The 125,144-nt window shown below is 42.2% G+C and overlaps 7 protein-coding genes across 12 annotated transcripts; 2 read left to right on the top strand and 5 right to left on the bottom strand.

Annotated features, from left to right (window-relative positions):
• Positions 1–9,401: 9,401 nt before the first annotated feature.
• slc7a4 (solute carrier family 7 member 4) lies at positions 9,402–17,061 on the bottom strand. Its single transcript, XM_035164927.2, has 5 exons — positions 16,906–17,061; positions 14,457–15,520; positions 12,979–13,685; positions 12,705–12,813; positions 9,402–11,570 (listed from the first exon to the last, which is right to left on the bottom strand). Exons 2-5 carry the CDS (start codon positions 15,436–15,438, stop codon positions 11,359–11,361), a joined length of 2,010 nt encoding a protein of 669 aa, XP_035020818.2. The 5' UTR covers positions 15,439–15,520; positions 16,906–17,061; the 3' UTR covers positions 9,402–11,358.
• Positions 17,062–18,298: 1,237 nt separating this feature from the next.
• Positions 18,299–20,711, bottom strand: dgcr6 (DiGeorge syndrome critical region gene 6). The gene is made up of 5 exons (XM_035164887.2): positions 20,315–20,711; positions 20,035–20,195; positions 19,724–19,824; positions 19,484–19,624; positions 18,299–19,332 (listed from the first exon to the last, which is right to left on the bottom strand). Exons 1-5 carry the CDS (start codon positions 20,416–20,418, stop codon positions 19,255–19,257), a joined length of 585 nt encoding a protein of 194 aa, XP_035020778.1. The 5' UTR covers positions 20,419–20,711; the 3' UTR covers positions 18,299–19,254.
• A 71-nt stretch (positions 20,712–20,782) lies between these two features.
• Positions 20,783–40,170, top strand: LOC118114470 (rasGAP-activating-like protein 1). 2 transcript variants are annotated; one of them, XM_035164898.2, is made up of 22 exons: positions 20,783–20,881; positions 21,052–21,369; positions 21,660–21,716; positions 23,092–23,205; positions 23,571–23,632; positions 25,111–25,240; positions 25,737–25,818; positions 26,041–26,181; positions 26,302–26,393; positions 27,036–27,153; positions 27,808–27,961; positions 29,226–29,290; positions 31,662–31,774; positions 32,408–32,600; positions 32,796–32,933; positions 33,740–33,884; positions 34,512–34,684; positions 36,491–36,628; positions 37,281–37,416; positions 38,050–38,170; positions 38,381–38,457; positions 38,576–40,170. In XM_035164898.2, the coding sequence occupies exons 2-22, from the start codon at positions 21,257–21,259 to the stop codon at positions 38,722–38,724; spliced, it is 2,511 nt and encodes an 836-aa protein (XP_035020789.1). In that variant the 5' UTR covers positions 20,783–20,881; positions 21,052–21,256; the 3' UTR covers positions 38,725–40,170. The 2 variants fall into 2 exon arrangements, with proteins under 2 accessions (XP_035020789.1, XP_035020788.1); XM_035164897.2 differs by having other exon boundaries at positions 20,800–20,925.
• A 1,202-nt stretch (positions 40,171–41,372) lies between these two features.
• On the bottom strand, positions 41,373–87,790 carry dtx1 (deltex 1, E3 ubiquitin ligase). Of its 3 annotated transcripts, none has more exons than XM_035166546.2 (10): positions 87,334–87,790; positions 86,212–86,832; positions 61,404–62,151; positions 53,445–53,506; positions 53,064–53,225; positions 50,447–50,508; positions 50,134–50,292; positions 47,870–48,031; positions 45,968–46,057; positions 41,373–45,801 (listed from the first exon to the last, which is right to left on the bottom strand). In XM_035166546.2, the coding sequence occupies exons 2-10, from the start codon at positions 86,468–86,470 to the stop codon at positions 45,577–45,579; spliced, it is 1,929 nt and encodes a 642-aa protein (XP_035022437.1). In that variant the 5' UTR covers positions 86,471–86,832; positions 87,334–87,790; the 3' UTR covers positions 41,373–45,576. The 3 variants fall into 3 exon arrangements, with proteins under 3 accessions (XP_035022437.1, XP_035022438.1, XP_035022439.1); XM_035166547.2 differs by having other exon boundaries at positions 53,064–53,195; XM_035166548.2 differs by lacking the exons at positions 86,212–86,832; positions 87,334–87,790 and adding an exon at positions 73,591–73,919.
• A 3,118-nt stretch (positions 87,791–90,908) lies between these two features.
• slc20a1a (solute carrier family 20 member 1a) lies at positions 90,909–96,470 on the bottom strand. The gene is made up of 11 exons (XM_035164977.2): positions 96,264–96,470; positions 94,722–95,316; positions 94,499–94,639; positions 94,318–94,403; positions 94,046–94,142; positions 92,874–92,993; positions 92,469–92,678; positions 91,911–92,382; positions 91,645–91,830; positions 91,470–91,554; positions 90,909–91,386 (listed from the first exon to the last, which is right to left on the bottom strand). Exons 2-11 carry the CDS (start codon positions 95,071–95,073, stop codon positions 91,231–91,233), a joined length of 1,905 nt encoding a protein of 634 aa, XP_035020868.2. The 5' UTR covers positions 95,074–95,316; positions 96,264–96,470; the 3' UTR covers positions 90,909–91,230.
• A 4,208-nt stretch (positions 96,471–100,678) lies between these two features.
• vgll4l (vestigial like 4 like) lies at positions 100,679–104,760 on the bottom strand. The gene is made up of 5 exons (XM_035164995.1): positions 104,555–104,760; positions 102,632–102,755; positions 102,281–102,521; positions 101,614–101,695; positions 100,679–101,480 (listed from the first exon to the last, which is right to left on the bottom strand). Exons 1-5 carry the CDS (start codon positions 104,664–104,666, stop codon positions 101,179–101,181), a joined length of 861 nt encoding a protein of 286 aa, XP_035020886.1. The 5' UTR covers positions 104,667–104,760; the 3' UTR covers positions 100,679–101,178.
• Positions 104,761–110,055: 5,295 nt separating this feature from the next.
• On the top strand, positions 110,056–120,586 carry syn1 (synapsin I). 3 transcript variants are annotated; one of them, XM_035164938.2, is made up of 14 exons: positions 110,056–110,334; positions 110,560–111,108; positions 111,944–112,001; positions 113,293–113,384; positions 113,518–113,674; positions 113,766–113,855; positions 114,370–114,432; positions 114,527–114,669; positions 114,793–114,867; positions 114,949–115,051; positions 115,144–115,293; positions 115,865–115,934; positions 116,048–116,579; positions 117,477–120,586. In XM_035164938.2, exons 2-14 carry the CDS (start codon positions 110,735–110,737, stop codon positions 117,610–117,612), a joined length of 2,043 nt encoding a protein of 680 aa, XP_035020829.2. In that variant the 5' UTR covers positions 110,056–110,334; positions 110,560–110,734; the 3' UTR covers positions 117,613–120,586. The 3 variants fall into 3 exon arrangements, with proteins under 3 accessions (XP_035020829.2, XP_035020828.2, XP_035020830.2); XM_035164937.2 differs by having other exon boundaries at positions 110,057–110,334; positions 110,590–111,108; XM_035164939.2 differs by having other exon boundaries at positions 110,058–110,334; positions 110,590–111,108; positions 117,515–120,586.
• Positions 120,587–125,144: the final 4,558 nt, after the last annotated feature.

Genomic DNA, 125,144 nt, shown 5'->3' with positions numbered 1-125,144 from the left:
AAATCTATACTATAGTTTTCTTACAGGATCATATCACTGCCTCATTCATAAGCAACTCATATACTTTACTGGGCCATTATAATAAGTCTCTATACCTCAGGCAGGTTCACTACTCTGAGTACTCGTGAATAACCACTTCCTCCATTAATAAGTATCTTTCTTGATACAGGTATTGATAAAGTTCCTCTGAATCTCTCTGTAACCTATAGTTAGTACCTTACCTGTGTCTGGTTGTAAGGCTCTGCCTGGCTGAACTCAGGGCCTGACTGCAGGACACTTTGCTGCTGGTGGTTTATGGGAGCAGCCAGTTCAGCATGGGGTTCAGTAGGATTCTGATCCAAGCTGAGAGCTGATGCTATTGGGGGGGTGTCTGCATCAAATCCAGTCCGGTTAAACACCTGATCCCATTCCCCAGCAGGGACATCTTGAGAAAGTGGATAGTTGTTTTGGTCCTTTAACAGCCACTGTAATACTTCCCAGGCCATGTCCAGTATCTCTCTGTCGTCCAACTCTGCCACAATACGGTCAAATTCAGCCCTCAGGTCCATATTCTGGTCAGGTGTGTAGCTGTCTCTTTCAGTGTTGTTCTCCTGTGACAATGATAAGAAACCGGGATTGAGACACTTTTATAGTGTAAAGAATCAGGGATAAAAGCTCCAAGTGTAAACAATATCTACTACTTCACTACAATCCAGGGGGAAATCCTGTACATGTCACTGCTCTACATTTACCTGACTACGTACATTACAGGTTAAAGATGTTATGTAGCTTATTTAACACATGACCAGCTTGTAAAATCAGATACAACTATGCAACAACAGAAAATAGCTCTTTTTACCTCAGCATGCAACAAGCTTACATGATGATAAATACAAATTAATGATCCAATATTATCATGTATTAAGATATAAAACATTACAAGAATCTAATACTTTCAATTAGAAGCTGTTTTGTTGTGATATTTTTTCACTGTGGTTTTGCTTCTGTAATAACTATTAGCCAATGAGCTAAATGTAGATATGGACACTTACTATGCTTTACATCTGCTGTCAACATTACAACTGATCTCTTTGTAAATATGTTTTTTTTTAAATACAAATAAAAAAATCTATACTATAGTTTTCTTACAGGATCATATCACTGCCTCATTCATAAGCAACTCATATACTTTACTGGGCCATTATAATAAGTCTCTATACCTCAGGCAGGTTCACTACTCTGAGTACTCGTGAATAACCACTTCCTCCATTAATAAGTATCTTTCTTGATACAGGTATTGATAAAGTTCCTCTGAATCTCTCTCTAACCTATAGTTAGTACCTTACCTGTGTCTGGTTGTAAGGCTCTGCCTGGCTGAACTCAGGGCCTGACTGCAGGACACTTTGCTGCTGGTGGTTTATGGGAGCAGCCAGTTCAGCATGGGGTTCAGTAGGATTCTGATCCAAGCTGAGAGCTGATGCTATTGGGGGGGTGTCCGCATCAAATCCAGTCCAGTAAAACATCTGATACCATTCCCAAGCAGAGACATCTTGAGGAAGTGGATAGTTGTTTGGGTCCTCTACCAGCCACTGTAATACTTCCCAGACCATGTCCAGCACCTCTCTGTTGTCCATCTGTGCCACAATACGGTCAAATTTAGCCATCAGGTCCATATTCTGCTCAGGTGTGTAGCTGTCTCTTTCAGTGTTGTTCTCCTGTGACATTGATAAGAAACCAGGATTGAGACACTTTTATAGTGTAAAGAATCAGGGATAAAAGCTCCAAGTGTAAACGATATCTACTACTTCACTACAATCCAGAGGAAATCCTGTACATGTCACTGCTCTACATTTACCTGACTACGTACATTACAGGTTAAAGATGTTATGTAGCTTATTTAACACATGACCAGCTTGTAAAATCAGATACAACTATGCAACAACAGAAAATAGCTCTTTTACCCAGCATGCAACAAGCTTACATGATGATAAATACAAATTAATGATCCAATATTATCATGTATTAAGATATAAAACATTACAAGAATCTAATACTTTCAATTAGAAGCTGTTTTGTTGTGATATTTTTTCACTGTGGTTTTGCTTCTGTAATAACTATTAGCCAATGAGCTAAATGTAGATATGGACACTTACTATGCTTTACATCTGCTGTCAACATTACAACTGATCTCTTTGTAAATATGTTTTTTTAAATACAAATAAAAAAATCTATACTATAGTTTTCTTACAGGATCATATCACTGCCTCATTCATAAGCAACTCATATACTTTACTGGGCCATTATAATAAGTCTCTATACCTCAGGCAGGTTCACTACTCTGAGTACTCGTGAATAACCACTTCCTCCATTAATAAGTATCTTTCTTGATACAGGTATTGATAAAGTTCCTCTGAATCTCTCTCTAACCTATAGTTAGTACCTTACCTGTGTCTGGTTGGAAGGCCCTGCCTGGCTGAACTCAGGGCCTGACTGCAGGACACTTTGCTGCTGGTGGTTTATGGGAGCAGCCAGTTCAGCATGGGGTTCAGTAGGATGCTGCTCCAAGCTGAGAGCTGATGCTATTGGGGGGGTGTCCGCAACAAATCCAGCCCAGTAAAACATCTGATGCCATTCCCAAGCAGGGACATCTTGAGGAAGTGGATAGTTGTTTGGGTGCTTCAACAGCCACTGTAATACTTCCCAGGCCATGTCACGCACCTGTCTGTCGTCCATCTCTGCCACAATACGCTCAAATTCAGCCCTCAGGTCCATATTCTGGTCAGGTGTGTAGCTGTCTCTTTCAGTGTTGTTCTCCTGTGACATTGATAAGAACCAGGATTGAGACACTTTTATAGTGTAAAGAATCAGGGATAAAAGCTCCAAGTGTAAACGATATCTACTACTTCACTACAATCCAGAGGGAAATCCTGTACATGTCACTGCTCTACATTTACCTGACTACGTACATTACAGGTTAAAGATGTTATGTAGCTTATTTAACACATGACCAGCTTGTAAAATCAGATACAACTATGCAACAACAGAAAATAGCTCTTTTTACCTCAGCATGCAACAAGCTTACATGATGATAAATACAAATTAATGATCCAATATTATCATGTATTAAGATATAAAACATTACAAGAATCTAATACTTTCAATTAGAAGCTGTTTTGTTGTGATATTTTTTCACTGTGGTTTTGCTTCTGTAATAACTATTAGCCAATGAGCTAAATGTAGATATGGACACTTACTATGCTTTACATCTGCTGTCAACATTACAACTGATCTCTTTGTAAATATGTTTTTTTTTAAATACAAATAAAAAAATCTATACTATAGTTTTCTTACAGGATCATATCACTGCCTCATTCATAAGCAACTCATATACTTTACTGGGCCATTATAATAAGTCTCTATACCTCAGGCAGGTTCACTACTCTGAGTACTCGTGAATAACCACTTCCTCCATTAATAAGTATCTTTCTTGATACAGGTATTGATAAAGTTCCTCTGAATCTCTCTCTAACCTATAGTTAGTACCTTACCTGTGTCTGGTTGTAAGGCTCTGCCTGGCTGAACTCAGGGCCTGACTGCAGGACACTTTGCTGCTGGTGGTTTATGGGAGCAGCCAGTTCAGCATGGGGTTCAGTAGGATGCTGCTCCAAGCTGAGAGCTGATGCTATTGGGGGGGTGTCCGCATCAAATCCAGTCCAGTTAAACATCTGATGCCATTCCCCAGCAGGGACATCTTGAGGAAGTGAATAGCTGTTTGGGTCCTCTAACATGTCCTGTGGTACTTCCCAGGCCACATCCAGCATCTCTCTGTTGTCCATCTCCACCACAATACGATCAAATTCAGCCCTCAGGTCCATATTCTGGTCAGGTGTGTAGCTGTCTCTTTCTGTGTTGTTCTCCTGTGACATTGATAAGAAACCGGGATTGAGACACTTTTATAGTGTAAAGAATCAGGGATAAAAGCTCCAAGTGTAAACGATATCTACTACTTCACTACAATCCAGAGGAAATCCTGTACATGTCACTGCTCTACATTTACCTGACTACGTACATTACAGGTTAAAGATGTTATGTAGCTTATTTAACACATGACCAGCTTGTAAAATCAGATACAACTATGCAACAACAGAAAATAGCTCTTTTACCTCAGCATGCAACAAGCTTACATGATGATAAATACAAATTAATGATCCAATATTATCATATATTAAGATATAAAACATTACAAGAATCTAATACTTTCAATTAGAAGCTGTTTTGTTGTGATATTTTTCACTGTGGTTTTGCTTCTGTAATAACTATTAGCCAATGAGCTAAATGTAGATATGGACACTTACTATGCTTTACATCTGCTGTCAACATTACAACTGATCTCTTTGTAAATATGTTTTTTTTTAAATACAAATAAAAAAATCTATACTATAGTTTTCTTACAGGATCATATCACTGCCTCATTCATAAGCAACTCATATACTTTACTGGGCCATTATAATAAGTCTCTATACCTCAGGCAGGTTCACTACTCTGAGTACTCGTGAATAACCACTTCCTCCATTAATAAGTATCTTTCTTGATACAGGTACTGATAAAGTTCCTCTGAATCTCTCTCTAACCTATAGTTAGTACCTTACCTGTGTCTGGTTGTAAGGCTCTGCCTGGCTGAACTCAGGGCCTGACTGCAGGACACTTTGCTGCTGGTGGTTTGCAGCCAGTTCAGCATGGGGTTCAGTAGGATGCTGCTCCAAGCTGAGAGCTGATGCTATTGGGGGGGTGTTCGCATCAAATCCAGTCCAGTTAAACATATGATGCCATTCCCCAGCAGGGACATCTTGAGGAAGTGGATAGTTGTTTGGGTCCTCTAACAGCTCCTGTAATACTTCCCAGGCCACGTCCAGCATCTCTCTGTTGTCCATCTGCGCCACAATACGGTCAAATTCAGCCCACAGGTCCATATTCTGCTCAGGTGTGTAGCTGTCTCTTTCTGTGTTGTTCTCCTGTGACAATGATAAGAAACCGGAATTGAGACACTTTTATAGTGTAAAGAATCAGGCATAAAAGCTCCAAGTGTAAACGATATCTACTACTTCACTACAATCCAGAGGGAAATCCTGTACATGTCACTGCTCTACATTTACCTGACTACGTACATTACAGGTTAAAGATGTTATGTAGCTTATTTAACACATGACCAGCTTGTAAAATCAGATACAACTATGCAACAACAGAAAATAGCTCTTTTTATCTCAGCATGCAACAAGCTTACATGATGATAAATACAAATTAATGATCCAATATTATCATATATTAAGATATAAAACATTACAAGAATCTAATACTTTCAATTAGAAGCTGTTTTCTTGTGATATTTTTTCACTGTGGTTTTGCTTCTGTAATAACAATTAGCCAAGGTCACGTCCAGCACCTGTCTGTCGTCCATCTCTGCCACAATACGCTCAAATTCAGCCCACAGGTCCATATTCTGGTCAGGTGTGTAGCTGTCTCTTTCTGTGTTGTTCTCCTGTGACATTGATAAGAAATCGGGATTGAGACACTTTTATAGTGTAAAGAATCAGGGATAAAAGCTCCTAGTGTAAACAATATCTACTACTTCACTACAATCCAGGGGGAAATCCTGTACATGTCACTGCTCTACATTTACCTGACTACGTACATTACAGGTTAAAGATGTTATGTAGTTTATTTAACACATGACCAGCTTGTAAAATCAGATACAACTATGCAACAACAGAAAATAGCTCTTTTTACCTCAGCATGCAACAAGCTTACATGATGATAAATACAAATTAATGATCCAATATTATCATGTATTAAGATATAAAACATTACAAGAATCTAATACTTTCAATTAGAAGCTGTTTTGTTGTGATATTTTTTCACTGTGGTTTTGCTTCTGTAATAACTATTAGCCAATGAGCTAAATGTAGATATGGACACTTACTATGCTTTACATCTGCTGTCAACATTACAACTGATCTCTTTGTAAATATGTTTTTTTTTAAATACAAATAAAAAAATCTATACTATAGTTTTCTTACAGGATCATATCACTGCCTCATTCATAAGCAACTCATATACTTTACTGGGCCATTATAATAAGTCTCTATACCTCAGGCAGGTTCACTACTCTGAGTACTCGTGAATAACCACTTCCTCCATTAATAAGTATCTTTCTTGATACAGGTATTGATAAAGTTCCTCTGAATCTCTCTCTAACCTATAGTTAGTACCTTACCTGTGTCTGGTTGGAAGGCCCTGCCTGGCTGAAGTCAGGGCCTGACTGCAGGACACTTTGCTGCTGGTGGTTTATGGGAGCAGCCAGTTCAGCATGGGGTTCAGTAGGATGCTGATCCAAGCTGAGAGCTGATGCTATTGGGGGGGTGTCCGCAACAAATCCAGTCCAGTAAAACATCTGATCCCATTCCCCAGCAGGGACATCTTGAGGAAGTGAATAGCTGTTTGGGTCCTCTAACAGGTCCTGTGGTACTTCAAAGGCCACGTCCAGCACCTCTCCGTCGTCCATCTCCTCCAACATTTCTGACGACATGCTCATCACCCTTGCAGGTGTGTAGCTGTCTCTTTCAGTGTTGTTCTCCTGTGACATTGATAAGAAATTGGGATTGAGATACTTTTAAAGTTTAAAGCATCAGGGATAAAAACACCAAGTACAAATTATTTACACTACTTCATTAAAATCCAGAGGGAAATCCTGTGCATTTCACTGCTCTACATTTTTCTGACTGATAAATGATAATAGCTCTTTTTACCTCTGCGTGCAACAAGCTTACGTGATGATAAATACATATAAAATGCTGCTAAATACATATTATTGATCAAATATGATCATTTACTGAGATATTTGTAAAGATTATTTTGTTTTATTTACAACAATCAGTCCACAGATGCGTCTGTTTACAGATAAGTGCATCTAAATTATAACTACAGAAAATAATGCTTTCTACATGAGAAAACAACACGTTCAAACTTAGTTTTATCAAAAATGTTGATGTAAATATTACCTGTTGTGTTCTCTGATGAATCAGTTGGCTGATAACTAATAATATCAATAATTGATGTTAAAGAAAGTCAATATATTAGACTGAAATGTAGATTTCTCTCCAGGTGTCTCTCTCTGAGGTCATCTAGTGGAAATGATCAAAGTTACAAATTGTTCTGAACATATATCACGACATCAAAGTTCAATACTCCTTTGATCCTTTGATACCATTGTTCTTCTCTTGTGTGGAGCTGAGTGGTGATGAACAAAGGACTAAGCTACCAGTGCCTTTAGTTTACAGCTAATAAGCCAAAAGACAAAAACAAATATAGTTAACTTGTGTCTTGCTAATGTAATGAATTAGGACATACAGGCGAATGCACTGTACTTAAGGGGAGACACTAAAGGTGAATACAATCAAATTTGTATCTAATAATGTCAACTAACTGATTATAATGTGCTAATTAGCATACATTTGTCAATTGGCACTGCAGATGATTATGATAACAAATTTAACTAAAACATTTCACCATAGAACTTCCTCAGGTAATGATTTACATCAATACAGTATTTTCCCATGGAATTTTTAAATATGCAGAATAGCTTGTTTGGTGAATTTAAGAGAAATCTACTTACACAAACAGACAGAAACACCATCTAAAAGTGTATTTTTTGAATTTTTCTTTTCATTAGAGGGAAAGAACACACTGAAGCAAAATAGACCAAAATCTCAAAATTGACCAGTACATGAAAAAACGAACTAGTAACTCAAAATTTAGTTCGAAGGCTACTCATCTAGTCGCTACTAGTTTGTTGTTTGATGACAGATCTTTATCAATACATTGGCACCATCAGTTATTGTGTGTGTGGTAAGTGTAATAAAAAAAAATGTATTGGATAATTAATGTATTCAGGCAATTCTGTATCCAGTTGCTTGGCTATAGAAGCTGAAGGTTATCTTACTTGCGAACAAAAAGTAATTAAACAATACCAAAAATGATTTATAACTTTATTTCAAAGTTTAATGCCTGTTTTGTAATGATTTCAATAAAGTTGCTTTATTTTTGCAACTTCTCAACAGATTTCTTGTAGTGTGTTTCTAGTATATTTGCAGGATTTTTTCCAGTAAAATTAACAAAATGAGTAGGAGAGCAGAGCAGAATTCACTAAGTCTAATTGCTGCAACTTAACATAGGCGGTTAGTTGGTTTGCTTATTTATGTAGAGAACAATCTTTTTCAGTTTTGAGTGAAGATTATTGTTGATTTTTAAGTGTTGTTTATTTCAATACCACCAAAAGAATTCGCAGGATTTATTGTCATGTGCAAAAATAAACAAATTATTTGCGCTTTTTTTGAAAATTCTTACTTCCTCTCCCTGGTTCATGGAGTTATTCAAAATATATACTAGAAACTAGTAGCATAGAAAACATGCACATTATGGCATAGTTTATTTTGTTGTTGCTGCTCTAGTTATAAACCTAGTGAATACTAAAGAAGACCATTGTCTCTGTGTGAACTGTTGAGTATTTAACAATTGTGTGAGTGTATTTATTTTTTATAAATAATTATGAGGAGTACCCTTTTTCTCACTTGATCCCCTGCCCCCCAAAATGTCTGTGCACGCCCCTGCTCTCCATCAAGACAAAGCAGTCTTGTGTCCCGCCTCTCACCTTTCACAAGAATGAACTGTGAGTGAAGTGTAAACTCCACCAGAGAGCGCTGTTGTAACCAGGAATTTATGACTGAAAACCTTTTAACAAGTATAGGAAATGATACATTAAATGTCTTTTTCTTGTATTTTTTCAATTGGTTTGAACAAACTGTTCACAGAAAACAACAAAGAAACATTGAATGGCACTCAGTAGAGCTCATACTTCACCAACAGTCTCCCTATAAAACCACATTTAAATGAACTAGATCAGGTTTATTTGAATGTGCACCAAATTTCACCCACTCATAAATAGTGGTCCCCTCAATATGACAGATTTTTCTCATCAAGATCTATGAATTATTCTCATAGAAATCAACAAATCTCACCCTGTTGAAAAAACAACGATGTATCCGCCCCCTGATCCTGATTTGCACCAAATTTAACAGGTTCTTTTCTTGGTAATCTGTTGAGTAGTTTTTGCTAAGAAACAAACCAACCAAAAAACAGACAGAAAACATAACCTCCTTAGCAGATGAAACAATGACATCATTTTTAGTTTTAGCTTTCCTTTCCTTCATTTTGTGAATTGTATGTTACACCAACTCAAGACTGATGTGAGTTATAATTTTCTGATGCTATTTAGAAACAATTTTTATGATAATACCAATACTTTAAAAAACTTACGAGATTTGATTCTTTTAAACGACACACGCCAAACAGATATCTCCACAATTCAGTTTTTTGTAAATGCTGCTTCAAAACATTTATTTTTTAATTGATGACACAGTCGTTGCATTTTATACAGACGTACACAATAACAGAAACAGATCTGAGACTTTGATGTGCAAGTGCAGAATACAATACTATTCCAAATAAGAAAAGAACTGGATTATTTGTAATTGTGCTTCCTGGCACAAAAAAGACAAAAGAAAGAGGTGAGAGAACGTTCAGCTAAAAAAAGCACCACAGTATTAATGTTTGCCACCAGCTCCAACATCGAAAGCATAACTGTGACACAAATTTACCAGAAAATGGTGTGCAAAATTGTACAAAATTATTTTTGTAACTATGCCAAAATGCCTCTTAGTGTACATCCGCTTCCATGTTTGTGTTTTGGTTTAATAATTAGAAAGCGTGAAGTCCGGTATAAGAGTTTTTATGCAACACACGAATAAATATCACAGACTACTTTAGCTTTGGAAGCCTTTCTGCATTGATTACATGTTTAAGGCCATTGGTTTCTTATGTAACACATGCAAATCCAAACTCAAATAAAAACAAAGAGGAGAAACAGAATCAAGATTCACATTGATTTAAAAAATAATGCCCCGTGTTGATTTATTGACACCGTGTAGGCTGTGGGAATGTTATCGGTGTAAAATGAGTGTTCTCACACATGTGCCTTTCTCTGATCTGGGTCAAGCTGCAGACTGGCGACAGGGACTGCTGCAAATCTGCTGGGATTACAGGGGCCCATCTCAGGTTTAATATAACCAGTGTCTGCCAATAATTTTACCCTGTGTGTGAAGATTCCCATTCAGTAGGCATGTGCTCGACTCATGTATCCAATAATCTCAAATTATCTCTGGAAATTGGTCATATAGCATATAATAAAATATAACACTATAATAAACTCAGTAATCTATGTGCTTTGATATATCATAATCTCATGCCAACAGGGAGAGAGGGGTGAGGATTGCTGTCTAAAGGTGTGTGAGAAAAACCTGCACAAGATCAGTGACACAAGAAGGAACAGGGTCATGGGATGAGATTTAGATTCAGTGAAGCACTAAAATGTTGCTCAGCCAATTAAAAGGTGAACACATTACTTATGGAGACTAATCATGGTATGCAAAAAACATTTAGGGCTAATTCATGTAGCACAGACACAAAACAGGAACGGGAAACACAAAAAGTAATGAGATCTGTATGAGAGCAAAAAAAGGATAGTAATCATAGAAAAATAAATACGTAGAATATATTCAGATATTGGATTAGATAATATGTCAGAAACAACTAAAGGTAGGGCAGTCTATAAACAGAGCCTCAAGTTTCTCCTGAGGCTTCGAGGAGAAGTACGAGTTTGAGAAAAAGGCGTAAATTCCCCAAAGTCTGTGCATTCCTCTGCTTGACTAAAAAAACATGCAACAAATGGATCCTTATGATTCTCGAGATGATTTCTTCAAAACTCCAATGGTGTGTTTTGTTAACAACAGAATTATATTTTGGAATTGTGAATGTCCATTTTCCAGCTCCAGATTCATGTAAGAATACAAAATAATTCACTGGGTAACTAAAAGAACAGTTTGTCACAAAGAAAGCACAATATATAACCTGGAGCAAGCACATGGAGTCTGACAAACTGGCAAAGTTGAGAGTAAAGAGCTGGACTAAGAGGATGTCACATAAATTTGATGCAAGAAGTTCACGGGACAGTAATAAAGCTCTCTACTGTACATTCGAATGTTACAAGATATACAAATTACGCTTCACAACCAGAACGAGACAGAGAGCGTGCGTCCCATCCTGTGGTGTGCTTACATTTGCAGAGCAATGAGTACAGACTGTGGAAGGCCAGTCACACACTAAAAGGGAGTGAGATACAGACAGTACACTAGTAATAGTACAGCTTTTTGAGTGGTAGACATCAGATAATACCAGGCAGTTGTCACAACGACTATATTTGGTCACACATCATCTCTTTTCGGCGTATTCCTCTGAGGTCGAGGCGGCGTTGATGTGGTGCGCCGGGGTGTCCACCTGACCGTCAGGCTGGACAGGCTGCACGGTTTCCACCAGGCTGCCGCTGGGGAGCACCACGTAGCGGGCGGCCATGTCTTTGGGCTGCAGCTCCCGCCTGCCCTCTTTACTGTGCCAGATCCCATAGCCAAAATACACTATGAGCCCTGGGGACAGAGACACATGGAACGGTGATGACTCAAAATAAAAGCGCCTCAGAGTGAGTGTGTTATTCAAGTTGAGGGAATCAGCGTTTACATACATTTATTGGTTTCATCTCCATAAAACTTGTTTTTCCCTTTCCCAATAGATCCTGAACTGTGCTCAATGGGGAATCTCTCAAATGGGACATTTTCAACTGGTTCCCAAATTAAATTCATAGAAACTGCTTTGTGTCACCCCCCACCCCTGTGTGTCTTATATGTATCCACTCAATTTTACAATTTAATTAAATTCAATTCTGTTTTTATTGATATGGATTTTGTTTCACCCCAAATTGGGTTTATAGGGAAAGGGGAGGGGTTTGAGAATCATGGTCTGTGTTCTGTATGATTGCCTGAATAAAATATTGAAAAAAAATACATTTAGTGATCTTCTGAGATAGCTGAGATAACTAAACTTCTAAACAAGTTTACAGCCATGCTACAATGGTTTAATGTTGATTACTTTGATTAACTCTGCTTTCGAATGAGGGACTCCCATGCATATTTTCTGCAATGGCCACTATGGAAGGTTAGTGTGAGAGATTGTAATATACGTCAAGTGCAATATTCCACGAGGTTGCATTTTGTTAACCTGCTGAAGTCTGACAGGGGGGTTTAAATGGTTTACTGGTTCAGAGAAGCCTTAAGCTAATGCAGCTAATCACGCGTCCCCAGTGATCTCCTCTCCCTGACAGGACTTTAAAGCTGTTCAACCATCCTCAGAGGTTTGCTGACAAATGGGTTTATGTCCTTAAGAACAGGTGTACTTGCCTGATGTAACACTTATGTGCATTGCATTGACAAGCAACAGGGGGCAAGTGCTTTCTGACAATATATTCACACTACTTACGGACATAACAAGCCACACATGACATGTGCATGATTGATTTGTCTTTACGTAAAACCAAAATCCCTTTAACATGCTGGTAAGTGGTTGTACACAAAGTTTTAATACCTGATGTCTGCAGTAAAACCTTTTTATTAGTTTTTAAATTAAACTATTATTGTATTTAAGGAATATGTTTCAGAAACTTATGGTAAAGCTCGGTTAGGTTTTTGGTCCATTGTGTTTTCTGCATAAATCCAGTTCCTTCTTACCTATGGCAATCCACACAGTGAAGCGAATCCAGGTTAGAGCGCTGAGCTTCATCATGAGGAACACATTGATGAGGATACTGGCACCTGGGGTCAATGGAACCAGAGGTACCTACACAACAATAAAACTGCAGTCATTCTCCAATCATACAAATGGCTTCAAACAAACTGTTGTTTCATTTAACTGTTGTTGCCATGGGTAGTGAAATGGGCAGTGACAGACTCAACCATCATATTACACTTAATTTAACACACTAAAATCCATGAAGGAGCTCACCTGGAATGTTTTTCTGTTGGTTTGCGGCTCATGAATCCATATAAGCGCCAGGCTGAGGACGTAAGCAATGCTAAAAATCACCAGCAGCATTGTGAAGCTCCAGACAGGAAGGTGCAGCTGCTTGGTACCAAACTCCAGCACAGAGCAGAAGGATACTGAGCTCACTATCAGAGTCAGCACACAGAAGGCCACCGTCTCGCCCGGCTCACAGTCCCCCAGCAGCTGGCCTAGGTATGGTTCCCAGTAGGCCTTCAGCTGTCCCACCCCTCGTCGCTCTGTGGTCTTCTGCTGCTCCACCAGCTGCAGTTTGTCAGAGAAGGACTCGTACTGCTTCAGCTCCCCGCTGTCCTCCGTTATGGTCTGGGTCTCTGAAGGGGCAGGGGAAGGCTCGGCATTGGGGTTGGGAGATGTGGATGCGGTCCCCTTGGAGCTAATTTTGTCAGGCTGGAAACGTAGCACAATGACACTTGCTGCCACAAAGGTGTACGCCAGGAGTGTGCCGATGGAGAGGAACTGAACCAGGGCTTCCAGGTCAAAGATGAGAGCCATGATGGCCATGAGGACTCCAAACACCAATATAGCATTGACAGGGACTTTGGTGATGGGATTGACACGTGCAAAAATGGAAAAGAACAATCCATCCTCTGCCATGGCATACACGATCCGAGGGAGGGAGAAGAGATTACAGAGCAGCACGGTGTTCATGGCTAGAAATGGGAACAGAGACTACTGATCAGAACATAACACAAAATATAACACAGTGCAGATCAACAAAATGTACAAACAGCCATTCAAAGCAACACTATTTGAATTTTTTACCTAAAAATAGAAGCTTCAAACTGAGTTGGACGATACACTATCTTGAAATAGGGAGAATGGTGCCGCTTTCATTCCCTCTCCTCAGAGCCTGTTCATGCTCCATGTTACTTTGGTGAGTGGGAGCGCTCTGTGAGAAGTGTGGAACTGACTGATTGTTGCAGCGCCACAATCAGAGTAAGGGCACGGTCGCAAATGTGTGAATGGAGCAGTAGTTAACCTTTGCCGTGCGTTTGAGGAGGCGAATCAAACATTTGCTTCCAGTGGCAAGAAAAATCGCAGATTGGCTTCACGTGGAGTTAAACTTTGACTCGCTTTACATTCGCGTGTGTGTGACCGCGCCCTAATGCCGGAGTGTAGATCAGTTAAAAAGATAGAGAAGTCATTAAAAACCAGGATTTATCTCCAATATCCAGTGAGGTAACTTAAAAACTATAAAACCGAGTTTGTTAAAGCAGCAGTTTTCTGGTTCAGGAAGCTGGGGGTCATGGGTAATATCTACTCTTCAGTCTTTTATCTACATGAAAACCACTTAATTGCTTGTACAAGGAGGCCAAAATAATGAATTACCATATGTGGTCGCAGGGGATGCTGTTGTTGCTCACTAAAAGTTACATAGTGTTGCTTTAAATTGCACTTCTTAGTATATGGTCTGTACTCACCACAGATAGAACCTATTGCCACAATTACTCCGGCCCAACTGTAACCACGGCGGAAGAAAGCATCGGCCAGAGCTGAGTTGGGGTCCAGCGTATGCCAGGGTACCATTAGTGTGAGCACTGTGGAGACCAGGATATAAGCCGTCGCTGCCAGTGCCAGGGAGATCGCAGTGGCAATGGGAACAGCTTTCTGTGGATTCTTTGCCTCTTCACTTGATGAAGCGATTACATCAAAGCCCACAAACGCATAGAAGCACGTGGCCGAGCCTGCAAGTATTCCAGACAACCCGAAAGGTGCAAAGCCTCCTTCTTTCTGGCTCCAGTTGGCTGGTTCAGCCAGGATAAAGCCAAACACCAGTATGAAAATGATGACAGCCATACTAATGACGGAGAAGATGTGATTGAGGTAAGAGGACACTTGAACTCCAAAGGAAATGAAGAATGAGGCAATGACTAGGATCCCTGCTGCGAGTAGGTCAGGGTAATGGGCAAGGATGGGCACGTTCCACTGCATAATGTGTGTCTCTGTGAAGTTCTGGATGGCATGATTAAAAATGGAGTCCAGATAGCCACTCCAGGCACGTGCCACAGCAGCACCACCAATCATGTTCTCCAGAATCACATTCCAACCAATGAGAAACGCCCAGACCTCTCCCACGGAAACGTAGGTAAACATGTAGGCCGATCCTGTTTTGGGAATGCGTGCTCCAAACTCTGCATAACAAAACGCAGCCAATAAAGAAGCAAAACCTGCAAAAATGAAGGATATGATGATAGCAGGCCCGACCATGTCTTTAGCCACTGTCCCTGTCAGGACATAAAGGCCGGAGCCCACCATGCCACCAACACCCAGCAGAGTCAGGTCCAGGGTGGAGAGGCAGCGTTTCAGCGACGTGGCCATCATGTCATCATCCAGTGTCTTGAGACGGTTCAGTCTCTGACAGAGGCGCACCGCTGGTGAGCAGCCTCTTGGACAAGTTGCCATAGCTACAGAGTCAGACGGGCCAGCAGGGCAGGAGGGTGTTGTAACAGTCAAACTGGATCCATTACCTGTCTATGAAGATGACCTGGAAGACACAGCACAAGCATTTTCACAATCAGAACAAGACAAGCCACTGCAGTTTTATGAGGTCAGACTTGTTTGGATGACGGTTCAGCTCAATGCTTTAACTGTATAGCTTGACATGTTGTTGTAAGTCTGCAGGGCTCAAAACTTTTTATTCAGATCTGCTAATGGACACGTGGTCTAATCTGTCCCAAGCCACTTTGCACAGGTAACTCTTTTCCAAGCTCGGCTATTGTATTTATGGAAAGTATTGATCAATAAATGTACAATGACAACAACTTAAACGACAGTCTTACTAATAATAACAGCAGCAATGAAGGCTGCTCTGATTAATTATGGTAATAATGATATACTTATAACATTAATCATAATAGTTGACTTGTTTAGGGCACATTGCAATAATTTATGTTGTGACTGAGTTTAGAATAATAATATACAGGTTATTCATTTTTAATGACAATATTAATAATTTAACAATAATGTAATACTAATGTGCTGGATGATACATCTTCGCTAGCTGTGGAGGAAGTGGTGATTTTTTTTCTATTTTGGTTAAATATTATTTGTAGCGATGCTTGTGAAGTTATTACTTCAGAGTTGAGGGAAAAGACAGCTTATTAAACTCTGTAAATACATCACATTACATTTCAGGTTGTAAATAAAACTAAACACCAAATCAAACCCACGTGTCAGTCTTTTTATGATGTGATCTATTTGACTGTTTTCCAACGTTCCTGTTTTATCTACATTTTACAACGAGGCCGCATGGATGCTCAACATCACAGTGAAGGGACACACCACGTCATCTAAAAGGCATCGCTCATGTGTAATATGAGATCTGGTAGTGTAGCAACGAGAGATCATGGAGATACATGCTTTTATTTATTTGATTTGGTTAACTTCACACAATATGTTTAGTCTTTTCATCATACACATCCAGTATTCGTCCTCCTGTTCCGGGTGGAGCAGCATCAGATTCCTGCCCTCGGTAGATAGACGGATGGGCATATGGCGACAGCAGGATGCTTCCGTTTTAATTACGTAAGGCTTTATTTCCCTTTAGAAATAAACCCACTGCCTCAAAACACACGACTCGTTTACACTGAAACATCGACGTCAACTACACAGATCCACTCGTGACGTGGAACCGTGGGCAGACAAACACTGCAGCACTGTGCTTTTAATGTAAAATGAATATTTTATAAGAAGTGAGGATCATTAGACTTCCTCTCTCCTGCGTGTAGCCTTGCCTGGGAGCGACGTCGCACTTTACGATCGCGAGGGGAGTGGGAACATTTGACGGGATCCGCGTTATATTCACACATGAAGAGAAGAGAGAGAGAGAGAGATCCGCAGTAACACGAGGAATATAAAGACGGGTTTTACCTCAGTTGTTCAGGATCATCCGAGCTGCAGGTCCGCGGCTGCTGCTGCTGCTGCTGCTGGAAGTCGCTGAGGCGCATCGCCCGGTGATGATGGAGCAGAAGGTGCGCGAGAATAAAGCCAACACGCTTCTTAAAGGCACAGTCACCTCTGGGCCACCGACGGGGCTTCCCCACTGCAGCCCGCCCATATACAGACCCTACCCTTTATACACAGGAAGAGATTATCGACAGCAGGTGGGCCCACAGGAGGTCCCCGGGCCTTACTGTCTATACAATTGACTCAATATAAAAGTGAAAACGTTTGAGAATCATAATTATATAAGGTAGGTAAGCACCTTAAAGGGATAGTTTACCCAAAAATATAAATTCCCTCTATCTACTCACCACTATGCCGATGGAGGGGAGGGAAAAGTGTTTGAGTCCACAACACACTTTAAAAGTTTCAGGGGTGAACAGAGTTGCAGCTAAATCCAATACAATTCAAATAAATGGTGACCACTTCTTCAAATGTATAAAAACAACAGAAACATAAGATGCCTCCATACGGCTCCTGTGGTGTCATCCAAGTGTCCGGAAGCCCCGACATTCAAATTCAACTCGAAACATGGTCATTTGCACCATGTTTTTAGCACAAATGTCCGTGATCCACAAGTGAACGCGGCTCCGGAGGATGATAACAGCGGACATTTAGGCTCAAACATTACGGACACGTGGATGACACGAAAAGGAGCAGTATGGAGGCATGTTTTATTTTATTTTTTTTACGTTTAAAGAATCCGTCACCATTTACTAAAATTGTATTGGTTTTGGGTGCAATGCTGTTTAACCCCTGAAACTCCTTAATTCTTTTGTGGACTCAAACATTTCACCCACAGCATAGTGGTGAGTAGATTATTAGTGAATTATCATTTTTGGGTGAACTATCCCTTTAATATAAATGTGAACACGTTTGAGAATCATAAATATTTAAGATAAGTAAGCACCTCAAGTAATTATAATTTACTGTGTATTTAAACCGTTCAGTTCATGTCATAAGAACAAAATCAAACAGTGCAAACATGTCACAGAACAGGTTCAAGTGCCAACAGGGAAACAAATAAGAAAAAGAGCAATCATCCTCCGTCCCCTGCAGTTTATGCATCAGGGTGCAGATATTAAAACCCTGTCAGCAGACCCATGAGGCCACACAGGGAATGGAGGCACAGTAAATCACACTGTAGTCAGGTGTCTGACCATGGGGCTTTATATGTGATCATTAAAAAAACTTAGTTTGTAAAGAAGATGGATGTGATAGAGGTACTGTTGGACCTGGTCAGAGGACTAGCATTAGGTGTTTGACCCACTAACAGTGTGTCTTACAAATGGAGACAATACATCAATAGAGAGGCCACAGATAGTTTAGCTGCAGATTTATTTACTAGAACATGAACTGATGAAACTGTGAAATAATTCAGAACACAAATTAGTCATGAAAAAGATCAGTGTCAACAGAACTCAATTCAGTAAAAATGATTCACATATATAGATGTTTCAAGAAACTCCAAAAACACTTGTTTATTGAAGCTGACATTTGTGTAATAGAAAAACAGATAATTTATTGTTTATATATTTGTAAGACATTTTCTAAATATCAATGCAAATATAAAGAGGAAAGCTCAACACATAACGTGAACCCATATCCTCACATAGTCTGTTCGGAACAGAGACATGTCACCCTGTTTCTACTTTAGATATTTAAGGTGAACATCATGAGGTCAGGTCAGTCGTAGCTGGTCCACTTTTCAAATGTCCAGCGGCTGATTTAAATAAACATCAGGTTTTCACACAACCTGCCAGAACGACTTAAGGAATGGCAAAAACGTAATAATTATAATAAAATTCTGCTTTGTATTTGATCACATAATTAGATATCTGTTTACACCCAAAGGAATTGCACTTTCCTTTTCACCTCAAACGTGGCTGACTGCTCCAAAGGCACCAAGAGGCTCTTAAAAATAATCTTATTTCAGGAAGGTCACAGCCTTATTTCCATTTACGACCACGTCTGGTCCTCTGTTCATGTCCTTTAATGTGTCTTTAAAGGATTTGAAGCAAAACAAATCAATTCAATGTTAATGTGTGACATAGCATTTAGTGCTTTACAAGCCATGTTCATCTCTCCAACCGGCTTATGATGGTGATGACCAAAACACTCGGGACAACCTGTGTTCAACATTCTCTGAACTTGCTGCTTCTTACAAACAGCAATGTAAGTAACATGTTGACTGAGACATGGTGAATCTCACAGTAACTGGATTGTGAGAATATGCCGTTGGTTTTATGCTAAAATAAAGTTTCTTCATTATCTTCCTCATCGTATTCCAGATTGTGACTCTTTCTGTTGAAGCTTGAGGACCAGTTCAAGTAGGTTCATCTGCATTGTCAGCTCCTGAAACACACAAGAAGCAAGAGGTGAGGACACACTTTGCCATCTGCTGGACATTTATCTGTATTAAAAAAGCATATTTGTATCCTACCCCACTATTTATGGCATTACTATGGATTTCAACTTCAGTAAGTGAACAGTCAAAGAGGGTAACCTGAGGATTTGTGGTGATATAAAACCCTGGGACTCCCGCCTTCTCCAGGGTGTTCTGCTGGTCTATCACTTTCTGATCCATTTCAGCTACAATCTTCTTATCCATCATTTTTTGTTCCTCTCGCACACGTATGTCCAGAGCCTGACGATAAATGATGTTAGTAAACCAATCAACATGTAGACATATGACAATAAACAGTCCTTTTTTACAAACAGAGGCATTAGGATTTCATTGCCTCACCTCTACTTCCGACTGTTGGTTTGATTTGAGAAGCCCAAGGTTGTGAGACTTGCACGACTGCAGAGCGTCTTTGTGTTTTCGTAAAAGCTCCTGTTTGAGTGCTGCACACACAAAGGATAAGCAGTCAAGCATCACAGTAGCATCTGCAGTTACCAACCTCACAACAAGGCCCCTGTTTCATGAAGCAGGTTTGGTACTTGGCAGAGTGTTTGATTTCAGAGGAATTCCTGATTTTACCCAGGTAACAGGAATAGGCTTGCAGTTGTGAGCAGACCCCATCAGTCACTGCGTGTTTTCTGTGGAGCACTGACCTTGGTGTTCACCGTGCAGCTTCTGCCTCTGGTTGTACAGATTCTTTTCAGTCAGATGCTGAATATCCAGGAGCCCCTGCACGATCTCATACACCGTCCCATCTATGAGCGCCAGGGCCAGGTCACTCAGTGTGTTGTAGGACAGGCGCTGCTGGAAGGAGCTAAACACAGAGGAGAAGAACAACAATGCCCAGCGAGATGCAGTCAATAAATCATTCATACGGATAAACCTGAGACACCAACCGCTGTGATCCCTTGTCTGAAGGTTAGGCAACATTACCTGGGTAAATCTTTCACTAAGGTTTGCAGCTCAGACAACAGGTAGTAATGTCTCTCCTGTTGCTTTGTTGAATCCCCGCCAGTGACCCCGGGATAACCATCCATCTCCTTCACTGGAGAAGTGAGAGCAAAACAAGAGGCTGCTGTTCAACACATCCAGCTAGCTAACCAAGCTAGCAGCAGTTTGGGCTAATTTCACTGTTTTCACAGTGTAAAGGTCCCGGAAACAAGACAATGTGTTGTCTTTGGGAGACTAGCCTGCATATAATGACGTCCGTCTGCTAACAAAAGTTAAGTTAGGTTACATAAACAACGCGAGAGGCTGAAAAAAGCTTGTTTTTAGCTTTGCTGCTCTAACGTATTGTTTATACGCTAACATGCACTTCAGTGAGGACCCCGGAGAGGTGGCTGCCAAGATGCCTGTATGTAAATGCACCTGCAGTAGCTCAATATGCTCACTTGGTGGCGCGTTTAGACAAAGAAGGGGGCGCTCCTGAATGTAATTGTCAGGTGTGACCCACCGTCCTTCAGACGGTGACAAATTATATAGAAGATGCAGTGACGTCAGGTAGAAACAGCTGGTGGACGGTGTCAGATTTTAAAACAAGTCATGTGAGGGCAGTTTATTCATGTTTACATTTACATGGGTGATGATCCATTCATTCACAGCGCAGTGTGTGTATGTGTGTGCGTGTGTGTGTGTGTGCGTGTGTGTGTGTGTGTGTGTGTGCTCCACAGTATCCCACTTGCTCCTGTGACTGGGCTGGATCAGGTTGTGGATCTGATCTGAATCTGATCTGGATCCGGATCTGAATGTGGACGCGCGCCTGTGTTGCGCGCTGCTGGAGAGAGAGCCGTGCGCCGTCACGCGCTGAAGGTGCCATGAAGCGAAGGAAACTGAGTTGCAGCGGAGGAGGAGAGCTCTGTTTATAAGAGCCCGCACATGGGAACACAGGAGGAATATTGGATTGTTACCGCACTCGACTCCAAAATGGCCCAAAACACATCTCTTTATTTTCGTATTGTCGAGGGCAGGAACCTCCCCGCCAAAGACGTGTAAGTAATCCTTCCGAAAGGCATGTGGCTCTGTGCTCAAGTCTCAACTCGCAGGATGGAGACGACACAGCCACAACATTGTTCAGAAGCTTCTTGTCAGATTGCACGGGGAAAAGTCCAATTTGCATGTGAAATGGTTTTTCCAGCTGTGCTACACTGCCTCATGTATATTTCTTGAAGAAATGTGATAGTCAAGTGTTTAAATTTAAGAGGAGATTCATTTGACCATCAGACAAACTGCTTCTTATAATATGTCTCGTGATGTCCTGTATTTCTCTTGTCATCTTCAGCTCTGGAACCAGTGATCCATACTGTATTGTAAAAGTTGACAATGAAGTAGTGGCCAGGTGAGTCCTGTTCTGTTTTAAATGAAGATCTGCACATATGTGTTTATGAAAAGTATCTTGTATATACAGTATATATTCATCATCACAGTTTATATTTGCATTAGCTCAGTTTTCTGGCTGTGCTTGCACTACTCTGTAATCCAGGGTGGAGTGTGTATGTGTGTGTGTGTGACCCGGGTGGTGGTGCCCACAGCGTGGCCCCTCCAATGCAGAGAACCTGATACTGGTCTGGCCTTTAAAACTCCCTCAGGTAACCATGGAGAGGGTGCATCTATTATTGCAGGGTGCTCCCTGCGTATAGGCAAGGTGAATGCTGCAGAATACACCAGTTCAGATGATTTCATTTTCCTCCTCCCCACTCATTCTCCAAATAACAGTTATTTTCAGTGGCGCTCGTTGACAGTATCCAGATTTAACTTTGGAGGAAATGTTTGTCGTTGTTTTTCAACACAAACGTAGAGAAAAGTCAGTGGCCATTGTTCCATCCGGCACGTTGAGGGAAAATCGCACAATGATTCACTGCAGACAGTCAAACTAATTATCTTGTGGTGTCACTGGACAACTGACTCGAGTGTGATGTTCTCGGATGATGTGGCTGGTTGTGGAGGGAGAAAACGGACACGCTCATAAAGCTCTACAATGCTCCAGTGGTGGTTCAAACTTTAATTCTATTGTTATCACGAGGTTGCTGCAACTAAAATTTACATTGAATTTGAGCAGACTTTCATGACCAACTCTCCGCACTCAACATTTTTCAATATTCGGTCAAATGGACGTTACAATAACAACTTTTTTTTTATTGAGGTTCAATAAACTGTCTTCATAGAATCCTTTCTGGCTTTAACAGAACCTTTAAGAGTTTGTATAAAATGAAACATTTAGGAAACTTAGCAAAAACCTCACCTCATACAGTAAAGGAATAGTAAATCAACATTGTTTATAAAAAGTCTGCAGGTAGAAGAGATGCTCTGAACTGTTCAGTGGAACAAATTTTGGCGACATGTTGTCATGTCTGATTATGACATTGCGTACAGTATGTCGCTAAGATGTGAGCGGGTCCATAAACGAGGATTTGTTTAATTTCAAAAGAGCTTAGAGCAAAGTTTTGATAAAAGTCATAAAAAATAAATTATCATGTGTAGCAGATTTATGTTTCTCCCTTTTGTCCTATTCCATTAAACATCTTATGATGCCTTGGAGGGATCCTGGATCCTCGTAGTTTTAAAAGCATATGATCCGTCTCCCCTCGGGTATGTGAGAGCTTGTACTGCTGCCACTTTTACTGTGACGCCTGACTCTGCTGGTTTCTGTTGGTACATTCATGTGATGTGTTTTGCTATAAGGTCTGTTCAGCACGTATAACCTCACCTTTCAGGACGGCCACAGTGTGGAAGAACCTTAATCCTTTCTGGGGTGAAGAGTATACACTGCACCTCCCGATGGGTTTCCATTCCCTCTCCTTCCATGTCATGGACGAGGACACCATTGGGTAACAGTCATTTGAAGCTATTCCATATTCAGCCTCTTTACTGACGGAGCCTTTCAGTTGATTTATAGTCCTCTAAGCCAACAGTGTTTTCTTAACTTGGCTCATGAACTAATATATTTGGGTTAAAACCTCACATACAGTTTAAATGTTCTGAGAAAGTAACTCCAGGCTTTGAATAAACAAACATCATCAGACAGATGGTCGCCCACATTGAGTGATTCAAGTTTTTTTTTTTCTTCTCTGGTCGTCTTGTGACCACGGTGCTCTAATCAGTCCGTCCTCAAATTCACCTCATTTAACTGTTGCAACAACTGCAGCATCAATAGCGTTTCTCTGATAATCTCCTCTTTTATCTCTTTCAACAGGCACGATGATGTCATTGGAAAGATTTCACTGAATAAAGAAGCCATCAGGTCTCCAGCCAAAGGTAAAACTAAACATATCTGGGTGCACGACCGCAGCTCAGAGGTTAAACTTACATGGATTTCCACGACCGAGTCAAAGTTCCATGTGATTGAGGCGACCTGCCCTCCTTTTTCTTTTAGACGGAGACTCTGGGAATGTCTCCCAATGCTGTCTCACACATTTAATTTGATAAGCGCACATTTATCAGGCACTTAAGAGTCGGTTTCGGTCGCGTAATCTCTAACTCGGAGGCGGTGAAATCAGCGTTCCCACTGATTTGTTATTAAATGGCTCTCCTGGTGCTCATCTGCCTAAATGCTAGTATTTTTCATCGCGCATCATAAACCATCTGTTTGTGTGGAACATCGCTGTGCTGTAAAATGATTATAGAACAGCCAATTAATTTTAAATGACCTCAAGCCTTTTTAATGTCTTACAGAATCTTTCACATTTGAGAAACTATAGTCCCAGTCTTCATGTCAGCACGATCTCCAGCACGTTCTGCATTGTCTTGGTTAGACGGAGCATTTCAAATATGGTGCGGTGTGATGCTGTTGTGTAGTTTTATTAAATTGCTCGATGTGTTTATCAGGGTGTGTTTGCTGAATACTGATGCCTCTGTAGAAAGCCACCTGGCTTGGCCTCGTGTGATTAATGGCCACAGGGTGGTACTGAGTCAGTTACTCCCTCGCACAAATCTTCTCACAGCCTGGCCTTGACGCACCCTTGCACACAGCGAAACAGAGGATGTGACATGGCTGAAATATAAACAATATCAGATTGGGACTGAGCATGTTCTCATCTTGTCTTGTACTTTATAGATTATAAAGCATTTTATACCTTTATGCATAAAATTTGCCATTTTAAAATGTTTGATTAGACCACAACATGTTAGAAAGCAAAAGGTCCGTATTTGTATAGCAGCTTTTCTGGTCTTGATGACCACTCAAAGTGCTTTACAGTACAATTTTGCCGCTCACCCATTCACACACACATTTGTACAGTGCATCTAACGCTTTCTCTATCACACATCACTCACTCACTGCCGACGCAGCCATCAGGGATTCAGTATCTTGCCCAAGGATCGGTCCACCGACATTCTTGTTAGAGGACAACTCGCTCTACCCCCTAGCCACCCAATAGTAATACAAAAGCCACCATAATTCCCTAAAGCTCAAGGTGACGTCTTTACCTCTTATCAGCACAAATCCTGAAAATCTTCAGTTTACTATTGAATAAAACAAAGACATGCAAATCCTCTCAACTGAGAAGACGGGACTAGGGAGTACCCAGAATGTTTTGGTTTGATTCAATTTAAAACAATGAATCTGAATATGTGCAGATTATTTTGTCTGATTAAGGAGATTACCCGACTACTTTGACATTATTGATGAAAAGGTTAATTCATCAGTTTCTCAATTGGCCCAAAACAACTGCTTTTAGTGTTTATTGAGCATTGCTGTTTTAAATGACTGGTGTCTTTCCGTGTTGCCTGGTCAGGGCTGGACAACTGGCTGAACCTGACGAGGGTCGACCCTGATGAAGAAGTCCAGGGAGAGATCCATCTGAGTGTGGTGCTGCTGAAAGATACAGAGAAGATCAACCTGCGCTGTCAAATCATTGAAGCCAGGTAAGATAACTTTCAAATCCATGACACAGCAAAATGAGAGGACAATGAGCAGCAAGCATGTGACCATCATATTATCATGATGTTATAATCGTCTTTATAAGCAGATTCAATATGATGAAAGGGGACACAAGTTAAGTTTCTGTAGCTTAGTCCTTCCTGTGCCGTCACTATTTCTGAGCTCAAATCTTTACACCATCACCCCGCAGGCCTCCACACTCTCCTCCAGAGTCACGCCGCCATGTCACACCACTCACTGTCCCATCTGTGCGTCCCAGGCTACAATCTCTCGCTCTCAGGCAGGGCACTAATGAGCATGTCACTCAGAACTTGACACTGAGTTATTCAAACATGACCCCACGAATGTGGATTGAGTTTGAAAGGATAAGGTCGAGTGGAGAGCAGAGGATTTGTCCTCGCTGACAGTTTAGAAGAGTTTGTTGAGTGGTTTCAGCGTATTGATCGGTTCTGTTGTCTTTCTGTCTGGTGATAACTACAGAGACTTGGCTCCAAGAGACATCACCGGGACCTCGGATCCGTTCGCAAGAGTTATTTTCAACAACCACAGCGCAGAGACCTCGGTGAGTTGTCTGGTAGTTTGATCATTTTATATTACAACATGCATAAGTGAGCTGAGGTCAATCAGTCATCCAACAAATTTAGTTTGTATAGCCCATTATGCACAAAAAACAATAAGCCTTAACAAGGTGCAACATCCCCTATGGTGCCTTTCACCCTCGACAATAGTGAGGTGACAAAGGTTTATTGTGGATTTCTCATAACCTGGAAATGCTGTGTTTTAGATTATCAAGAAAACTCGTTTCCCTCACTGGGGAGAGACACTGGAGCTGGAGGTCGATCCAGAGGAGCTGAGTGTGGAAGGACACGTCACTGTGGAGGTCTGGGACTGGGACATGGTGGGAAAGAATGACTTTCTTGGAAAGGTGAGGATGTTGTAGATTTAAATACATGGTTGGTTAAAAAAATCTTTTTCTCGACACTACATTCTTTTATAAGTTATTGTTCTTGCCTGGAGTCATATCCTTGTTTGCTCTTGGTTGCAGGTGGAAATCCCTCTTGCTTGTTTGCACAAGACACCTCTGTTAGAGGGCTGGTTCCGTTTGCTACCCTTGGGAAACAACGAAGTTGATGCAGGGTGAGAATTATGGATGTGTTTATTTGGACAGTGTGTTGAGTTTGTATGCTTGTATATTACAAATGAGATATGCATTTTGCTTTTGGAAACCTCTCAAGGCTCAAAGTGAGCCGCAATCACTTGGTGTTTTTAAATGCGTCTGTTCCTTGAGATAATTTTAGACCAAACAAAGCTGAGTGAACTGCGAAAAGATGACGCGAAAGTAAAGTGAATCTAAGAGACTCGCAGTTAAAGGGTTTTTATTGAGGGTTGCAAACTGTTGAGTATAAATTGGTAACTACCCGAGTCATTACAAAACCTATTCGCTCTGGGACTATGTGTTACACCTGAGTGGTTTAGGGAAGCAGTGTGAACAATTGACACAACATAAGTACACACTATCACTGTGTTTAGAGATGTTATAAAAAAAAGAGCATTTAAATGTATCACACGCAATCAGCGTCTTGCTTTTTTATCGACAGTTTCCTGCAGATTTCAGCAACTTACTAACTTTAAACAAAACCATAGACAACAAAGCCAGGAGCTTGTGTTTATTCAAAAAGTCCATAAAGATTTCCCCATCTTTCCCAAGATACCTTTAATGCAGGTTAATCCTCTCTCTCTGTTCTCTCTGAGATTCTTTGGTATTTTCCTTTGTCACAGTGGTAAGCTGGGAGCGCTGCGTCTGAAGGTGCGTCTGGTGGAAGATCGCATCCTGCCATCTGTGTACTACCAGCCTCTCATTGACCTCCTGGTTGAGTCAGTCATCTCGCCCACAGAGGTCAGCGTCACGACTCCTCCGCAGCACTGATACTCATGTGCTCAGCTGCACGATAAATCATTTTCTGTGTCCAGAGACTGGACTGTGTGAATATGTGCTGTTCTTTCTTTACCTCATGCACAGTCAAGCTGGGCTCAGACTACAGGAGTTTTAAAACCATTTTGAAATCAGGTTGCACAGGGAGAACGCATTTCTTCTACATAATCTTCAACACGCCCACACTACAAGATTAAAAAATAATCATCATCAAACACTACAGGATATTGTTGACATTTTTGCTCCGGGGACAGAGGCGCACCACCTCCCATCTCTCCTGTGACCTCATGGGGAAGCAGATGTAAACAAAGAGGAGGGGTGGCGTGGAGCGACAACTTGCTCTTATGTCAATAAACAAAAGCAAAAGGCTAAATGAGTCTGTTTGAGAAAATGGTTGCAGTAAAATCTCCATCAGTTATTCTGGGCCCAACATCGCTACTAAGGTGCCAGACTTAATTTGTCCTCCAATTCTCGGGGGCAGAATTGGAATTAAATTGGCTCATATTCCTGTCGTCTGAGCCCAGCTTTCATTTCACTCCATCTGCCTCATTTATCCTCTGTTGTCCTCCCAATGCCGTTCACGTTCTGTGCCCATAACCTGAGTCGTCCTCTCCCCAGGTGGAGGATAGCAGCGCTCTGACCATGCTGGAGGATGTAACCACGGTGGAGAGCCGTCAAGATGTGGCAATGACCCTGGTGAAGATCTACCTGGGCCAGGGCCTTGTGGTGCCTTTCCTGGACTACCTGAACACGCGGGAGGTCAACCACACCAGTAAGTTTAGAGACAACATGTCATCAATGACAGATACTCATAATTTCAAGGCTGTATTGTATTTATGAAGTGCACTGATCCGACAGAGACAAGATAAGATAATCCTTTATTTGTCCCACAGTGGAGGTCCACGCCAGTATGCTCCAGTTTGTCTCTCAGAAGAATGCCAACCATTAATGCCTCCATATCTGAGCACATGTGACATCTGTGATCACACAATACACAGTGTGCATTTGCTCTACATTTAGCTCTATTAGTCACTATTTGCATTAGTCAGATTTTGGGACCTGCCAGTTTCCTGCAATCACTCCTCACTCCGGAGACCCTCTGAGAGCTGCTGCTATTTATCTCTGAAATGACATTGAGGTCTCCGAGCGCCACAGTCATGGTGTGTGAGCGTGGGCGTCTAAAACCTACCAGCACCATATTTGCCTCAACAATGCCAATTATTTACTCACCCAACAGTCTTTTTTCATGGCTCCTCTGTGGTCTGGATTAGTCATGTTATTGCCTCCGCACCACATTCCCATGATAATTCACACAGAGTTGTGCTCTGGTCTTTGGGTTGTGTTGGTGTAGTTTGAGATAATAAGCATAGTGCCTAAGTTTCCATAGCAACTCCACATGATCCTGAGAGTAAGTGCTTGATCAAGAATAGATGCCGTTGGCAGCCAGACATTAAAGTTGGGCACAGGGGTAAAGGAAAGAGAACTGCGCAGCACACCCACTGGGTTTCAGTGCAAACTCACAGGTCCTCACATATGTCACCGAAAATATTTCACCTAACAACCTCAGTCCCTGTCACCATGAACATGTCAGTGTTGCCACCTTGAAGGATTTAAATGTTGTGTCAGCAAGGTCACTCTGTCCTCATTTGCCACATCATTTGTCTGTGCTTCCAAAGCAGATCAGCTCTCAGTTGATAAACATGTCACACATGCCAGAAGCCTGAAGTGACACCAGAAACACACAAAGGATCCACACTTCTCATTAATAGCTGCCAATGAATTTAATGAAGCAATGCATCTATCTCAGAGATTTTCATCGAGCTCGATTATGTCCCTGTTGAGAGCGTCTGTGAAAGCGGCTTCATTAAATTGGCTGGGAGATAATAATGGAGAGGAAATGATCAGATCCACGCTTCTCTAAAATCTTAGCTGCTGCCTCTCTGTTGTAATTTAATGTAAATACATGTATTTCAGGTTAAATGGTGTCGTTATTTACTATAAAATTAATCAGTCTCTTTTCTCTTTTGTTCTCACAGCTGATCCAAACACTTTGTTCCGCTCCAACTCACTCGCCTCCAAAGCCATGGAGCAGTTCATGAAGGTGTGATGATGTAACTGTTGTTTTATGTTGCGAGGAACTACAAGTATTGGATTTTTCTCTCTCTACTGTTTAATTTATTTCAACATAAATACAAAATACATACATGAAATCTTAAAAATATGTGTGGGATGTGGTACATGGGTCAATGACGTATAAGGATTTTCAACAGTCCAATTTTAAAATACAAAAAAGAATATCTATTATAATTATTCAAACATTAGGAATGTTGTGTACACATAAAATCATATACAAATTTCAAATTATTTGATTTTAGTGTTTTTTCATCTAGATGAATTGGCCGTGGCCTTAAAAAATTTCATGTGGTGCGACCGTAATTTATCTTAATATTAATTAATTTCCTTAATATGCTTACATTTTTTTTTACAATTTCTCAATAATATAAAGTCATTAGTAACAAGGGTGAAAGTGGGGCTCATAGCATTTGCATTTTCTGGCTGCTCTTGTGCTACATCTACATCAACCAGAGCTGGTGGAATGTTCTCCATAGATGGCGGCGTAAGGTCTAACACAGCGTTCATATTTGTACTTTCTCTGTAAGTTCTGGATGCAGCCCTCCAGTTCTCTCTCTGATTCTTTCTCTCTCTCTGTCAACTCACTTGACTTGGCATATTGGAATTCTCCGCTGTTTATTTCTCTTGTAGCTTGTAATGTCATCCATAAATCAATTGATTCTTGTATTTATTTTAGTTATACAGTTATAAATAAATAAACACATAAATAACTAATAAATAACTAATAAATTCATAATAACCGAGATACAATTACATGTTACATTTTTGGGGTGGTAATTATTCATGATATTGTACAAAAATTAAACATAAACCGTTGTTTCTGAAATATTAGAAAAAAATACTCTAATTGCATAGAAATATTTTCCAAATAATTCTAAAATAAAGTACTTTATGTATATAAATCATTAATTGAATTTAAAAAAGCACCAAAACTCCCAATCTAGGACATATATCTATCATGTAAAACACTCTGCAATGGTCGCACCACATTTGGTCGCACCACATGATATTTTCTAGTTCAGTCAAAATTTACAGGCACAGAATTGGCCTCCTAAAGAAAACAAACTAGGTCAGCACAAAAGGTCACGATGAAATTTATAATCAATATATATTTTTTTGAGGTCATACCACATGATATCCAAATGTGGCAACTACATACCAGCTGTGAAAAAGGTTATTTTTTTCCAAATTTGAGAGAGAGTTACAAACCTGTTGCTGCTTCCGTGGGTCCTTGGCAAAATGGTTTATGATGCAACTTCCTGTCTTTGAATGGATTTCAACATCAAAGTCCCAAATTGGTCATTTCTTGATGGTCGCACGACATGATATTTCATAAAATGGACATCATCGGACAAAGTTTGTTTGTATACTATGATGGAAATATAAATGCAAATGCTTTGCAATTTTGTACAGGACTACAAAAGACTTTGGAAATCATGCCAAATATGGCAGAAAATAAATTTGAATAGATTTTGAGTAATTTCAAAGAAGTTTTCACAGCAGCAGTCATGGCCGGACGGTCGCACCACATGATATTTTGACACTTTAAAAAACAGAAACATTGAAATAACTAATGGAAATTTTTGGAAATTTAAAGTGTGTACATATACGGGAGAGGTACTACATATATATGGTATTTCTTTATGTATTTAAACCTTTTTTTAACAGAAGAAAATGCAGTCGGACAGAAAATATAGGCGTCACATCAATGACCCACATAACAGTTATGGCTTTTATGAAAACCAGACCTAAATATAACAAAAGAATAAATACAAAATATACAAAGTACAGGATATATATGAGTATGAAAGATAAGATTGGACATATATTAGTATGATATATCTAGTAATATATAATATAGCAGAGGGGGAAGAATATTTGCCATAGATAAAGATCTAAGAGAGCTCTTTTTTTGCAAATCAAATGTTTAAACAGCAAATCATTTCTTATTCTCTACATGGACAATGACACAGAGGAATCCATTAAATGTATGTTGAAGATTTATCCCATGAGACGGCCTGTGTAGTTTGATAATAGTATCTAAAACAATGAGATACATCTGAGTTTGTATATTTCACTTTGAAAACAAATGTGCAGATTTGAAATATGTTAGTTAGCAGCTGCAATCAAAAAATGTTGTGCACTTGGGAAAACAAGTGAAACGTGACATTTTCATTGTTTCTAACCTATTACTCTGTCTTTATCTTCCTGCACATTCCCTATTGTTGTTAAATTCACACCGTCTCATGCACCCCTGCTGCTTCACACTGTACCTTGTTTATTCTTAAACATGTATGCAAATGAGATGTCCTCAGCATATGGTATTGTTTTGCTGTCAGGCTGTTGGCATGCTGTATCTGCATGAGGTGCTGAAGCCCATCATTAATCGTGTCTTTGATGAGAAGAAATACATCGAGCTGGACCCGTGTAAGATCGACCTGAACCGCACAAGGTAAAAACCTAAAACACGTCTTCCTGCCGCTCACAACACCATGATCCGTCATATCCTGACCTAAAATAGTCCAGCTTTCTTTCACACCAGCTTGTCTTAAGCCACAAACTGGGATTGAGGGTTGTAGGCTCATCTGTGTAGTTCTCGATCTCAGTGTTAAAATGGTCAAATGGAAACGTGGTCACAGGTGGCCGCCCACTTCATGTACGCCTCACCCCTGAGAGGAAGACTGTTAGAAAATGAAAAAAAGGAATGTGAAAAGGGGGGAGGCTGTTGCATGGCAACTGCCATGAGCCCCCTGAGATGTCTATCTCTGACATGGAGGGAGATCCAGGAGCGAACGTCCTCTACACCCGCAGTAGATCAGTCTGTCTTCACTTTATCAGCTGTCCCATGTCTTCATAGCTCTCTGGACATCCTCAGTTCAACTCTCAAAATCTGTATTCAGCTGTACGATGTATGAAATTGCTCTGACCATAGACTGTGTATACAAAGGCTCTAACATAATATTTCATCAGTATGCTTAATTGTCTATGGTCCTTTTACGATTCAACCAAATCTCTATACAAATGGTACTTTGTCTATTTCTGACATAGGGACAATAAATCCTCTCATCTTCCCTTGTCTCCAAAGACGGATTTCATTTAAGGGAGCCGTGTCGGAGGCAGAGGTGCGGGACAGCAGTGTGGAGATGCTGCAAAGCTACTTAACCAGCATCATTGAATCTATTGTGGGCTCAGTCGATCAGTGTCCTCCGGTCATGAGAGTGGCCTTCAAACAACTGCACAAGAGAGTAGAGGAGCAATTTGCTGAACCCGAGAACGAGGTCAGTCTGGAGCAAAACACTTTGAGAATAAAAGCTGGAAACACTTTTCTAAGCCTGTCGATGTATTTTTTATTCATTTTACACTCCCTTTACATGTTTTATATTCCGCTACCACTCTGTACTCTACACTCTTATACTGAGTGACAGTCCTCAGATTTCTAAACTTTTCCCATCAAATTCACTTTGCTTTTACAGGATGTGAAGTATCTGGCCATCAGTGGGTTCTTCTTCCTGCGTTTCTTCGCTCCGGCCATCCTCACGCCTAAACTGTTCCAGCTGAGAGACCAGCACGCGGACACGCGCACGAGCAGAACCCTGTTACTACTGGCCAAGGTACGATGCACAACACAGACGTGCGCACAGATGCCGCTATGAATAATTAATTCATGTCCAGACATCACACTTAAGTGCAGAAGAAACAAACAGCGAAAGACGTGGCTGCACGGGAGGCGAGGCGAGTCATTTCTAACAAACAATGGGAAACAGGAAGACAAAATAGACATTTAAACTACGTGTATAGACAAAAGCAAATTTTGGCGATTGAATTTCGCATGCAGCACACTTTGCAGTGGAACGATACCTTCTCATGTTATGCTGCGCTCGAACATCCTGTCTCGACTGGAAATAGATCAAACTGCAAAAGGCAGACAGAAAAAATTATTGTCGCACTGGCAATAAAAGCCTCTGGTAGTTTCTAACTAAGCTCATCATTATTGTTGAATGGTTGTGATCGCCAAGAGTCATACATAAACAACACAAAAAACCTCAATACCATTAAAAACAGGGAGGTCACGGTCACATATTAAAAGTGAAACGTAGCTGGCTGCTGTCCGCGGTGCTGAAGTGCTGTTGCCATGGGTCCTCCACGGAGAAAGGGAACAAGCTATTTTTACATTTGTGCGCGCTGTGACCAGACTGCGGTTCAAAGCCCGAGCATCAGAGAGGGGCTGCAGAGTGGGACTTCCTCCTCGCCCTAGGCCAGGTGTGGGCCGGACAAAGGGCCTCACAGCATGCTTGGCCAGAGGAACCCTTTTGATCTCTGACTTTGAGATGTGCAGTCACTCACAGCGAGCACTGTCAGTTCATGTGTTGGAGATGTGGGCATTGAGTGGATGTTGTTGTGTGTCTGTGCTCGCCAGGCGTTGCAAAGTGTCGGGAACCTGGGCCTTCAGCTGGGTCACGGAAAGGAGCAGTGGATGGCGCCTCTTCATCCCATCATCCTTCGCAGCGTGGCGTCTGTGAAAGACTTCCTCGACAAGTTAATCGACATAGACCATGACATCGGTAAGGCTGTGAACCGTGGGATCGAAGGGAAAGTTCAAAGGTCAAGCTGTCGATTAATTAAATGTCGTGAATTAGCCACGGGCCGGCTGCCAGCAGCCCCAAGCCGATGATATAAGGATCCGGTGAAAACAATACTGTGGCCCCTTGGTGAAATATTCATAAGTTGTTGGAAGTGTAGACAAGAGATGTGATGGTTAATGAGTTGGTGGGGCGCTGGAGCGAGAGGCCTCAGGCGCTTGTACACGCCACACTGGTTACCCAACATGTCTGGGCTGCTTTCTCACCATCAGGTGTCAGTGAGGCTCTTGTTGTGAAACATCTTCCCCCTCTGACATATCGTGTTTCAGCCTCCTTCTGCACATCACACCCACTCTTTTCTCTTAAAGGCCAGTTTGACATTTACTGCCTTCTGGAGTTATTTGGAAGGCAGGAGTGGATGCCTGTTCTTTGAATTCTTCATGTGCTGATGGACGGAGGTGTTGTCAATAACAAAGCGCTGAAAATAAAGACGTGTACTGTAATTAAACAATTGTAGCCTGGTTGCTTATTGTCACAGCACCACCTTGTGTCTGTGTGGACGAACGTGCCATTATATGCACATCACAAACTCTCTCCTTGTACCTGTAGTGTCCGAGGTGCCTCAGAGGGCCGTGTTCATGCCGTCCGTCACAGTTAAAGAGGGATTCCTCCACAAACACAAGACAGAGGGGCCCCAGCTGCTGTCCCGCTTCGCCTTCAAGAAACGCTACTTCTGGTTGACCAGTGAGACGCTGTCCTATGCCAAGACCCCTGAGTGGCAGGTTGGTACTACACTAATAGGCCAGAACCTACACTGGAAAAAGAAAAATGTTTACAATGTTTAGAAAATTCCTTAAAAACTAAATTAATTAAAGGCAGGATTGGTAATTTGTTTTCCCGAAACACTTTTTAAATCTCGTTTGTCGAAATCCTGTTCATGTCCCGATAGCCATCAATAAATGATGAAATTATTATTTTTTAAAGCCAGTGTCTGTGGCCCTCGCAGGACTGCATTAAACACAACCAATCATTTCATTCGGACCAAATGATTGGCTGGCGTATCTGTCTGACACTTGCCGACCCGACCGCCTGCAGACACCATGCCCGTGCTCTCACTGTGCAGGACCGGAGTCTTCAGCCGGAGAAACATAGACCGCTGAAGATCCAGTTCAAGTTTAATTGTCATACATAAGTTAAGACAGGGTCAACAGTACAATAAAAAGTGTTGGACAAAAAGGACAAGTCAGCTCAGCAATGCAATAAGAGCAATGTTCAAGAGAATATAAGGTAAGAAAAAAGAGAACATTTAAATAAAGTAAATTTAAATAAAGTAAAAGAGCTCAATAAAAGAATACAATACTAGAGAAAATAGTGTATAAGTGTATACAATAAAAGTACATGTATTAATAAGTTATTGCACATTTTTGACCCAGAGGTAAATAAACAACAGGCAAATAGTCAGAGGATTGTTGGACGTGAATTGAATCAGAAGCAGAAACGACAGCCAGAAGTTAACGCTTGAGCCACAGAAAAAAACGGCTTCTAGTAGTTGTCCGTCAGTGCACGTTCACGTGTTGTGGGGGCGTACGTTTGACAAGAGGGCCAATGGGAGGGGGTGGGGTGCGTGGGTTGCATTTTTTCAGATTGTAGCCTGCTCTTGCTATTTTATATATTCCAGGCTTACCAACCCTTGTTTTTATTCATCTAACAAGTTATATTAACGCAATTGATGGATTTAACTTGAAAAAATCGAATTTATTTGAGTTTTAAAAAATTTTTTGTGTGTATATCTTGCGAATATATGTTAATGTGTTATGTTTTGTCTACAGATTGAGTTCATTCATTTTTTTATTATATGGCAGATACATGGCTTATTTATTAAGTTTCATCAGGGTCGCGTGAAAGTGACTAATTCCTTATTAGAAGCTGATCGGGCTTGTGACGATGAATCAGTCCCTGCCCTTTGAAGGACGTTCATCAACTTGTCTCATAAACAGAGGAAACATTTTAGTCCTCCACAGCTCGCTTTAATGTATTTGTGTTGATCTCCTTGTGAGAACATCATTAGTGTTATTACCATGTGGTGCTGAGCCTTGTGATAATGATCTCCTCTTATTCACCAGCCAGGGAGGGAGAGGGGAGCGGGCTCTCTCCACCTCGGTAAAAGGCTCTCTCTTTGAGCGACTGGAATGAAAGCGAGCGTTAATTGAAGGCTGTGGATATTCATGCTAACATTGCAAATCAGATTGCAGACAATGTCCTGACCCTTTTCCTCCATGTTGTCGCACTCCAGTCTTAGCGAGACGAGCTCCCATTGGAAGTGGCTGATTTACACTTTAAAGCGGCCTTTGCTGCCTCGCTGATCTCATCTTCACTTCCTCCTGGCCTCACACCGAGCCTCCGACCCTAATGTGTGCAAACTATTTCAGCATCAGACGCCGTTCCACTAATTTGCTCTGTGATCAAACCATACAGCACTTTTATTTCTCTCAAACCTCCGGCGAAACTGCTCGAGGCCCAATCCGTCATTACCGGTCTGTGCATCCTTGTGTTAATTGGCGCTGTGGTCTGTGGTTCCATCGCTGCAGGTGCGCTCCTCCATCCCCGTGCAGTGCGTGTGTGCCGTGGAGAGGGTGGATGAAAATGCCTTTCAGCAGCAGAATGTAATGCAGGTCATCACCCAGGACAACGACGGACAGATGCACACCATGTACATCCAGTGCAAGGTGCATTGGTACTGACACCAGCCATTAACCAAACAAGTCCCTCACCTTTTTCAGTTTGCCACAAAGATTTTTTATTTAGGCACAGAAAAAGCATTTATCGCTTCACTCATTTTGGTGAAAAATTCTGATCTTAGATTATATATATTTTCAAATGAAATAGTAAAATAATTGTGTATATTTTCATTTAATTTAAATATTCCGTCCTGCTTTATAACCATCACCAAGGGGATTTTTGTCCGTGATGTGTTTTTCTTTATGTCTTTGTTAGATTTTTAGCAGGATGACGCAAAGGCTACTCAAATTATTTACATGAAGTCTTGTGGAGGGGAGGGGCATGAGTCAAGATAGAACCCATTAAATTTAGTTGTGGATCAGAGGGCAGGTCCAGGGATTTCTTTTCACTTAACATTGTGAGATTTTTCTTGATTTCTCAGAGAATAATTCATTGATCTTGATGAAAAAAATCTGGCAGGTACTTAGGATTTTTTGCAATTTGTGACAGCTCCAAATAAAAATTCAAATCTATTGAATTTAAATGTGGTTTCACAAGGGGACTGTTTGGTCTTGGCAGTGGTATGCACTGTACTGAGTGTAAGGCAGTTATAAACTGGGTATTACTCCTGGGTGACACTGTTTTGTTTGGCCTGGATAGAACGTGAACGAGCTGAACCAGTGGCTGTCAGCGATCAGGAAAGTCAGCATCTACAATGAGCGCATGCTGCCCTCTTTCCACCCGGGGGCTCATCGCAGTGGCAAGTGGACGTGCTGTCTGCAGGCAGACCGTGCAGGTAATCCTGTTCTTACCACTCCTGATGATGCACGACCCTTCTGTAACCAGTCAAGGTGCTATGTAACTATATCACCAGTTTTAATTGTACTGTTTGAGGGTTAAAGTAGCTCAGATTGCAATCACAAATATGTTGAATTACACCCAAGATGCCCCCAGAAGGATTATCATGAATTAACAGTATCCCAGAGTATAAACTGTATGTGGACTCACATGTACTACATCAATATTTCACTCTCTTACTTTAGTCCTGGTCCACTAGTTTGTAGCTGGCGTCAAAGAAAGCACGAGTTAAGTTACTGTTTGAAAGCTGCATCTGATTACATACTTAAAATTATACAGTTGCTTGTTGTGAGAACTGTTGGGTTTCTCTATAATTTTAAGTTCTGGACCTTACTATTGTATTATTATTCTATTCTCTTATTCTATTAAGTGATTTGGAGCTATGCAAATAATTTAAAGTTCTACACCTACATCTAATCTACACCTTTTCAGAATTTTAAAAGTGATTGTTTATATGGTGTGTGTTCCCTGCAGTTATGCCAAAATTTGGGGTTTAATTGCTATTCCCACTGAAAATGTTCAAACTGAGAGACTCCCATCAGGGATATTTGTGTGACCCTCATATGTTCAGTTACAGGCTGCAGTAGAACCCACTCGGCTGTGACTCTGGGTGACTGGAGCGACCCGCTGGATCCTGACGTTGAGACTCAGACCATTTACAAGGAGCTTCTGCAGGGCAGAGAGAAACTGAGGTCAGCAAAGGCAACAGCCCCTGTCTGGGTGTAGTACATTTACTGGACACTAGAGGTCAATGTTGCAACATAGGACTACACCGCTCTGCTGTTTCTGTTTGTGTTTCTTGACCCTGTAATCAAACGTTGAGCTGTGGGGGTCTACAGACAAAGCAGCGTTTAGAGAATGGTGTGCGATCCTGTGATTCATTTCTGTGACTGACACTGCAGGAAAAAATATGTGGAGATGCCGGATGCTGATCAGGCGTTGAGCAATAAAGGAAAGATCAGCCCTGACGTTCTCCCAGGTGAGGCTGCAGCTGGTATATCTAAACTAAATTTCCTGCTAAGGCACAAGGATGCTCTTTGCATGATCTACATGATTACATATTTTGGTTTTTAACGGCTTAGTGCTCTTTCTCATAGATGGAGCAGAATGCCACGTTCAGCTCCTGAAGCCAGGTCAGAGCATGGTCGCCCGGCTGATGGCGGTTCTAGGGGATCTGGAGCAGACTCACGCCACCTTCCAGCGCAGAGAGAAACAGGATGCCACCAGTGTCATTCTGAATCCCTAGACTCCATCATTACACCAGGACCCACTGATGGAGAGAGGCAGGGGGCGGGGCTGCATCCTGAACAAACACATTTGAGCATCAGATATTCTCCTCCCTCTCGGTTGTCAGGGAGAGAAAGTGGCCACAGGATGTGCCCTCCTCCGGCCGTTTAGTTCACGCCTCGCTGTGAAGAGCACAAGAAACTCTCCCACTTTGAATCTGTTTGTATTCCCTGAGGGCCACTGGCTTCAACAGCGCCGGGGAGAGATTATGATACTTGACGATAGAGGGGGGCCGAGGGACTTTGAAGCATGATCCGACTCTGATATTTTCTAATGTAGATAACAAGCAATCTGTTGCATGGCCTGCATCCGCTTGTTGTTGAAATGTGACAGGAAGCTTTTATATTTTTGAGAAACTGTACAGGACCTGGGTCGCACGTTTTTATGCAAACGGCTTGTTGTAGTGTAATCTACAGTGACTGAATGTAAGTTGTTTTCCCATTATGCTTTTATCAACAATATTTTAATGGCGTGGCCGCGATGTAGCAGTGACATTAACATTATAGGTCAAACCACCATGAGTTTATGAAAAGCTGGTGCACACGCTGCCACAGTAAGCCGCTGCCTGTTCGATGAGAAACATGATCATTTTGATTGTTGCTTTGGTCCCTTTAGACAAAACAATGTGCTTTTGTTTGGTGCTATGGCCAGTCCACCTACATGTTGGGTTCTGATGTAATTTGCATATTTAAAAACACTTGATGTAGCCCTTCCCTAAAGTCATATGGGTAACATTTACCTATTAACGATATAATGGCCATATACAGATCCAGATACCTGAGATTCTCCCATTTGATATATACGTTTACATTTCCTTGAGATTTAGGTGCCACTACATTTGGCTTGGATGTGTCTTAGATGCCAAATTTCTTTATAGACAATGACATTTAAAAAATTCACAATCAGTTTTCTATATCTGTGAGAGACACAAGACACAAGCATGTCGTAAAAGCCATTTCCCGTACAGCGAGTAGTGTTCAGGGTCTTTCCCCAAAACGGAGAAGGTCACTGAATGTCGTGGAGATCAGTCCAGTGATCTCTCATCCAGTCTCAGCATGTCACCTCCCTCTGGAGCGGAATTTTATTCTGGTAAACATAATTTCTACTGTTAGATGTAAAACTAAAAACTCACATACCAGACACAGCCATACATTACATTGATAGTTATTTCCAAAGTTTTTTTTTTAATGCTGCCTTGCTTTAATTGATTTGCGATTTCAATCTTTTCAATACTAAAGTGTTGTTTGTGAACTTTATGTTCCCTGAATAAGGGCTTTTATTTTGAAAAGAAAAACATACTGCCTGTACTTTATTTTGCAAATACACCATGATGGTTTGTTCCAAGTGAATTGTTACTGTGAACTAAACACAATTGTATTATTCAGTAAAATATTATTTCAGCTAACAAGTCTAGTGTCAAATTTTTGCCCTGAAAACCAAAAATGCCCACGTTCACAGTAAATTAACCGATTCCTTTCTAGTTAACCTGCGTTCAATAAGATGGAGAAATCATTACCTTCGCCAAGGAGGTTATGTTTTCACCCCTGTCTGATTGTTTGTTTGTCTGTTAGTTAGCAAGATTACACAAAGACTACTGGACTGATTACCACGATGGTGGTGAAAGGCTGTGGTGTGGGTTAGAGAAGAACCCATTACATGTTGGTGGGGATCCAGGAACTTTTCTTCACTTTCTTTAACGATATAAAGCATTTTTTGACATTTTCACTATTTTCACAGGGAATAATTCATGGATCTTGATGAAAAGGTACTGATATCTAAGAGTGTGTGAAATTTGGTGCAGCTTGATTGAATCCAAAGGAAGTGTTGGGCCTCAGCGGAGGCATATGCTCTTCTGAGAAGTATTCTAGTGAATACTTAGTATCTATCTGTCTTTTATGTTCTCTTGTCTTGGTTAGTTTCAATGTGAAAGGCCTGAGTCAGTGCAGGCAGTGACATTCATTCATTCATGATCTTACAGAAAATTACATTACATGTCTCACAGTGTCATGGTTACCACACAACCCCTTTGTTCAAATGAATAATTTAATCAAACCCCCATAACCACGGACGTTACAATCCAACAGGAATCAGAAGCTAATGTTAAATTATGCCTCACAAACAGTGTTTGCAGCTGTTTCTCCTCCCGGCCTTATTTAAATGATAATGAGAGCAGACCTATACCTGCAGTGATGCAGCACAGTCTCCCTGATCACCCCTCATTAGGCATGAGAGGTGAGTGGTGAGAGGAGGCAGGGCAGGAGGGAGGGAGGGGAGGGTCAGGAGGGAGAACTCGGAGGAGAATGACCCCTGAGCTGCTGTGTCAGTGCTGGGAGAAGGAGGGGTGTGTGTAGAGGGGAGGATGATCTCCCACAGACCTCGGTGAACAGCCTGTTTTAGTATGCACCAACCACAGCTCTGCACCAACAGGCAGACACCAGTGAGCATTAAGCAAATTTACTGTGAGTTAGAACGGTTACGGCTGCAACTCCACCGATCTCCACATGGAGGTACGGAGAGCACAGGGAGGAAAGTGCTGGGGCTAAATGAAGGACATGCCACCAAGAGGGAGGGGGGGAAAAAACAGAGAGAGCCAAAGTGACAAAAAGGTCAAACAAACTACCCCTTTGAAGGGCACATTTATTTTTCCACACGAAACACACAAACATGCAACAAGGTCATCACAATTCATTAAAGACTGATAGATTAAGAAGCCCTTTATAGTTTCATAAATGTCTCTCTATATCTTACTTTTAGATCTCAGTTTCTCTGTGTGAACCATTTTCAACAGCCACATGTTGACACCGCTGAAGAGAAAAATCAAACCACATACAAAAACATCATGATTTGACAATGTCAGTTTAAAATGGGCACTTAAAATGCAAAACATTCAGATGTTTTACAAGTGGTCGAAAAAGAGTGAGGAGAGCGGCCAAACGCTGCCTCGTCCCCGTCCTGAATAAATCAAATCTGATCGAGGAAAATAAACGAGTCAGATGCATAACCACAGTGCTAAATCGCCAGGAGAGCCTTGATGACGTTTCTAAAGAAGCTATGATGTCTTCATACACAAACAGCGATGCATTGGAAACACACTTACACACGTTTGGTTAACATGCACCTCCAGGAGAACATTACTGTATCTTTAAAGGACACAAACCTATGCATTCACACACAGTCACACAGGCAGAAGGATACAAACGCACAGCATATCCACACAAAAATGTTAAGGTATAATTTAGAGAAAGAAGTACAGTTTACAGTGGATAGAATGAGAGAGTACTACTGTACATATCCTTCCTGTGTTGGGAGTGGTTTAATCCTTTATCCCACATCTGATCAAAAGCAAAAATATCATGGAATGAGTCTTAATAAGAGTAATACAGCAATGTCATGTAATAGTTCTTTTTAGAGACAATCATCATTCAAAAAAAGACATCAAAAATATTTTCTAATACGTAGCATGTGAACATCCTCAGACTCTATAAAGCAGGAGGTACAGGCAGCCCTGTAAAGAAAACTGTCGTTTCAACCACAAGTCAGCCTCCTTGCTACACATAAATCATGTATTAGATCTCAAAAATAGTAAATTGCATAAACACCATCTCCCTCTTCCTTAATCAGACAAATACCGAACCATGTTTTATTCATCTGTACACACCTGAAGAGTCTAAAGGGCCTGCATCGCTCTCACTGCAGGGACCGACTCGTGGAAAGGAAAGAAGTCAAAGAAGCAAAAGTTTGGATTTCTCTTAGTTAATGAAACTTCAGTCAACATGGAAAAAAGTTCCCTGATAGATTTGAAGTATTCACTCACGCTGTCCCGTTTTGAAAAAGGGGGTGCCAAAAAAAAACAGTGAAATGGAACAGGGCAAACAATCACAGCTGGGTAAAAATAACACTTACAAAATTACTTTCAGTTTTTTCAGCTTCTCTAGAGACCAGGAATTTGGAATTTTGAGATAATAAAAAAAAAAGCCTCTGAAAATGCAATTTTTAAATTGAAATAATAAAATGTATTATTATAAAGTTGAATAATTAAAACTAGCCACTTGGGGGCAGTGAAAACACACTGTGAGCACAACACTGCACACATTGATCTGTTGGGACTTGAAACCAAAACCAAAAGTTGCCTATTAAGACATCCAGCCAGTTTCTACTTGTCTCACCCAACCTTTACTCTTACCTCAACCTGAACCTTACCTTAAGTTAACTCTAAACCATCTCTTCACTTTAAAATGTAATGATTGACGTTATGGGGTCTTGCTTTTTGTCCCCACAAGGACGACATGTCCCCACAATGTGACTGAGTAAAGAGATTTAGGCTTCCACAACATGAGTAATAACTGGAACACACACGCAAGTTTGCAGGGGTTTGGTCCTAAAGAGGTCCACTAACACACACACACACACACACACGAATAGTTTTAACATTTCAAATTATACTGTGTTAATGTCGAAATAAAAAAAAAAGTTTCAGGGCTTTTGAAAATAATAATTAATTTCCCTTGTTGCCGACTGTCTGAGCTGAATCGCACCAATCTTTTGCTTCAGTTTGCTAAAACAAACTCGGAATATTTGCAGCTGGTATTTAAACCAGGTTGTTTTCGTCTTCAGACTGAACAAAGACCACACGGACAGAATCCAATCCCATGTTCTGGACAAGGAGAAAAAAAAAAAGGCCTATTTGTGGGGGGGGGCGGGGGGCGGCCATCCTCATGCTGCTAAAGCTCCCCTACCAATAATAAAAGACACATTTACTGTATTTATTGGAATTCCACAGGGGACCAACTACACAGATTCTACATTAAGGTAACGACAGCAGCATACGCTAAGACTACTTGTAATATAAGACGTCTATAACATGTCATACATATTACAACAGTCCCTGACATCCTGACAAAACTTTGCCAGATTTTATGTATTCATGTTATGTGCCTGTGTATAGATAACTGGGCCAGTATGTTCTATATAGAAGAGTATAAAAATAAATTAAACTTACACCATAGACTCAAAATGAGCTTGAATTTAAAGGTATATCACATCTGCAAAAGTAATTATATATATTTTTCAAAGCATTGCAAGCCAGTTTATAAACATCAACTTAAAAAAAGACAAGATTTCGTTGCAATTCAAGACATTTTTCCTAAAAATCAAACCACCGATTAAACGAAATTGTTGCATCAAAGTGCTATGGAAGACTATGATTCGCTCCAAAATAAAGCCCACAGCTGGGTGTCCACGCGATAAACCTTACATAAACACTCCCTGCTCATTAAAATTGATCAGATATATTTATGGAGAATTATGCAGCGCTGGCTTATCTTTTATCTCGGAGTACAGAAACATCACAAGATCTCCACCAAGGACCTTCAAAAAGTCTTCTAGCTCACGGGCAAAAAAAAATCAGAGGGGGAATAATTTGTTTCCAGCAAGGAATTACTTACTGGACACAATGTTTGCATGGTTCCTCAAATGACGTGCTCCGCTGTTAGGAGAAGGGAGAGTTGAGGCAAGGCCGTACATCAGGATCGGCCCAAACTACTCTAGAGTGAGCTCATGCAGGGAATGAGATGTTCCACCGCTCGCTGTACAAGCAGCGGAGCCCGGCTCACTCACCAGGCAGCAAACAAGCCCACAAGAGAGTAGATTGCAGGAGAGCAGGGCCGCTGCCCAAGATGGATCTCCAAAGGAAAACCGTTAGGTGTTTGTAACAGGGGGGGGCGGGGGGACGGACGTCCATCTGCGAGAAGCTTTTCTCCTCGGGGACCTGAAGGCAGCGTGTTAATGCCTCGTAGCACGCGATCACACACTCACCCCCTTACAGCATAATTGATCGAGCCAACGCCTGGGTTTGCTCCAACAGGGAGAGAAATAATGCAGGCGCCATATTCACGGAGGTCAGTGTCATCAGCGTGTGAACAGAACACATGAGTTTAACCTTGGAGCAGAGTAAATCCCTCTCCACAACCTCAGCATCAACAACAGCTCGTCACAAGCATCAAACTGACCGGTAAGATGCTTGTTTTCATCCGTTTCATGTCTCCTCTCGCAGACCGTCCACAAGGTTAACCATACAACATACATTTATTACCTAACACCAACATTTCATCGCGCTCTGGAATCCACTTCATGCACTACATCCGTTTCACAGAGCAACTGATCAGTGCACCTTCAATGACATCACCAGAGTCGAGAGATCCTCTCATTCAAATCACAAAAGCACTGCAGGTCAATAATTGATTATTAGAGTAATAAGTAAAAAGAAGAGCAGTTAATCGATTAATTTGGATTCATTTGTAATAGCTAAAATTCTCTTAAATGTATCGTCACAATATCAAGCAACAGCTGATCCTGTGACGACCCCCCCCCCCCTAACGTATACTCGCACATTCAGTATGCAGTGTTAGTCCGGGCCATGCAATCTGGAGTTCAGCATTTACACATATGCCTTCATATAGTTTTGGCCCTTCGTCATTTACTCCAAGTGCAGAGAAACAGCTTGAGTTTGAATCTAAAGGGGCTTAAATATCATTTACCTGCAGCCGACATCAGAGAACACAGAATATTCACCATATCTCTAATTTCCTCAAACCTCTGAGAAAATCTGTCACAAATCCACAGGGGAAATCTTAACATTGATCACAACCATGTCATTTATTCTGCCTCCGTTGCTCTCGGGCCGCCACTTCTGCAGGGTATTTTTGTTTGCGGGGGGTAAAGAGTTGTCGGCTGCATGTTGGCCCATCATACACTGTCCCTGTTCTCTGGGAGATGGGTGGGCTGTGTTCTTGTGCACCAGCTGAGCCGGCCGTCAGTCCTTCAGGTTGTCCTCGCCGACCCCCTGGGCCGACAGCTCCGTCATGACGTTGTCCAGATAGTTGGGATCGGGGTAGCCGTGGCCGGTCAGGTTGGAGCCGAATTCTGTCTTGTGGTGAATCTCGTTCCACACCACCGTGTCCGACTCGCCCGTGGTGCTGGACGTGCCAATGGTGAAGATGAGGCGTCGGTCCCAGGCCATGATAAGCAGCTTCAGGACCTCGAGACACACAGAGGAGAGGAAGGAAACTTACGACAATCCCTCAACAGGAAAAAGGACAGAAACAAACCCCATGTAGGACCAGTGGACAAAAAGCACACTTTGAAAGCTTTCTTCTTTTTTTTTATAGCTTATGTCGTTTTCTGGGAAACATGTCCGAGCTTACCTTCCTGCCTTTCTCGTTGTCAGGGAGGTAGCAGTGTCGAGGAAACCCTCTCGCACTAAACTTCTTCCCTGGGCTGGGGTGCTCATTGGTCTAGAGAAAATGTCGAGGACAGAAACAAACGTTACAACTTCGTCTCTTCCAATTAAGGCTTAATTGTGTATGAAATGTCAACAGCGAGCACAGGGCGAGCTTTATTGGTGTCATTATTTGCAATGGCCTTGGTAAAAGTCATTGGGGAGATATACTGTAAATATCCAATCATCATATCATAGTTAAATAAGTAGCTTTAAAAACACCTTTCTATTCTCTCTCGTGAAGTTTATAATGTGTTGCAGAGAAGAAGCTGCTATATGAAGCCTTTTCTTAATTGCTCATAACTTCTATTAATTGCAATGCATGACTATGTATCCCAGTTTATCACATGAGAAGCCCGATGAGAGAAGTAGAAGGATCAATGTAGCTTCCAAAAACTGTTGCTGTCCTGCACTTATACGCCTCCACCAACCAGTGTAGTTTCAGTCTATATACTTCCCCCCCCCCAGACTCATATAAGGTCACTGTGACCTTTCACCTCTGAAATCTAATCAGTTAATGTTTGAGTCCAAGTGATAACTGGTCAAAAGCTTTAGAAGCTGAAGACATGTTTGTTTGAGGCCAGTTACCTTGACCTTTGACCTTCAATCACCCAAATCTAATCAGTTAATCCGTAAGTCAACATTTGTGCCAAATGTGAAGAAATTACCTCAAAGTGTTCCTGAGATGTTGCGTCACGTGACCTTTGACGTCCAAAATCTAATCAGCTCATTCTTGAGTCTAAATGAACGCTTGTACCAGATGTAATGAAACTCCCTGTTGGTGTTCCTGATTTATGACGTTCACAAGAACATGAGGTCACAGCCATCAGTTCTTCTTTGAGTGACCGTTTGAAGAGAGTTGAAATATTTGAAAGGAGTCCTTGAGATATCGTTCTGAAAACCTCAGAACTCCGGCCATTCATTGGCTGTTGCAGACACAGAGGCATAAAGATATAATCACAGACAATACATGATGACATTATTTATATATATTTATTTATATATATATATATATATATTTCTTATTCATTTGGTTACTGAAACCAAACAATATTATCCAATGTTATTTTGTTGTTTAATACGACTACTACTAATGTCTGGATGTGTAGAGGATAGTATAGATTGTGAACTGAGGAGTGAGTGGAGAACTGGAGACCTACAGTGACGCTTCCTGGTAGTAGTGTTGCTGAGCTGACCTTGACGGCCACGTGACCCCCTCCTCTCCCAGTTTACCCTCTCCCCTGAGACACTGCTGCTCTGGCCTGAAAAGGTCACTTCATGGACTCAATTAAAAAGTCATTTCTGCAGTCAGAATGAAATATTCAGCCGTCTCCACCGTCCCACCAACTCAAACCTCGGCTGCAGAACATCCTCTCCTCTCCACTGCACATGTGATGGAAATTTGAAACGACCTGTGTTAGATTAGGCTCAGTTATATATATGAACTCAAAAGAAATCTGCAATAAATGATGAACATAGCCTCGTTTTAACCATCCCATATTTTAGATTTTGGATTGCCTGTCTTCGCCCCGCCTCTTGTCTGCAATGTCAGCGAGGATTGACTCCAGCCGCGACCCTCAAAGGATCAGCGCTGTAGATAAAGGACAGATGGATGTCTTTGCCCAGAGCCAGGGTGTCATCCCTAAGAATGCTGTTTCCTCAGTGATTCACGCAGCCCCGACACCTCACCTCCCTGCCCCAATAAGCGCCTGTCAAACTTAAGCGGATAAGCAGCAGTTGTAGAGAGAGCACAGATTTAGAGAGGAGAGGCGGTGGATCGGGCCACAAGAGCAGCGTGGTCGATTTCGTGAGGGGAGATTCCTCTGACCTGGATCCCGGCAGGAATGTCGTAGACGATGCGGATGCTTTTGGAGTCGGGGTAGCCGGGCAGGCAGTGGGGGATGACGTGGTACTCCATCTTCCCAGGAGGCTGGGTGCCTGTTTTCTCCCCATAGATGGTTTTGCATGTTGGGCACTGAAGACTGCCATCCTGGTTTGTAGAAAGAATAAACAGAATATCATGGCATTAATGACGCGCTATAAAGGATAAGTGTACCTAAAATACCCAAAATAATTCAATCAAACATTCGGGTGGTATCTACACAGCCATGCAGACAGTTTTTAATTGGGACGTCTGTCTATGACATTTCCACCTTTATTTAGTGTGTGGTCTTTGAAGCTATAGAAACTTGAATTGGATGCTCCAAACAATAATTTTGTATTAAGTGTATATAATATGAAAGGGATCCCTCATAGTGATGAACCCAAAGGGGATTTTCACCTGAACCAGCAGCCCTCAAACTCTGTACTGTACACAACTTTACGATCAATGTCAGCTTATTGTCTAGCTGTCTTTTCTGTGACTTCACTGTTTTGGTTTCGGTTCAGTCTCACCGCTCTCATTGTGTTGTTTTAGGTCACAGCACGTAACTTTCACAGACTGTGTATAAAGAAGGACGACCTGTCCCCATTTCCTCCCACTAGCCAGAAAAACAAACGCTGCCATCTTGCTCATTTGCAGCCAGAGTCTGTGAAGCGATCATGGGGGTGGAGCCGCAGTAGCAAGGTGCAGCTCATGCACACACTCGACCCATAGCGAGTCAGCTGTCAATCATGATGCTTTACCCTGTTTATAAAGCATTAAATAACTAATTAAACCTAAATGTATAAAAAACAAAATAAAAAAACATTTTAACACTTAAATTAACACCAGTAAAATATAAAACAAAACTCTAAATAGATCCATTGTAGGCAAATGTCCCTCACCAAACTGCAGAGTTTACAGAGCAAGTTTACTCGGCGGTGAATTCAGCATCTAAAAAGACATTGTGATATTTTCCTTAGGGGCTGATTGTGTATACTGGACTTACATTTTTCAGGTATGTAAAAAACTGCAATTTACCACTAAACGACTAAGTTTAAAAATCTATGCAGCAGAAGTATATGATTCTTTTGCTATGCATCCTTCTTTCCTGTCTTCTACATTACCCACAATACTCGGCCTATGTAGCCTTGATCTAGAGCTGTGATAAAGAGCTGGTTCTTGAGGCCTGGTAAGTTCACTTCTTTCTAACTCTTCATCACAAAATCTTTTTCATTTTGAAACTTCAGACCCAACAGACGCTGACATAGGCAATTCATCAGATTTCACACAGCTCCCCCTGGAGCCACAACAGGCTTTATACGACTTTATTTTCTCACAAATACAGGAGCACTCCCCAAGACCTGTAAACAGACACTGATGTATAAAATCGATAGGGCTTCCATTCCACAGGTGATAATGTGTCAGGGTTGTAATATGTCCTGTTGCCCCTGCCTCTAAGATCTGTTGCTTGAGCTTTTAAAAAAAATCTCTTTTCAATAGTAACGTCCTGGTTACTCTGACAAAATAGTCCCATAGTAAACTGCTGATACTGTCGATCTGTGGATAATCCAGAGTAATGGTGATTTTATTTGTGTAAATATGCTGCTTAAATATTTGACAGTAGTATATCAACATTGTATAATGATGTATGTATAAAATATTGCAAATTTTAGGAATATTTCAAAACCTAGAAAGACTAAAACTATCTATGGTACAAGGATAGATAATACAATACAATACAATTCAATACAAAACAATGTATTAATCCTGAGAGAAATTTGGTTTAGGGCCTTTAAATGAAAAAAACAAGATAGAGACATGCACTGACAAACATCTACCAAACAATAACACACTCAATATAAAGAGAACGGCAAATGTAAGTGAGAAAATGTCTTTTTTGATTGAACTGGCCTTTGAATAGCAATTGAAATGTTGATTAGGTATAATTACACAAGCTATTGCTGCCTAAATATGTACTCACATTTTCTGCATTAACATGTACTACATTTGTGTTTAATGCAAGTGAACTGAGCATTCATGATGATTTTTATTACAGAGTATTGTGCTGTTAAGTCTGAATATAAGACCTCCCTCTGTGTGCAACAATATTGAGGCCTGTTGATTTTCCCAGAGCCGCGCGACGCAGTCAAGCTGCAAGACATCGCAAGTTTATTATTTGAGCTGAGAGTGACATCATAACAATGTCTGGCTCAGAAGCTTTTACCCACCTTATTGCCATTGTTGTACATGGCCACCAGGCACAGCAGATGGTACATGTGCCCACACTTGCCAAGTTTGCCTACCAGCTCTGGCTTGATGCCTTTGTGCTGCAGGACGCCTTCATAGCCCGACGACATGACCAGCCTCTCCATGCAGATGGTACAATCCTGGAATAGCCAAACACAATATTTGAGCTGCCATTCCACCCCACTGTGTATTCGTGAGATTTTCACACTTCATATCAAATGATGACAGAGACCATCTCTCGGTATAGCGGCGCTAAACTTTGAAGTTTGCATTTTATTTGAGTCATTTTCCTACCTCGTCTGGCAACACTTTAATCCTCTCTGTGTATCTTCGCACGACATCCTCTGGGTTTTTCCCTTGTCATAAAATAAAACATAAGAGAGATGAGATGAACCTCAAAGAAAAGGCAAACTCGTCTACACCTACACACCAGAAATACAAAGACAAGATGGACCGCTGGATGGCGTTTGCTTGTCATGCGAACACAAGAGAATAACAGCTAGATCTTGATGGATGACAAACTTGGCCACTCGGGCCTGGTCACCATGTTTTGATAAAGGAGTGTCAGTGTGCACATGAGTGACTATAAGACTATATGTATATATATATATATATATATATATGTGTGTGTCCATGATGTTGGAGAGGAGGTCACCTTCAAACTGCCACGTAACAACCAGCCATCCCCACACTCTCTGATAATCCCCGAGTGCAAGCATGGCTGAGAGCACACCCACAGCTTACACCCCTAATACGCTTACAGGCAACCTCTTTTCCCCCGGAGCCTTTGTTTGTTCATTTGAGGGACAGCCAGTGAACAGAACAGAGGGAGGGAGAGAGAGAGAGAGAGAACGACTGCCTGGAGTGGAAAGACTAGCGAATCAAAAAAAAATAAAGTTAAGGTATATGGCGTAGGAAAGACTGAGGAGGCAGAGAGCTGTGAAGTAAGGGAGGAGAGAAAACAGAAAAAAAGGAGGAGAAACACTCATGCATTTTTACGCTTTTGCTGTTTGATGGCTTTATTAGCCGCATCGAAATCCTCTCTGACCTTTTTTCTGCACAGAAAGCAGAGCAGAATAAATCTCCCTGCATGAGTAAAACCACATCTCCACCCCCCTCACAGTCCTCCACTCTGTCTCAGTTCAGGCTCTCTCTCTGCAGACTGCACCAACAATTGTGTCGTGGGTTACTTGTTTTAAATTCCCGCATTCTCTTAATCTTGTCCAATGTATTTTCCTAAACCAACCGAGTAATTTGTCGATAATTAAAAAGGGAAAAGAGACAAACTTCACATTTTCAGCTACATGCTAGCAAAGGCTTTGATGATGGCAGTTAGTCTCGGTCCAGATATGAAATATTTGGTGACCTCCTGAAACTTTCTCCATCACTGTCATATGGATATTGAATATCATCATGGGGTTTGCAACAGATATTCATGGTCCATAGGGAATAGATTTGAATACTTTGGGTGTTTGCAGAGCCAAGAATTGAACATTCTGTTCTAATTATCAGGATGCTAAACACAGCCAGTGGGATTTGTTCTTTAAATACCATCCAAAACAAAGTTCTAAAACATACTATACTATAGACAGCGGCATTAAAAATGGCACTAAATTCAATTGGCTTGCAGACAAAGAAAATTACAAAGAAAAAAAGGATTTACCACGGGACACAATGCATTTAAAAGAGGAATAAATGACTGGAGACACGTTTATCCAAGATTGGAATAACAAGAGAAAAGTGCACATCATGGGGATTGTGCAGATTGTGTTATCTCCACTTGTGTTGAATTATATTTAATTTAAGATTTTACACTTCTTTTGCTTGTTATATAATTTTTATTATATAGTAGCCTATTTTCTATACCTTTATATTTTCCTTTGCAAATCTTGTATCGTGAAGATTATCTACTGCAGAGTAGAAATCGGAGTCTCTTCACAGCACCGTCTGTGGTTCGGAAAACAACTCAGACGCAGCCAACTTGATAGCTATTGCTTAGCATATACATATTTATGTTATAAATAGCCAGATATTGCAGGGTATGTTGTTGCCAGAGCAGGATTTTGTTCCCAGTGCGACTCTAGCACTTCCTACTCAGCCTCTATAGAGCTGCTATAGTGTGATCATAGATTAGATATAGTTAGACTTGTTTGGCTTCAGTCAGGTGTGTTTACAAGTTAATGTTTTTCATTAAAGAGAACTATATCCTCCACATGCAGTATGTTGAATTGTATGACATGCTCTTACATTTATCATATCATATGAATTTAGTTCCCAGGATATTATAGGATACTAAGGGACGTTGTGCAGTGGAGAGCTCTGAAGGGCTGACTGAGAGGACGGGCACAGTGCAGGGATGGAAACCCAGCAGCCTCACTGATCAATTAGGACAAAGACTCCCTTGGGAGGCCCGCGGTTTCCACGGTTTCCATCGACCGGCACTTATTTAAGCCGGAAACGATCCAACCGAACACCAGATCTCCTCTGAAACCACCTCAGTACAACAGTCCCTTGTTAATTACTTTCCTTACAACTGCCTCTGTCAATCTGCATAAAGTCTAACATCTATTTCCCTGCATTTACTATTTAATGTGAAACAGTGATCATTACATTTTAGTGAAGCCGTTTTGAACGGTACAGGAATGTTACGAATTATCAGCAACATTGGATGAGGGTGTATTTATTGTAACACCCGTATGGAGCTTAAAAGGGAGGCATTTAAACAGCAATAATAGACTGTTGATCACAACGAGAAGAGCTTTGGTTTTGTTTGCACACTAAACAACAGACAGCTGATAAGAAAGCAATCCTGCGAAGCTTGGCAGGAAAGAGAACATCTGCTGTATGTCAGGGATTGGTTCCATTTGCTCTTTGTATAATTTCCCCCTCTCGTCTCTTCCCTCCATCTTACCTCTTCTCAGGTGCTTCTTCTTGGTTTTGCGGCGCATGCCGTTGATCCCCTGCACAGGCTTCATGTCGCTCTTGTTAATGGGCGGTGGGTGCAGTATCGGCTTGGGAGCCCGCGTCAGGCAAACCGGCAGACCTGCAGCGCACATCAGGATACCTGTCATACCTGATGCATATGTGCAGAACACACAAACAAACAAACAAACAAACAAACACACAGACACACACACACACACACACACACACATAAGAGTGGAAAAGAACACTAATTGTGAGTGTCTTTTAAGATAAGTATGAGTAGACATCTTGAGCACAAAAAGCACTTAACTTGTAAAAATAACACTTTTAGCTGATTTTCAAACAGATTCTAGAGATTGTGTCTAACCTGCTAGTGCTGGGTGTACTGGTCCAGATCCAGTCAGGTTCTTTACTGGGAGGGCAGGAACACTACCAGAGGAAAGAAAACAAGAGTGAAATACAGTAGTAATAAATAAATAAAGTACCTAACTACCATATAAGGGACCTGCTGACATCATAGAGTCATTCTAGTGGCGACACAAAGGTCAACAGAAAACATAGATTATTTAGAAACATTCATCCCCTCTATGTGATGGGGATTCATATATTTTTTTGTTCTTTTTATAAATCGAAATATATATTCATATTTCTACATTCTTGAATTGACCCTGTGACCTCTAAAATGGAAAATAAATACTCCAACGCCCATTTCGCCACAGCTGAGAAAACAGAGAACAGCAGCTAGTTTTTCTCTGCATTGCCACGAAAAACTCTGAAGTTAAAATGTCACATGCGCTTCACCAAAGAGACACAGACAACTGCGATGGGACGAGACAGCTTGACTCATGCACAAAGCAGCGCAGCAGAGCCTGATTCAGGCTGACATTTGGAGCGGCTGCAGTTCATGACAAACACGGACGACAAAGACAGTTGACTTGTGCACGCCTCAAGATCTGTGGAGCAGAGCGGACAAAAGCACTCGGGGAATTAATATGAGCACACGAGTCAGTGACTCTCAACCAGCAGCCTGCAGCAGGGGCCACAGGATGACTGATTACAGGAGCAAGTTTGCTTTCCTCAGGTTGAACACTGAGAAGTCACAGCTGGAAAGTCAGTCAACGTTCAAACATTTGATAGAAATGTTTCGATTCTGTGATTAGAAATAAATCTTGTTTCAAATCACATTACAATTGAGTAAAGAAGCAACACATAAACCGCACCAGATGTGGTTACCAGCACCAGATGTGAGACAGCTGGTCAACCCCAGAACATGCAGCATCAAATCATTTCAAGCAGCATCAAGATTTAAGTTACCATGAGTGGTACTTCTCATCGCAGCATCTGAAACTCTTTGATACTCTCTGTACAAGTCCTGCCCAGCAACACACAGCAGACAGATACAGACACATGTGGCTGCTTTGGAACCATTGATTGTCTCTCATCAGTTGGTGGAGACCAAAAACACAACTAAAAGAGTGGCTTAGAAAGACACTTCCACACAAATATTAATGTTGCGTCTATGTCGGCCACATGTGTAAATAGGTGAAATGTTAGTTATCAACCTAACAAGGTGTTAAGATTTCACTGTTGCTCTTTAAAGTTTCTGTTGCTGCCCACAAGTGACATTAAATGTGTACACTAACACGTGTGCACAATAAAACACTATAAAATGTGTCTCCACTTCCTGCACTATACTAAAATGAAGCCAAAATATCCTGGATATGCACACCGCCATCTTGTGCATTTGGAGTCAGAGTCTCGACCAATGGTCAGTCTCAGCTGTCAATCATGATGTTTCACCCTGTTTTTATAGGATTAAATAACTAAAACCAAACTTAACGAAATCACTTGATGTATCAAAAGTGATAAGAACTACCTAAAATGATCTTTGAGGACATTTTATTTGACATGTACTTGCACCTGCCCCTTCCACTAAGAGCCAGGGCTTATGACCTATATACCAGCCACAAACATAAAGATACACTGGCAGAGATGGTATTGTCCTCCACATCAAATACAATGGGACATTTTCTTAATTTATACAACTGTGGACGAAGCTACCTTCAAACACAGATGTCAGATGAGTCGGTTCACCTGTTCTCTTAAAATGGTTTAAATAAGCCAATAAGCAGAGGCTCACCACTCACTGAGTCACTTGTAAGTTTTCTCGGCTTATCAAGCACAGACACTCACCCAAGTGCACATACTTTTGAATCCATCTGCTCTTTGACCACGAAGCAGCTTCTTTGGCCCGGCAGCTCTCAGCGGCTTTGCAAAAGCACATCAAGACACTGCTTTGATATCAGCGAGAGCCTCTGCTCCTGAGCCAGGGGAAGCCCTTCACTGAGCTCAGGGCAATAACACGAGAGGACACGGGGAATGCTGAAGGCGGTGTCTTATCACATCTCCGGAGTGGACTCACTGTTTCTCACACCAGTGACCAGAGACCAGGATGAGCGCACTCACACGGCGTGCACGTTACAGTCCCAGGGATGGCCAGTCGTGATAAACATCTCACGTCAGTGGTGGGGAACCAGCACAGGTTTGATTTTGGCTGCAAGATTTTATTTCAAGTGCATGCTCCAGCGAGCGGTTTCACACCTTCAGCCGCAGCGCGAGAACTGAGCTCACCTGCTGCAGTCTGCGATTGTAACAAAAACACAGCGGTCGATACTTCACGGTGCACAGCCGCCCATCACTCAGTGAAAACACTGGTTTGAGTCAGGGGGTTGGCAGGCTACTGTGTCTATCTGGAAAAAAGAAGTCAGTGTTTGTTTTCACTGAGAAAAACGTGGGAGGAGGAGATAACAAAAGTGAAAAACGCTGAATTTATTGCTCAATAAAAAACGAATTCCTGAATGAGTTCCTCCTTTGTTTATAAAGCAATTAGGTCTGAATCAAATCAAAACACAACGTGGACAATAAGATGGCCGCCTTTATGAGTACATGTATAATTTGGGATGTTCCCAGAGAGCGCCGCGATCAAACATATAATTCTCATTAGGAGAAGAAATGGGAAACACACCACGAGAGCCCTTAACCCTGTCTCATTGTGCACGGTCTGCACACTGTGCACCGAACACACACTCGTATAAACACATAATAGGGGATATCTGTCGAGGATGTGTAACATAACATTAATTAAGAACGCCTCTTATCTTTATTGCTTCCAGTTCAAGCAAAGATCGCACTGTGCTCACTGTAATGTGTTGCATAATAAATATGCTAATAGATTCCACAAAAACACAAATCATTATCTGCTACTGACTGGAAGAAACAACCCAATGTTGTTATCTACACTGTTTATTTTCATGAAGACAGATAGATCCACGTCCTGCAAGCAATGTCCCTATTGTGCTGCATCACGTTATTTTTTATAGAGCTTGTCAGTACCTGTCTGTGCACTGCAGCTTCCATACAAGGCTGTGCCCTCCACCGGCAGCCCTGTGTGCATCTGCCATCCTCCATCTCATTATGCACGCAGCTAAGCTCTTCTCTTTTTTAGAAATGTGCACCTCTGGAGGCACTGACCCCGTCTGTCCCGGCTGCGCCTCGAGCAGTGGGGTTTAAGACACATGTCACCTTCCTTACACTCTGCTGACAATCCCTAATGCTGCATGACTTCCAGGGTCTAACTCAGGCGTTAACTCTTTCCTCTTGCTCCGTGTTTCCTCCCTTCTCTCAAGTGGCGTTTATTTGAAGAAAACGTCATTGATTTGGGAAAAAAATCTAGCAGCGTATCACACTCCTTTATCAAAACTAATCTCTTGTCTTAATGCTAAGAGATGGAATCCAGTTCCCATCCTCAATGACATGCTCTCTTCTCAGATCTTATGACAGATTATTCCTTTTTCATCACCATGAAAAGCACAGACGTTTTGCATCTCTGCTGCAACACTGCAGGTCCAGCACTTCAGTTTTTACGAGGCACAAAAAAAAAAAAACTTGGACTGAACTTGTCACCACTGCATTTCTTTCGCCCTGCCAACTCTAATCTTCCCTCTGACCTGTGTTCTCTGCTCCCTTCTGTCCATCTTCTCTACATGAAAAACTACACTTACTGTCCTGCGCTTGTATGCGTCCACAAGCCAGTGCAGTTTCAGTCTACATACTGTATTTTCAGACTAATGTGAGGTCACCATGACCTTTGACCACTGATATCTAACCAGTTCATCTTTGAGTCCAAGTGACAACTGCTCAAAATTTGAAGAAATTACTTTAAGGAAGACTTAATATATCATGTCTGTGACCATGACTTTTGAATACCAAGTTCCAATGAGTTCATGAATCCAAGGAGGTGTTACTGAGATATCGGGTTCAAAAAGCTAAAAAAGTTGATTTATGAGGTTAAATGAACCTTCAACATTTGACCACCCAAATCAGATCAGTTAATTCTTGAGTGAAAATGAATATTTCTGTCAAAGTTAAAGAAATTCCCTGAAGGCGTTCTTGAGATATCGTGTTCACAAGTATGAGACGGACAGATGAAAGCATAAAGCCTCTTGCCTCTGCTGTTGCCGGCACAGAGACATAAAAAGGTGATGCCTGGCTACACCCGAATCTTTGATATAAGACACTCGGGTCTAAAGAATCTCATAGGGCACAATTTTTCACATCTTAAGTTGTAACTTCTGACCTAAAACCTATGCAGGTAAGTGACAAATCCAGCCCCTTGATTAGCTAACCATTTAACAGCACATTCGTTACGGCCGTCATCGGGTCAGGTCACAGCACGAGGGTCGCTGTCCCTCCTCTGACTCCTGCTCAGCATCATCCTTCCTCTCCTGAGGGAACCTCCTGTCTGCCTGGAGGACTTAATCAGACTGAGAGCAATGTGATTCCCCAAATAGAGAGAGACCACATTAGGCCTAGTTAGGAAAGTGCTGACGGTGGACTAATATCTCCTCATCTGTTTATTATGCACCACAAAGACAGTGAGAGGGGGGTCGGAGCGAGGGAGCGGCATGAGTGCTTAATTGCATATTGATGTGGGGAGCTGAGGTACAGGCAAACCCTACCCCCCCTACGTGTGTGTGTGTGTGTGTGTGTGTGTGTGTGTGTGTGTGTGTGTGTGTGTGTGTGTGTGTGTGTGTGTGTGTGTGTGTGTGTGTAATACAACTTGGGGGTAACACACTTTACAATGCACCTGAAATGCCTTGAGAATAAGCAATAACGACACCAAGAATTTCCAAATTGCATCAGTTTGGTCCGGATGAGCTCTTCATGATTTATTCATTAATTTCAATATTAATTTTTGTCTTATGGGGGAGCGCCACAGCTGAGCGCTGAAGCAGCCCACTGAAGAGTAATGATCTCTGCACTCCACTCACAGCCCTCCAGTCAAAACTCAAAAAACGAGCAGTGTGAACACGAGCAGCTCGTAAACACAGCCAGCAGCGGCACGCGCATGTAAACACACTCTGCTCCGAAGCTTTTATCTCCTTCTGTCTGAAGAAGACTGGACTTCCTCTTCTTCTTCTTCTTCCCTTTAATCTTTCCCCTGTCTCCATACCTTTAGGTGTTTCGCAGAGAGAAACGCTACACAGTTAATTCTGTCAAAAGACAAGCAGCGCAGATCTCAACTCGGAGACAAGAGGATGTGGTTTGACTGACGGAACAGAACTGAAAACACAAAAATTCCCCCATAGAGCTTGTGAAATTTTTCCCTCTGTTGATCCTACTACATAATGTGTCTGTTTATCTTTCTTAAACGGACAGAAACTTCAAGTTCATCACTTCTCATCTCATTTCAGAACAAGGAATCTCATACTGAGAAACTGTGGTTTACACATCATGTCTAAAAGAATAACAACAAGTAAGACTACAATATTCCACCTTGTAATAAGATAAATTGAGGTCACATGGTGGAACACTTGTTCATATATGATATTTCTGCTCAATCATTAAACGCTTGATCAACAGGGCAGGATGATATGGCCAAAAGATATATCAAGATATAAAAAATGGAAAGAGTCGATATCGATAATTATCACGATAAATGTTACATTATTATTTTTTGTAGGTTTAAAGACAGATTTTTGCCTCTGAGCAAAGGTTGTGGTTTTAAACTCTTCTTTATGAGATGAGAATGACAAACATATGATAAACTGCAAACATTTTATAATCTAAGTTTGATCAATTATGTGCTAAACCTCCTCACTGTGTATTGTATTGATATTTCCTGGACTTTTCCTACATTGCAATTAATGAAAATTGTATGGCGAGAATTATTGCTATTGTTTTATTGTCCAGCCGTAATATTTATACATATAGAAAAAATTTGCAATGTTCTGTTGGATTGTGGACCAAACTGTTAATGAGGAAAATATGAATCATAGTAATTCATTATGAAAATAATCGAAATGTCTCCTGATACGCACCAGTGTGAACATTGCAGTGTGACCTTAATAATACAAATCATTCAAGATAAATGTCAGTCATCACCACACACGGCCTTGTTTCACTAACCACGGGTCCTCAGTTTACAGCAGGCAACACGTGAAGGCAGGTGGTGATGTAGTGGGATGTGTCGCCCTGGTAATAGGATCAACTGATGTGTTGACACAAGCCAGCAGATGGTGCCAATTCTAATAGTTGTGCTCGCAAGACAGATGCATGTAGCAACCCCCTCCACACACACACACACACACACACACACACACACACACACACACACACACACACACACACACACACACACACACACACACAACACACACACACACACACACACACACACACAACACACACACACAGTCTCCCCCCTGTTGCAGCCCACAACAACTGGTTTCCAGGGACAAATAAAACAATCAATATCTGAACCGCAGCCTTACAATCCATGATACACAGGTCGTAAAAACACACACTGTGCTGTGTTGGTTTATGCAAATATGAAATCAATCATATGCAGGATTATTTTTATACTAATCATAATGAATAGTTATATTAATCTGGTAAAAAACAGACCTGTGATCATGTATGTAACTCGTGTAAACAAGCTGCACTGTGCCAAATACCTTCCTTGCACCATGCACCAGTTATATTACGGAGTGGGTGTGTGAAAAAACAGATCTGATGTTTTTGTGTGGGTTCCTCTGTTATCTGTCTGTAGCACGCTTGTGGGAACATGCGAGGGAGTTCACATGTGTGTGTGTGTGTGTGTGTGTGATCTCTCATGTCCTGCTGTTTGTATGTTAACCACACTCATCCTGTGTATCGAGCCACTCGCCTGGGAACCGGCGTACTTTGCCTCACCCTCACCCCCTGTCTCTTCCTCTCTCTCGCTCGCACTCTCTGCCTCCCTTATACAGCCCTTTGTGGTGCGAGGTGAAAAAGTCACATTTCATCCACGACTCCACGTGCACATGAGCTTTCACTGAGCTGTTTAGAACCTAGAGGAAACATCCCTGAGTGGGTCCATCCCATCCTGGCTTTCTCCGCCGTGTAGTCCTTTTGCACGGATCACTCCGGCAGATGAAACACGGCCTGCTATGAGGAGCAATACGTTTCCCTGTGCAGAATTAGGCCACAGAGAGCAAAAGCGTGTGTGCCTGGGTGAAGGACAGTATTATTCAAACGTGCAGTAAGTGTGCCTCTCCCCATGAGCGGAGAGAGCAAAATGGAATCAAATTAGATCAGGAGAGGGTTTATTTTGGTAAAAGAAAGCAGGATAGGGGACTGAAGTATCAGTTACAACAGAAGACACACTTCTTCTCCTCGGCTCCTTTCGCTGAATCGCTCTGAGGTCAGAGCGCTCTGCTGAAGCTCCCATTTTTCCTTGATCCATTATTCATCCTTCCCCAGTGGAGCTCTGCCTCCATGGCAAATAGGTTTCCACAGCTACACCAGAACCCCCGCTTCACACACACCCGCGCCATACAACACAAACACAGTCACACACACACACACACATCCAGATCTTCCACATATACGATGTCAGACTCTTTTACATCACTGTGACACAACAACCACAGCGCAGTGTGATAGTCACAAATTAGTTCAAAGCAGAAGTGACACAATGATCCAGAGGAGCTGCAGGATTTTGCGCCTGTTGGTGCCGACATAAGCTCATTACGGAGCAGAAACCATAGCAGGCACACATATGGAAGAGCGGGGTTCTTCCTCCTCAGTTCAAGGAGAATCAGCTGGACCAGAGGTTTTATTTCTGCAGATCTGATCAGCACGTCATAAATCAGCAGGGAGACAAAGGCAGAAAATGACTGAGAACAAAACACCAGACACATGCAGGCTGAAGCTTTGTGAAGCAGACAAGCAGAGAGGGAGGTTGTCTCTTCGCTAAGCTGAACTGTAAATTCAACTTAATTACCCTGGTGGGATGGCTCCTCTGGCGGTGCCCATGGAAATGCGCTGGGTGCCAGGCCGGTTCAGGTTGTTCTGTCCGTTGATGGTGAGAGCGTGGTGGCCGTGGGCGGATGAAAGAGATGGCATCACAGGGGAACAGGGGAAGTTGGCAGTGTACAGTGGCAACTGCACCTGTTCAGCTTTGGCTTGCCCACCTCCCACACTTATGTTATTATTGTTGGTGCCGGAGGAGGCGGATGTCGGAGACCAGAGGGAGGTCCCGGCGAAAGTATTGCTCTGCCGCACTACAGTGTGGGCTCCTGTAGCGCCCGTGTTGCCCGCCGTCCCTCCGTAGTGCTTACGCCGCTGAGAGGCCAGAATAGCGTTGGAGGCGGCTCTCGTACTGTTGACCAGGATGCACTGCTGGCAGGAGCAGGGCTGGCCAGAGCTGGCTCCTACAGGCCAGGACTGCGACTTGGGGATGGAGCCCATGATGAGCGGGTAGGCCAGGTCCATGCGTCTCCGCAGGCGTCGCTTGCGCTGGCTCTGCCTGTTGGTCTGACACATGCTGTTGAAGTCGATGAGGTAGCAGAAGCCCAGAGAGGTCAGGTCCAGCCAGGGGTGCTGCTTCTCGTAGGCGTTCTGGATGGTCACACAGATCTCCATGTCGTAGGGCGTCCATGAGCCGTTGTCGTTCTCCCACTCCCACACCACGCCTTTACCCGGGGCTGACGAGGGCTCGTAGAAGTTTCTCTGCACTGGTCTCATGGTGCCTGAAAGCAAAGGACAAGGGAGAAAAGGAACATGAGGCGAGCCACTCTGTTTCTGTGACAGCATGTATATGACTAACTCCACTTGTGAGTCTTAAGTTGGACCACTAATGATCAATGTGCAGAGGATTAGACCAATGATAAACTACTGCAAAGCTTTTTTAGTGCAGATTGTCTATGTAGTTTATCTTTGACATCTGATGACATCACAGATTTCTTTGTCCACAGAAAATGGTTCTGACTTAGGCAGCTGTTTAACTGTTGCAGTCCTTTAACCTGTACTGTAGCAAAATACTGACTAGAGATAAACCAGTGTGAAAACTTTCTATCATGATTGTAGTGACCAAAATTATAACAGTTATCAGTATTATCATTGTAATGTTTAAATGTGCTGAATATGTTCAAAAAGTACTGATACACGAACTGAAGTAATTTCACAAAATTTGACATAACAATTATACAGCCATAATGAACAAAGTATGTGGACTTCAGAACACTACAACCATATGTAAACAAACCCAATGACGTGTGAAATAACACAAAACAAATAAACAACTTCTTACATTAAGTGAAGAATAATCATCCACAAATGTCTGAGAGTCAGGACAAAATATTGTCTCCTGCTGTTACAGTATCAACAAAACAGTATGTAACCGACAGGAATTTCACCATATTATACCATGAGACCCTGTAACTGTTACATCCCTTTATGTGACTTGCTATGGACAGATTGAAAAAGGAATCTGATGCATGATGATTATTTCATTTCATTAAAAATGTATTTGACAATTAACAAAGTAAAGGAATAATCGTTTAAACGATCAACAAAGAGAAGGCATCATTAGATTGATCACTGGTGTCACCAGCCTGAGGCGCTTTAAAAACTGCTTCAGTTGCAAGCTCATCAAGTCAGCTAACAAGTGTTGAGACAGCAACTTGAGCAGCTGATGGAGATAAGGTGCGACACTTCACTACCTGCTCCAGGGAATATGGTTGCAAACTAAAACAGTGGCTTTTAGTTGCGGCGCACCGGCTTGAAAGATCCCCTCACCTCCAGAGTCTCTGGCACTGAACCCAGCTATCATACCCACAATCCCCTGCTGCATAACACAGCACTCTGTTCTGTTTGGTGACAAGAAGGAGTGAGACGTGGAGCCGGCAGCTCTGGACCTTTGTCCCCCTGCTGATGGCCACTCAGCTCCCACCTCCATTATACCACAATTACTGTAGTCACGTGGGACATCAGGACACCTTAGCCAATCCATCTCCCCGCCGCACGTCAACAAGGATATGCAGGCACTCTGGCAGAGAACATCACCCCCTCCCACCGCCCCCACCTAATTTAACGGGTAAATGCACACTCTCCTGCCAGGGAGGACCACGGTGATAATGGAGGGACGTGAGTATGCGCAGAGGATGAATGGATGCGGGAATGAGTGGAAGGGTTGGTCGGCAGCAGTAACCCTCACCCAGCTGCCTGGTGTTGGCTCCAGAGAATAAAATGCATCAGCAGAATCAGCAAGTCTGACCTTGAGTCACTGCTGCAGACGGCTGCTAAAGGACTCAGCTTGATGGCTAATTTCATTTAGAGCTGCTGAGAAGCGTACACACACACACACACACACACACACACACACACACACACACACACACACACACACACACACACACACACACACACACACACACACACACACACACACACACACACACACACACACACACACACACACACACACACACACACACACACACTGTTGCCTGCTCAGTGAGCCAGATGCCCGTGTCTCTCACTTCTTCCGGCAGTCATCGATGCACAACTTTCTTTGCCAGTTGCATCCATACCTGCGCAAAACATTTATTATCGGATTTGATATAAGATGATAATGAAAATAATGATTTCCCTAAAAGACCTCAAAATAAAACTCTCATTGATTTCCTGAAAGTCATCGATTCTCTCTACTTTTATTGTTGTATAGGCTCTTTGACGGTGTCATGTCGGAACCCTTTATTGCTGTGTCTCCTGAGGGATGAGTAAGGTTTGACACTTGACGCATGTTTCTGCCCACGATCAATAGTAACATCTCCCCATGAACAAGATCGTCTACCCACCTGGATGAAGAAAAAGATTGACAAGCAAATTAACTGAGCCTCTCGCATATTGGGTTTCATATGATATGCAACTCTGAACAAAGCATATACATTTTGGAAAAGGATGTTTTGGCAAAGGATATTGGGGTTGGGCCTCTTTTAGTGAAATCTGCAACATGGTGACGTCACTGATGCGACATAAAAAAGTGACCAAAAAGTGACCAGGCAGTTTGTGAACTAGCAAACATTACCTCACAGAATGTACTCTCTCAACATTTGTGGGAGTAATTTAGGGAAATACGCTGATTCACTTTCTTGCAGAAAGGTAGATGAGGGAAATAGATAGCACTGTGATATATCTGTTAAATATGGAGCTAGAGGAAGGATAGGTGATTAGAAACCTCCTGGCTCTGTCCAATACCACTAAAGTTCCCTAATCAACAAGTTGTATTCAGCTTATTAATCAGTCCACAAACAAAAGGGGAAAAGTCATAATTTTGCTCAAGTTACTGGATAAACACAAACTGCAAGAAATACACAAACCTGCTGCACCTAACTTTATGTAAAGGCCCAAACTGCAGATTCAGTTTAACTTTACAAGATGCAACATGTTAGCAACTGAGCCTTAAGATCTCAAGCTGGATGTTTCCTTGTGTTTGCAGCCTGCATGTTGAGCTCCTCTAGCCAGTGGGCCGCTTACTTAAGCAAGGAAGTGAATAAGTGTAAATATTTTTCAAATTATAAATCATTCCTTTAAAATTGAACCAGGAAGCCGGTCTGTGAACTTTTCCATGTTTATAATGGACTGGTTTGGTCATCATTTTAATTTTAACCTTTGTTTTATCGTCCAAATAAGTTTGGCTAACTTGTGTTTATTTAAGCATTTGTGAATTTGAAAACAAGATTATTATTATATTGTATTATTAAAGGATTATTGTTATGAAAAATAAAATTATACAAATAAGCACCAAAGCTCTAACAAATCAGAGTTGCTGCCCCCCATGCTAGCTAACTTCTGGCTGTCGTCTCTGTTTCAGCGGTGTGCGTCTCTCTGGCTGAAGCTTCCGGCCCCGTGCAGTGAGAGCATGTGCAGGGTGGGTGCACGCAGGCAGGATGGTTAATGACAGACAGGTACGCCAGCCAACCCAAAGGAAATGATTGGTCGTGTTTATTACAGTGAGGACCACAGACACTGGCTTTTGTACTTATTTTTCTCCAGATGACTTTATTTATTGATGGCTATAAATAAGATAAATAATGAAAAAATAAACACCCTTAACTTTAATTTACAGCATGTATTTATACTGTATACACACACACACACACACACGGCCACCTAAAGTATGTCTGAGTTGTTGATGTTATCCCCGTGACCCTTTAAGCTCTTCCTAACAGGAAACTAAGCGAGAGTGGCCACTTCCTGTCCGAACCCGTGTGACTTTGTCAGCCATCCATCCTGCCCTCCGCTCTCATCCCTCGTCCTCCCTCCCACACTGTCCTCCAGCTGTCCTTGCCCGACACCAGTGTGGTGCCCCTCGGGTTATCTGTAGCTGTGTGATGTATTGCCACATCAGGCCTCGCTGTGGGACTCTAACCCCACTGTCACGTGGGGGCAAGGTGCGTTCAGGGACACATGGAGTGTCTATCTTTAAGATTTTTGTTTTCCTAGAAGTGGAGGAAGGCCTGAATCCATTTTTTCAAATGGAAGGACATGCAACATTAAACTGCAGCATCCTTGACTGCCCTCAGAGGCCTGCTGCAGGGGCAGATAGCAGATTGGGACACTGATGCTTCCTCGTTCAATTTAGTTGATGTTTTTATCTAAACTGTTAACAAAAGCAATTAATGCACATTTTGTATCTTTAAAGCTACAGTGTCGCCTAAAGATATATTTAAACTTCAAAGCAGAACTCCAGCCACCTTTAATAAGACAACATTAACATTTCTTTGCCATTTAAATTATTTTATATTATGCACAAAAAAGATTGTTATCATCTACTCTTATTCCCTGAATTCAAATATTAAAAACTGATAAGAAAAAGAAGGGAGGAAGTGGTGGCTTTGACATCGAGACACATAAACCACTCTCACTAGGTCTCATCTGAGTAAAACTGCACCACTGAGTGAGCAGTCGATCCTATCTAAATCTGTCACTGAGGTTATTGATGTGCGTGTGTTCCTTCCACACCAACACCTCCGTGGTCAGCCAGGAAAGTGTGATGAAAACCAATAATGGAAATTGTCGGGGACAAACTCCAGTTGTGCTACCAAGAGGTAATACCCGAACAGCTGCTGGAAAATGCACAGGACTGAAGGTTTGTTGTCACAGAAACACTGAGGACTGGTTTCGTTGTCATGGGAGCCATCGCTGCAGGCTGAGAGGAAAAGGACTTGAGGGGGGAGGGTTGCCCATATGTGAACGTTCCTACTACTCCTTTCCCTGAGCGCACAGCGCCAACAGAGTCAACTCATCTCATGTGCTGCTGACGCCAGCTTTCCCCCTCGCTCTCCACCGTCTCTCCTGGCTCCTCACCAAGGCCGTCGCGCTGAGCCGTTCTTTCTCACATTTTCCATTCTGTCACTCACTGGACCCTGTCCTCCCCTCACACAATCGCTTGACTCTTGGACAGAGAGCAGAAATCGGTGTCACTGAATCAGGGCCCGCATCACCTCGTAGTTAATGATCTTCCTCATGCCGCTGCTGTGGGAGGACTGGTAGATGAGAAGCGGCCGGATCAAGCGCTATAATATATCCTTATAATTGACAAGCCTTTCCAATTTCCCCGGGGCTCCGGTGAGCCTATTAAAACATAGTGCTGCATTTTTCCTTTTAACTACAGAGGGAGAGAGGCCAGTTACAGGTCCAGCATCATACTGCTCAATGCTGCCTGAGAGGTATTTAAAGATAACCAATCTAAAACAGGCAGACCTAGTCATAGTGTACACTGATATTGGTGTTTGAAAAGTGAAGGAAAAACCCTTTAAACGAGAGCTCCATTAAAAAGTAATATTCTATTACATATATTATGATTTTTTTCCCCCAGATAATCATGTCTGTGAAGATTCAGTTATTCAGGTCTTTGTATTTCTATAGTCAACAGTGAAGACGGGAAATATGGGACGAGAGAGCAGGAGTATGTTATGTGATGTCCATCTGTAGAGTTTACCCATAATACTGTGATTAGAGAGCTCATCAGTGTGGTTCCTAAAGTAAAAATTCCATTCATTTTCTAAATAGAGGTTTGTATTATCAGCCATGATGTTATAACCATCCAAGGTAGACTCGCCACAAGCTACAAGATTGTGAAGAGACGTTATATGCGCCTGTAGAAGCCACAAGTCTGTATTATATCAACTGCGTTTTTAAGAGAATCATGTTTTATTCACGATGTCGAAGAGGAGTACTACACGACCCACAATCCTCAGGTGTAATAGCAGCATCTCTCATTGGTGGGGCTCGCTGTTACCATGGAAATGTTTAACACAACCACAAAAATCCTCTTGGCTGCGGTCAGATAGTTCAGTGTTGCATTATGTTTACCCACAGAGATGAGATGAGGAAAAGAGTCCAAGGGGGTGAAAATGACTACAACAAGGTTAAAGTCAAGAAGAAGCACTGGAAGTCCATGCAAAGGGATCATTCACAATGGTTTATGGGATGCGTAGTTCCATCTTAAAATAATTATGTATACAGTCTTATATCTTTGCCGTTTTCCAATATTTTTTTCTCTCCAAATCAAATTTGATTTATCTTGTTGCCGCTCGCCCTGGTTCTAGGCCTTTAACTTCTTATAAGGATTTTCTGTAACAATGGAGATAATGAATTGAAAATGTACTTCCTGAACCAGACCCATGCTAAAAGTGGGTGAAACAGTGAAAGCATGAAAAACCCTCACTGCATCAGTGCATGGCAGTTATTCAGTAATTCAAATGGCTGCTGATTAACTTTCAGCCCATCAAGTACCTGGTTTAAGCACCAGTCCAGATGAGTCAGATTCAGCTAACGGGTGGTGTACAACAGACAACTAGATTTGGACCATTGTCATTGCAGCTAACATGACCCAAAGTAACAACTTTTACAACTTTTCACAGAAAATGTTCTATATTGTGAAATGTATCATTATCTGGAAATGAAAAAACATATATTGCATATGCAAGGTTGGTCATGTCGCACAGCACTATGTGGTGGTGTGCATGTCATTTTCTCACAGACAGTTGGGTAAAATAAGGAACGTGTCCCAGATACCTGCAACACATACTCAGTCTGTAACAACACACACCAGCTCTATTAACCTTCTTTATACACTCACTAGTTTGTACGATCTGTACAATCAATAATGCAGAAAGTTCCATGATTTGTGACACTTACTATTATCAGTTGTATCTGGATAATAAAATTTGGATCACGTCTGTGTTTACGCATCTCTTCTCACATGACGTCTTTTCAGCCGATCATACTTGTGATGAAGAACGTGACCTGACTCACGAGCACGACGACAAGCATCACTTAGCCATGGTCACATGGACTGACCGTTTTGAACCACATTTCGGAGCAGTGTTTCAAAACAACTGCTCTTCAGAATCTTGACACAGCTTCGAGACATCGGTATTGAGCGTCCTATCCCACTGCGTACAATCATTTTCCTCAAAATACAATCATCTTAAGCGTTATCCGGTATGATACATACATTTCCCATCTGGCAACGCTGGCCGACACAATAATGTTCATTTCTACTTGGACTCAAGCCGCAGAGATGCAGCCACAGCTTTTCACTGTTGTGAAAGACATTTCTCTTCTTTATATTCAAACAAGGCAGAGTACACCACAACATTGATCTCAATCTACTCTCACCAGAAACCTTTTTACATCATTGTTGCACTGCGACTGATCCATCTCAAGCTACATAAAGCAGAGAGGCCGTCCTTCTCTAAAGGGCAATTGAAAGCCATTCTAGGAAACAATGAAAACTGCAAACTTAAGTAGAAGTGAAGGATATAGGTGAAGTCAAAAGAGTACAACTACAACAAAACATGATTTGTAATAAACCTCACAAAAAGGTTTACTACAAACTGCACATCGAAAGAGGTTAAGCTTGCTGTCACACCCACACACACACCCACACACACACCCACACACACACTTTTCTTTTACCAGTCCGTAGATTTTGTTCCTCATTTTACTGTTAATCAACTTTTGTTCAGACTAAAGATGTACCGAGCTGTAAGCAGCACAACATCAGTGCTGGCACAGAGCATGAAATAACATAATACAGCCTTCATAATATCCTACATGTGAATGGTGAGCGAATGATGAATATGCTAATAAATTCTACTGTATGGGGGGGGGAATAAAATAATTGAAGCGCGTTTGATGTTTTCACATAAACCCCAGAGCACAGCGTGAGAAAAAAGAAAAATCAGGACTTTCATCTTCCTAAAAAGGGCCTTCACAAACAATAAACTCAAGCTGGCTATTAGAGTTGATGAAGAAACAGAATAATGTTGCAGAGCAGTTAAAAATTCATCACACGCTGAAAGAAAACATCTGGCTGGAATCGGAGAAAGTAGGAATATCACGGGATATGAAGTTTTTTCGTTTAAACCTGCGTAGCTCCGAGGCTTTAGATGTAAGAACTCTCCTGCTCAAAAGGTTTTGTCGTACCTGTACATCAAAGTCGGAGAGATCTGTAAGAGCATTATCTGCTCATTAACCAATACCCAGAGATCACAGACCATAATAATGAGGACGACAGTCTGGCATTAAGCTGGTTTAACAGCATTATATGTTACAATATCGCAGCTCCCCTGCTCCATCACACGCTAAAGCTAATTTTCTATACCAGGAAGACACTTTCATTTTCACAGAATGCACTTCTTTATAATAAGGCTACAGTAGAGTGAATAGTGACTTGGATTCCCCTAAGCGTCCTTGTCTCTTTGTAGGCAAATGTGATGGATGAACAAAAGCGGAGGAGCAGCCGCTGGTTGAGAGGCGGGGGGGGGAAACTGATGGAGGAGAGGGGAAAGGAAGGAGAAGGCAGAAAGAAAAGAGAGAGAGGGGGGATTGAAAAGGATGACAGAAGGCAGATGCGTTAAAGGAAAAAAAGAAAGAAAGAGGGGAAGACAAAGAATAAGAGAAAGGGAGGGAGAATGGCACGGACAGAGGAAAGGTGGGAGGAGAGAGAAGAGGATGAAGATGGAGGGGGTAGACTGAGAGGATGGAGAAGGGCCAGACGGAAGGGGGAGGAGGGAGAGAAGAGAAGGAGAGGAAACGCTATGTGAGCATGTAAGGAGGGAGAGAGAAGATTCTGAAGGTGATGAGTGAGGTTTAATGCCAAACAACGATAAAAAAAAAAAAAGGGATGTCTCACTCCTGCCCGAGCACACAAAGTGTACACTGCAGTAAAAACAGTCCCGCTAATACAGTTTTGCTGCCAGCAAGACAAAGTGGTGAGGGAAAAGTGGCCGAACTCCCACTGCAGCCACCCTCATCCTCATCCTCAGCCCCTTCAACTCTCCAAACTCTCCCACACCCCAGCACGGGGAGCCGGCCAGGTATTGTGCTCTTGTGCAGAGTTTGCACTTGGTAACCCCCAAAAAAAAAAAAAAAGACAGCGTGGATAAAAAATTGGATGAAACTGCCAGCTCCTGTACTGCAGTGAGGCCAAAAGACCCTGAAACAACCTTCTGACTCCGTGAATGTCGTGACTGTCTCTGCCAAGGATGCTCTCTGACTCACTTTGTGCGCGTACGACCACCACTTCTATCACATGCGAGTGTGTAGCATGTGTACGTCCGTGTCAACGCGCTTGAAGAGGTGAACGTGTGCATACAGTTTCAGCGCACAATTGCTTCCACTTCACACCACTCCAGCCTCATCGCGTCCAGCAGGATGCTCGTTAGCGTGTCAGCGGCATGCAGCGCCGACATTAGGGCGAAAAAGGTAGGAGGCAACACACACACACACACACACACACACACACACACACACACACACACACACACACACACACACACACACACACACACACACACACACACACACACACACACACACACACACACACACACACACACACACACACACACACAAAATGGGACCAGTGTCAGGGTCACAGTAAAAGAGGCTTCTCATTAGAAGACAGGAGACACTTTGACACATTTATATTAACTTCTCCAGTGAAGACAGCCGATGTGGCTTAAAGGCCGACAAAACTAGAAACAGACACGGCGGCTTATGCGGTTGACGCAGCCCTCGACACCATTTCAACGGTTCTTTCTTTCTGAGGTGTGACACTTTCTAATTTTCTCCCATTTTTGCCTGCTTATCCCTCCGTGCACTTCAGAGGCTTATTATTTTATCACAACATTTCTTCCCACCTCTGACAGCTGCCAACGGATGACTTCTTATCCCCGCAAGCTACGCAGCTCTTTTATTTTGGCATCAGCCCAATTTTGAGCACAGTAAAGCCGAGGAATACTTGCACAACATACTAAAATACTAAATACAAATAGTAATCTGCAATGTGATATCGGAACTATGCAGCTAAAGGGCTAAATGCTGTGTTTTCAAACTGTATTAAGATCATTACATATAGTGTAGAAAGCGAATGGGTGGAGTGGGTTGGTTGTGGGAACCATCTGCAGTTTTATGACCACACTTATTCTGTTCATACTAGTCACACGAAGCCATGACGTGAAGGTGTGTATGTGGAACAATGTGGTCAGAATGTGGTCTTATGAAAGCTGCTCGTCCTCGCAGCTCATCCAGTTTAACTGCAATGACCTTTTTCATCACCGTCACCACATCCCTGCAAACTTGGCACGCAGTCCTGTCTTTTAAGTTCAGCAAAACATTTTACGTTTCTCTTTGAAAACACTTGAAATGTTCTGATACCAGCATCAGAAATCCGATACATTACATTACATTTCATTTGGCTGACGCTTTTATCCAAAGCGACTTACATTAAGTGCATTCAACCATGAGGGTACAAACCCAGAACAACAAGAATCAAGAAAGTACAATTTCTTCAATATATAGATACCACGTCTTTAAATTGTATTCATTTCACCCAGATAATATTGTAATTTGCCTCTCCTGGAAATCACTTCTTCTTTACTTCTCCAAAACTGCAGTTGTGCTGTACTGCCACTGACAAGTACTGCTTTTAGTGCGGCAAAGAAGAACGCATTTCTGGTAGTGTAGCGTTAGCCAGAGCAAGTTAAAATGCCAGTAATTTGTCAATATTTCACACCTACATGTAAAATGGCGAAGTGTTCCGCATGCAAGACTTCAGTTTTGAGCTATTTAAACAAAGTAATTTATGTAGATTCCTAGATTTATTTATTTGTGTTCTGTTTTCAGTCAAACAACATAATATAATAAGTTCTATGACATTCATTCTCTGTATGCATTTGTTTTTCAAAGGGTTTAACCTGAGCCAGGCCAAACAACAATTAGATCAATCATAACTTCCATTCAAGGTTAGTCGCATACAGCTGTTAAAATGTATTATATAAGTAATTTTTCTAAAAGCACTGGTATCCGAATGGTACTCTGCATCGGCCTACACAAAGTACAGGTTCCGGGATCTGTATCAGGAAGGGATAAATGGTTTTCTTGACAGTCGCCATGGTGCTCCGCAGTGATGACAGATAATTGCTACATATTCGTTTTTTTTCTCCCTGGCCGTGACATGGCAGGCATACAGCCGGAAGAAACCCTGAAGGACATCTATCTGCTGTTTCATGAAAGTTTCACAGAAATCTGTCATGATCATTTTGGGGATTTCTGAGTTGCGTTTTTGTATTGGCCAGTTCAAATTGTCGCAAAGGCCATATATGGTCCAGAGGCTCTTAAATCCTGCATGAATCAGACAGACGTTAAACATTTCATCAATCATGGTGATATTATCTTTGTTCCAATGTCCAGTGATTCTGATTAAGCTGTAATTAAAAACACAGATCTTTGAAAGGTTGTCGACCATCTATGTTAATATTGCATATATATATATACAGTCTATATACAGCACTACTGGTCAATATTCAATATATGGTGACATTTTATCAATACTAATATAACAATGTTTGTGAATGATTCCAAACATAAGTTAGGCCAACAGCTGACCTTGCATCCAACAAACTACATTGCTCCTCCCTCCACTCAGCGGGAGAAAGTGACACACACACACACACACACACACACCCACCCACACACACCCCCACCCACACACACCTACACCCACACCCACAGCAGTATTTATCTATGACAACACAATATGTCATGTCAGCCGTCACACCGCTACGACAGGCTGTAGATCAGTGGAACCATTTCACATGCTCAGCACAAACCTGATTGATGGCCGCACCACGTCAAAGCGGACTTTTAGGAATGGCTCACGCGGTTCTTCGTCAGGTGACCTTTGCCACAATGTACATGCAACGCTAACTGCGACACGACTGCATCAGGATTAATCACATCCATGCACACGTCATCAGAACTGCAGTTAATCTGAAGTTACCAAACAAAAAGGTTGCATAAGGTCAGAGTCAAGGAAGAGGAAGTTTTACGGGATGACCACCACATCTCTTATTGTGCCATCAAGGCCGTTCTCCAGAGGGGAAAAAAGTGCTCAGAATATTACATCTGACAAATAAAGGGAGTCTGACTCATTGAGATGAACAGCATGCAGTAAATGAGTTTGCTGAGACAGGCTTTTATAACCCACTTCATGGCTGTCTGATGCGGTCAGTTCTTATCAGAGGAAACGTCTGGTTGCATTACAGCCAACTGTCACTGTGCCAGACTACACTGGTCACCTCTGATCAGCAGTAAAATGGACATGGTGTGAGAGAGGTCACAGGGCGGCAGACCACCCTACGGCCAGATGAATGTTTTATCCACCACACGTTGTCATGGATTCACCAAACTCAACTTCTGATGTACTTTCCCAGAGTGTTTTTTATTATCAAGCCCAGACCTTTTCCCTGCTGAAGTGTAATCACAACTCCTCTGCCTTCATTCCTCAGAACTAATGCAGAAACGTACATTTTCTAGTAATAATAGCTCAATTAATTTGACTGCCATGTTTGCATGATGTACACATTTCCTAAAGGCTACTTTAAGCTCAATGTCAAGACACTTCTACAGAAATGGACGAAGCCTTCTGTCCGTGCTCTGCGTTCATTTTGTCCATGTTTGTGAAAGTCTCCTGAAAGCTTACGGATGAATACGAAACAGATGAAAACGGAGCAGTACCCAATTGTTGGGGGCACTGCAGCCAATATTTCAAGAGATGATTATAGGACTCGAGAAATAAATTTGGTTGAGTTGGGTAAGAAACAACAAATGTCTTTATGATGTTGCTTCATCCGATCAAAAGGAACAAGGAGGCACTTTTGCCTCTTTCTTAAACCCCCCCCTCCACTGTTGCCATAGTTATTATTCTGAGAAACTCTTGACTCTGAGCTGCCCTTAAGTGGCTGTGCTGCTTGACAACCATGCCAACGTAAAGGCAGCATGGAAGTATGTGGGCAGTGATGGTAATGGACATATGTCTCTTTGTCCGTAAAGGCACCATCAATTGGAACAGGGGATATTCACGAAACCAGCTCATGCTTGTCGAGGCTAAATGTCAGACGCTTGTAAAAAAAAAAAATCAAGGTCATGTCCTTCTTGCAAAGTTGGATCGCTTAAAGTTTGTATCGAGCTTAAAGCCAGAACACAGGTCAGATGGGTTTTATCAAAGCACAGAGGTGTATTATAGAGGTGTAACAGTGTTATGTCGACTTTGGGGGTGAAGTGAAACTTATTTGGCAAAACCACTTTTCAGAAGTCATCACTTCTGATGTTCTTAGGAAGGAGGAACAGGAAGCAGCTTATGTTGTCATGGGAAACCGTGCATTGTACGTTGACCCCTGCTGTTGAAATGGCATGTTTACAGTGTAGGATCCGTTCAAGCAGATGATTTCATGCTCTCCAGGTTTTAATAGCTGCAAGACACTTAGATAATTCATATAGAACTGTGATGAATAAATCATTTAGGATTTTCTGGAAAGGCTTAACTCAACAACAAATGAGGGTCAACTTTAAAATTCACTTTGTATTGCACTCATACGTGCTGGGAGGATATGGGATTATGGGTCTTTAAGTGATAGACATTACCCAGAATCTGCTGCTTTTCTGTTTCGTTACAACCTCATTCAAAAGGTCCAAAGCTCTGAGGCACAGCCAGACTCCACGCATTCAGCAGCACTTTGTCAAAGACTGTTTGGATCAAACTGACCATACATCTGGACAGCAGAGAAATACATTTAGCTGCAGAAGTAGTTTGAGAAGTCCCAGTTTATGCTTTGATTCTTAGAATCCACACTCGCTGGCATTTATTAAAGCTGACCACACGAAACAAAACAACAAACCAAAACAGTCCCATTTCAAGGCAGCTTCGGAGAGTGTTTGAAACTTGAAAGCGTGTGAATCACTTTAAAATCTCCCCCCCCTACAGGCAGAAATGTGTTTGATATATTGTTACTTCACTTGGATGTCGAAGTTTCACTGTGCAGAACAATGGATCAGCAGAGTTCGACTGTTCGTATGTTATTCTGCTGAAAGAGGAGCATTTCTCTGTGTTCACCTTAAATCTGAATTCAATAGATATGTAGGAGCCAACAAATCATCCAACGTCAATGACCACACAGGTCGTATGTCACGACCATAAACATGGACAATGTGTCTCCGCCTCCGATGGTTTTACAAAATTAAGCAAAAAATGCCATTTTGCGGATTTGATGTTATTTGGAGCCAGATTCTGCACAGTAGTGAACGGGGGATGGGGCTGTGGTATCGAGATCACGTCAGTAAACACATTCAATCAATCAATTACAAGTTGTAATGATGTTGTTTCACCCACTTTTATAGAATCACAACTAATTAAAGCAAAACTTACAGCATAAATGAACACTTGAACAAACACTGTAATAAGAACTACCTAAAATGAAAAAGAAATCATATGACGTGTACTTTAGTTTGGTCTATGTCCCATCTGCTGACATGGAGGAGGTAGGGTTTATGACCGATACTGCAGCCAGCCACCAGGGGGAGATCAAGACATGATTTGACTTGACTTTTAGTGAGCGCTCATGTCAACCATTTACAGTCTATTATCATCCCTACCCTTGGAGACAAGCCATGGGAGCATACCATCGGCAGGCGTACCAGACCTTTGTTGTCATAGTAACAATAATAAAAACAAGGATAACATTGGCAATGGATAAAAAAACAGGATCACATGGCAAAAAAACGGACTGTGTGAAAATCCAGTGTTTTGTCGTCTGCAGCTGATCTGACCTGAGTCCAGTCTCCTGCACTGTGTCTCAAACGACAACTGCTAAACTATGACAATAAAACTGACTATAAAACAAACAGAGACCGTTGCGGAGGTATAAACAGTCCTTCTCGCTGTCTTTTTTTTTTGCCTGCTACTTAGCCCCATTAGCTTTCAAGCTTTCAGAGAGGTGCGGCACACGTTGACAGCTGGAAACCTTGAGCTAAAGCATCGAAGGTTTTTAATGTACGTAAATAATCACAGTCATTATCTTTGCAGTAAAACTCAGACAAACTAAGTACTGTTGCACATTACTGGAGGTGTTTGTTTATAATAAATTAATGAGATAAATACATTCTCAACATTCTTTTTTTAAAATCACAATCTGAAGGAGATAAAAGAAAGGAGGTGATTTGGAGTGCCAGAATTTTATTGTTTTTGACACTTTTATTTTGGCAGAAAACTTGTTATGTCCTTCACCTGTGTAGTTTATCTTGACAATATCTTTTTATAGTTTCCCTTTCCTATTACTCTTTTCCAGGACTATAAATCTGGTCCAGTTCATCATGTTCCCTGATTCAAGAAGAAAATAATTCACAGAGTGGCACTTTCTTTGCTCACGGCCTCAGACCTCTGTGTGAAGTCGCATCGTTTCAACCTGAAAGACATTGTTGTGGTGGCTTTCACACTGACAAACGTCTTTCTGACTGAATGCATCCATGCAAAGGGCAGAACAGGTTGGAACCAATCGCCATTTAAGTCTGATAAAGATTCACCTCGGAGCACCGGCGATACAAATCCTGAGAAAGTTTGTAAGCTTTCATTAATACTGAAACGTCGAGAATAGCGATGGTGTGTGAGCGGCTCCTTTAAGTAGCGGCACAGGACGATGGAGGGGTCTCTGCCAGAAGCACCTGGCAAACATTTTTCACCTCACAGGCCACTGCAGGATCTTCCTCCCGTTGACCAGTCACACGACTTGGAGTGTCACCAGGAGTCACGATTAAGACGAGCGTACAGGTGACGCAGCAGCAGGGGGAAAAGGGTGAGACAGGGACTCACATTCATATTCTGCAGAGCGCTCACCTACAGATAATCAAAATAAGCGATGTTTTTGCATGCGTGAAAAATAGGAGATTGAGGGAATGTGAACTTTTGATTTGCGTGTGTGGTTGTCTGATGCCTCGTAGCAGTAATTCCATCAGTCTGAACAACATGTGGGTACAACTTCTGCAGCCCAAGAATCTCAGGGGGCTCAAAAGACTCAGGTCTACATAATTTTATAAGCCACAAATTTGTCAGCTGTTTTCCTCTTTGCACAATATCACTATGATGGGTTCTCTTTGAATAATCTAGTTTCCTTCGCCAAGGACGTTATGTTTTTGTCTGCATATTTCTGTCTGTTAGTTCGCAGGATTACTCAAAAGCCGCTGAACGAAACTTGGATGAGTCAAGAAAGATAATAATGGTTTCATAAGGAGACTGTTGGGCCCTTGGCAGAGGTACGGACTCTACTAAGTGCCATTCTAGGTTTTTGTTTAGCTATATTCTAGGTATTGCTGATTATCTGATGTAGTCTGTTTGAAGCAGGGTTATGCAAAAACTACTGAACCAATTTTATTGAAACTTGGTATCAACCAAGGAAGAACCCATTAACTTTTAGAGAGGATTTAATAAAGAGGGCGGATCCACAATTTTTCTACTTTTGACATTGCGAGGGCATTTTTGTCGATTTGTCAAGAAATAAGAAGAAATCCTAATAAAAAAATCGGTCATACTCAGAGGATTGATATCTAATTTAGCTCTATTGAATTTAAGTGGACTCTCGGTCCTTGACAGAGGTATGCGCTCTGCTGGGTGCCATGTTTCAGACCTAACTGAACCTGCAGTCCATAGCTCTGCTGACGACTCTTTGAGCACATGGGCACAGCAGGGCATTGGGCTTAATGCTAATGTCAATATGCTAACGTGCCCGATTACAGAGCGAGCATGCTGATGCTTGGCAGCTATAATCTTTATCACCATGTTAGTGTAGCCCTCGTAGCATACTAACATTAACTCATCCGCACTGAACACAAAGGACAATTAAAACAAAATGACTGTACTCCCACAATGTAACCCTGCCCGTCCCATTTAGTCTTCATGTTGATTTGTATTGACACATATGGAATGAATAAAGTTGTATTGCAGATGACAGAGTATGGATTTTCTGTAGTAAACCCAAAAATCTAATGTTAGGATATTTAACAGAATTGTAGCAAGTAACTGAGGGTTTGAGCAAAGGGCTCATTGTGCAGATGACTCCTGCTCGTGTGTTCAGACTTTGAAAGATCGTATCTTTTAACATTACGGTGACTTCAACTGGAGCGCCGACAACCATATCACCACTAAAGTTCTTTTGGGAGAGGCAGCCCAGTTTCGACTTTAGCGATCCGTCATGCCTTCGCCGCTCTATAGTGGGGTAAGAGTGCGTTTTTCTGTTAAAAACGAGTGAAAGTGCTGAGGCCAGAACAGAGAGTCCCGCACTGCGTTTCTGTGTGTTCACTGAGACTGATCAAGGGGAGCTCTGAGCTTGGCTCGCTGCAACCGCAGGCAGCGTGAGTTGCGTCAGTGCAGCTCTGGTCTCTATCAAAAGATCTTTTCAGTAAATGTTAGACCACACACTCCTGCAGATCAAAGAAGGCCCCATTTGTTACAAGAGAAACACTCTGTCCTTTCGCAACGTGACGGCTGACTAACATCTGGTTTGTATGCTGAAGAACCAGTGAGCTATGAAGCTTTGCAGATTAAAAAAAAAAAAAGAAAAGCTCATTTTATTCATCATATTGTATTCATCATAGTTTATCATAGCTTGAAACAGCTCGAGGGAATTGAGCGACAGGGATGTTATTATGGATAAAAACATTTGGGACGCAGACAGAAAAACTTCTAGCAAAGGCAAACAAAAATGAGTGTGAGGCTCAGCAGTGTGGAGAGTGAGACAGATTTCAACAGGAGAGCTGTCAGTAAATGTAAACTGATGATGGTTCATTCAAACAGTGGTCCGCTGATGCCTTATTCCCATTCCGGCAGTGACAGGCAGTTCAGCCGCGGCAGATGTTTTGAGCGACTGGCCTGGTTAGAAAGCGTCACAGAGAGCGGAGCTTTTCAAGTTGCCTCCCTGATGAAGGCATGAGATATCACACTTTGGAAATTAAAAGTGGCGACTCGCTGGATTAGAAGTTAAAAGGAGATGTGGAGAGTCGCTTCTGCTCCCGACGCCAGAGGCTGCCAGAAGCTGCACAGGCTGCTCTTCGCTGCTGCAACGTAATCAGGATGAGGACGGAGCAGAGCGAGGCACGACCACGCTGGAAATCAAGGTCGCTCGAAAGAGAGAACAACGGCATGAGGGATGACTAAAGTTTTCTATTTTAATGTTAGCAACAAACCTGCTAATATACTGGAAAGGAATAATCCAGTTTATAGTTTCTTGAGTCGACAGTCAAATGACTCTGGTAGCTTGCAACACCAATCTGTGTTAAATTCTATAAACAAAATATTTGGTCAGAAAATTGACAAAAATATGTCCATATTGTATTCATAAATAAAACACTGTTTCACACCTTGAGGCCCTGGATGGAAGCCTGCACTGTAGTGAGGCTGTGTGAGAGAGAAGGAGCAGGGGGATGTGCACAGCAGAGGGTCTTTCCAGTGTTATTATCCCTCCCTCCAACCTGTCACTTTCCATCAGGAAAACGCTCCACCTCTCCTTCTGTTCCTCTTCTCTCCTCACCTCCAGCAGCCCCCGCCCTCTTCCTCCCCTGTCCACAGCTCCACGCTCCCTTTCCTGCAGAGTGGAATCCAGCCAGCTGGTCAGGGCTGTGACAGACCCCTGAGTGCAATGACACCTTAGCATGGCCCTGGCACCAAGCACCGTTTTGACTGTGCTAAAGACCTTCACTGACTGATTCACTGCGCTGATTACAAATAGCTTTGGGAGGATAAAGAATTTGTCGTATCTGTTTATCTTCAGACGGAGGATGTGGTCAGGGTGAGACCTGTTGAGTACCTGCAGAGGCTGCGTACGGCAATTCAACAAACAACAGTCCTGAGCCGTTAGAAACCAACATACGTCAGCATGTGCTCTGAGACGTATTCAAATATAAAAGCACCAGAATGAGCCTGGTACTGTCATGTTTCTATTTCCACTCGCTTCTTGAATTTCTAGTATAAATATACAGTTTTGAGCAATTGGGCTGCGCTCTCTCACTCATTCCGCTTTCTTCTGACGCAAGTGGGATTTCACAGTCAGAGCTGATGCATACAGGACATGACCTTTAGCATGTACATAGCGGGAATCCTTTTTTTTTTTACAGGTTCCTCCCACAGACCACCAAAACAGTTCCCACACGCACTTACAACATGCTATACTCCACTAAGGGAAAAAAAAATAAAATCTAAAGCCTTGCTCTCTTCAACAACCTGTGCAGCACTACATACACACAGCAAGTGTACAGGCACACATCCAAACCACAACCACAGTGACTGCCGCTTGTCAGCTTTAACACAAAACAGACATGAGAACATCCACCATCATCTTCTTCGGCTTCTGGTGTTATGGGCTTTTTTTCTCACTGTAATTAGTGAGAGGGGCAGTTAGCTGAAAGGAAACCGGCCAGAGGAGAGGAGGTTCTCACGCTTGTGGAACCAAAACAAACAAAGCCCCGCTCCGGCAAACGCAGCAGCCAACAGCCGCTGATAGGGGTTATCTCTGCAGTCACGCATGGGCCATCTCACAACAGGGAGCACTGTAATGGTCCTCACAACTCCACAAACACATGCGGCACAGACGTTAATCGCACACAACACGCTGCCTGTTTTAGGCTGAACAGAAATCTCATTTCTTTTCGTGTCTTGTGTGAAGTGGTATAAATTATAATGGCAGTGAAGAATGGGAATCCCACATTGTTTTGGACATTTGGCAGCGCTTCACTGATATTTGACACTGATCGGAGCATATTGTAGTCTTGTGTCAATGTTCGCAGGCTATACAGATGCTTTACAAGGCATTTCTCCCCCTTTTTAACAAGCACATAGCAATTACAATCATCCATTATTTGAATTCCTACATAATTATTACATTTGTCTACTATTTTAATATCTTTATTTCAGGCTTTATCCTTTACTTTACAGTCTCAAATTGTGTGTTTTCCAGAGTTCTGAAAACGGCTTGTGTTTGTTCTACTTGGCAAGTTGAAGCTACCGAGCTGTGCAGAGTGGAAGCCATTTCCCCTCGCAAATGAGTGTTAGCAATGATTAATAAAAATACATGTTCACAGTCCCAAAGTAATGTAGGGAGCACTTAAATCAATGATGGGACAAAGCAATGGCTATCATTTCCAGACCCCATGCTGGTTACCTGTTTGTGTGATAGTAGGAATTGATAAGGGAAGGTGGTGGGAGGAGCTGTCACGATAAAACACATTACTTCATTTTGAAACAACAAAACAGTATACGAGTGCAAACCATAGACTGTATACAAAGATGGAGGACAGATCTACACTTCCTCCCACTATCCACAAATGAAGCCAAAATATCCTGGATACAAACGCTGCCATCTTGCACCAAAGACATCATTTGGAACCAGAGTTTGTGCAGTAGTGATCGGAGGATGGAGCCATGGTAGCGAGGTCATGCCAATCGTGAGTAAGTCTCAGCTGTCAATCGTGAAGTTTCATCCCGGTTTTTAAATAACAAATAAGTGATTAAAAGCAAATTTACCAAATTGAAGAAACATCAGAGTGATAAGAACTATCCTAAATGACAGAAATCATCTTTGAGAAAAATATTGAGGAGGCAGGGTTCATGACCGATACTGCCTGTATTGCACCCAGCCACTAGGTGGCGATCAAGATGCTTTTGGCTTCACTTTTGGGGATGCCATGTCTTCCTTCTTCACATACAGTCAATGGTACAAACACTGAAAAATTGATCTTGATTTGATTTCTTCTTTAAAATGAAATGTCCAGACAAGATGAACTGACTGTGACTGAAGAGTCTGTCTAATTGCACAGTTATAAATACTGTATGTGTAATGTAATATGTTATATGTATGCAACTGTGTCTTTTGACCTTTTTACTGAGCTCAACAAATAGTTGCTAGAGTACATTTCTCCTGCAGTTGTATGACACAACAATAACCCACAGCAGCTGTCTTTGTTTGAAAATAATATATTTTAAATGGTGCTGATGTCACGTCTGTGATTTAGCAATCATCTGTGGTTTAGTTATCTTTCATTAAAGCAGCCTAAGTCTGTTTTGTGCCACCTCTCCATCATAAGAGAAAATACATTGGATGCAAATGCTTTTAAAGGCCGGTGGCAGAAGCAATCGCTGCAGTGTGGAATCCATCAGACACGTCACAAGTGTTGGCATATGATGGAGATGACAGATAAGCCCACGTGTTTTGCTGTGGGAGTAGGTGTAGTGAAAGGGAATCAGTCCACAGCAGTGTTTAGAGGTTCAAACGCCCCTCTGGGGAAGACATCGGATCGATTCTCCTTGGCTACGAGCCAATCCTCTCCCTGGTTTCAGCCAGATATTTATCCACACTATATATAAGCCTCTAAGCCTTGACTCATATATATGTACAAAAGCACAGGGTTCAGGATTTCACCAGAGACTGGTGTTCTTCAGCAGCAGCTGTATTAAGATGAACCCTGTGCACTGTGCTTTTCAATGCCAACTACACACAGATGTGTTTGGGCCTCTCTCCACAGAGAGGGGCCCTGCCGCATCGCCTGTGGTTCGTGTGTTGTCGTCATGATGCTCTGATTAAAAGGAGGCCTTGGAGATAAACTGTAGCCGCCGTCTCATTAGCCCGAGTTACTCTGGCAGGTTCCCATCCACAGGAGCTCCTCCCAAAACCCACAGGAGAGCGGGGCACCCCTACAAAGCCTGGGGGGTCGGGACACAAAAACCACCGCTGCCACAGCTGGTGGAGTGCTCCATCACAGAGACGTCAGCAAACTCTCACTCTCACTTTCACACACAGAGCCTCAGAGGACGACATCACTGGCTTCACAACAGAACGGGGTTTCCCAACAGGGACTATCCAGAGCTAATGGCTGTGGGTGACCTGCCGAGCTACGAATACAACAAACATCTGATGAGAAGCAGATGCATCACGGCCTGCATTAAAACAAACCTAAGCTTTGGTTGCAACAATATCACAACAGCCGGGAAGGTAGCTGGGGCCCTCGGGGGAGCTCGGATCGATGGCAGTGGCCGAGCGGAGGTGTGCGCATGTTTGGGGGACAGGAGCAGAGGGTGCAGAGGACGAGGAGAGACCGGGGAGGAAGGGAGGGGGAGACGCAGGTGTCTGGGCTGCTGTCTGTCAGGCCCTGCCGTGACAGGTTTATCCCAGGCGAGAGGGAAGGTAACATGCCGAACGGGGCAATGAGGAGCGATAAACGTCAGGCCTTGCCCCAGCGCCATGGTAATGGCTGACAAACGGCCCAGTGGCTCATCTCGCAGCCAGTCAACCCCGGACACATGTGCCGCTCTGTGTTCTATTAGAGGGGAAAACACCAGCAAGCAGGGACAGAGATCCAAGCAGATGGCTCCTTATACTACAAACCACACAGTCGTGCAGAAACCCCATTTTCCTAATGAGGAATAAAACATGTCAATAGCCAATACATGAAGAGTTATTTTAATGTTCAGGCCTTTCATTTGGTCTCCATATGTTTTTCCAAGCCTTCAATCGCAACCACGCCTGCTTTGCTTCATGCTGCCCTCAAAACTAAAATAAAACTAAATTATCCACAGAGCATTAGATTGGAACCAAATACTAGAAACTACTTGTCTGGTGAAGATGTTTACACTAACAGCTGCATTACAGCATCAACCTTACATCATATTTGATGCCAGAGCAAGATAGTGACATGTTATTTTGGCTTTTTTTTTTATCTTCATATTTATTTTTAAAGGGTAAGTACACCACATTGACCAGAGCCACATACCACAGTTATTTACAGCCTGAGGTAGTTTTGCAACACCCATCATCTGAGGGCGGCCTTTTTTATAAAAAACATATGCATCTTAATAAGAGAGCACACATGCAACTAAAACAGCCTTTTACAAGATATTTGAATTGTGACAACATTTTCTTTCCACAATCAGGAAGTTATTCAACAGTTACTCCAGGGACCTTGACAAGTTTGAGCTGTGTTGTTTTTTCTGTATTCTGCCAGTTAAAGTTATTGAATGAATGCAAATGGAAATCAAACACTGCAAATGAATGAAAGGTGACATGATGCAGATCCATGCACACTGGGGTCACCTTAGATCCCAGTCATCTCTCTCTGTTGTAAGGTTATACGGCGACTCAAAGTGTGTGTGTTTCTCTCTTCATGCTTCACCTCGTCAGAGACGCTGCTAAATGTTTTTCCCCCGGACACGTGATATGTCCCTACAGCACCTAACACAGTCACAATCAATAGCTTTTGATCTAACACTGACTCCAACTCAGTGATATGTGGCTCAATCAGACGCTGGTTGTAACAGATGTTTAAAACCTCCTCCATATCTCCGCTTCAAACACCGGGGGCAGCAGAGGAAGCTGTATCCACACACACACACAGACAGACACACACACACACACACACACACACACACACAGACACACAAAGGCGAGTGTGTTGAGCCTCAGCGGAGTGCAGCGAGAACATGTGGTAACAGTCATCAGAGAGAATTACAGTCGACCAAACAAACGGCCGTCGCTCAGTGGATTTAAAGCAGAAATAACACGTACTGTGGGGTGGGGGTGTTCTCACAAGAACATTTAGGGTTAGCATGTGATGAATCACTTCCTTAATCATGGTAATGTTACTGTTCTCTACAACAGAACCGAGATAAACTTTTTATTCACCATCATTTGTACAAGAGGGCAATATATTAAATGTATAATATATAGCCTGGTTTTTCCAGATGCTGCGTATTCTTTCCATCCCGTTGAGTGAAATGACGTAAATTGCAGGAACTAGAAGCACTTTCTCTTAAGACAGTAATCGTGTACAGTAGCTAAATCACCAGCCACTACTGTGATTGTCCTCCTCACAACAGAGCAGCAACACGGTGAAACACAATAAGCTGGGAAGTGTGAGGGAGCGCGGCTGTGAGCTGCAGCACTCATCTGCCTGATGGATGCACGACCCACCTCCTCGAACACGGTGACCTTTGACAAGGTCACGGCATCCAGCAGCTGCACAAAGACACTTGTGAAACAAATAAATGATTGCCACACTTCAGTCATCCGAGTGGTTCGTGTCCTGACGTTGCTCTCAGCTCAACCTGTGGCTCATGTACTGTACACGAGTCCCAAATCAGACGCTGCACTCAGGAGACTCATTTATTTCCATGAAGTTACATAAGAAAAGTGAAGCAGCCCCATGAAGGTTGGCTTTGTTTTAATCAGTCCCTGAGGGATCATCTGTGGTGATGACAACTAAACATGTTTTATTTATTCTCATATTCAGACATGAGAAATTCAGGGTAATATTCCACATAATGTACTCGTGAATTTTTGTGTTTGCATCAGCATTGCGTGTTTTTCCCCTGACGCCTGTATCTGTGTCATCTGTGCTCACAGACAGGAAACCACTCTTACCTGTGTCTTGTCGAAACTGGTGCATGGACTGCAGGTCGATGACGTAAGGAGAGAGCTGGGCATCCACCTGGCCCAGAACAACAGTCCCCCGGGCGTCCCCCTTCAGCACGTTCTCAATGTGATGGCAAACCACTGCACTGTAGGGCCTCCAGCGCCCGTGTTCGTTCAACCACTCCCAGACCACCACCCTGGCCAGGTTCTGAGGTGGGTACCCCAGCCCGTTGACGGGCACCAGCAGCCCTGATCCCGGACGGGCCATCTCCTGCGTGGTGTCTGCACCTCAGCTGCTGGCTGCGTCCCAGGCTAGAACACCACTGCGTCCCCTTCAGTCAACTGACACACTGTAACCTTTCCATCAGCCCCAAACAGGAGAAAAAAACTTGAATCAGCAATGAGTTGGTTAGTTCCTCAATTAGCTCATGCTGCTTTCAGGCGAGCAGCTCTGCTGGAGTCGTCATCTACAGGTAGTTTTCGACTGCTGCCGTTCTGATGAGCCAAAGAGCAGCCTCCGTCCTCCGGCGTCTGTTTGAAGTGGCAGATGATGTTGATGCTGATGATGATGAGATCTGCAGATGTCTCAGCCGACCACAGCAGATCAGCAGCAGGTGGACAGGAGACACACTGAACAGAGAACGAGGAGCAGAAACACACTGGTGAACAAATGCAGTGATTTGTCCCACACACACAGTTTTATGGCTCATCAGTCAGGTGCTGTTTCAGCAGAGATTACATAAAGCTAACCAGTCCTGTGTGCTACGGTCCCATTAGTGGCCTGTGCCTCTTGGCAATTTCTGTTTACCTAAAGTGTAGCAACACAAATAAATTGCATAACAGCCTTGTGTGTGTGAGCAGCAACATAACTGTGATCAGATGTGTGCAGAGTGGACAAAGCAGACAAATCCTATGATAATCCCAGCAGAGAGAAAAGCACACAGACATGCTCCACACACACACGCACGCACGCACACACACACGCGCGCGCGCGCACACACACACACACACACACACACACACACACACACAGTGAATGCAGGAGGGAGCACTGCCTGTTGTTTTGTTATTTTGTGTTAAATGATGAGGCTGATAGTGTGTGCCTCTGTGTGTGATAGTGGTGTCACAGACCTGTAGGTTGCAGCTGTGGTGCCACGCATCTGTCAGGTAGAGGCTGCATCTCCGGCCGATCATCAGATAGTAGAAGGAAAAAGAAACCACCAGGAGGTGAAAGGCAGTTGTCTCTTCACATCTGCGACTCACACGTTTCCTCCATCGACCTGAGGTCCTCCCTCACAGCCTCCTCCTGCAGCTCCTCCGGTGTTATTGCAGAGAACCGAGCCGTCCCTCCGCTCCCGGGGATCTGCTCCACACCACAGCAGCTTGTTGGTGCGCGCTGTCTGAGTGAACGCGTGCCACCCCGCCGTACACGCGCAATTCTATCTCTCGCCAAACATCACGCATTCACATGGTGGACACACGCGATTCTCGCCGCACGCAAATTACGCACAGATGGGCAGGCGCACCTGTATGTGTGGTCAGCTGCTGAATAACATCCAAAGTATCAATTACACCAAAACAAAAGTGCACAACTTCCGGTGTCTGGTTTCAAAATAAAACCCCGTGTTGACACGTGATTAAACTAGATAGTGTTTATTATGTTGCACACACACACACACACACACACACACACACACACACACACACACACACACACACACACACACACACACACACACACACACCAATGCGTACTGTATATAAATATATATGATATATGAATATCTGTGTAAACATACATACACAAACATATCATATATCTACATGTATGCATGTGTATATGCAAGTATTTAAACATATACACATATATCATGTATGTGTGTATGTATTTATTACGTTACAACACACAACACACACACACACACACACACACACACACACACACACACACACACACACACACACACACACACACACACACACACATATATGCTCTCCTGGGTCAAAAGCCTATGGAACAGTCTCTCCCTGGGAATCAGGTCAGCAGCTCTCTGGGTGTTGTCAGGTCTCAGCAGAGAATAGTGTTTCTGTTCTGGAGTTGTTCCTTTTATTAACTCCTGTTATGTTCTAGTAATCTTGTTTGAATGCCATTTGTTGCTTTAATCTTTTATCATTGTAAATCTCTTTTTAACCTTAGTTTTGAAAGGTGCTAAATAAAAATGTTACTTACTTACTTACATTTATGTAAATTTTGACCACCGGGCTAAATAATTTAATTCCCTCAGAATCAATGTTGGTGCCTTACACAGGCTTCAGAGAGACAGCTTACATCCGTGTGACACTGTGACTGTACAAGTAGCAGCATGAACCTCTCCGATGACGCAGACAATACTGCATCATGGGTTCACAGATTAGCTAAAAGAGCACAATGGTTACTTTTTCACAAGAGCTGAAGCTTTGTGAGTATCCAGCTCATGTGCCTCTGTCATGCCTCTTTTCAGCAATTTATTAAAAAACAACTGTTAAAGCATGGACTTCAAAATGTAAGGCTTTCTTAGTAGCAGACGATCCAGGTTGGAGCGACTAGTGATGAATGTATGTATGTATAACTGTACATTTGGATGTTTGTCAATGACCTTTGTTTTATATGTATATAGCTTAGTTTGATTTTGTAGTAGTAGTATGTAGTGCTGGGCTGTGTTATATATTCAGTGTAGGGATACTGTCCAATGAATCTTACCCTTGGCAGATGTGTTTAATGCAAACAAGGACAAATGTCTGAGTGAATATGTCATAGAAGATTTCATGGATGAGGGATATGGATGCTTATACTTATTGATTTGTGGAAACATCGAGGTTTGCCTTTGTTTACCTCAGGTTAATATCAACGTTCTATAAAAAAGCACCATCTGCTGCTAAAATAATGCCCCTGCAATGGAGAGGAAACATTTTTCTAAATCCTGAGAATGAATAAACTCCAATGAGAGAATAATTCTCCCTCATTGTCCTTCCAGTTGGATTTATCAAGATTTGATATACCTCCCAATAAATACACCTGCCAATCATCTGTCAGTTGCAGGCGTCTGTTGACATCAGCTTGATGTAAGAGCTTCTCTCCTCCATCCCTTGTGGGTCTTTAATTACTCTAACAGGTTCTGATGGGATTAGTCATTATGTAATGTCAACTGTCAAATTATTGTTATCAACTGGGAAAATATTGTTTATTGTCAGATCTGGATCTCTTCATTATTCTTTTATCTACTTTTCATTCATTCTTAATCATTTTATCTTTATCTTTTCCTCATTTTTTTAGTATGTTATTATTTTTATCTTCATCATTTTGTCTTTCTTTGTTTACCTGTCTTTGGTGTTTCCTCATTTTAAATTTATGAGACTCAAGAGAGCATTTCCTCACTTCCTGTTAATATGGTTCTGCTCTGTGTATGGACGGAGTAGGAGGGAGTATTTCATCCTGTAAAGTACTTAGTTACATTAGTTGTATGAACAGTGCTATACAAATTAAGATTGTTTGATTGATTAATATAAAAATACATCATTACATTTATTCTACAGGCTTTTAAGAACTACAGATAGACGAACAGTCGTCTATCTGTAGTTCTAGGCATGTCTACTAAATGTGTTACTGTATAAATATCATTTTCACAGTGTAGTGGAGCCAATAATCTCTCCCATCTATGTACATAGAAAATAAAGAAAATGTACTTGTAATACCGTTGTAGTAAAGTAAAGGTAAAGCTGTCCAGGTTTACAGAGCAGCAGATATTTAACGTTGATCTCAGTACAGTCTGTCAGATGTTAGATGTGTGGAGGAGTAAAGGGTCAGGTTTGTAGAGAATCATCAAAAGGAGTATATTTAAAAATTGGCAAATCACAAGGGAGGCAGTGATAGGGCACATTCCCTTCTAATCCTGCCAGTGACAGCAGATACCTTTAGAACATCGCCACCATGTGTCTCTTTGGTGTTCCTACAGCAAAGCTCATCTCAAATGTGAGTTTGTGTTCATCTTTGAGGACGTTACTGTGGGATCCAGCTCTCCAGAGTTAGAGGTTATTGCACAGTGGGAAAATGACCAAATCATATTGATCAATATGAATTGAACCTACTTAATATTTAACTAATTGGCAATAATGGTTACATTTAAAATCAAACTATTTACAATGATATACTCCAACAACCTCTCAGTCAAATTAGGCAGGCATCAAGTGGTCCATTCAAAGAACAGAAGGGTCTTTGATAGAAGCAAGTTGAGGAGCCACCACAAAGCTACTGCAGGTGAGACAGGGAGCCGGTTCTATTGAGTGGCAGTTTGATCAGACAATGCACTTTAGATTTATTTCTGCTGTGTAAATGACAATGTGACTCCTCAGTTTTATTCTGATATGTCACAATGAAGACGTCAGTACTTGTGATAGAAGAACTTTTAAAGGCAAACCAGGCAGACAGGGAGATTAGAATGAGATTAAAATCGATTCAATGAGCAGTTTTCACTCTTCATTCAATCTCTTTTTCTTTCATCTTTTTTGGCAATTACCACTGAAATAAGATCTTTACCTTATTGAATCACAACTGTTGATCATTGGCTTCACGACGATGGTGGTGGCCCCAGATGTGATGCAGGATCGACCCTTTATATTTAGATGCATTTATATAATGGAAAATGTTTAATAAGTAAAGTACACTGAAATCTCTTCAAATCAAGCAGCGCCTTGTTTTATTATATCCAAATACATAAACATAGAACATAACTGTCATTTGAATTGTTTGATTTTTAATACATATAGTTTTTATACAAATGTACAAAGGGATACACAGTATGAAAGACTTTGGATAGTGGATTTTATCCTGCAACATTCATGAGATAATCTCACTGGCTTGACCTTGAAATGGCCTTGAATGCTAAAATATACATCTCTGACAGAGACCAGATGGAACCTCTTCATTCATGCGGGTTTCATCGGTCCTTCGGAGGAGCACGGCTCGGCCAGCTGAAGTGACAGGGAGAGAACTCACAGGATAACATATGTGAAGAGAGCCATGATGGCAGCGCTGATCAGGCCCGAGATAGGAACCGTGACAAACCAGGCGATGAAGATGTTCCTGAACAGACGCCAGTCCACGGACTTCCTGGAGCGCAGCCATCCCACGGCCACCACAGATCCCACCTGGGTTTAATACAAATACAATATAAATAAATATACTGATCCCTCTTCTGACTATGACATGTCTCTGTCAGGTTGATGTTTACCTTGCAATGCGTTGTGCTGATAGGAAGACCAATGTTGGAGGCCACAACGACCGTGATCGCTGAAGATAGTTCGATGCTGAACCCACTACAGTGGAAGAAAGAAATATTCCTGTTTTATCTATCATGTGTATCAGATTTTTTTTGGGCTGTTATAGGATATATGCATGTGGCATACCTGGAGGGGGTAATAGGGGTAAGGTCTTTGCCCATGGTCTGGATCACCCTGCGGCCCCACACCCACAGACCGGCGCAGATGCCCACTCCTCCATACAGAAGCAGCCAGATGGGTGTGGGTGTGTTGGACACCACAGAGCCGCTGTCATACAGCAGCCACAGAGCCACCAATGGGCCGATTGCATTGCTACAGATGAAAATGTCAAAATGTGAATCTTCTGAATGATCATCACTCACATAAAATTGTTTTTAAAAACGGACACCTACCTGACATCATTCCCTCCGTGAGCAAAGGAGCCAAAGCACGCGGTGAGGATCTGCAGGAACTGGAAAAGCAGCGAGACAGCCGGTTGGTCCACCTCCAGCTCATCCTCCTCCTCAGCGGGGACCACGCCAGCCTCCTGGGTCACATTCCCTTCCTGCACTGTGCTCCCGCAAGTCACTGCTGAGGTGTAGCTGCTGTAGCTGTCCACCCTGGGTCTTCTCTGAAGCCCACCGTCGAGGTCCTTGTGCTTAGGCTCTCCTTGGATGCCGTAAATGGCCATCGTGTAAGAGGTGTAGCTGTTGTTCCTCCTGATGGGCCGCTCCTCCGTGTCACTGTCACCGATGCAGTCACCCACTTTGGCCACGTGGAGCTTGTGGAGCAGGTCTTTGTACAGGCCCGAGTCCTTGTGGATGGTGTGAGAGCGGCCGCTGTGAGGATCAGTGATCATCATGGGGCCAACGTTGCCGTTCAGACCTTGGAAAATCATATGTTTACTATTCAATCTGAATTATTTGTGATTATACTTCCATGACTATAACAACAAGACATTCATTTCTCACCACCGCTGAGATCCAGGTCTTTGGTTTCCATGTCGTTGTTGTCCAGATCAGTCTCCTCCGAACCTCCAAGTTTGAACGCCACCGTTTGAGTGTCTGGTGGGGGGGCCTGGGGTTGAGGCTCGCGTGGGATTGCCGGCTGCTCAGCTTGTGCAGGTTTGCAGGAGTTCTTCTCCATTAGAGGAGTTTGACATGGAGCAGGAGCGATTTCTCCTGAAGTACATGATAATAATAGTGAGCGAGTTTGTCACATGGTAGACGGGGCTTATACCAGCTGGTTTGTGCAAGTTAAACTCCCAAAAATCCTATCGCAACAAAAAATTTTAGCTACGCAAAATTTTGGACTCCAAAATATATCAACCAAGTAATATTTGTGAATGTCTGTATATAAGTATAAGATTTACTCACGTTTGATTTTCTTCTTGAGGCGTGGACAGACGACAAACCAAACGAACAAAGCAGTGACACAGGCACAGCCCAGCGAAATGCACAGTGTGCCCCACCATGGTACTTTGTCAAAACCCAGCACTGCGCACACAAGATAGGGACATGAGACAGAACTGTGTCTGGGATAAGGACAAACAGAAACTGAACTGCTTCTTTCATTTATTCATCAGAACGTCCATCTGGTCCTTTTCCAGTGAGAGAGAGAAAATGTCATGACTAATGCATTCATTTACACGTTGGCTTAGTTTAGAAGCACAGCAACAACTAATATGTATCATTTTATAATTCCAAATGGAGAAAATAAAAATACGACAACTTTTCAATATCTTTACCATTTTCAAACCACAATGTCTGCATTCTGTGTCTCAATATGTTCATGCAGATAACAGTATCAGTGAGAGAGACCAATCAGAAAGTGAGAAACAGACCAGTCTTGCAGCATAATGATGAAACACTCACAATACACGGTGTTCAGCACACGTTTAATATTTCACTTTTCTTTTATTCCTTCACAGAATAGCTAAAGTGCTGTAACTGCCAGAATTCAGGTAACTCAGGTTACCACGACAGTATTAAATTGCCGCCTTGCAGATACAGCTTACCTGATTGGTCTTGTGGACAACAGCCGTTAAACCACAAACAAATCTCTGGATTAAGAAATAAAATGCTGGGTGCAGTATCGGCGTGAACAGTGCACTCTCGGCTACGCTGTAATTTTGCGTAGCAGGAGTTAAGGTGCGTTATATTCGTTGACCCACACGCCTGCAGCCTTCAGTGAAGGGCCCAGGCCAGTTCACTTCTCCATAAGTTCACGGCTGCTCATGTTCTTATTCAGCTTTTATTCCTGTTGCTTTTGCTTTAATCTTGTTTTTAAATTATTGTCTCCGTGGTCCTTTTAAGATTTGGTTTGAATCACAATACAAGAAATGACTTCCAGAGGAAAAATTATTTTAGCTCAAAATGCCTGAGAGTGATTTGAAACATTTATGAAACGTTTTCCTCACTTTTTTTCTCCACCTACTTTTGTCCTAAGAAGACTGTGATCATCAACTCTCAACCTCATGTTGCTCCAGGGATTTCAGCAGCTGCTGTGTAAGTGCAGTGAACCTTGGGTGAGTGGACGTCATACTCACTTGGTGCTCCTGTAAACATGATGGAGAACAGGTTGATGCCCATGGTGATGGCGTAGAAGACGGGGAGAGCTCTGAGGCCGTTTGGTACAGGGTCGGCCTGGAGAAATCAGTTTTCATCCAATCAATAGATCATTTTTTCAACATTTTCTCATCTTGTACTAGAGTATTTTCATACTTTGGTTGGCTACTGGATCTGAATACATCTTTTAGCGACTGTAACTTCAAACTGCTGTACAATTATTAACCATGTAAACTGGATAGAAATATCTCACCTTATTCAGAATGAATCTGCGAATGAAGTAGAAGAGAATTCCCGACATGATGCCTGACAGCACAGGTGACAGGAACCAGGACGACACTTTGGATAGGAGCAAAAGACATTTATTCGATTTTAGCCTCACTCCTATTTCAGATTCAACACATAATTGTGGTCGGGAAAACAAATATATTCACCAATGCGCAGTAACTCCATCCATTTGACCCCTTGGTGACCTCTGGCCACCATGGAGAAGCCAATTGTAGCTCCAACAATACAGTGGGTTCCAGAAATGGGGAGCTTCAGGAACGAAGCAGCCAGCTGCCACACAGCAGAGCCTGTGGTACAAAAACATGATGGAGGCCTGAGCTCACAACCTAAAAATGCACTGATAGAATTTATATCTTACATACAGCTTACCAAACATTGCACTTATAGATCCCGCCATCAGGACATGCTCTGAGCCGTTGTACATCTGCACATCAATGATGCCATTCCGGATGGTTTCGCTGACTTTGGCCCCCAGCAGCACTGAGCCCACCGTCTCAAAGATACTGGCCAGGATGCAGGCCTGGCGCAGGGTGACCACCCCAGAGCCCACCGCCGTACCAAAGGAGTTGGCCACGTCGTTTGCCCCCACGGAGAAAGCCAGGATGAAGGCGATGATGAAGCCCACCACCACGAGCCACAGGTAGCCTGACATGTCCGTCTGCGTGGCCACAGCCACAGTGGCGGCAGCAGCCAGGGTTGCTAGTGTAGTTGTATCCATCATTTATAGTTTAATTTAATTAAACCGGTTTCAAATTAATGGGCGACCTATGAGGTTGTAATTAAATTTTGACCAGAAAGAGGATTAAATAACCCCTTAGTCCACGTCTCAAAGAGCTTATGGGAGGAAATTAAAATCTATTGCTAGCTAGGTATACGGGGTCTGTCTGCAGGCTTCATCATAAAATGAAAAATCATAGAGATAAGGGAGGGATCCATTGTGACAGGGAGCCTCTGAGGATACACACTGTGGAAACAAAGTGAGTTACTGGTTAATATTCCTCATACACTGGTCCACAACAAAAAGGGCAAAGTTCAGTCACACAAAAACTAACTGACAGGAACAAACAGCTGATGATTTATTGAGCGGTGGCAGAGGGAAGTTCAGATGATGAAGTGTTTTATATCAGTTTTACATCATTACTGCTGTGAGCTACAGTCTGGCAGAGAATTGCTGTAGCTGTGGAGTCATCTGTCTCAACAGGAGGCTGTGGAGTTAATCATGACATGAGATGGAGTCAGGGTCTGAACTAAGGAGCTGTAGTAGTTCTTCTTTTTGGTCCAATCATTAAATGAGTTCTAACTACAGAAACAGGAAGAAGATTCTATATACTTTCCATCACTTGTTTACAGGTGTTACAAATGTCAGCATGCCCCAAATAAGAAATACAGTCTACGAGGTGTTAAATGTGTGATTATAACATACTCATATTGGATTTAAGCTGTAGACTTCACAGTAACTTCACCACACTTTTAAGTGCTTAATCTCCTGCAGTATTTTAATAGGATTTCCTAAGATTTTACACCAGTGATAGGTAATACTTAAACAGTATAATCTTCCACTTGATTCTTATGTCTTAAAGCCTTGTCTTATGTGTCTGAGTTATACTTTCACTCAACATGCATCTGGTGCACACAGAGAGTTACAGAATAATAAAAAAGCCTCTAAACTTCCAGTAACATGGTGAAAATCACAAATAAATCCACGTAGGGCTTCAAAAAGGCGCTTTAGAGCTGTGAATAAGAGGCCTATTATGGACAGTCAGCAGTTAAGTCAGTGTGGGCCAATTCAGCATCAGTATAGAAAATAACGGCACGTTAATCTGCTTAGCTGCTCTTGCATAATTCAGATTGAGGAGTGACAACACAACAAAAGGAACAAAGGTGAAACAAAGACAGAGAAAATATACTCACGTGTGAGACCAGAGGGAGAGTGTGTGTGTCCTGCAGTCAGACTGTGAACCAGGAGCAGCAGCAGCCGTCAAGTGTGTGTGTGTGTGTGTGTGTGTGTGTGTGAGAGAGAGAGAGAGAGAGAGCGAGAGAGAGAGAGAGAGATAGGATGATACCAGCAGCTGTCAGTCAGAGGAGACTGGGAGTCCAGTAGCCTGCACCGTGTGGAGTCCAGCCTTAGTACTGGTTGATTTATATAACAAGCCGGGTGAGAACACGCCTCTGCAGACCGGTCATGAGACCACCACTGCCTAAAGCTAATGTTTAGCTCATGTGTTGACAGAGGGGGAAAATAATTACGGTTGTCTGGGATTATGTTGCTTTACAGTAGATGAACCCCAAATCCTCAAATGATGTTTTTTAGTCACCATGGAGAAGCACAAATATCTATTGTTTTGTCAAAATATAACTTTCTGGGTTAGGGTTCTGTTTACTGAAGAAACATGAGAAATATTTCAGGACTTGGTGTGTTTATTGTAATCAAGGTTTTATTATTGTTACATAATCAGTGTTATATTCCTGGATACTATGTATAGTTTGACTATGAATATCTACAAACAGGAAAAACAATGATCAACATCTATTACTGAGGAGCTCTGTGTTAAACAAAGACCCCTCAATGATATTTTTATTTGAATAAAAAATATGGCCTTTACTCTAGTGCTATCTAGTGGCCAAACGCAATATTTCATGCACCCTAATGCTAAGAGAAGAGTGTATTGTCCAATATAGCCTGAATGACAATACTCTTATTGTTGGTTCGTCTCTTTGTATATTTAAACATATTAATGTTAAATAATTTCTGCCACAACTTGATGAATAAATAAATCAAATTAGTTCGGACACAATATGCTCACACTGCACTAAAGCTGAAACTATGGCGAGTCACCTATGGAGTGTGTAGCTCATTAAGCAAGTGCGGCCGAGCAGAACGTGAACACCCTCAAATCGCGTTACTGATCAACCTGTTATTCCCCATGTGTAGTCACTTTCCAGAGAAACTCCACTGGAGTGTCATGCAGCCTTCAGCGTCAGCAGAACTGAGTCGTCTCGGAAATGCTACAGTGCCTCCAGATCTGCTGATAAGTTCCTCTGCATTACTCATTTATTTGGAGCCTGCTGGATAATGATGTCTTTTGGACAATCTGCACAAGCGCCAGAATATTTTGACCTCTCCAAAAGCATGTGACAGGTTCAAGTGAAATGTGAACGGTGGAAGAAGCAGCCATCATCAAGAGGATCAACAATCTGCCTTGTACTCTGAGTGGATGCGTGCCAGGCCCATGCAGACACATACATGTAACCACAGCAGCGTGATCCAACACAAGTCAGATCATGTTAAGTGAGTCACATACACATAGACACATAAGGCTCATTAACCAGGGGCTAAATGCACTTTCAACTTGAATGATAGTAGAGTTTCTTTTGAATTTAATGAACTGAAGTCAAAGGTCAAAGTCACTGTGACCTTGTAAGACACGTTTGTGGCCTCGCGAATACAACATCTTTCACCTTGAGGGCGAACATTTCTGCCGTTTTGGCAGAAATGTTCGACGGGATTCAAAGATGAACTGATCTGATCGTAGAGGTCAAAGGTCACGGTGACCTTACATTTTGTCAACGCGGTATATCAGGAACGCCTTGTGGAGATTTTCTGTACATCTGGTATGAATACTCAAGGACGAATGCTCTTGTCAGTGTGACCTCACAGGGCATAACTCAAGAATTCATAAACTTATTATGCAATTTAATAATTCACTTAATAAGGAATTATATGAATATCCTGAAAAGTCTAACATTATATATGTTATACACTACCAGACAGTCATGGGTGTAAACTGCAGCTTGAGTCGTTTGCGGAGGCGTACGACTATGAGCTGGTAGTTCTAGTTGAAGAAATGTTGCAGTGCTACTGTGGAACATTTTTCTTTGAACATAGATGGTGACACTGATATTTTTTTACATAAGGGAGGTGCTGCCCTGTTGATTATTAACTCCTTTTCACGTGATAATTCAAATTCATTTATTAAAGACATTTGATACTATTTCTTCAATGCAATACGACGCAGCACGATACGATACAATGTGATACAATACGATAAAATGTATTTACATTTTTGCATTCAATGTTCATGAATTATTACAGATACAATCCAGTAATTTTTGGGACATTTTTGTAAGAAGTTGTACTTTGCTTGCTGTGCTGAATAAAACCAAGTTGATCATCATAATCTACTAAAATGGCCAAATCCTTCTCATCATTAGTCAGGCGTCTACCTCCGCATAACAATAAGGCCCCTTTTATTCTAACTAGTCCAAGTGAACTTTATTGTCATTCAGACCAAACAACAAGAAGTGCATGGCAGAACAAAATTGCGTATCTCCCAGCTCCATGTGCAAATATAAAAGGCAAGTAATTTTTTCTCAATAATTTTTCCAGCTGACGTAAGATACACATTCTTGCTCACCCTGCACAGTTGCACCATATTCTTGCTACATAGGAGCTAATTCTTGAGAAACCGGAAAACCTGCCTGATAGACAGGCGGTAGCGTAGCAGTCCTGGTAACTTGAGCCGTACCGGAGGACTTGGGACCAAACCAATAGGAGCAGGGCCTCACTGACCTGCGGCGTATGGGCTCGGGAACAGTGCGTTCGATTTCGGAGCCCGTCACAACCAGTCAACACAGTCTGTCAACACAGTCATTCATGAGCTTAGAACTGTACTTTTGATTATTTACTAAATGCCATTTCGTGTGTTGACAGTGACTTTACTTTCGACACAAGAGACAAAGGGACATTCACTTTCCCAGAGGGCTCGGCCAATCCTCTGTTTGTGATGCAAAACTTAATTACTACTGCTACAGTAAAGCCGAGTTAAATGTTGTTTTGTGTTGCATTTGAGGTATTCGTGAATTGTAATTAACTGTTGTCTCAAACGACAGCGAGCACTTGTTTTTGAGCAGCATGAGAATTCTTCCTCTTCACATTCTCATGGTTATGTTGTGAACCGCATATTCCAACTGGTATTTAAAACGTATGCACAAGAGCTGAGCACGTTTTATTGCCTTAAACAGTAAACTTACATATTACATGTCAAATACAAAGTGTATATATAAACACTTTCTAACTTTATCTGGTGCTAAATAATATTTAATATAGACTCCTCATATAATTATCAGAAAATATTTTGATTAGCTCCAACAAACGACTTTTAACATGCTGGAAGAAAAACACACAATATATGAAGTGGAATTCAAAGCTTGTGAATGTACCTGTTGTCGTCTCCTTCTGGTATTTTCGCTCCCTTTCTCTCTCTGTCTTTGTTTCCTATGGTTTCTCAGTCCAAAATACAAATGTATTTATTTTTACCAAGTTCACCTTCGGACCCGAGCTTTTAGTTGTTGTGCTTTATATGGGACCATTAATCTGTAACGGCCTCTAGGTGGCCCCAATGTCCCTCTTCAGGTTACACATGCCAGTAAATACACTCCATGTGGAAATACCGTTTAATCAGGGAAACATTAATAATCACTAGTTTGATCCCTTTTTGCTTTTATATATATGGGTTTGCTGCAACATGCATTTCATATGAACTTCGTGTAACTTTACAGTGGAATGTGAGAGGTTTCCTCTCATCTCAAACCATCCACTGACATTAGTTTATCATTTTTAATGCTTTCCCTTGATTATTTTTAATGCAAAAACCACTTTATTTGCCTAATTCTCACCCTCGATGTCTTCCAACTGTCCTCCAAAGAAGTTGAGCTTGTCAGAACATTCAGGCAGTTCACCACTTATTTGACAAACTCTGTACTTTGAAAGTTTTGAAATCCCCAAAATATTTCGCACATCATATTTTTGAGTTAGACAAGACTGAACTTGTAAATAAGTAACTGAAGAGCATGGCTGGTTCTCATGCTCGCTCGTATGGTGGCCCAACCCTTCCTTCCCCACTTCCCCCCTCCTATGCCTTGCCAAACTGGATCTGTAGGATCTTACAGAGTCATATTCTCAGGAGACAGGAATGTCAGAGCACAAGGCCGGCCTGGTGCCTGCTGGGACACGCAGCCTCGCATTCCCTCAAACGTATACGGGAAAAAGTCCCGAACGCGTTACTCATGCATCCATTAAATTTTCCCTTAACAACTCTGTGTAAAATGCAGTGTCTGCGCCGGACGTTTTGTAGACACACACTGAGTCACTGCTCAAATTCTGTCTGGTGCACCACGAGCCTAGTTCTGAACAAAGTGTATGTGTTTTGTGAATAATTCTTACAAAGATAATAAAGTTTTCTCTCTCGTTTTCGAATGTGTCTCTTGACAGCTTTGTCAGACGACACTGTACACATATGGTTTTTACGAATGACAAAAACATAAAATGATTTTGGAGATTTTTATTGTTTAAGGTCTTTTAAAAGGTCTTTGCTTTATGTACAGCTTACAATCATAATATTATACAGCAGATAGGTCATTTAAGCGTTAGTCATTGAGACTATAAGGAGCCCACGTGTATCAGAATATAAATATAATACAATGAAACTGTGGCATTTAAAGAATGACACAAAGAAATGTAAAGGATTATTTGGCTGATTTCTCAATCACCCCACATCACCATCTACAGTATCTCAGGAATTGAGACGCTATCGACAAGCAGAGGATCAAAATGTAACAAAACAAAAAGGTTTCATGCTACATTTGTCCGTGTCAGAGTGTCTTAAGCTTTTGGACACACAGGCCCAAGGTTGCACTAGCGCCCCTGCATCTGTTAGCCTGCCCTCTCTACACTAGCACGGGCTTTTCCATTGCTCGAGAAGCAGAGCTGCACGCAGTGAAATGTTGAAAGTCCACTTTCCTCCCAGTGTCATGGGCCATATTTGCTCTAATTGACGGACCAGTGGCTGGAGGTTGGCGACGAGCCGCTGGCGGACTCTTTGTGGGACTGATTGGGGCTGTGGCTGTGGGCTGGGGAGTGGGTGACACTCGGACTGCTGGGAGGTGTGGAGGAACAGGAGGAAGACTTGGATTTGATCTGCAGCCACTTGTCTCCCAAGGCCTTGGCGAAGTGGTCGTCGACGGACACGCTGATGGAGAGCTGCTGGGAGCGGGCCTTCTGGTAGTTCATGCCGAGGCTCCTCTGGAAATGCTCCTCGACCCCGTGATCGTAGCTGCTCTTGGAAACAACTGGAAAAGAGAGGATAAACGACAGAGCGTCAAACACACGCCTCAGTGAGTCAGTGAAAGTGAGTGGATGTGTGTGACGATGAGGGAGTGACTGTCTGGAGAAGGAGCTCTTTCGAAAGAGCGTGAGACTGACCTGATGTGTGGCTCCTGTGGACCTCAGATCTGCTGGAGGGGTTTCTTAATGAGGACACACAAGTGATCACAGAGGGACGCATCTGGTAAGACAAAATAAAAGAGATGGGTTATTAATCACATTATTATCTAATCAGAGGAAAAAAACACATTTTCTTTGTTTCCTTTTCATCCCACAAACTTGGCTTGCTAAACCTGACTGTGCACGTACAGGAAAAACAACACACCAAGTTCAGTTAGAAAACGAATGGGAAAATGATTTTGAAAACCAATTCAACTGGTTGGATTTGGCCATGAGGGTGAGATCACTCCCAGTGTGGCGGCATAAACAGGTCAAAGAGAGAGCTGTCTGTTTGGTCTTGTTGATGACATTCTTCCCTCCATTGCTCACATTTTCTCCATGAATCTGGCTGGATTGCATAGCTCGGACAAGCTGAGGCCTGCGTGCCCGCCACTGGGAAGTGGAATGACTGTGGAGTTATGGATTCACTGACTGCAGATTGGGGAGATGTACCACTGCTGTGGGTAGCCTGCAGCTACACAAAGGGTCATACAGTAAAACCCACTCTTCACAGGCCCTGACAGACCAGACATCCTTTTTCCCTGAGAAATATCACAGTGGATGTTTTTGAGGACACAAGCAGACACAGATTTTCCCGACGGATTACCTGGATTTGAGTGGCGGCGCTGCTTTGAGACTTCTCCTCCGTATTTTCTGGGTCTTTTCTTGGTTTCTTGATGAGGGCGAGAGGTTCGTCCATGATGGGGGCGTAGTACATGTGAGCGGGCAGGGGGCTGGGCGTCGGACTCCAGGTGGATGTGGGGCTCTGTGGGCTGTTGAACACGGCCGGTGCTGGTGCTGCCCTCTGGGCCACTTTGCCACTGTTTCTGCTGAGCACTCTCTCCCGCCTGGAAAAGTAGATCATCAGAAAAGGTCAGACCCCAATGACAGAAATTGTGTGTGATCAGCATTATTTTCAGTTTTGGAATATTATCCGAAATTAGCCACATTCACCGACCTTTCCTCCAGTGTGAGACCTCTCTCATGGCTGCGCTTGCGTTTGACTGGATACACTGTTGGGCCTCGAACCCGGTCATTTGTCATGTGTCTGTACCTGTCTTCACTTCTAAGGTGGGGCTGACCTAATAAACACAAGGAAAGTGCAGGATTAGAACAAGATGCATAAAAACACAATCATTACCACAGGTAGAACTTTTTTTTTTTTTTTTAAACCAGTCATTTACTGGAACTGATGAATTTACTATATTGATGACGGTGTTTGTCACTCAGTGATGAGCAACTGCTTGTTTTGATCCAGGACATCAACTTGCATGACTGCTTTTCATGGGAAAATATTTTTTTTTGTCACCGTTAATTGTAAACTCCGTTAAGCCGTAGAACTTGATTTACCTGATCAGTGAAGGTTACAAAGCAGCACAGCTGATTCACTGCTAACGGTAAACGTTGTTTTTCTGCATAATGTTGGCATTCAGCCCTATCACATGGACGAATGGGCACAGTCGTATTGTTATCATGAGATGCAGCGCGTCTAATGGCTTTAAGCTCACAGATGACCCTGATTTGGGCGGCACCCGTCTGTGAAAGGTCCATCGAGGTGAACACACAAAGACACACTGTGGATTTTTTTTCCAATTGCACAAGTTGAAACACATCAAAAAGAAGCTGGTGATGTCAGCGCTGGGCTGGATGAGTGACATATGCGTTTACAATCTAGGCCACGAAGTTGGTCTCACGAGCACAGTTTTTTTTGTACATGTTGGGCTTTCACTTTCTACGCACAACAGTAGGAATAATCCAAACCAGTTGTGGCCTCCGCCTCACGTCAACACACACACATGTTCAAAACAGTCATGCATACAGTCCAAACACAGAGCACTGTCTGGAGGGGTAATGGCAGCAGCATTGTTCGGACTGTATGCTCAGTTCACACTTGAGAATCCACATTGATTTGAGGAGTCATTCAAATTCAAATCGGCCATTCAATGCTGGATAACATCTCCTCACACCGACACCTCCCACTTTAGTGAGCTGAAACAGTGGGTGATCAACTGTGAATTGTAAAACAAATAAAAAAGTTGCCAATGGTGTCTTTAGCTGCTCGCTCCAATACACATTTCCTTACTGCCAAACACAGCAGTACAACAGTTCAACACCTGTGTGCTGCTCCTTCTCACAGGGTGCCACTGAGGAGGGGAGGGGGTGTTATAACCACACCTATGCTGATTTTCTAATGCCTCAGGCGTAGATATTTCTTCCTTATTAGAAGAGTGAATACGCAGCCTGACCTTCTGCTTTGCTGCGTTTAGTCTTAATTTACAAGACATGGAACAGAAACACAGCCTAGTAATAAGACACAACACAACTTATAGAATCACAATTTAGTCTTGAGCAGCCAGAAGTATGACTAGAGAGGCCTTAATGCTGAGTTAATGTCCTCATATATACTTATCTTGTCTTTATGACGGAGGTGAAGATATTCACGATTGTTATTATATATTTTAAAAGTTGAACATTATTGTTTAAGTATATCTTCTGTTACTGTTGCCTGATTCTATATATTTCTAACTGTATAATCATAGATTTCATAGAACAAAAGGAAATGTCACTCAAATGAACACCAATAGTTTAATCAGGATCAGAATTGGCTTATTTAGCCAAGTGTGTGTACACGTTCAAGTGTATTTTACTCCACTTTTACATGCCTCTGAGTGTACTTACATAGAAATAGACAAGCAAAAACTTATAATTGAAAGAATGGTACAAAAATACCTACATTACTCATATATATCACTAACAACCAAATGTTGTGAGATAATATTAATAGTAGGGACTTAATCCCACTGATCTACAGAACAAGTACAAGTATCCACAGTCATGAAGCAACATGAGGCAATAAAAGAAAAGTCATTACTGGACTTACCCTCTAAAATGTAGACCTTGAAGCCACTGCTCATCCGAGTGATGTAGTGGAAATTCGCCACGGCCATGATTCCTGGTCTTTGTCTTGAGTCTTTGGAGCCAAACACACACATACACGCCTTGGCTGCTGCTGGGACACAATGCGCCTCAGTAATGGATTGAATTGGAAAGGTAATGAGAGGCTGGCTCTGACCTCCGCCAGGTAAAGTCTCAGGTGAGTGCAGATAGGTGCAGTGGCTTCCCTGTGACCGCCTCCCTGCGTTCAGATTGGCTGCCGTGGGAGCCAATCAAAACTCCCCGAAATCCCTCTGTGTTGTTGTTGACCTGCAAAGTGGAATGTGCTTCTCAGGTACAGGTAGGCCTGTGTGTGTGTGTGCGTGTGTAGTGGAAAGTGGGATCAGAGAATTCAATGTGTGATTGTGGAAGCTTTTGCTTTAATCAATATCTTATTCTGTAGTAGATATGGTAAAAAAACACACAGGTCACGTCATTTCACACAGTTTTTAGGGTGTTTTTAAGTGTTCATTTAGCTTCCCTCCATGCTTTCAGCACCTGTCCCCCTACTCTCCCCTCTCCTCCCCTCCTCTCCCCCCTGATCGTGCAATCTCACCAAACTGCATTTTTCCGAGCTGCTTAGCCCACCGGAGCTCCAGTCATTCCTCTGACCTGCCTGTACACGCACGCAGCTGCACTGTGCAGCCTGCCTTGCCAGTAATCCAAGGGCTTTTGTTGATGGCCAGACAAAGACTCCTAAGTCCTGAAAAACGCGGCTGCCATGAGAACAATCTCTCCTGAGCATACCGAGGAGTCTGTCCTCAGAGGCCGCAGATTCAGGTCCTGTGTGACACTGGCACTGCTGGAAATGTCATGGGGAGTTTTCAGATATGCTGGCACAGTGGGCATCAAGAGAAATGATCCCCTGTGCGGCTCTAATGTCATCAGCTGGTTTCAACCCCTTTTTAAAAATTTACTTTTTATGAAAGATTTCAGGAAATTATTGGCATAGGCTCTCATTTACCCTGACTAGTTCTTTAATTTTATAATTCACCCATTTTATTGTTGTATTTTCTCTGTTCATGTTCCATTGTTTCATTCTCATTGTCTTTTCATTGTAACATTGTTAAGAAAAGTGTTGTATGACTTAATCAATTTAGATAATTACAACTTAATATATAATATACTTAAGTAACTTTACTCAACATTTTCAGAGATGTTAAGCTTAGTGAAAAGTTTTTTTTATTTAGTTTGATACTGGCATGTGAGTTGTACTTGATATTACAGCAGTAACATTTACCTAAAAAGTACTTGTCCAAATTGTTATGAGGATTTCATCAAGTAAATCATACAGGTTATTTATTTCAGTATAACAGGAGACGCCTTTAGGGTGTATACTGGTTACATACTGGGCATATATTGGGCATATACTGGGTATTTTGGGTCGAAACACAGTTTATTGTTATTTGCCTGTTTCCGTCCATTTAGGGGGAAGAATACTGGTTTACAAACAGTTTCACATATAAAGGTCATAAAAGTTGTAAATGTGATAATATTATTTTGGCTTAATTTAAGCTCAACACTGCCTCCCTAAGCTCTTTACTGTAATTGCAATGCTTCAATTCCTACAAGGCACTGTGGGCCTACTACTGTGTATGGATAAAAAAAATCAAGGGTAGAAAAGGAGTGCTAAATTTATACTTCTCGGAATAAACATGTTTTCTCACTGACAGGTTCATTGTCAACATTCTAAAATGTGAAGAACCTGGCCGTAAAATTAATGGAATCTAGTTTTGTAACATTTTACCGTCCACAATTTGTCCACACGTCACACAGCCAAGGACGGATTCTCTCTGGTTACTTTGTTAACTATTACTATGCTAAAAATCACTTAAGAAAGACACATGATTGTGATTACACTGAAACATTTTGTAGTTTGAATAACCATAATTTGATATAATTTGTAATATTAGCATATTTTTCATATTACTATACAACTATTGAATTTGTTTTCAACACAGAGTGAATAGTACTATTCTCTATCCAAATCCACAACCGATTGGCTTTACTCCCATTTTACATAAGAAAGTGTATGTTGGTAGTCGTCTCTGTAGAAGAAGACGTGTATATACTGCCACCATGAATACGTCATGTGAAGTGGAGAGCAGCTCAAACTGAACATTGATATTCAGCTATAAACATTTATGAAAAGAAAACAAAGATGAATATAACCCTGATTAATATGACCTTGGTGTAACTATCCTGCATTAATAATTAGATGCCATCAGCTGGATTGTTAAATCATAAATCACATTTGTGATTTGTGATTTAGGGTTTAGACTTGGTTTTAGTGTTAGAATTAGATTTAGGTTAGGGTTTGGGTTAGGGTAAGCCAATGAGTCTCCTCTCTAGATGTACAAACGTGTGTGTGTGTGTGTGTGTGTGTGTGTGTGTGTGTGTGTGTGTGTGTGTGTGTGTGTGTGTGTGTGTGTGTATGACCTCCTCCTCTGCTCTGAATATGTGCTTGTTTGTAAATCTAACTCTCTGTCCTTTTAGAGTCTCTGTTAATCTCAGTTTGTGTTATTTACTTAATGAATGAATGGCCTCATATATCCCCCATTTACATATTTTACTTTATCTCTTCATCTCTCACTCTTGAAGTCTCAATTTCTAAGCTTCGTGGGTTATTGGGAAATGTGGGACACCAAAGCTCCAGTCTGTTTATTCCTGTTCCAACTAAATCGAGTCAACAGGGTTTTACTACAGGTTTAGCATGTGACTGAAATCACTTGACTTCATGGGGGTGATGTCACAGAAAGGGGCGGGGAAAGTGTCAATCAGAAGCTCCTCCTTGGAATTGCATGTCAAGGTCAATGACATAAGATTGTGTTGTTAAGGATATGAATCTGTTTTAAATAAGACAATGATCCTAATTGTTATCAAATTATGTTTGTGATGATTCAAGCAACAAAATATGTATTAAGTTGTTTAAAATGTGTTTTAAATCATTTGAGTTCTCTTAATGGGGGTGAAATTAATTTAGTAAAGAAAAAGATAAACTAAAGAGATGTAGCACATGACCTGCAGTTGTCAGACAGGATTTAATGGTAAATACAGTCTGTCCCTGTCTGTTTAAACTGACCTTTACATGTTAAAGGGGACATAGATGCAAATTCCACTTTGTTGGTGCTTCTACAGGTTAATGTGGGTATCTGGCATGTCTACCAACCTAAAAACTTGGGGAAAAACACTGCGCGCTTTGTCATAGTTCCTCTAAGTCAGAAACGTCATGCTTGAGCCGAATTGGATTGGCGCCTTCCTGGGTATTGTGTCGTGAAGTCAAAGGAAACTGGGAAGTCTCCCTACATGGTCTTGGCCCACTCCCCGTCCCCCACACTCGTTACTTCCTGGGTTTACACTGAGGCTGCGAGGTAGTGGGAGCGGGGGGGCGAGGGGGAGCTGGCTCATTAGCATTTAAAGGAACAGCACTCAAAACAGGTCACTCTGTGGAGGGCTGTTTTATACAGGGTAAAAAGGGTGCTGTTTTATATGATCCTTGTGGTATTTTGACCAAAGTATGTTACAGACATTTCATTAAGACCCCAAGGAACCATATCAACTTGTGGTAAAATGGGCATGCTATGTCCCCTTTAATATGACTTTATAATAATATATTTTTTTTAACTTTATTTTCTTATTCAGTTTTTCATAATGCTTTTTAGACATTTGTAATATCGGCATGCATACATCAAGGCGATTTAGGCTCTTTAAAAACCTAATTCTAGTGTCCCACATTACAAAGTGACCTGTCCCAGATCATCAAATTCAGGCAGAATTGTCTTTTTTTGGCACAAAGAACCCTTAAAGCTGTGTCATGTTTCCTCTGAGTATGATATCTCCATATTTCTTCTGGTGTGGTGAGGAAACATCTTAAGGATTACAGAGGTATAATATGTTGATCTACTCTGTAAACATATTATAAGCCGTAGAAGTCAAAATTGCTAATAAAATGACTTCAGAGTTTGAACCGATTCCTCCTTATTCGCCTCGGGGATGTGATTCTTAGAGTTATGTATCGATGCTGATCCGTTTCCCGCCTTAGGTGTTTCGGTGTTTATCCAAGAACATTATGCACAACAGGGTTGAATATAAGTTTCCTGTTCAAAATATGTTGTGACTGCATGCCATAACGATTTTAAAATGAGGCATATGGAAGAAACTGTATGAGTCTCAAGAAAACATCTTACAAAAAGTGCTGGAGGAAAAAACGGGAATTCTTATCGGACCAAAACTACTTTTGAATACTATGACCTGTTTTTAAGTGATTAATAATAGCAGCCCGGATCTGCTCAGATATGTGTGTGTGTCCATTACGAAAACAGCTCAGTTACTATCAGTGTGTTTCCAGGGGGGGAGCCTGAGCCCCCCAGGGGGTCCATGTTGATCTGTGTCTCTGCAGGGTCGTACATCACCAGCAGATGGCGTAGCCCACACAGTCTGTATTGATGGAAAGTATCACCGCTGGGAGACAAACAGAGTGTAGCACTGCGGAATTATAGGACACAGCGGGGGGTGCAGCATCACATCCACACTCATGAGCAGCCGGAGGTGTCCACAGCAGGCTAATGTCTGACAGGGAGCAGCGCCTCTGTCGCCCTGCTCTCATCAGCACCACCTCACATCCTCAGATCCACACACGGAGCGGCGTCAAGCCAGAGACACACACTGGGCACCACAGGAAGTCAGCCCCGTGTCCTCAGATGGCCTGTATCACAATAACAGTGGCAGGCTATCTGAGGTCTTTGAGATACTTTGATTCAGGGCTGGAGCTTATTTTAATTTCATGTGGTCATTTTAAATTATATTTTTATTAATAATTAATGGAGTAGAATAAAATAAAATAAAAAAAAGAAATGCTAACAATAATCCCCATTACCAAGATTACGGATTTAAATATATTTTCTTCTGCCAAACATGTACAAAACCTGAAAAATCAATTTGAAATGGTTTATAAAAGAGACAAAAGCCACAAATATGCACATTGTAGAAACTGGTTCCAGCTATTTGTAAATGTAACTTTACATCTGAAAAAAGCATAATTGAGGACAGAATATCATAGGGGTTCAGAATCAAGTGCTCTCTGCTAATAATGGCAATAATTATACGCATATTGATAATAATATTAACTTTATTTATATAGCTCGTTTTATAACAGTGTTAGACTGTAGAAATAATAAGAATAAACAATGGAACACGAGCTGAGAAAAAAGAGGAACACAATGGAATTATATGATGAGTAGATAAATATGATAAGTCAGTGTAAATAAGAGACAAAAAAATGCTATTACCAATACTAATACTATTGAACTACAACTACTACTACAACTACTCTTAACAACAATAATAATAACAACAACAATAGCAATAATAACAAACAAATCACCTTATTTTACGTCCTAATTAAAGTGTGTTTATTTTGAAAGCACCGCGGGGAAGTGCCGCCTCACTGTGCTGCCTTCACCGCGGAGTGTGATGCGGGCTGCTCTCCCTGAGGATGACTGGGAGTGACGCAGGGCGGACGGAAAAAACCGGGGCTTGAGGGGGAAGGACAGGGCGGTGATGCAGGAGGGAGTGTAGCGTTGATTTCACAGGTTCGAGCCCGATGCACGGCCCGGCTTCCCGCACACAGGCTGCCCGGTGACTGACAGACAGTGGTAATCATAGTAATACTAAGGAAACTCATCATCAGCTCATCCTTGGGGAGGATCAGTGAGGATACACTCCCAGGTAGGCTCCAGCATCATGACCACACACTCGGCTACACGTTAGGCTTATGCTGCAGGTGGGTTTACAGCTAGATGTCAGTGTGCAGATGGATTATTTCACATCGTCAGTAATGTGGAGGTGAATCTTCAGGGTGGCTTCCTGTGCGTCCTCGTGTTCTTTAATCTGTACGGGCTACGACCAGTCACGATTCCTTACTACAGAGCTCTGATTCTCCATCTGCTGCAGGTTGATAACCCAGGACCTGTTTCTCTGCAGGTGACGCTGCTCCCGGTTTCTGTTCATGGCCAAGTAGCCTCGTCATCCCATTTTTCTGCCCCGAACACCCAAGTTGCAAGACCCGTTCAGTGGGAGGATATCTCGGACCCCATCCCTCCGTCATTTTTAACGAGCCTCCATCACCATGAACTACCTACGCCGTCGACTCTCGGACAGCAATTTCATGTCCAACCTGCCCAATGGCTACATGAGCGATCTCCAGCGGCCCGACCCGCCGCATCAGAGCCCCGCAGTGTCGCCCGGGCCGTCGGAGAGGCGCCAGTCCACCACCGGCAGCCCGCAGCCGCAGCAGCAGCCTCAGCAGCCGCAGCCGCCGCAGCAGCAGCCGCAGCAGCAGCCGTCTGCAGGTGCAGGCGCTGGCTTCTTCTCCTCCATCTCCAACGCTGTCAAACAGACCACAGCTGCCGCGGCCGCCACCTTATCCGAGGCGGCGGACCGGGCAGGGGTCTCCAGCAGCGCCAAGATCCTCCTGGTCATCGATGACCAGCAGACCGACTGGTAAGAGCAGCGTGCAGGGGCCGTCGTCTAGACAGGGATGTGTGCCAGTGGCCCTAACATGCGGAAGGTCATATGACTCACCCTTGTGCCGTGGGACACATCAAGTGTAACATCTCCATGCCCACACCACAAACACCTATCTGTGCGCCTCCTGTGCCATGGCTCAGGCGCAACACACAGTGAAGGCAGAGAAGCCATTTTCATTCGACGATCAGCTTGTGACGAATTCCCTCCTGCACCCTGCCATTAATGCTTAAATTATGGCACTGCACTAGGCCACCACGATGATGATGCAGGTATTCTCACATCAAGGGCAAATTCTGCAGGAGAACATGCATGTTAGTCGAGCCTCTTCACATCATACATGCTCATTGCAGCTCCGTGCACAAGTAATAAAACACAGCACTGCAGATATGTGCACCATCCCATCAACTCTGTCACACCAGGCACTCTTCATAGGGTGCACTATAACGTAGGGGACAGTCTCTGTGTTCTTACATGTCCAGTTCATATCCTCATGCTCCATGCAGGTAGATGATCATAATGTCACACATAGGCTTATTTTGGTTTTATGCACTGCCAGCAGTTCAGGTAGCAGCAGCAGAATGCCACAAGCTTATAAGGTGTCACAGGAAAAGAGGATTGTGTTCCTCTGATGTCAGCTCATTTCACGCATTTGACGTCACACCTGTGTTGGCCAGTAATAGCTACAAGGAGTTTTTCAAAGCCCTGCAAATGCTGGAGAAAATGTCAGCCGTCAATCACAGCAGGAGAAATGTGCAAAGGGTTTATTTCGGGATAAAAACAACATGTGGATTCCTTGTTTCACATTCAGGGTGAAGATCTTCAGAGGAAGAAAGATCCACGGGGAATTCGACATCAAGGTGGAACAGGTGGGTTTCACATATGGAACTTTTAGTTTTGTTCTATATTGTTTTTCTTTACTCCCTATGCAGGCAAACAACCAGCCTTGTGAGCCTTGTGACTATACTGTGAACAACAGTTGGACTAATGTTACATCATTCTTTCATAAGAAATGAGTATTTCAGATTTTAGTGGTGTCAAGACCTGTTAACTGAAACCAACATGGTGGATGATTTATTCCTCATAGATGCAGGTGTTGCCATCGGCATCGCTAAAGGATAAGTTGATTGTATTTATCTCTGGTCATTATTTTCTTTAAAAGCATTAGTGGCTATAAATCTTCAATACAAAACGTACCTCTGGCCACATTACGCATCCTCTCCTTCACTTGTATCTTTTATCATCTTTATTTTCTGCAGCAGTGTCACCGCTAAGTCATTGGGAAAATCATTTGGTTTTAGAGGCACTGATCAACTATTGGCTTGACACTAGTATAAAATGATTCATGGTTTCTTCGATAGACGGCACAATAAATCATCCAGTACACTGGGAGCGGCTACTATGTCCATCGAGAGCCCTCACAATGATGGATGTCCCAGTTCACTAATGTCTGAGTATTGACAGGAGAGTGGACTCATTCCCACACTGACATGCTCCGTCTGTGAGAAAGAAACACATATTTTGTCTGTCTGATGCCCCCACAGTCACTCTGAGGGATTACATTTTTTAATCTAAGGTAAATGAGTTTATGTATGTATCCACCCAGCAGCACCTTCAGAGCAGAGGAGACCATGAAATTTGAAAGAACGTTTTCTCTGTTAGTTGTTGTACATGTTTTTTGCACTGGCGTTTTCATGATTGACCCTGTAGCCGCTTTTCAGGATAACCACACTTCAGATAAAGAAGGGACGGAGCGGCTCTTGGCTCAAATAGAGTCAAAAACAGTTTTTTAATGGGCCATTGGAACTAAACTCTATAAATATGATATATGGACATATATACTTACATCATTTTCCAATGCAATATCAATTTTGTGCAATTACTAATAGGTTTCTACTCTTAGATTTAGAAATTTATATTGAAAAATATATTATTCTCATATTTGTTGGTTGTGTCATTTGTCGAATTTAAACTAGTTTTTTTTATTTACATTAATTTCAGAAGTAGCACCTCTAATTTATTTGCTGCATTTATCTTCTATTCTATTCTATTCTATTCTATGAAGTCTGGAAGTAGTAATCCATTGCCCTCCTGCTCTGATGGTGACCACAGTGTTTTTTATGCTGCTTGTTGTGGACTGACTTTGCGTTGTCCTTTCAGGCTGAATTCTCTGAAATCAGCTTGGTAGCGGATTCTACAGGCAGCTACAATGTGGACATCGATGCAATCAGGAACGGACATAAGGTTACTAAGTAAGTAACAGGTGGAAAGACTTGGATTATTTGCAGTTGCAGCTATAGGGAGATACCATTTGGATATACACTTAAAACCAAACAGTTGTCTCTTACCGTGCGGTGTAATATCTGCTGATGTTCTGTGTCTCAGGTCCATTAAGCCAGACTTTGTGCTGATCAGACAGCACGCCTTCAGCATGGACAAGAACGGAGACCATCGTAACATCGTGATTGGCCTGCAGTACGCTGGACTGCCTAGTGTTAACTCCTTGCACTCTGTCTACAATTTCTGTGACAAGCCGTGGGTGGTAAGTATCAGTTAAAGTGTTAATTCATGAGAAACTATATTGTTCACGTCGACTTATAACGCTGCATCGTGAGCATTTGTTTCCATTTCAGTTTGCTCAGATGTCTAGACTGTGTAAGCAACTAGGCCCAGAGGAGTTCCCACTGATTGAGCAGGTTTACTATCCAAACCACAAGGAAATGGTGAGTTGGTTGCCATCTGCTCCCCCCCCCATCTCCTCCCTCTTTCCACTTGTCCTGATGGGTATGCCTTCATGGTAAACAACCCTTAAAGAGACATACACAGAGACAGGTCATCCCTCTCCACGGGTCACATGTTTTGAGGGTAATTCACTCTCATGTCAATATTCCATCTCATCCAGCAGCTGAGACCAATCTAATTTCCTGGGGAGTGTCTTGTTGTTGTCGTTCTGGGTAGAGGCAGAGTTTTTGATCATTCGAGTGCCAGATCAGTGTCAGTGCAGCGAAAGTGAGACTTGCAGTAGAGCAGTTGCCTCCTCCCCCTGCAGCCACAGGCTGGCAGCACTGGGCTGGCTTTCAAGCCATCAATATGATTCAGGATTCCTTGCAGATACAGAGGATGGGTGCTACTGAATATTTAATTTCTCTTTAATTGAAATGGATTAAATATTGTCGTTTTTATCATTTGAGTACTACCATATAGAAATCTGAACATGTGATAATGCTCCTGTTACAGATCACCTCCCCTCACTTCCCTGTAGTGGTAAAGATGGGCCATGCCCACTCAGGAATGGGAAAGGTAATGCTGAAATGCTCGAGTATTTACTCATTTCCCTGTGAACGCCATGTTTTTGGGACCAATGTGTGTCATCATGTTTATATCTTGACTCCAGGTGAAAGTAGACAATCAGTATGATTTTCAAGATATTGCCAGTGTGGTGGCACTGACCAAGACTTACGCCACATCTGAGCCTTTTATTGATGCAAAGTATGACGTCCGCATCCAGAAGATTGGAAACCATTACAAGGCTTACATGTGAGTGGAATTAGGGTTCTACTATATTTACTCCAACAAATGTGATTGTAAAAACCTTCACAACACACTGGTATATCGTATGAGATGTTAGAACGTTAAGTAAACATATATTCTTATTAACAGGAGAACGTCTATTTCTGGTAACTGGAAAACCAACACTGGCTCATCTATGCTTGAGCAGGTGGCCATGTCAGACAAGTAAGAGCACATAAACGCAGATGAGATGAAATCATAAGTGATATGTCCCTCTGTAAAATTAGAACTGTTTGATAATTGCAGGTACCGAATGTGGGTGGACTCTTGTGCCGACATCTTCGGAGGGTTGGATATCTGTGCTGTGGAGGCTCTACATGGCAAAGATGGCAAGGACTACATTATAGAGGTACCAGAAGGCAGTATGATGATACCAGGGAAAATGTGTCTTTGATCATGAGGTAAATCCATTAAATGCATCATGTGTTTTCTTTTTTTAAGGTTGACGACTGTTCCATGCCACTGATTGGGGACCAGCAGGATGAAGACCGCGTTCAGATTGCAGAACTTGTGGTCTCTCAGATGAACCAGACTGTTCCACGCACTTCCAGCTCTTCCACTGTCCGTGCCACGGCAGGCCAACCAGCACAGGTGCTCAGACACACGTACTGGCTCCAGTGATCGCTCACCTTTCTTTATTTCCCCCACTTTGATCAGTTTTATTTGCCAAATCAGTGCAGGGAGTGAGCTGACATGTTTTATACTGATGTAGCAGACAAACAGATTTAAGGATAGATGTCCAGGTTAATAAATACATATAATCGAGTGTCATCAGCGTAGAGACTTATGTCATATTTATGGGTAATATAACCAGAAGACATATAATATCATAAAACAGAACAGTAATGGGCCAAGCACTGAGCCATGGGGAACTCCAGGCTCAATATTAGAGAGACCTGACATGGTCAGATATCATGTGACAATTGACCAGAGGGGCCAGAAGCAGTCGAACATCCTGTGCTGGCATTATTTAGCACTCCTGCAACATTATATAAGCTAGAATATATTTTATCTTCTGGCAGAGCACACTTTTCTCAGCATATTAAGACAGTTAAGAGAAAAGATTTTAACATTTTATTTTCAGAATGTGATTTTCTGTCTTTTGTAATTTTTTTAATCCTTTTTACTTTGATCAATATAAAATTGTTTGTGTCATTTGTAGAAAGCAGTGTCTCCTCAGCCTGTCTCTCAGCCAAGAGTACCACAGACTCAGCAGCGCCCCTCACCTCAGGGTAAGAAAAACTATTTATTTTTGTCGAAAAGTGACTTGTTTTTATTTGAAAGTGTATGTAACGATATTAGGAAAGTACTTGATTGTGATTGCTGCTCCTCTTTTACTGCTTAGGTGGTCCTCAGCAAAGTCCCCCGTCTCAGCAGCGCCCACAGCCTCAAGGTCAACCACCTGCACAGGCCCAGCAGTCTGTTACCAGCCCTGCTACAGAACCCGGTGCCCAGGCTAAGGCTCATCAAGGACCTGTAGCACAGCCAAGGCAACAAGGTCAGGGAGCTCCTCCAGGTCAGAGAGCTTCCTCTGGTCAGGGCTCTCCTCAGCGAAGCCAGGGAGGTTCCCCTCAAATTCAGAGGCAACAGTCTGCCTCCCAGCAGAAACCATCTGCAGGAGGCCCTGGCCAGAAACCTGCAGGTGGCCAACCCCAACAGCAGAGGCCTACCCAGCCACCTAGGCAGCAGTCACAGGGGGGGGCACAGAGGCCTCATGGTCAGCAAGGTCGCCCTGGAGGACCCACCACCCAGCAGCCTCGACCTGCTGCTCCAGGCCAGGGGGCCCCAGGAGGACGACCTCCCCTGCAGCAAAAGCCTCAGCCTCCACAGAAACCCAGCCAGGACAACACGGCTATGGGCGGCTCTCCACAACTAAAGTAAGTAAATGTGTATGATAAATAACTTGGGATCAGTTTTCTCTCGTTTTTCCTAAAGTGACCCGTACAGCTGACCTGGACTGAAGATCCCGTCTTACATTTCGCCTGCACTCAGATACAGTTTGCATGTCACATGGGAAATCTATTCATTCTCTTTATTGACAATTGATCCACCTGGATGTGCATGATGTATCGATTCTTACATTTTTCAATCCGTCAACAGCATTTTCACAAAACAGAACATTTCAGATGTGGCAGGTTAGAACAACAACACGAGGACTTTGGTTTGTAGTTGCTCAGAAACATAATGACTGTGTTACTTCTGTCACAATTAACGTTTCTTAACACAGATGTCCATATTCTATATCAATTTTCTTATAGCAGGCATACACACATACACACTATATATACTGTATATGGAATTTAGTTTTTTATCGCCTGATGAATAATGCAACTGCAACTGTACAGATCTGTGTTGGACTGTATAAATAATTTAAAGGATTGCTTCTATCTGAGTGGTCAATATTCCTGTTGATAGTTTTCATGAATAAATTACAGATAATCCCAATTTTGGATTAAATTGATGAAATGGCATTTTACGCTCTCTCGAAATAGAGGCTGAACATATCTATCATCAATCCCTGATGAAAAAAACAAACATGCATCACTTTGCATCCAGAAAAGTCATTCACTATTCATATCATATCAAAGCTATGTTGAAATGATAAGGTGATAGTGAATGACTGCAGAGGAGGAATGCGCTTTAAGCATCTTTTACAGATCCTTTTCTCCCCTGTCCCTCTCTCTGTCTTGCCATGCACCAGTCTTTTCATTCCATGGGTTTGCTGCATGACTTTAATAGCCCTCTCCTCTATTGCCGTTTTCCTCTCTTTATAGCAAGTCCCAGTCTCTTACCAATACCTTCAACATTCCAGAAACCCCAGCGCCACGAGCCAGCCTTAGCCAGGACGAGGTGAAGGCCGAAACCATACGCAATCTGCGCAAATCCTTTGCCAGTCTCTTCTCAGACTGAGACGGCATAAGCCCCCACCCCTCCACCCCTCTTCCTTCTGACAGAAAGATGGACAGGCAAACTGAAGGACAGATTCCTTCTCCCCCCCCAAACCAACAAGGAGCAACAGGAAGTCGCCTCCGATTCATGTATATTGACCGTGATGTGAAAGTGTACACACTCGACACTAACTGCCTAAAATAGTTCAAATATTTTAAAAGGAACACAAAGTAGAATACAGAGTAAATTTGACGTCTCAAACATTCCTCGCTTCGCTTCACGCTTAAGTAACTCATTGTGTGTCAGACAAACTGTGAGCGTGCGCACACACACACACACACACACACACTCAGACACACACACACACACATGCGCACACACGTACAGACACACACAAAAGTCTGTATATGCATGAGAACACGCACAAGGATGTGCAAGAAAAACAAGACAATGCTTCTCCCTCTTGCTTGGCGATGCTGTATAGTCATAGTGATCTTTACGTTCGAATTTAGGTCGGACTACTTAACAACCAAATCAATTAAGGGACTGTACAAAAGTTGTTGGGGTGGGGATGTTTGCTAGATCTCCTATTGTAAACATGATAAAACTTATTTTTTCTAAAGAGCTGCTTAATAAACTGCTATTATAGCCACATATTAGAATGAGTGCAAGCTCTGAGCTGAGCGGCCTGTGATGTATTTTTGATGTAAAAATATAATCTCCTTTTATTTTAAAAACAAAACACACAATATAGAATATGTAATAAAATACAAACATAGAGTGAGAAAAAAATGACTAGAATTAATACAAAATAAATTATTATTACTTTTCCTTTAACAAAAATCAAAATGACAACCCCCATTTTCTGACCCCCTTGCCCCTAATAACTTTTGTACAGTCCCTACAGCTGAACTGTCCTGCATAGACTGTCCTCTGTTCGCCAATGCTAGATCTGTTAGAGCTGTTGGCTGCTCATGGTGATGTCTTAGCTGCATGTCAACAGCAATGGTTGCGTTTCCCCACCCCTGACACTGGCGCTTGTAACTGTGTCGTCACATGTAGTTGAATTGGTTAGTAAAGTAGCCTGTAGTACTCGTTGTGAGTGTGTTGTTTGCTGCCACTCCTTCCCGTTTTGTTCCCCCCCAACTTTCAGCATGCCTTACGTGGACAAGAAAGTTAGATCAAATGGAGCTGTCTCAGGGATGTCCAATGGATTGTGACACTTCTGTGTGGGTGAGGGTCTTCCATTACAGTTTCATTGTGGCTGTTAACCCATAATGAAGGCGAAAGCATGCATCTTAAATGAGGTCGAAGGTTTTTATTGTTTCAAATGTATTTGCACACAGAGTATATTGCAACATTATACTTGAATAGAGTGATGCAGACTGATGTATGAGGTCTTTTGATTCAGGTTTACTCATCTGCCGCTTGACAAAGCAACAGCTCACTGCTTCCACACTGGGGTGCTGCTGTGTGTGTGACAGGTGCGGTACAGTAGGATGCGCCATAGGCAGAGACTATTTAGAGTTTAATTTCATATTCCCTTGAATTCAAAGCAATGTAACGAGAGAAACAATCCAACTATTGCGTTTAAATGATGCACAGTGAGCTAGTAAGGTTGATGTGAGGGTGTAGCAGTCAGTCAGTGCATTGTGATATTGCACTGAATTAACTCCGACCCTGAATATGTGTCATGCAGTGCAGCAGAGCTCCTGCTGCCGTGCATGCCCTTCTGTCAGGCCACAATCCAAAGCATATACTCAGCCAAGGAATGTCACATGTTTTTTGCAGCTCATCTATATATACAATAATGAAAAAAAAAATGATGCAGACATATAGGAATGCCAAATGTGGGATGCACCTCCGCAGCACATTTAGCACTTCCTGTCACCCCTTCTTTGCACTGACAACCCTTTCTTTGATCATTATTCTGAAAATCTGAGCTGAAAAAACACCTCAGTTTCCAGGCACTGAAAATGTCTTCCACAAGAAGTGCTTTTCATGCAAATGTTGACGTAGTATGGCAATATCAAGCTTTATAGAGAAGACCCAATAGCCAAAAGAATAGAGAAGTCCTGGTTCCCCTGCAGAATCCCTGCGCTGCCTGTGTTCATCATCAGCCTATCTCTGTAGCCACAGTGACCCCTTGTGCTCAATGGTGCATAAATGTGTGAATGTCGTTCCGTAACTGGTGAAACCAAATCGATGTGTTGTACAGAGCTCAGAGTGATGCAGACTGTCTCCTCCATCCCCTGCTGCTGCTCGTGCGTGTTGATATATGTCTCTCTAAACTTTTTAGCTTTCATTTTCGAGATTTGTGCATTTTTGTTTCAAATATCTTGGACATGCTTCTATGAAGAAAGACTGTGGGTTAAAGCATAAGTAATTTAGGGATTCATTTTTGACTGGGTGTCCGTACATGATTGTCAGAGCTCACCTCCAGGAGCAGCCTTGTGTAACTGTTTATGAAAATGAGCCATCACAATTAGCATGGATGGTTAACTTTGAAAAATGTCATGCTGTTACTCAGAGGGCTCTTGGCCATACTAAGACGCACACTCCTGAGACTGATGAGCAGTGACTGAGGTGCAAAGAATAGTTTATCGTATTTCTGTTTTTGATATTCACAAATGTGTACATTATTCATGGTGGATATGTTTGACTGTGAATGTAATCTTTTTTTTGTTACAGCTATATTTATTGTTTTCTAACTGCATCGTATAATCATTGTGAAAAAATGAAATCCGTACAAATTTTGAACTGATTGTCGATCGGTGCCTGCCAGAGTTGAAAATTATAAATGTAAGTGCAAAAATCAAAAGGCTGGGGTTGTTGTGAATTTAAAAAAAATAAGATACTGCGTAATGTACATCATGGTGGATTATTGAATTAAATGTTAAAGAATATTTGATGTTATATGCAATGTAGCTATATTAAGTGAAAATGAGTATGTTCTTAAAACATGCTAATGTCTAATAAAGTCTATAATCAAAAATGACTCTTTTATTTATTAGTGTTGATTCAGTTTATGAACAGTAACACAGAGTTCACGTTTGACCTCATCACATCTAACCATTAAGCATGTGTGTTTATCCTGGAAGAGAAAGGGTTCTTTCTGTGTGGAGTTGGCTTGTCCTTCTTGTGTCTGTGTGGGTTTTCTGTGGGTCCCCCAGCTTCCTCCCACAGTCCAAAGACATGCAGATTGAGGTTAGGTTAACTGGAGACTCTAAATTGACCATAGGTATGAATGTGAGAGTGAAAGGTTGTTTGTGTATGTGGATGTACCCCGCCTCTCGCCTGATGTGAGCTGGGATTGGCCCCATCTCCCCATGACCCTCCAAGGATAAGATATATAAAATGGAGGAATGAATGGATTTTCCATGTTGTCCAAAATCCATCATGAAATTCTTTTTTTCAGTCTTAAACTACACATATTAGACAGTTTGGCTGTTTTATCATTAGTTAATTGTGTTATGGTATTGCAAATAGTAGTAAGGTATCTAATGATGTGAAATATCTAAAATATGAGGCAAGGAAAGAGCAAAAAAAAATCCAAATGTTGAAGTCATTCCATTTCTGTTTAAAGATTCTTTATGCAACAGAAAACATTATAAAAATGAACTGAATGCATGCTGCAAACTGAGCACGGATGTGACCACAAGGGGGAGTGGGCCTACAATCTGAGACTCTGGCCTTCCTTTAACCAGGGTTATATAATTCCTTTCACACAGTGAAATGAGCACAGCATTCTGTGTCACCCTGTTTGAACAGAACTCTTCTAATACTCCACACTGTGTCACTGTGAGCGAAATGCATTTCTGCCAAGAAAATTGCAGTATGTGCGTTAACATAAACTTGGGCTTATTTATCATGGAAAACTGCAAAAAAAAGTATGTTTAGTGCTTTTGATTTTTAATGTATTCATTCAAATTGATGTAACAGTTACGTTGATAATGCTGCATGTTTGTTTTCGGGGTTTTTTCTTCTACTGTGTTATGAAAAGCAAAGAGGTCTCATTTTCACTGTCTGTCAAGTTACAGTCACCATCACACAGAAAATACAAATACCAATGTGTGCAGAATCCTATTGACCATTAACCATTCTGTGACGTGTGAACAAATGGCTCCCTGAACACCACTCATCCTAGCCTATCTTAGAATAATGGTCTAATTCATGGTGAAAAAAGGAAGGAAAAACACATGTATTATGTTCTAGTATCTTTTGCTGATCTGAATGCAGCAGCTGCAGCTGACAGAGACCGGTAGTGTTATGCAGCCCCAGACGAAGAATGATTGTATTTCATTGCCTTGTTTTGTACAATGACTGTCTGCATCCAGAGTTGTGAGAAAAATATTAAAATCTACTCTCATCCAACTATCAAATGAATTACCCTGTCCAAATATTTTTGGCTGGTGGGTTTAATGCTGAGTCGGAGAAGATTGAATTTTAATAACAGTGGATCAACTTATTTTTCCCTTGATAGATTTCACTGCAGACAAAAGTGACTGGCGAGAAAAACCCAATTTGCAGGTAGGATGTTATATAGCGACTCATGAAAGGTCAGTATATGGTTGGTCTGTCCGCTTGCTTGCACTTCCTATCTCCCTGCCCAGTGGGCCATGCTGTTCTCTTCTAATAAATCTGGGTTTGGTTAGTCGTTAGGATCCTCTCTGATAAGGAAAGATTCCATACACACACCTCACACATTAACACACAACATTGTCATGCTGCATTAGCAAAGGACAGGCTCGTATCTAAATAGAAGACAAAAGTGAAAAACTCTGTCTGATAAGACTGATAAGACAGAGTTTATCACTGTCTCGCAAACTAAACCATCTATTTACAGAACACACCTGATATTGTGATCTTCCTCCTCATACGCTATAGAGATGTTGTGTAATCATCCTGATACAACTTTCATGACTTTGCAGGTCACAAATGAAGGATTCAAGGGTACTGCCAGCACCAGTCTCATTCTGTTTAAAAAAGGGGAGGGGCGCTCACGGCGTCCCTCTCCGAGCCTGGATATTTCTAGATCTGACCCATTTACATCGCCCCGAGAATCTGCGAGCACAGGTACATCTGGATGGCTGCACCTGAGACGCGTTATTTCATACATTAAGACGCCATTAAATCACAAATTGAAGCAAGTGTCAAAACTGATTTGCACATTTAATTTGATGGGAGGGGGCGTGTGCAAAGTACACAGGGTTTGCATGGGATAAATGCCAGGCATGGGGGGGGTTGGGGAGTGAGGGGGTCAAACCACATTTGTGTCGTTCATTATACATACTTAAAGAAAACATATAAGCAAGTGTTCCTGTCATTCTCATCATTTTATGAAGGAAAAGTAGAAGCTAATGTCAGTCCACGGTTCTGTTGTTTCATTCAGCAATCAGCTATTTGTTTCTGAAAGGCAAACACTGGCTGTCACAGCTCGCATACACGCTGCCTCACAACCCGGCACAATTAGTGCAACTCAGTACTGCTTTGCATTGTGCTGCAGTGGGATGGTGGCTGAAGGATATCCATATTTAGAAGGACCTCTTCTCAGCGAGGCACAAACGATTTGTTGTCTCTCCAGACTTGAATAGCGAGACCTTGATGACAGCCCTGCATTCTAAAACCTCCTGCTGACTTCAATCAGCGCCGGAAAATCTGACGAAACTCTGAGCGGGAGCGGTTTGCTCTGAATGTAATATTACCGCACTCTGTTGTTACATAACAATATAATGGTGACAATGCATAACCACGAATAACTCACGCTGTCGGGAGGCCCAGGGGGAGAAGCTGCACCGCTCTGAGAGGCATGTACCTTTTGGTTCCAAATGTGTTTCCCCTTTAATAAACCTGCACACATGACTGAGTGAACCTCAAGCCAAGATGGCAAATGATGAAGGATGAGAGCGGAGTATGTAGTAAAGATTTAATTAAGCTGCACCATGGGATGGCTTACTGCGACTCCAGAGACCAGGACACAGGAGTTTGTGTTAGTTCGGTGCAGCTGTGAATAATATCTCCAGTATTCTTACTTTGACCTACATGTAGTGAGAGGTGGCTCGGCCCACATAAGTGTAGGTCTTGTTTTCACCGTGAGGCTGCCACAGGGGGGGGCAGGGTGGGGGTCTCCTTATGGTGATCCTTATGTTATCTTTAAATTGTCAATCTCTGATGGAGATAATCTGGGGCGTACGAGAGAGAGACATCTGTGCTGTGTATGTTTTCACCGAACGTTACAGTGGAAATGAGGCTGAACTGCTGATCTGCTCCCACGGTGCATTTTCACATTGCTGGAGCCTCACGAGCAATTTTCACCTGCCTTGGCTTCAGCCCGGTGACGTAGGTTTTTATGGTCTCCATGGAAGACTCCCATCAGCACTTTACTTCATTTCCTTTTCAAATCAATTCGCTCTCTCTTGCTCCTACTCGCTGTGCGTCGCCATGGATACCGCACCCAAATAGTTTGGCATGCACATGAATTTGTTCATGAGTGTTACTCACAGTGGACTGGAATGTTCTTTTTTCTGTGCAGCCAATGAAAATAAATAATTTCATAATCAAGCAAACGATTTCTTTTTTCAATTCTATTCTACATGACGAGGCACAGCAATGCATCTGATCTCTGATGCATATGCACAGTTTCTGACATGTATGACATCGATATGACAGTAATGATCTCCTGCTTGCAGTACATAATTGTTAATATAAATCCTGTACACTGTATAGAAATGCTAAACATACATATACTACATCCCCTGTCGGCATATTTATACTGTATTTATTGTTTGTTTCATTGCTTATTGCTTCTTTGCACAACTTGCACATAACCTCATGTTATATACTTTTATGGTGCTGGGCATCAGGGTTTTCAGTATAGGATACTGCACATTCTCCTACTATTCGTTGTTGTTCAGTTGTTCTGTTGTACTCGTCCCTATAGCCGTTTCTATGTTAGTACACTGAGAGCAAAAGCAAACCTCTTGTATGTGAACACATACTTGGCCAATAAAGATGCTTCTGCTTCTGCTTCTTTTCCCACTTGCACAGACAGTATCAGCTCCCTGAGGGCAGTAACATGAACATTTCTTACTCTGGGTCACTTGAAAGAGAACTAACAATCTGCTGAATAAAATCTAGTCTGATCCACCAGGGATCTAAACTATGCCAACGCAAATTCTTCGGTTCCCTGTCGAGCCAAAAAGACATCCACTTCACTTGACTGCCTCTAAATCCTCACAAAAAGAGGTCTGAGTCGTGTGCGCCCTATATGTCCCGCCACGACTGTAAATCACGTCTGGGGCACGAACGTTTGAACGGAGAGGATTGAGTGGTTTAATTTAGCTGAGGAATTAATCAGGTTTGAGTTGGAATTAAGGAAAGACCGGGTGCATCTCCTGCTGCGTTTTTTCCGACTCACCACCGCTGCACTTCACCTCCAAGTGACTCCAAGGGACTGCATATTTCATGAAGGGCATAAAAAGGTTCTGTAGGATGTCAGGGAACCACCCACGTTCAGACATATGTCTGTCTAAGAGGTCTAATTCCAGCTGTGT

Source organism: Hippoglossus stenolepis, chromosome 9 (genome assembly GCF_022539355.2).
Source record: "Hippoglossus stenolepis isolate QCI-W04-F060 chromosome 9, HSTE1.2, whole genome shotgun sequence".
Classification (NCBI taxonomy): domain Eukaryota; kingdom Metazoa; phylum Chordata; class Actinopteri; order Pleuronectiformes; family Pleuronectidae; genus Hippoglossus; species Hippoglossus stenolepis.
The sequence above is the reverse complement of the archived record's forward strand: the minus strand, read 5'-3'. Positions and strand labels throughout refer to the sequence as shown.

Coding starts and splice junctions, on each gene's coding strand:
- slc7a4 (XM_035164927.2), bottom strand. CDS start 15,438: ATGGCAACTTGTCCAAGAGGCTGCTCACCAGCGGTGCGCCTCTGTCAG. Junction 13,686..14,456: donor GGCAATAGGTTCTATCTGTG/GTGAGTACAGAC, acceptor TCCCATTTCTAG/CCATGAACACCGTGCTGCTC. Junction 12,814..12,978: donor CCAACAGAAAAACATTCCAG/GTGAGCTCCTTC, acceptor ATTGTTGTGTAG/GTACCTCTGGTTCCATTGAC.
- dgcr6 (XM_035164887.2), bottom strand. CDS start 20,418: ATGGATGGTTATCCCGGGGTCACTGGCGGGGATTCAACAAAGCAACAG. Junction 20,196..20,314: donor TTAGTGAAAGATTTACCCAG/GTAATGTTGCCT, acceptor CTCTGTGTTTAG/CTCCTTCCAGCAGCGCCTGT. Junction 19,825..20,034: donor GCTGCACGGTGAACACCAAG/GTCAGTGCTCCA, acceptor TTGTGTGTGCAG/CACTCAAACAGGAGCTTTTA.
- LOC118114470 (XM_035164898.2), top strand. CDS start 21,257: ATGGGAACACAGGAGGAATATTGGATTGTTACCGCACTCGACTCCAAA. Junction 21,370..21,659: donor AACCTCCCCGCCAAAGACGT/GTAAGTAATCCT, acceptor TGTCATCTTCAG/CTCTGGAACCAGTGATCCAT. Junction 38,458..38,575: donor CAGCCCTGACGTTCTCCCAG/GTGAGGCTGCAG, acceptor TCTTTCTCATAG/ATGGAGCAGAATGCCACGTT.
- dtx1 (XM_035166546.2), bottom strand. CDS start 86,470: ATGGCCCGTCCGGGATCAGGGCTGCTGGTGCCCGTCAACGGGCTGGGG. Junction 50,293..50,446: donor TTAAAGTGTTGCCAGACGAG/GTAGGAAAATGA, acceptor TGGCTATTCCAG/GATTGTACCATCTGCATGGA. Junction 46,058..47,869: donor ACATTCCTGCCGGGATCCAG/GTCAGAGGAATC, acceptor CATTTTCTCTAG/ACCAATGAGCACCCCAGCCC.
- slc20a1a (XM_035164977.2), bottom strand. CDS start 95,073: ATGATGGATACAACTACACTAGCAACCCTGGCTGCTGCCGCCACTGTG. Junction 94,404..94,498: donor GATGGAGTTACTGCGCATTG/GTGAATATATTT, acceptor TCCTATCCAAAG/TGTCGTCCTGGTTCCTGTCA. Junction 91,831..91,910: donor CACGGAGGGAATGATGTCAG/GTAGGTGTCCGT, acceptor TTTCATCTGTAG/CAATGCAATCGGCCCATTGG.
- vgll4l (XM_035164995.1), bottom strand. CDS start 104,666: ATGTGTGTGTTTGGCTCCAAAGACTCAAGACAAAGACCAGGAATCATG. Junction 101,696..102,280: donor GCGCCGCCACTCAAATCCAG/GTAATCCGTCGG, acceptor TTGTCTTACCAG/ATGCGTCCCTCTGTGATCAC. Junction 101,481..101,613: donor CCACAGGAGCCACACATCAG/GTCAGTCTCACG, acceptor TCTCTTTTCCAG/TTGTTTCCAAGAGCAGCTAC.
- syn1 (XM_035164938.2), top strand. CDS start 110,735: ATGAACTACCTACGCCGTCGACTCTCGGACAGCAATTTCATGTCCAAC. Junction 113,675..113,765: donor TCTGTGACAAGCCGTGGGTG/GTAAGTATCAGT, acceptor TTTCCATTTCAG/TTTGCTCAGATGTCTAGACT. Junction 114,868..114,948: donor CAGGTGGCCATGTCAGACAA/GTAAGAGCACAT, acceptor TGATAATTGCAG/GTACCGAATGTGGGTGGACT.